The sequence below is a fragment of the Corylus avellana genome, chromosome ca6, assembly GCF_901000735.1.
Source record: "Corylus avellana chromosome ca6, CavTom2PMs-1.0".
In the NCBI taxonomy this organism is placed as follows: Eukaryota; Viridiplantae; Streptophyta; class Magnoliopsida; order Fagales; family Betulaceae; genus Corylus; species Corylus avellana.
The window spans coordinates 7,964,712-8,091,245 of NC_081546.1; the positions used below are offsets into that span (position 1 = coordinate 7,964,712).

General features: G+C 35.9%; 14 protein-coding genes across 18 annotated transcripts in view; 7 read left to right on the top strand and 7 right to left on the bottom strand.

The window, feature by feature from the left end:
* The window catches only part of LOC132183612 (eukaryotic initiation factor 4A-14), a 6,431-nt gene extending 807 nt beyond the window's left edge, over nucleotides 1-5,624 (top strand). The window contains exons 2-5 of the mRNA XM_059596966.1: nucleotides 3,172-3,241; nucleotides 3,425-3,531; nucleotides 3,978-4,408; nucleotides 4,718-5,624. Coding sequence (XP_059452949.1) covers nucleotides 3,174-3,241; nucleotides 3,425-3,531; nucleotides 3,978-4,408; nucleotides 4,718-5,353 — 1,242 coding nt within the window. The 5' untranslated portion in view covers nucleotides 3,172-3,173 and the 3' untranslated portion in view covers nucleotides 5,354-5,624. The remainder of the gene's footprint in view (nucleotides 1-3,171; nucleotides 3,242-3,424; nucleotides 3,532-3,977; nucleotides 4,409-4,717) is intronic.
* Nucleotides 5,625-7,999: 2,375 nt separating this feature from the next.
* Nucleotides 8,000-8,826, top strand: LOC132184851 (uncharacterized). Its single transcript, XM_059598627.1, has one exon. It carries the CDS (start codon nucleotides 8,152-8,154, stop codon nucleotides 8,500-8,502), a length of 351 nt encoding a protein of 116 aa, XP_059454610.1. The 5' UTR covers nucleotides 8,000-8,151; the 3' UTR covers nucleotides 8,503-8,826.
* Nucleotides 8,827-13,079: 4,253 nt separating this feature from the next.
* LOC132185848 (probable magnesium transporter NIPA9) lies at nucleotides 13,080-17,782 on the top strand. The gene is made up of 9 exons (XM_059599645.1): nucleotides 13,080-13,282; nucleotides 13,547-13,645; nucleotides 13,943-14,072; nucleotides 14,449-14,537; nucleotides 15,384-15,440; nucleotides 15,562-15,620; nucleotides 16,200-16,320; nucleotides 16,646-16,794; nucleotides 17,199-17,782. Exons 1-9 carry the CDS (start codon nucleotides 13,172-13,174, stop codon nucleotides 17,416-17,418), a joined length of 1,035 nt encoding a protein of 344 aa, XP_059455628.1. The 5' UTR covers nucleotides 13,080-13,171; the 3' UTR covers nucleotides 17,419-17,782.
* A 4,843-nt stretch (nucleotides 17,783-22,625) lies between these two features.
* LOC132183760 (cytokinin riboside 5'-monophosphate phosphoribohydrolase LOG8) lies at nucleotides 22,626-25,700 on the bottom strand. Its single transcript, XM_059597172.1, has 7 exons — nucleotides 25,298-25,700; nucleotides 24,771-24,868; nucleotides 24,595-24,625; nucleotides 24,107-24,206; nucleotides 23,870-23,940; nucleotides 23,648-23,791; nucleotides 22,626-22,983 (listed from the first exon to the last, which is right to left on the bottom strand). The coding sequence occupies exons 1-7, from the start codon at nucleotides 25,409-25,411 to the stop codon at nucleotides 22,891-22,893; spliced, it is 651 nt and encodes a 216-aa protein (XP_059453155.1). The 5' UTR covers nucleotides 25,412-25,700; the 3' UTR covers nucleotides 22,626-22,890.
* Nucleotides 25,701-30,154: 4,454 nt separating this feature from the next.
* On the bottom strand, nucleotides 30,155-34,016 carry LOC132185116 (uncharacterized). Its single transcript, XM_059598930.1, has 12 exons — nucleotides 33,935-34,016; nucleotides 33,736-33,776; nucleotides 33,083-33,152; nucleotides 32,767-32,915; nucleotides 32,569-32,667; nucleotides 32,396-32,466; nucleotides 32,168-32,229; nucleotides 32,008-32,071; nucleotides 31,829-31,910; nucleotides 31,607-31,733; nucleotides 31,350-31,501; nucleotides 30,155-30,424 (listed from the first exon to the last, which is right to left on the bottom strand). Exons 1-12 carry the CDS (start codon nucleotides 34,008-34,010, stop codon nucleotides 30,155-30,157), a joined length of 1,263 nt encoding a protein of 420 aa, XP_059454913.1. The 5' UTR covers nucleotides 34,011-34,016.
* Nucleotides 34,017-37,153: 3,137 nt separating this feature from the next.
* On the top strand, nucleotides 37,154-43,802 carry LOC132183694 (mitochondrial carrier protein CoAc1). The gene is made up of 7 exons (XM_059597071.1): nucleotides 37,154-38,141; nucleotides 39,845-39,930; nucleotides 40,014-40,221; nucleotides 41,077-41,209; nucleotides 41,468-41,652; nucleotides 42,616-42,744; nucleotides 43,400-43,802. The coding sequence occupies exons 1-7, from the start codon at nucleotides 37,950-37,952 to the stop codon at nucleotides 43,499-43,501; spliced, it is 1,035 nt and encodes a 344-aa protein (XP_059453054.1). The 5' UTR covers nucleotides 37,154-37,949; the 3' UTR covers nucleotides 43,502-43,802.
* Nucleotides 43,803-51,495: 7,693 nt separating this feature from the next.
* On the top strand, nucleotides 51,496-55,565 carry LOC132183692 (IQ domain-containing protein IQM1). Of its 2 annotated transcripts, XM_059597070.1 has the most exons (10): nucleotides 51,496-51,818; nucleotides 52,267-52,742; nucleotides 52,827-52,941; nucleotides 53,033-53,098; nucleotides 53,638-53,726; nucleotides 53,834-53,921; nucleotides 54,059-54,289; nucleotides 54,380-54,481; nucleotides 54,777-55,224; nucleotides 55,264-55,565. In XM_059597070.1, exons 2-9 carry the CDS (start codon nucleotides 52,318-52,320, stop codon nucleotides 55,215-55,217), a joined length of 1,557 nt encoding a protein of 518 aa, XP_059453053.1. In that variant the 5' UTR covers nucleotides 51,496-51,818; nucleotides 52,267-52,317; the 3' UTR covers nucleotides 55,218-55,224; nucleotides 55,264-55,565. The 2 variants fall into 2 exon arrangements, with proteins under 2 accessions (XP_059453053.1, XP_059453052.1); XM_059597069.1 differs by having other exon boundaries at nucleotides 51,497-51,818; nucleotides 54,777-55,565.
* Nucleotides 55,566-61,751: 6,186 nt separating this feature from the next.
* Nucleotides 61,752-64,447, top strand: LOC132184703 (protein IQ-DOMAIN 6). Its single transcript, XM_059598428.1, has 5 exons — nucleotides 61,752-62,066; nucleotides 62,159-62,398; nucleotides 62,905-63,132; nucleotides 63,409-63,522; nucleotides 63,593-64,447. The coding sequence occupies exons 1-5, from the start codon at nucleotides 62,001-62,003 to the stop codon at nucleotides 64,265-64,267; spliced, it is 1,323 nt and encodes a 440-aa protein (XP_059454411.1). The 5' UTR covers nucleotides 61,752-62,000; the 3' UTR covers nucleotides 64,268-64,447.
* A 117-nt stretch (nucleotides 64,448-64,564) lies between these two features.
* LOC132184702 (cytochrome P450 711A1) lies at nucleotides 64,565-68,642 on the bottom strand. The gene is made up of 6 exons (XM_059598427.1): nucleotides 68,368-68,642; nucleotides 66,312-66,464; nucleotides 65,653-66,211; nucleotides 65,350-65,574; nucleotides 65,154-65,249; nucleotides 64,565-65,019 (listed from the first exon to the last, which is right to left on the bottom strand). The coding sequence occupies exons 1-6, from the start codon at nucleotides 68,595-68,597 to the stop codon at nucleotides 64,666-64,668; spliced, it is 1,617 nt and encodes a 538-aa protein (XP_059454410.1). The 5' UTR covers nucleotides 68,598-68,642; the 3' UTR covers nucleotides 64,565-64,665.
* Nucleotides 68,643-75,788: 7,146 nt separating this feature from the next.
* On the bottom strand, nucleotides 75,789-78,711 carry LOC132184097 (heat shock factor protein HSF30). 3 transcript variants are annotated; one of them, XR_009440532.1, is made up of 3 exons: nucleotides 78,260-78,711; nucleotides 76,278-77,265; nucleotides 75,789-76,023 (listed from the first exon to the last, which is right to left on the bottom strand). XR_009440532.1 is itself a non-coding variant. In XM_059597594.1 (3 exons), the coding sequence occupies exons 1-3, from the start codon at nucleotides 78,554-78,556 to the stop codon at nucleotides 75,978-75,980; spliced, it is 1,188 nt and encodes a 395-aa protein (XP_059453577.1). In that variant the 5' UTR covers nucleotides 78,557-78,711; the 3' UTR covers nucleotides 75,789-75,977. The 3 variants fall into 3 exon arrangements, 1 of the variants encoding a protein (XP_059453577.1); XR_009440531.1 differs by having other exon boundaries at nucleotides 75,789-76,179; XM_059597594.1 differs by having other exon boundaries at nucleotides 76,421-77,265.
* Nucleotides 78,712-89,596: 10,885 nt separating this feature from the next.
* On the top strand, nucleotides 89,597-90,691 carry LOC132184666 (glutaredoxin-C6-like). Of its 2 annotated transcripts, none has more exons than XM_059598383.1 (2): nucleotides 89,597-90,182; nucleotides 90,306-90,691. In XM_059598383.1, exon 1 carries the CDS (start codon nucleotides 89,738-89,740, stop codon nucleotides 90,161-90,163), a length of 426 nt encoding a protein of 141 aa, XP_059454366.1. In that variant the 5' UTR covers nucleotides 89,597-89,737; the 3' UTR covers nucleotides 90,164-90,182; nucleotides 90,306-90,691. The 2 variants fall into 2 exon arrangements, with proteins under 2 accessions (XP_059454366.1, XP_059454367.1); XM_059598384.1 differs by having other exon boundaries at nucleotides 89,597-90,157.
* A 4,686-nt stretch (nucleotides 90,692-95,377) lies between these two features.
* LOC132184621 (probable ADP,ATP carrier protein At5g56450) lies at nucleotides 95,378-102,353 on the bottom strand. Its single transcript, XM_059598316.1, has 2 exons — nucleotides 101,658-102,353; nucleotides 95,378-96,221 (listed from the first exon to the last, which is right to left on the bottom strand). The coding sequence occupies exons 1-2, from the start codon at nucleotides 102,006-102,008 to the stop codon at nucleotides 95,589-95,591; spliced, it is 984 nt and encodes a 327-aa protein (XP_059454299.1). The 5' UTR covers nucleotides 102,009-102,353; the 3' UTR covers nucleotides 95,378-95,588.
* Nucleotides 102,354-104,257: 1,904 nt separating this feature from the next.
* On the bottom strand, nucleotides 104,258-107,983 carry LOC132184330 (beta-fructofuranosidase, cell wall isozyme). The gene is made up of 7 exons (XM_059597921.1): nucleotides 107,717-107,983; nucleotides 107,557-107,565; nucleotides 106,629-107,464; nucleotides 105,251-105,409; nucleotides 104,913-105,151; nucleotides 104,734-104,824; nucleotides 104,258-104,654 (listed from the first exon to the last, which is right to left on the bottom strand). The coding sequence occupies exons 1-7, from the start codon at nucleotides 107,892-107,894 to the stop codon at nucleotides 104,436-104,438; spliced, it is 1,731 nt and encodes a 576-aa protein (XP_059453904.1). The 5' UTR covers nucleotides 107,895-107,983; the 3' UTR covers nucleotides 104,258-104,435.
* A 4,974-nt stretch (nucleotides 107,984-112,957) lies between these two features.
* Nucleotides 112,958-115,606, bottom strand: LOC132184329 (protein indeterminate-domain 11-like). The gene is made up of 4 exons (XM_059597919.1): nucleotides 115,399-115,606; nucleotides 115,105-115,304; nucleotides 114,632-115,028; nucleotides 112,958-114,002 (listed from the first exon to the last, which is right to left on the bottom strand). The coding sequence occupies exons 2-4, from the start codon at nucleotides 115,181-115,183 to the stop codon at nucleotides 113,138-113,140; spliced, it is 1,341 nt and encodes a 446-aa protein (XP_059453902.1). The 5' UTR covers nucleotides 115,184-115,304; nucleotides 115,399-115,606; the 3' UTR covers nucleotides 112,958-113,137.
* Nucleotides 115,607-126,534: the final 10,928 nt, after the last annotated feature.

Consider the following 126,534-nt stretch of genomic DNA (forward strand, 5'->3'; position numbering starts at 1 on the left):
GGTGGTTAGAATCCGGCCGTCTAATCAAATCGATTGTATGGAAGAAATTGAACTGAGCTGAATACATTTAGTCTGTTTTTGGCCCATCACATGTATTGTGTAATGGCCCGTTTTTAGCCTGGTTGGTCCTTAGTTTTGGCCTGTTTGGCCTGCTTTGGATTGTTTAGAATCTGGAGGTCTGTTTGGCTTTTTTTGGTTCATTCCGCAACAGTTTAACCTTAAGCCATGGATGGTCCATATTAATCTCCTAATGTTACTATCTTAGTTCTCTGAGTCACTTTCCTAAATTTGAGATCAATCATGCAATGATGATGGTGTCTTCAAAATCACGTTCAATAGATTTCCAATCTTCAATTTCACACGATCCATTTAGACATAGACCTAAACTACTAGTGTTTTTGTCAACTAAATATGCCAACACAACATATCATCACATATGGGCCTAACAAAATTGAATGATTTCTAAGAAAGTGATTACCTCCAACCCCCATGCCCCAAAAACATCTTGGATTATATTATAACCTTGGTTGTAGATTTTGATGGAGACACATTCAGTGCTAGACTTGAGCTTGGTGAGGCTGGCCTTCTTGTGTTCCATGTGATAGTGAACAAGAGGATCTGAGAAGGGCTGAGAGCTTGAGGGAGAGGCAAAGATTTGGGAAAAGGGTGATAGACAAGATGTAGGCCATTGGTTGCTAAAAGGGGCAAGCGGGTCCTTTTGCTGAACTTTGTTCTCTCTTCTCTTTATGTATTGCAGGGAGGCATTGCTAGGGTAGAGAGAGGAAAAAATTCTGATTTCGCTGAGTTGACTGGATGCGAAGGGGGAGGTAATGCCAGTAGTGTTTCTTTAGTTAATTGGCCCCACATGGATGTGGATTTGTTCTCTTTGGAGGAGCCCATTCCATTGAGTTCTCGTCTGATAGTAGCTAAACAGAACTGTACAGGGTCCATGCCTGATTGGGTCCTGCATATATTGAAGGAAGTTTGCCATTTTGTGCAGCTTTTTAGCAAGGGTTTTGAAGAGAAGTTTTGGCCTTGTTTACGGACATTGAAGTGAGCTGCTCTAATTAGGCGTCCACCTCTTTCTTGAAAATGAAAAAAAGGTTGTAGAGAATTAAGAAGGCTATTTTGCTCCATTAATTATGAAGTGAACAACAATAGCACATGTCATGGTAGAGTTAGGGGAAGGGCTACAAGTGGTTATTTATGAAGCCCAAATTGCTATCATGGAATGTAAGAGGGTTGGATGAGGGTGACAAGCGCTTGAGAGTCAGAAATTTGATTAGATAGTGGAAGGCGGATATTATTTGTGTGTAGGAATCCAAATTTGGAGCTTGTTTCCAGCAATGTTGTGCATAGCTTGTGGGGGTGTTTGTCAATTGGTGCTACTCAGCCTCTAGAGGGGCCTCATATGGTATTTTGGTCATGTGGGATAAGAGGGTCATGGAGAAGATCAAAGAGTGTGTGAGGTATTTTGGAGAAGATTATCTCGAAGCTCTAGGACGCTTTTGTCAAAGGTAGGCAAATCCTTGATTTCGTGCTCATTGCTAATGAATGTCCAGATAGTAGGATCAGATCTGGTGAGCCATGGGTGCTTTGCATGGTAGATATGAGAAGGTCTACGATAATGTCAATTGAGATTTCTTACTTTACTTGTTGAGGAGGTGATGTTTTGGGGATAAATGGCCCCTTGGATGGCACATTGTATTTCTTTTGTGCCCTTTTCTGTTTTGGTGAATTGTAATCTGTCGGATTTCTTCCGTAGCTCCCATGATCTGAGATAAGGAGATCCTTTGTCGCCTTTACACTTTGTCATTGTTATGGAGGCTTCAAGTAGAATGCTTTGTGCAATTGTTGATGGGGGTGTTCTCTTAGGCTTTTTTGTGGGGTCTAGACACTTTGGTGTGGTTAACATTTCACACCTGCCATTTGCGGATGACACTTTGGTTTGTTGTGGGGCCATGCCTGACCACCTTCGCTATCTACGTGCTCAATATGCTTCAAAGTTGTCTCTAGTTTGAAGAGTAAGCTGGTCAAGTCGGAATTGGTTCTTGTGGGTATTTATTTTTGATGACTTGGAAGGGTTGGCTGGTATTTTGGGAAGGCGGCATGTATTGTGGTCGATAGGTATTGTATATGAGAAATTGGAATTTTTTTTTTCAGTCTCTTTGGGCTGTCCTGGCTTATGCTTAGACGAGTTGTTGACTTGTTTGTTTGTTGGTGGTATGCTAGTAGCACTCAGAGTTCTGTTGTGTGGAAGATGAGGCCATCTTGTCTTTTGTGATGTCTTTGAAGGAAAAGAAATGATAGAAGTTTGGAAGACTATGAAAAGATGTTGGAGGAGCTTACGTCTTTTTTCTTCAATACTCTTTATCTTTGGACAACTGTAATTTTATCTCCTTTGGTGCTTAGTTTTCATGATTCTCTTGCTGTTTTTTCTCTTCCTAGCTTGGTGTTTTTCTTGTATGCTTCTTGTGTATGTGGGTGCGCTTTACATTTTTAATAACATCTCTCGATTACTTATTAAATTTTTTTTTAACCCAATCAACTAATGTAGATATACCTTTACCTGTGGTTTCTATCATCCAACATCCCTGGATGATTTCAATTAAGAGATAGCAATCTGGATTCTGAAGTCTTTTGATGATATTTGTGCCTTTCCCCATTGAAATTGCTTCACAAATATTATGCTGACCATGTTGCTGTTATACACTAGCTTTTTTAATGTGCTGGGGTCATCTTTGCAAACTGATTGGCTTGGTAGTGAGAGAGGAAGAGAAAGAATCATCTTTGTGTAATTGTGCAAGTGTTAGCGTGTGGACCCTTTATGTAGTCTTTGGTATTTTTGCTTCAAAATATGTAGAATCTGATGTTTATTTGGTTGGAACTTTTGTTTGTTTGTGTTTATTCTTGTGAGGGTATTTGTTGTTATGGTGTTTGGATTCCTTTTACCTCTAAAAGCCTTACGAAAATATACATTTGGTTTTTTTCCCAGTTGTTTTGTGTATTCAAATTGGCATCTTTTGGTGATACTTGGATTTTGCTTTGAGATACTATTTTAAGTCTTAGTAACAGGGAAGATGCACCAAGTATAGTTTATGGCTATACATAGAGAAATTAGGGTTTGCTGACATGATTATGAGTTAACTATTTACTGTTTACTCTTTGTAGTCATGGCTGGTTTGGCACCCGAGGGATCCCAATTTGATGCTCGTCACTATGATGCTAAAATGACCGAGTTGTAAGTTTTTTGTTTTTCTAATTTTCTTTATTTAATTATCAGACATTGACTACACATGCAATGCTGGTGATATGTACTCTTTTTGTTCATTTTCTACATCATCGGTGTTTTGGCATGTCATGCTTGTCATGTTATGCATACTATAAAAGACTCATGCTTGGTTTGATGAATTGGTGGGAGCAGACTTGGAGCTGATGGGCAAGATTTCTTCACGTCATATGATGAGGTTTATGACAGTTTTGATGCTATGGGATTGCAGGAGAACCTCCTAAGAGGAATCTATGCTTATGGTATGCCCAATCATGCTTTAATTTCCATATCTGTTTTTTTTTCCCAGAAATTCAAACTTTCCAAGTAGGTGTTTCTTTTATGATGCAGTACATTGATTTTAGTTTTTTAATATTTGGGGAGATTATATATATACACACACCCAAGATATATCCAAGTGTGTATGTCCTATTTCTTGTCTATCATAGCTCTGAGCACATCAAGGTTTTCTGGCAATATCCTCTAATTATTTTTGTTCTCACCCATCACAACTTTAGGAGTTGTTTTACTAATTCAGGTTTGTGTATACTTACATGTGCAATGGGTGGTGTGAGCTTCATTTGAAGTGAAATTTTATAATGTATGACCTGAGAAGTCACTGCTTCTTTTCTCTAATACAGACTCTGAGACTTGACTTTAATCTTGTGGCGACATTTAAAGCTGATATTTGAATTGAACTTCTTTGAAGGTTTTGAGAAGCCCTCTGCAATTCAGCAAAGGGGGATAGTTCCTTTCTGCAAGGGACTTGATGTGATTCAACAAGCACAGTCTGGAACTGGAAAAACCGCTACTTTTTGCTCTGGAATTCTGCAGCAGCTTGATTATGACTTGGTTGAATGCCAGTCGTTGGTTCTTGCTCCCACTAGAGAGCTTGCGCAACAGATTGAGAAGGTCATGCGGGCCCTAGGTGATTATTTGGGTGTCAAGGTTCATGCCTGTGTTGGTGGAACGAGTGTTCGTGAGGATCAACGAATTCTTTCTGCTGGGGTCCATGTTGTTGTTGGTACTCCTGGTCGTGTGTTTGACATGCTGCGGAGGCAGTCACTTCGCCCTGATTACATTCGGATGTTTGTGTTAGATGAAGCTGATGAAATGCTCTCACGAGGCTTCAAGGATCAGGTTCATGATTTGTTTTTTATTTTTTAAAATTGGAATCTCTTCTTTTGTGCATCCTATAATTATTAGCTAGATATGGGAGTTTGAGGGTTTTTTTTCTTTCTTTTTTTTTTTTTCTCTCCTACTTCCCTCGTGACAGAGGGAAGATATTTTGCTCATTACATGCTCTGGTTATTGGTACAACTTGTGTTGGCATTTGGTGCTCTTATTATTTTAAAACATGTGTGCATGGCCTTTCCAAGTTGAATTTTGAACCATTGTGTTGAGAGGTCAGTTTTTACTTGACTAACAATCTGTGTTCCAATTTTTTAGATCTATGATATCTTCCAGCTGCTGCCACCAAAAATTCAGGTTGGGGTTTTCTCTGCCACAATGCCACCTGAGGCCCTTGAGATCACAAGGAAGTTCATGAATAAACCTGTGAGGATTCTGGTTAAACGTGATGAGCTCACCCTCGAGGGTATCAAGCAATTCCATGTCAATGTTGACAAGGAGGAATGGAAGCTTGAGACACTTTGTGATCTTTATGAAACCTTGGCAATCACCCAAAGCGTCATCTTTGTGAACACCAGGCGCAAGGTTGATTGGCTGACAGACAAGATGCGCAGCCGTGATCATACGGTCTCTGCCACCCATGGAGACATGGACCAAAATACCAGGGACATCATCATGCGGGAATTCAGGTCTGGCTCGTCCCGTGTTCTCATCACCACTGATCTCTTGGCAAGGGGTATTGATGTCCAACAAGTCTCTCTTGTGATAAATTATGATCTTCCAACTCAGCCTGAGAACTACCTCCATCGTATTGGTCGTAGTGGACGGTTTGGGAGGAAGGGTGTTGCCATCAATTTTGTGACCACGGATGATGAGAGGATGCTCTTTGACATCCAGAAGTTCTATAATGTGGTGATTGAGGAGCTGCCAGCAAATGTTGCTGATCTCCTTTGATGCAGTTTTTGCTTGGCCTGCTTAATGGTTTTTAATCTGGAATCCATAATTATTACTTTATTTCTCGTAGGTCTAAGGCTTAGCTTGGATTGAAATTACCAAAAATTGAGGATTTAGGGTCCTCTGCATTTGAGATGGGCGCCAATTCCCATTTTGGTTGTAAAACAATCTTGCCTTGTTGCAAAAATTTGTTTTCAGTTTGCCTTGTATTTCTGACTTTTAAGAATCATCCTCGGTATTTGCAGAATTTTTGGCCGTTGGTTTGACCTTATTTTGATCTAAGATTACTTCTAGGTTTATGTGTGAGAGGGGATGTTATGTGGAGTTTGAAACATGATTTCATTATGCTGGGACGCTGAGCTTGCTCTCTTTGTTTCTCTTCAAGCCCTTAGCTTGATACTGTATCTATAGCCTCTCTGTGAAAATACTTGTTGTTTTTTCCTATGTAAAAGTAGTTATTTCTTGTGTGCTGAAACTTGATTGTGAATCTGTTTCTGCACAAAAGCCCCATAACTTGAAAAGGAGAGGCAAAAATAATTCGAACTTGAAGGACGAGGCTGCTAGAGAAAAAAAAAAAAAAAAAAAAAAAAAAAAAAGCTTTGGAGAAAATTATAGGAATTTTGGCAACTTTGACATCAAAGAAAGCTGCTATGGTCTCAAAGGCTTCAAGGAGCATCCAAGACTATAGCATACAAGAGCACAAAATCAAAACAAGAGACTGATACAACATGCGAAAAGAAAAAATAGTTGTTTCAAAATGTATGAGTTGAAAACACTTTTTTAAAAAGCGTATAGTAAAGCGTTGGGCACTTCCTTTGCTTGCAATTTGAAAATGCAAATTTTTTTATGTCTTCGAATCGTAATTTTTAAGAAACATAATCCCAAATGAGATACCTTTTATGATTTTGTTTAAAAATTACTTTTTGTTTGTGAAATCGCTGGGCGAACGGAATCAAAGAGACGAGGGTATTCTTGGGAAGATTAAGTCCATTACAATTGGAAAGAAGAATCTAGAAAAGGTTTTAGCATACCTTTTATGGATCTGCAAGCAAGTGTAAGAAAGTCTTGGAAATGAGAAACGTTGGGGAATCGTATAGTAGTTGTGTTTTGAGAGAACGAATCCAATTCTAATTCTTCTTCTTCTTCTTGGAGAGTGGCTGTCTCAAAACAATCAACCCTACATTCATTCATTCCACTCCCATTTAATTTGTCATTCAACATTCAAAATATACCATAAAAATTATAATTTACATTTAAGTATAAACAAAATTCAAGGGGCCCACTACAGGTGAGGAAGGTTGTGCCAAAGTTGTTCTTGTCATAGACCTTTGTCAATAATTTCATCTGGGTTTTCAGTAAAACCCACTTGCAGAAGGATAGTAGTAGTAGTAAGTGTTGCTCCTGCAATTTTTAAAGATAAAAATTTGAAAAATATTTTTATAGCTTAGTGTTGTTTGAGGAAGTATTTTAGGATTTAGCTTTAGGGAGAACAAAAGGGTTAAAAAAAAAAAAAAATTAAAAAAAAAAAAAAATTATGTTTTTGTTTGTTCATATTTTAATGCGGAGGATGGACAAGCAACATTAAGATTAGGTATAAGAAATGTTATACCTTTTATCTTGGTCGTTCATTTTAAATGAAAGGTCAAATTGTGACAACACAGTAAAAAGAGACAAAAAAAATATAACTTATAATTGAACGAGTGGCTATTGGAGTGACCGCACTACTCCAAACTGGTTATTAGGGGTGACCGAATCACCGACTAAAATGTGTGGTTTGGCCACCTACAAATCAAAAAATAAAAATATTCGAATAGTTAAATAAAGTGGTTTAACCAACCCTATACATAATGGTGAAACTAGTCATTTTTTAAATTTTCACTAAAATTCTAAGTTTTTCTCAATTTTACTTTCCAAAAGGTACCATTTTTATTTCGGCCCAGCCAACACGCACCAAGAAGCCACCTTTTATCTTATTTTAATGTGCTGCCACGATGTGGGGGTGGTGTATTTAAAATGAGCTGCCCAACTAGAAGGTGTTAAATATTGCAATATTGCAATATTGCATCGAATCTCAGTCTAAGCCACACAACCATCTACTTCGTTTCTTTCTTTAATTACAAAAAGAAAAAGGTCCATCTATCTAAGCGTGTGGACTCCTTCCAATCTAGATTTTTAGATATCTGACATTTCCACAAAATCGAGTCACGATCAAGATCATGACAGTCAGACATCTCTTTCTTTTTCTTTGGAAAAGTAAAATTTAGAGCACGAGTAGGAAAAAGGGCCAAGAAAAATATTGAAAACTCCTGACAGATTCAAAAACAAATATGATGGGAAAATGGTGAAGATATTGGCCAAAAGGTTTATTATTATTATTATTATTTTTTTGTGTTTTTGTTGAAAAATGTTTTGAATTGATATAAAAGTGAAAAGGGTTTTGAGTTTTTTTGGAAAGTTATGATTTTTTTTTTTTTTCCTGCAAACAGATTCAAGAACTGTAAAGTTTGGAAAAATTCAAGACCAATTTTCCAAGTGAAGGTAAAAAAAACAGAAGAAAAAACAAAGCAAAAACAAAAGAATTGACTTAGACAATATGATTCCCCACTAAACACGCCAACTGGAATCAATCCCAATGTCAGAGAGAGAGAGAGAGAGAAAAAGAAACTACATTAAACTAACCAACCGCAGAGCAAGATCATCCATTGTCAGACCCCACGGTCCAATAATTCTCATTCTCTCTGCTTCTAAAATCTGAAGTCCAGAAAAACCAACCACTGAATCTCTCTGCCACAATCCCAATGGAGGACTACAACAGAGCAAGGCAATATGGGGATGGGTCGATGCAGATGGAGAGCTATTATGGGCCACCGCCGCCTAGACCAGCCAACTCCTATGACCTCAGGTCCTACAGCTCCTCCTATCCACAGACCCAGGTGGGCAGCAACAGGGACTTGAAGCTGAAGAAAGGGAAGAGCGCTTGTGGGTCGTCTTCAAAGTCTTGGGCTTTTAGTGACCCTGAGTTCCAGAGGAAGAAGAGGGTTGCCAGCTATAAGATGTACTCTGTGGAGGGTAAAATGAAAGGATCCTTGAGGAGGAGCTTCAGGTGGCTTAAAGACAAGTACACCCAGGTGCTTTATGGATGGTGGTGACTGGTGATTCTGCCTCTATTCATACTTTCTTCTTTCTTCTTGTATGTTGGAAGTTCTGTTTCACATTCTCAAATTTTGTTGTCATCAACAGAATTTCTAAATTTGTGGGTTTGTGATTATAAATTCATAAGTCGCTTTGGCCAATTGACTAAATAGTGAATATGATAATGGGCTCCTGGAGGCTGAAGAGCTTCTCTCAGGGCTCAAATTTATTTGTGTAACTGTTAATGCTGGAGTGAACAAAAGCTATTTATGTCTTTTGAGATTGCCTGATATTGATGAGCCACCTTTCTGGACCCTCAGAAAGGGGGCTGCTTTCACCTACTTGTTAATAGCAAATACTTTCCATGAGCACCATTTTTTTTTTTTTTTTTAAATATTGCTTTTAGAAATTTGTTAATTGCTTTGGATAGCAAATGTATGTTGATCCACCTGGTAATTACATCTGCAATATCTTCTTTAGAAATGCTTTGGGGCCATTCCTTGCTTGACTCACTGCAATCGATAGTGAAGGCTATTGAATTTGAGTTTTCCTTTGTTGCCACGTCTTGTATACTGATGAACTGATGCTGAGAATCAAATGGAATAAGCTATTACAGAAGAAAACTATAACTAGCGAGAAAGGGGGAGAAGTGAGGCATGCGAATAATGGGCTGACACTTTTGCTGAGGCTTTCACATATGGTGTAGTTTGTTTTTGACTAACTAATGGTTTGTTTCTATTCAAATATGGACCTGTTTTCTTTGTTCTGTATCCTGCTCTGTCATCTAGTCGAGAACCCTTTGTTTGCTAACTCATTCTCCAACATGCTAAAGCTTGCTAACTAATAGCATTACAAAAAAACAAGCCAGTAGCATGTCCTGTTTGAAGATTCTAATGGAAGCACTTCTCTTCGAATTTAGCTGAGCATTTTTATGTGGGATTTGTCTCAAATTTCCTTGTACTATTCTATTCGGATATTTCTTACTAAGTTACTTGAGGAATTCCAGATTCATCTGTTTAGAGCTTTATCTTTGAATATCCAATGACTTCTCCTAATATTATAACTGTGGGTATTCCTGTGGAATGGAAGAAAGTTTTTTTCCCTGTCCATTCAAACTTTGGTTTATGTGGAGCCATAGATGCTAGAGGTTTGTTGAAATCAATGGTTGAGCTGGTTGTGGATTTCACCCACTTTTGCATAGTAGAGGCAATTGCTTTCTCAATATCTGGAAATTACTTGTTGGAGAGTTTGGTGCATCATTGAGAGTTGGGTCTCATGATATAGTTACCAACTCTCCCCTGAACTTTTTCTCAATTTATTGAGAGTAGCTTATGGAGAGAAATCCGAGGTTCCAGTGTTCCTACTAGTTAGGTGACTTCTTTAATGTACTCCTTGCATACCCCGAGCACCTTTTACGCTTTTAATAATATCTCGATTACTTATCAAAAAGAATCCGAGGTTCTAGTGCAGTGACAGCTCTGAGTTCGATGGTCTAAGTTCTCCTCTAAAGTTTTGCATTTTAGTTGGGATGGTTTCTATCATCTTACATCAATGCCATTCTGCTTTTCATTCACTTTATGCTCATGATATACTCAAGTTACCTGCCACTGGACTCAGACATAATTGAAAAATCTGCAGTGGAATTTTCTTAGTTGTTTTTCATTCAGTTTTCGCAACAATTGGTATTTATGCAGACAATCTAGCAAAAATTCCATCTCTCTGGATTGGATACAGATGAAGTTGATGGAATTGTATTCATTAGGGTCTGAATCAATGATATTTATTTTAATGTGAATAATAAGTAATCTACAAATTTCTTAAAATGTGGGAACAACTTAGACATGTGCAGAGAATCTTGTCACTCATGTCAATTATACATGCAGCAGTCAAGGCTTGAGTTGTCATCCTGTCATGCCAGCTGAATGGTTTAATCTAATGTTGTGATTAGGGACAAAACCTCTTAATAAATAAAACGGAAGCGAATGTTCTTCATAGATGGTTTACAAAGATAAGTGAAAATGAATAATTGTTTTCATAAAATTTTATTGCTATGCTGCACTTATTCAAAAACATTAAAACCATAGTAGTAGCGTTCTATTCGAAATGACTATTACGGGCATTTCCATATTAGGCTAGCTATATTAGGTTTATATTATATTGGCATAAGTTGGCAAACCCTAGACTTATTAGGGTTATGATATTATTCAGATAAGAGCTTTTGACTCAACTCTACCTCTCTTATGTAATATGTAATGAATCATCTATTTAAAGGGGGTTATGTTATGAATAAAGACATAAAAATAACTAATTACAAACCTTGTGGTTGAAAGGTTTAGGTTTCTTTAAAACCTAATTTATCGCGTTGCGAACTTAGGTTCGTAACAGATTCCCCCATCCTAATGCATGCATTCAAAAAGGGTAAAAATACAGAAGGTGAGTGCAAACTCAATAAGAAATATACCCAAACGATTAAAATGGTCAAGTTAAGAAATTTATGAATTAAACCATAAATTTAGAAAATTTTCGTGAAGTAAGTTTTAACCGAAACCTTCTTGAACTCATAAAAGTTATCTTTTACATATCAGTTGTGGTCTAACATACAATTAAGCCATGTATGTTTGGGGTTATGCATAATCTTGAAGGACTTGGGGCCCGTTTGATTTGCAGAATAGACCCTTAAAATGGAATTGTTATTCTCATGGAATAGTCATTCTTTTGTTTGGTAGGAGTTTATTCCTTAGAATAGTTATTCCTTTGAGAATGACTAATCTCATCCACACAGAAATAATTATTCCTCTAAAAAATGAGAGGAAGACAAGGTTTTCCAAAAAACTTTTTTTTTTTTTTCTCTCTCTCAAACTTAAATAATAATAATAATAAATCATGTGGGCCTCACAGTGGACCAGCGAGGCCCTTTAGGGGTGGCATGGCCACCCCTGGTGAGATTCCGGGTTGGCTTAGCCACCTCGATTCACATCGGGGGTGGCCAAGACCCACTGGGGGTGGCGCGCGGCCACCCCCAGTGCATGCTGTGGTGGCTGGCCACCGCACATTTAACCAATTTTTATTATTATTATTATTATTTTAATTGAAGATTTGGAAAAATTAGAAATTAAACGCGCTTCTTAATAATTTTAGTTCAATTCCAATTATGAAATATGTGTTACTATCAAACTAGAGAATTGAAATAATTATTCAATTCCAACCTCTTCCATTCCCAGTAATAACTATTCATTTTCTCAATAGAATACGCATTTCGCAAACTAAACAAGTCCTTAATGTCACTAATACCGACTGTGGGCATGCCATACATGGGCCACTTGCTTAACTTTAATTAGGTGCACTCAGTGTGGCAAAACATCAGTGATGGACCACGCGTAGTGATTGCAGTCCATCCCAGTTTTTGTACCGTGTTGTCTCATCTCTTAGGCACGTCATTGACGGACCACGCGTAGTAATTGCACTCCATCTCAGTTTTGGTACCTTGTTTTTTGAACTTTACCTACTTCAACACATGCTCATTCCTTTCTTTAACCTCCTTTAAACTTTCATTTATCAAAACATGGGTGAGTTTACTTTCCTTGAAGAAAACTCTCCAGTCTAGGGTACAATTAATAGCCCAAAACCTTTAATGTCATTCTCATGTACATATGGTATAATCTCGATTTCTTTCAAGAGGATTATTTATGACTTACCATAGCAGTAATCTATTAATAACTTACCATAGCAGTAAACAATAAAAATAGTTAAAAAGTAATTTTATTCAACTCTGCATCAATGAAAAGTTGATATGAATAATGATATGAGTGTTGAAGGAGAAAATAGGAGTTGTTGTTGGTCAGGGGATGGCGCCGACTCCGAGTGTGATGAGGACAGGACAGTGGTCATGACCACCTCGTAGCACTTGTCTCCACCAAACATTTGCTTTTCTTTCTGTTTTTTGCCTTCAAACGGTTGGTTCCACCTTCACATCACAAAGGTAACCTCCTTTCTCAGCACGACAGCAGGTTGTTGGGTACGGCCCCTACCCATGCTTTTTTTTTTTTTTTTTTTTTAAGAAAAAAATTATTTCATTACTAATTCCTTGTTCGAATGAGCATAATTTTAATTGAACAAGATTGTGATTGTTCATGTAAATTATTAGAGTTCATTTTCAAATAACGGGTCCAAGAGATTGTGTTTGGATCAATCTAAGACGACTCGCTTATTAAATGGGTTATTTGTGTCGGGTTGGGTCAAGTCGAGTTATCTCAACACGACCAGTTTATTATACTAGTTGTGGTTGGGGAGTCGTGTTGCGTTATCGGCTTATTTCAATGTATCATGTCGAAGTTAAAAAAATATAATGAGTTGAGTCGGAATTAACTTTTAACATATTAACCCACGAGTTGAACCGACTTGAATCCATGTAATGCATGAATTTAAGGAAAATATGACGAAGATTTTGAATTATAAAAGTGGAATAACATTAAATTAAAGTTAAAAGAATTGGAAATGGAGATGTTAAAAATATAAATCGGCTAAATCAAAAGATAATTTTTTAACATTTTTTTATAAAGGTTAAAAAGAAAGAAAAGATTACCCGTACGTCACCACCCAAACGCACAACCAACCGGATTAGGTGAAACCCGATTCCATTATCCATTGAAGACCCAAATCGATCGCTTTGTTCAGGGAGAGAGAGAGATGTGGGAATCGATCTGCTTGACGTTGGCGGCGACCGCTGGTAATAACATCGGCAAGGTCCTCCAGAAAAAGGGCACCATCATTCTTCCTCCTCTCTCTTTCAAGCTCAAGGTACGCCCCCCATCCTTTTCGCCCTTTTTCTTCGCTTTATTTACATTTTCTTGCCATTCCATTGTTTATTTCTGTCATTTTTCGTATTAATTGATCCGGATTATACTGGTTTTGTACAATTCCACAACATTATTCACCCAGATATGCAATTTAGCGAAAATCTGATAAAAGCGCTCGACTTTAATAGCGTGATTACTTGAAAATTTCCTGGGTTGTTGTTTTCCCCCTCTTATGCGGAATATTGTAACTTATTTGTGTTTGTAGGTGATAAGAGCATATGCTTTCAACAAATCTTGGTTGATTGGCTTTCTAATGGATATATTTGGGGCAATTTTGATGCTGAGGGCGCTATCTCAAGCTCCTGTGAGTGCATTTATGTTACTTCTCTATGCACAACAAACATGAAGCAATATATATAAATAAAAATAAAATTAGAAGGATCATTTTATCTGCAATGTAATATATATATATAATCTGCAAATTTTTGTCCTGGTGCCCTTTTAAGTATTACCACATATCAAAGATGATTTCTTTACTACTTTCTGTGCTCTTGAAGGTTGATTTTTGGATGCATATTGTGCTGGTCTTGACCCTTATTTATTTATTTATTATTATTATTTTTTTTTAACGTTGATTTAATTCGTAATGATATCCTCTCAGGTATCCGTTATCCAGCCAGTTTCTGGCTGCGGACTTGCTATTCTTTCTATCTTTTCGCACTTTTATCTGAAGGAAGTCATGAATCCTATTGATTGGATGGGGATTACTTTGGCCGGAATTGGTACAATAGGTAATTTAAGCTCTTCATTATTATCTTTGTTGATTGCGGAATTGATCTTGTAGGTACTCATATATGTTAGAATCCGGACCTACAATAATTATGTGAAGTAAAGGCTTCTTCTTCTCTTTTCCTGTGTAAAAGTTTTAGCATGAGGCCTGTCTAGTGTGTGAATAGCAATGAATTCTTGTTCTCTGTGGTTTCACTTTTTTATTATTCCAAAACCATCGAGTTTGTTTTTTTTTTTTTTTTCTCTGCTTGGATCAAAATGTCTCTCTAAACAAAATATTGAGGTGATTATAAAAGTTCAATGCTTTCAGTATTAGTTTTTGATTTTTTGGACTTGACCTATTTAGAGTTATAATTTGTGCTTGTTTTGTATCTACAGGAGTTGGCGCTGGAGGTGAGGAGCAAGAGGCTACTGCCATATCTATTCTTCATTTACCGTGGCTGGCATTCATTGCTGCCATCTTGTTTGTAGGTACCTTATCCTACGCACCATCTGATCTTAGTTTTGATATGTTTTTCTTGTCAGAAATATCCATAGGCATTTAAGAGTGTACCAACTCCTGTCCATATGACCGGATTTTGGAGCAAACGTGAAAGTTAGATGAAACTTTTCTGGATTTCATAAAAAGCCTCTTCTGAATGAAAGTGCTGTAAGGCCTTATGTCAATAGTAGTATTACCTTATTCATAGTTGGTGCATGGATTTGGTACCAAAGTGTACAGGTCACTTAGGCACCTGGCATGTGGACCTCCAAAAAGCATGCCTGAGGAACATGGTCATGTTTATACATTATGTTTCAAATTTGAAGATATGCACTGTGCAGCTAAACAAAACCTCAAATCCGGACTACTTGGTGTTGGCTGCACAAACCCCTTTTCAGCATTCAACATAAACTAGATTTTTATTTTTGTTCATGAACCCTATGCAGATACCTAGAATGAATTCACTGCAGTAACATCGTTACTTCATTTGGAAAGCAACCACAGAGCTGTTTCCTCTTATTCCAATTGAATCAAGATTATGAATTACTGATTGTTGTAGATCGTTCCATAATGAGGCCTACTTTCATTGGCTCTAAATGTTGCTGACTTGGTACAGCGCAGTGTTGTGAATACTTCACTCCTGTTACCAATGTTGAGCTACCTGGACTTGAAGGAACCTAATTAGTTTTTAATGCATTATTTGTTGCGTGGAAGACCTCCATTCTTGTTATATTTATCTTTTTCATCACAATTTGACCAGGTTTGTCATAATAATATACTCCACATATGGTTGTGTTTACTTGTAATGATTATAAAGCCTCCTTTTACTTAGGTACTTCTCAATGGATGGCTTCGTATGTACAAACGCCAACGAAGAGAACAGGAGATGGTAAATTCCCCTTTAGTTATGTTGACACTTTGTAAGATTTATGCCATTGCTTTTTAATACTACTGATAGTGTTTGATCAAGCATGGCTCTTCCCCCACCCTCACCACTTCTTTTGATTCAGATGGAGTATGAAGTTGTTGAAGAAATTATATATGGCTTGGAATCCGGCATTTTGTTTGGGTACTATATCTTCCCAGCTTAATTTTTTTTTGCCTATATTTGCTTCCTTTTCAGCTTTGACCTCACTTCTCTCTCATCTTTTGATTTCTGGATGAAGTTATTGCAATAAAACTCTATATATCAATGTTGAATTGTAATTGTTGTGTCGAATTTTGACAGAGCTAAATTATTGGAAAATTTGAAAGGTACACCCCGTTCTTCCCCCAAAAAACGAGGAATTTGGGTTTCCCATGGGCCTGTATATTTAATAATGTGGTAGAGCACGATTTGGATTATAGCATTGTTTAAATAGACAACTATACATATACAAATGCATCTTATATCATAGTGTGATGCTTCACAGCATATAAAAATAGCATCTTATGAGTAGGATCTTGTTATGTTCTTACTGTATCTGTTGAATCAGTATAATTCATATTCTGTGCAAGATCCTAATATTGATAAGTAGAACCTTGAGTGTTCTAGGTTCAAATTTATCTCTAAAATGAAGTTGAACATATACAAAAAGTAGAACTTGATTCCTAAAGAAAAAGTAGATATTTAAAATGTTTCAAGTAATGTCAATAAATCTAATTGCAGGATGGCATCTGTGATATCAAAGATGGGATTTGTATTTTTGGAGCAGGGCTTCCACAGGATGCTGGTACCTATATGCATTTCAATCAGTGTATCTTGTAGTGGTACAGGATTTTATTATCAGGTATTTGAACAGCTGACTAAATTGACTATTTCATTTTAATATGCCGATGGACCTGCATCTTAGTTATTTAACCTTGAGCCAAATAGAAACTTTCAAATTACCAACATATCCATACTTTAAATGAGTCTTCCCTTCTTTTATTTTTTTTTCCCTGTAAAAATGGCAATGGAGAGAATCAGATAGGATGTTCTCTTATATATTCTTCATTGTTCATATTTGTGCTTTTGTTTACAAGGAACCATTTTTATTGAAACTACTGGGTGTTTGTCAAAAATTTATAGAAACAAGCATCGTCATAATATACTTGTTCATTCTATTTTAATAGACTCGCGGTCTAAAACATGGAAGAGCAATTGTAGTATCCACATGTGCTGCTGTGGCATCAATTGTTACTGGTGTACTTGCTGGCATGCTTGCGTTAGGTGAACGATTACCTACAGCACCAACTGCTCGGGTTTCACTTCTGCTTGGATGGTAATTGAGAATAGTGGGCTGTGTTTTTTTTTACTCAAATGTGCTTACAGAAGAAAGCTTCTTGAATATAGTTTTTGGGCCTGAAGCATGCGTTTTTAAAGCTTCATATATGTTGCATGTCAATTGATCTCAATTTAGAAATCTTACCTGGCCTTTCCTCAAAATTAGTTATCTGTCTAAACCAGTTGAGTAAAAGTATGCAATCTGAAATATTTGGTCATTTTAATTAATTGTCATGCCCATTTTTGTCAAAAGATCCGTTAGTAGTTCAGTCCTTATTCTCGATTTGCAAAACCTAGTCCACAAGAGTATGCAGATCTGAGTGCTCCTTTTCAGGACTTGTTTGCCATATGTTTGTTTTTCACTGTTTTACTGTGTACTTTTTTTCTTTTTTTTTCCTGCAGGTTACTTATTATTATAGGCGTGATTTTACTAGTGAGTTCAACACGGTTGCTGAGACACCTTCCACGGCCATTACAACATTTTATACAAAGTGGTGTTGGCAGGAATTTCAGCCTTAGACGTTCTGGATCTGTTCGTGTTAGGGATACAAACCCAAGTGCTGTTATCCAGGCAGCCACATTGCATCATTTGATATCATCTTCTCCCAAAGAGAAGGCTTGAATTGACAATAGTGAGAGGATTTTTGCGTATGTGTCCATGTTAAGATTCTTGTTGATGGGGGTTGTAGATGACAAGAAGTATCTCCATGACTCAGATCTTGATTGAGGTTGGGTTGATTAATACGGTCCTGCTTACTGGTCTTAAGAGGGCGTGGAGCTTTTTAGGTCATTCCTTCTATAAGACATGCTTTGCTTGATTTGTTCTGTAATCTTTGTAGTTTGAAACTCTTGGCTACATTCCATTCAGTCAATTTTTTTTTTTTTTTTTTTTTTGGTATACTTAGGATGGTGATCTTAGTTACTGTATAGAATGGTTAAAGGGCTTTGGTTGTATGTAAATGACTCTCAGAATGACTTTCTGCGTTTTTTTTTTTTCCTACTCAAAGTGGGGGAAGGGGGAAAGGGAAATCTATTATTCATGTGAGAGACCAGAATGCAACACTCTGGAACCTGTCATAATCTCCAACAAAATTAATCTTTACTGTAAAGTACTTTGAAATGAGCAAAAGCCCTTATGTTATGTGCATGAATGAGTGAAGAAATTCAAAAAGTAGTCTCTTTTTCTGTTTTCTCAACCACTTTAGGCGAAAAAGCATACAGATCATGTATAGTTGGCTGCACAAATTGTTAGGAAGCTTCCACAATCAAAGCTTGTCTGAATGAGTAATGATATAAGGAGGAATAGAGTTTTCTCAATTGTGACGTGACTTTTAAAATTACCATTAAATTTGATAGGATTATTATTGAATTTTGATCTATTGGTAATTTTAAATTCCACATCACATTTTGGAGAACTAGAGTCCTTATATCATTACTCTATTTCGATACATACTCCGCTCGGTCAGGAAGTCTTTCATCCACTCAATTAAAAACTTTGAAAGTTGGAAACATACTTACTCAATAGACCCAAACGCTCTTAGGCCCACCGGCCTATCTCCCTTGCCCTCTATCTTCCCGGAGGGCCGACAGCCCCTGCTTCTCCCATGGAGTCTTCCCTCTCCCTTAGTGAGTTCAGATAGGAGAGTGGAGACCTCTTCCACACCATTGCCCTCTCATCTTCCTCTCCATTTCCTCTTTTTTAATTACTCATTTTAGGCGGCTCCGGTCTAGCCATTATTAATTTTATCCTCTCCATTATGACTTCCAAGCTTCATTGCAATTGCAATATGTGTCTGTTCAGATAACCTATCCCATCTATTGGACTGCGTCTAAAATCATTGTTTTTAGCGACCTCTTTCTTGGACTGTAGGCCAAGTCATTTATTTGGCACATTCTCAAATATTGTTAGGTTGTATTTTTGCACTATAATGTTTGTACTGTGGTCTTTTTTGGTCCTTCACCTCCTCCTTTTATATGTTTCCTTCTTGTACTAATGAAATTTCACTCCCCCCTAAAAAAAGAAAAGAAGAAACTCTAAGCCAAACCCATTAACTCGGTGTTGAATGTTCTTAAGCTTCATAGTTCATACAACTCCATCTAAACCCTGATTTCTTTGCCTTCCCATTTTTCTAGTGTGATTAAAAAAGGAAGCCTTTGAGGATATTATTTCTAACGAGCATTGTAGAATATCTTGTTGGAAAGTCATAACACCATCCCAAGCAAACCCTCTAATCCTTTTTAGGTTAGCAGCTTCAGCCATATTATCATATTGTATGAGCACTTTTTTGCCAATCAAATTAGTTTGTAATAAATTAGAATTTCTCTTCAAGAACTTCTAGTGGGGAATTTTAGGAGGCAAAAAAAAACCCACACAACTTATCTCTTAAGGTCTAGAGTTTTATTTGCACACCCATAGATAGAGTAGGGTTGGGAATTCATATCATGGGTTATTTCCAAACTTTGTTGGAACCTGACTTCTAACTATGACAACTTGTGGGTCCAGGCCCTTTCCTCCAAGTGGCTCCAACTTTCTCCAAGGATCAACCAACGCCATTAATGCTTCTTGGTTGTTAAAAAGTATTATCAAGAGCCAAATTATCATAGAAAAGCAAATATGCTTCCAAGTCAACTATGGCCTCTCCCTACCAATCTAGAATTCTCCTTGGGCACTAGGCCTCCCTTATGAAATGGAACCAAACATTTATTCTCTCCATCTTTGATCAATATAGTGCAAATTGCATCATAAACATCCCTCTCCCCCAAAACCTAGGTGAAAAGATAAGCTTTCATGGCTTGCAGAGAAATTTGGAAAATTATCAATTAAATTTACCAATGAGGTTACTATTGGGCATTCTAGTGCCTTCTATAATCCTATTTTCCCAAAGGAGTAGAAACAACTCTAGAAGCTAAAAATGCATGCTAGACTCAAGACTCTTGAACATATTTTTCTATCTTGTCATTTTGTTAGAGTAATTTGGAGAATATCCTTTTGGCCCCTAGACTCTCTTATTTTGGGGCAATGCACCTATTAATGTTGATTGGGTATATGTTACAAATGCTCTCGATCTTATATAGCTTACCAGAAATAAAGTGATACATGAAAACTTCTCTTTTGTGATCTTAAGCTTGTTGATGATCAGGTCAAAAAAAATTAACCTAGATCATCTTTGGGCCTAGAAAGCTCTTTTCCCTCAACCCGAGTCTTTATCATAAATTAATCCGGATAGAGTAATGCTAAATGTGATCCTTATGTATGTTTCCCTTGTGTCATTTCAAAATTGATGTAACTTTTAAAATTACTATAGAATTAAAATCCAATAGTAATTTATCACAAATTCAATTGTAATTTTGCATCCACCATCTTATTAGAGCAGTCGCTTGCACTCTTTTCTCTAAAAGCATTCTTGCCTTCCACCTCCCCATTTTTTTTTTTTTAAAAAAAAAAATGTATATAGCATAAAAGATCTACCCTTGTAACACTTTTGCTCTCATATCTCAAGTAAAATAAATAAATAAGAGAAATGTTATATACACTTTCACACTTTCAAGTGCACATTCTTGGACATAGTACTGAAAATCACCATTAAATTCAAAATCCAATCATGATTTATTCTAAAAAGTAAAATTATGGTTGTTGGAGAAGTTGTGCTGGGGTCCTGGGGACATCACCTTAGAAGTGTGGCTCCATTACCAGTCTTAGATATTACAAGCTTGAAATTTTTCACCTTTTTTTTTTTTTTTTTTTTCACTCTGTCTGGCTCTTGTCTTCCCTTTTTTTACTTGTTTCTGTTAAAGATTTAGACATTGCCATTGCCATTATAGACGGCAGAATGATGGTGACAAGGACAAGAACCTGAAATGGACAAGGTCTGAGAAACAAGACCTAATTTTAAGTTAAAAAGTTATGGAGGACCCCCCATATGACTCACATACCTCTGCAGTCACTTCATGTTATGTCTGTTAAACAGTTGATGGCTTTCAATGTTACAGAAACCCCAATTAGGATAAGGAAAGAATAGGGACCTCTCCCCAAGAGCGGCAACACCCATGTCCACCTTCACCTCATATTCATGACATTACCGGATCAGGAGGTCCACCATCAACAGGACTAAAAGCCCACCACCAGTGAAAAATCCATTCTGCAGAACGAAACCCATTTTAGAATCCTAGAGATATCCTCAAATTCACATCAGAGAATTAGCACACTGTGGTAAGGAGAAATGTTGCAAAATCTTTTTATTTTACGCTCTCAATTGCTTACTTCTTAACGCAACAGTTGTCACGTCAGATATTCACTACAATATTTTTTAATTATATTTGTAAAAGAGAGAAGTCGTGTAGCATTTTCTTTGCAGTGAAAAAACAACTTGTATTGATAGCATCACTCAAAAAGAAGTGGCCTATTTGTAGCCCTACTTAAGGGAAAAGTTGACAGCATCAGCCAACCCCATAACTAGACTCATCAGAGAGAAGATTCCCACGACATCAGGACCCTTCCTTGGTGATCCCTTGAGAAATCCATGTGAGTTGCAGCTTGGCATCTTCATATAATGCCAAGCTCACTTTATAAAGCTGCATACAGTAAGGTTCCTGTGATCTGGGACGAGTCATTTCCTGTGGCACTGCTCTGCTATTCTACTTTTAGGCAAGTTCTATAATCTCAACACCAATTTTTCACTCCCTAGGGATGTGTATTCCTTCCTTTTATTAGCAAAATAACTGACATGCAAGGGAATCTGAGAGAGAGAAAGAGAGAGAGAGAGAGAGTAGGGCCGTGGGGGTGGGGTAGCCATCTCCTGGAGAACAACTGGTATTCATGTCTTCAAATTATGACTTGTACCTCAAGATAACTAAAGGCTGTCAAAATCCAGCATGTTTTCAATTTCTCATCTATGCGGGGCCTGTCACTGATTAATGACTTAACAAATAAACTCTTGCTTGTTCCCAACTCACTCATTTAGTCATAATGGAAAATTACATCTTCTTTCTCAATATCCGGCGTCACTACGGGTTCGTTTGGTAACGTTTTTTAGAAAGTACTTTTTGCTTTTTAGTTGAAAAAGTATTTTAATATGACATACAAATAAAAGTAGTTTTGAGTTTTTTTGGTTTAAAGTTAATGTTTTTACTTTTTTTGTAGAAAGAAAAAAACAAAGAATGCGTGAGCAACGAGGCCATAATTTTTTTCCCTTCAAAAGTTGGTAGGGACTAAACGCTTGGAATTTTTAGAAAAAAAAAAAAAAAGAAGAAGAAGGTTGCCTATATTTCTCATACTGGAATATATATGGTCCAGCCCCAAACTTGCATGAACATTTATGTCATAGTTTGCCAGGAATTTTGCTTATTAAATTTCTGTGGAAGGAGGGACTAAGGAAGCTAAATGAGAGAGAAAAGGAAGTGGGAAGGGGAGAAGAATACTTTTCTGTGTCAAACTCTATGTCGGCCCTCTTCTAACTTTGGAAAGGTAGTAGGTGGGACTATCTTCTACTGAAATTGTTTGAACTTACTAAATTATGATATGAACTAAAGAAATAAACATAACTAAATTTCTATAGCTAAATCAATGGTAAAATTGCAGCACCCATTGAGGAATGCTGCAGGATCAAGCTGTAAATAGGCAGTAATAAACTCATTTTCATAAGTTTTTAAGAATGGTAGTTCCTTTGATGATATCATGAGCGGATTTGATGATGAAATCATGTTTGGTTGCTCGGAATCAATAGCTTCCCCAAAAGTCCAAGATGTCCTCAAATCACCTATCTAGTCCAATTAACCCACTACACTGTGGGACCTCTCAGCACTTAATAGAAGATTCTGTACTACTGCATATGGTCTCTTCCCATTTCAAAGTATCTTAATTTGCCCTTTACAAGTGGTAACAACGAGATATGACTACAGAATAGTGTTCCAACTGACCACAAACCAATGTATGTCATAAGACAACAGGGGAAAAAGTTACTACAATTCAAAGAGAAAGAACGACAAAAGTACATAGTAATGTTCAATATATGGCCCCATCTATATAGATTCTTCCACTTAAATGATGATGAATCACATCAGGAATCAATTTAGGAGAAAGATCTACCACCAACAATCACTGTGCATTTTCTTTTCCCGGATAATTGCCAAGTTGCTCCATCTGCCAGCTTTCATGAGAGGCAACGTGTTCTTGGAAAGGAGTGTATTGCTGCAAAAGGATATCAAAGAATTAGATGATGATATAGTGAAATTTACACTCTATCATCTCCCTGTCAAAAAAAGATTGAAGTAAAATTTCCTGTAAGCCTGCTAAGAGGATGTTTACCATGCCAATAAGGCTTCTATTGATATGAAAAGACAAAGATGGGGCCAAAAAGGAAAGTGAGATCTATGAAATGTGCTCTCATCTATTCTTCTTACTTGCAATATGGCAACCAAAAAGAGGTGGCCATATCAGCAGGCATAGAAGATTCATATGTCCAAGCTCATTTGAATTGGTTTTTCAATTGGTGACTCCCATAATCCCATTAATTAACATGAGCCAAATCCATGTGATAGGCAGGCAAGCTTTTGTAATAATGTTTTCAAGAGCTCCACAAGCTCATCCATGTTATTGGCAGCTTTGCCATTTTTTAGATAGTAATTTAAAATTTTCCATAATTTCAGAAATCTGGTGAAGCTTTATCCATCTTTTCCACTGTGGTGAAGAAAAGAATACACATCAGAACTGTAACTGCTATTTAGAAGCTAACCTTGCATTTATATCTCTTTCTCTCTCATTTTTTTTCTTTGAAAAATAAGAAAGAAAATGTTTCCTTCCACCAAGACCAATTGATTATGAGGGAAAAAAATTAGTAAACTTATAAGGATACCTCCATCTTAGTCATTAGTTCTTTGGCAGTTGGAGCGGAAAGGACTATACGCCGAGCGCCTGGCTTGATGAATCCTTCTTCAACCCCATTGTCAAATAATGCCAGCAAGCAATTATAGTACCCATCAACATTTAGCAGACCAACCTTTAGAAATTAATATCCAGTTACAACCTTGGCAATATCCTACTTTTTGGATCTTTAAATATGAAATTGATAGGTTACCGGTTTTTTATGAATTCCAAGTTGGGCCCATGTTATCATCTCCAACAGTTCTTCCATGGTTCCATATCCTCCTAAAAACCATCAAAAACAGAAAAAGATATGTTTGTAGTACTACTCCAAGAATAACAATTTCGAGTTTATAAAGGAAGATCTCAACAGTTTCAAGGAATAAGACACTCAAGGTGATTGATTGTTTCCTTGTGAATGAATATTGGTGAGAATTTCCCAGATGATTACCAGGAAGAGCAATAAAGGCATCAGCTTCTTGAGCCATCGCAGCTTTACGTTCATGCATGTCTGAAACAGTTCTTACTTCTCCAACAGTTTGACCAGATATCTGTCAGTGTTGTCCACAATTTACTAATGAGCAGGTGAACATGTTTTCAACTACCAACATTATAAGTACTTCCCAAAGCAGAGGACTAGAACTTATATCATATTGGACACCCAATCAAATTTTCTCCCCCTAATTACAGCTGCTAAGAATTGAAATCTCATGTAATACACACTGAAAAAATGAAAGACAACGCATTGTAATTAAGAATAAATTAAAAAGTAAAAACAGGGGAATCAAAGAATCTATGCCAGCATCAAAATAATCTCAAGCAAGAACAAGATGAATTTGCAAACTAACAGTGGCAAGTAGTTTAAGAAATAAAAAAACAAAGAAGGGGATTATGCATTGTAGTTTAATAAATACATAAACAGATAAAGAGAACAGATACCTCAAGAGGCATGAGAGCTCTTGGAATGATCCTGCATATACATGAAACACACTTAAGAATTTCGCAAGTGATGTAATTTGAATTTGATCAAAGAAAACCTATCCTGCATTAAATGCCAGGATTATTAATGAAAGACACAAACAATGTAACATAGGAGACATGTTTCTTAGCTGTACCCGAGAACATGGCAACCTCCATCATACACTTTCTGGGATATCAAACCCATCAACCCCACACTTCCCCCACCATACACCAAGTCTATCTTCCTCTTCACCTGTTAACACCAACCACAAACAATCCTTCAAGACTAATCCAATCAAGGATAGTAAGCAAAAACACAAAACCATCCCCATATGCCCAGTTCAGTACATGAAAAGCACAATTCCCAACTCATCAATGTATTAATCAAATTAATGTTCTTTTAGCAGAAACCAACACCCAATACAAGTCTCATTACCAAACAGAACCAACCGAACACATCAAACTATCATTTCACAAAGAATTCATTTTGAGGCCAAATCCCAAAAACCAAAGTACAGTTCCAATATCCTAAAAACATTCCCAGTTCAGCGCATAACCTATAGATGAATACAATATCATCGAAACGAAGACGTTTTGAGAAAATATACCAAAGCTTTTGAGACTGCACTATCCTGAAGAAGAGAAAGAGAAAGAAAGAGAGAAACAAAAGAAACAAACAAACCAGTTCATTGCCCAATTCAAGAGCAGCATCACTGAAGACTTTTCTGTGGCCAGGGTTGCTCCCACAGAATACACAGACCCTCTTGAACTTGCTTCTTGGGTTGCCTTCTTCCATTCACGATTGCTTCTCTTTTTGTTTTGTTTTTTTTTTTTTTTTTCAATTCAATCCCAAACCATTGAAAGAAACAAATCAAAACAAAAAGGCAAACTTGTTACGCAGTAATAAATATATTACTTTAATTGCAAAGACCTTCAACTTATAATAATCAATGTCGCCAAAAAACAAAAGAAAGCTATAAAAAGACTTCAAAATACAATCTGGGTTGATTCTAAATTGATGAGAAAAGCAATTGAATTCGAGAAATTATATGGGTCTTATATATTTGGTGAATGGAAGCACGAGAAGCCCACATGCTTCCATTTCCTTTCTAATCCAACGTCTTTCTGTCGGCTATATGGTCTACTATCCTAAAAATTAAAATTAAAAAAAAAAAAAAAATCTAAAAAATAACCAAATAAATAATAAACTAATTTTATGGAGCAGTAAAAAGAATTCAATGTATTTTTTTTTTTTTTTACCTGAGCAAGTGTTTTGTTGTGTCAAGTCCAAAAAGAAAGAATAACTTTATTAGGAGTAATGGGTCTCTCACCAAAGAGAAGACAAGGTTACTTTCACGTTGGACTTGACACAACAAAATTTATAGAATTCTAAAAGCATTGATTGTCCTTAACTCGCCCTACAATCTTCTCCTACTTTTTCAACAATGCCGGTAAATGTTTTTTTACAATAAAATTATAGTAACAATGCCTAAAATTACTAGTTCAAATCTTCTTTCTTCAATTTTTTTATTTTTTTCTTTTGTGCGGACACATCAAAAAAAATAAAAAAAGGCTCGTTAAATTGTACCCAAGTAACCCAACAAGAAGAAAGGCATAGTTTATTACCGCTTATGATATACGCAGCATATTTTAAGATTTTTTGTTTTTTGTTTTGTTTTATTTACCTATGAAAATGAGTATAATAAATAACACTAGTTTTTTGAATTGAATATGTTTGTTCTCTTATTCCATCATTGCCTATGAATATGATAATATATATTATTTTCTTATAATATGTACAAAAAGTACTTGTTATCTTTTATGTTTGTTTGTTTTTTTTTTTTGTTTTTCCCTCTTACTTTACACATGGCAATAAAGGGGTGAATCTGATAACAGAGTACTTTTCTCATTCACCACCACCACCAAGTACTTTTCTCTCACGGGATACCTTCGACCTTCGTCTTCTAAAGAGAAGATGCTACTTCACTACAAAAGTGGCAAAAACTAGGTGACATCAAACTAAATGTATGTCCCCCATTTGGCAATGGATCAAAAACCACCTACCAATTAAGCCATTTGCTAAATGGATTGGAGCCTATATATTTATATATGAAGGAAGGAAATTGTCATTTTCTTCTCTTTTTTGGAAGTGGAAAAGAAAGCATAAATTTTTCTTTGGGCCCAGCCCATATTTGATCGGATCTAAAAAGTACTTCACATTTCCGCTATATGGACCTATTTTCCTCATCCGGCCGGGGCGACATAAATTTCTTGTCCATCTTTTATATAAATTTATTATTGAATGCGTGGAAAATAAACAAGAGATCGTAAATTGGTCTATTTCTTATTCAGTTTTCTCAAAACAAAAAAAATATATATATATATATGGCTAAGATAAGATTTTCATTTATAGTCAAAAGATTACAGAGTTTTATGTTAATACAAACAGAAATCTAATAAAAAATAATTAAAAAATTAAAAAAAAAAAAAAAAGACTCTCAACTTAGCCCATATAGTGATGGGATATGAAAATAGCCCAAAGGCAGGTCCAATAAGATCTTGGCCCTCAGGCCGAGAAAGGGCCACAAAGGACAGTGGCTTTGCTGCAAAAGCTGATATAGAGGTCCCTTGGCCTCTTAACAACACATTTTCACAATTCCACTCTTTAAACGTATCTTATCTTTACCTTACCTTACCTTACGTAGCCAATATTTTTTAGGAGATTAGTTTACCATTTTAGATCTGTATAATTGTATTATTTAAGTTACTGTTTGTTCGGGAAATTTTTGAGTTGGAACAAACTACCGCAAGGGCTACTGCATGGCTGGACTAAGATGGGGGTCACCCTAGTGTGAGAATGGTGGTGCCTGGGAGTTAGGAAGTTCTCGGCCGGAGCTAAAAATATTTTGATGCTTAAGTTAGCATGCGTGTTTTGGAGTGTGAAATAATGGCTTGGATTCTTGAGAGAACTAGCATGTAGGAGTAGGGCTGAGCAAATTACCGACTAACTGACTTCCGACTGACTTTCTACTAATTTCGACCGACACCAACCGTTACCAACTAGATGACGGACAATAGGCGACATGATTTTGTTTATTCCGAAATTTTCAGTTTGGTGGCAGAAGAGGTTTTTTAACCAAACTGATTTTACCGACCGACTTTACCGACAAATTTGCAACTTTTCCACATACCGACATTATCGACACTGACTTTACAGACTTTCGATCGACACCGATTTTACCGACCGCCATTCGGTTTAAAATACGAAATAAAATAAAATTTGATGGAATAAGTCAGTAAAATAACCGACTTTACTAACATTGTCGGTTCAAAAGGCGAAAATAAAATTTTTTTACCAAAATCGACATTACCAACCGATGCTCAGCTTTATGTAAGAGAGAGAACTCCCTTTTATATAATTTTCTAGGCAGTTGCTCATGAAGAAAGAGAAAGGTTAAAATTTTTATCGTATGTTAAGACTTAATGTGCTTATCCCGTAAAATTCGGGGTTTGTCCCATTTTTAACTGTACCTGCATCTGCCAAATCGACTAGAGGACCCACGGGAATACTTTATCCCCAACTGACGTGGCGCTAGACGTCAGAGGGGCCTCTGGCACGCCTAGTGGGACCCTTGGGGATATTTTATCCCCAACACAGTTGGTGTGATGTTGAGGACACGTTGAATTTAGAATCAATTTCATCAGTCTTGTCAAAGTTTGAGTTCGTTGGATTTCTTTGTTCTGAAGATGTAGAAGCTTCTGCACGTTTTTTTTTTCTTCTTCTTCTTTTGCTACCCGCTATGTCAGAATTGCTATTGAGAATTCAGTGTTTCGACTGTTTTTGCCTAACTATTTCTGGAGATATATTTAGACAAAAGTGTAACCAACTTAACCATCAAGTGATTGCTTTAGCCCAAAATAGGTGGCCCTGAGAAGCCTCATAATAGTAACTCTGCCTCCTCACCTCTGCTTCCATCCTCTCAATTCCTAGCTTCAAGCAATTCATTTCGGATACTCCAAGAAACCAAAACACCTGTTTCATCTTGGGACTCCTTTTTCCTTCACCAAGATCGAAACAGAGCATTGTGGCTGGCACCATTTTCCAACATCAAACCAAGATAGAATAAATCAAGTAGAAATAGAAGAGAACAGAGAAGAAACAGAGTGAGAGAAACAGAGTAAGAGAAACAGAGTGAGAGAGAAGCAGAGATCAAAACTCCTCACCTTATTTTTGGATGTTTCAGTCATGGGGAGGAGAATCCCTACGAATGAGAACCCGTTAAGGCCTCCGGAGCTCTCATTTTCACTCCTTGCCGTGGGGTTGGCCGCAACAATTGCTATGATCGCAGCTCTGTGTGGAGTTCGGTCTCGGAAAAGATCATCACCATCTCCTTCTCCAAAAGCAACAGAGAAGTCAGGTGGGTTTAATTCAGCAGCAACTACAATGACAACGACAATGACATCTCTTCTAACTCCTCCAAAACCTGCGGAGCCACTAGAGCCAATGGCTTCCACGGATAACAAAGAAACACAAGATAAGAAGCTGCCACTTCCACCTGCGATGAAACAAATGGAAGAGACTAACTCTTCCAATCGCTTGACAAAGTCCGCGTCTGACCGAAAAATGACCATGAGCTTAAGCATGAAATTATCAAGAAGCATGTCAATGGCTAAAAGAGATGAAAATCATCGGCGAAGGAAAGGGAAGTTCAACCCAGAAGACTCCATTTGGAAGAAAGCAATTATATTAGGAGAAAAATGTAAAGTGCCGGACGAGGATGACGCTGCTGTTTATGATGGTAAGGGAAACAGAATCTCAACATACCACCCTAAGACCCCGAGTATGTTTTCTTTGTCTAGGCAAGGCTCATTCAACGAACCAGATACAGATGCTACCCAACAAAGAAAATGAAAGAAGAATAAGGAAAATCAAGAAATGGGAGAAGAATTTATTGATGCGAATATCTAATTTTTAGACAGTTTTTTTCTTTCATATCAAATGAATGCGGCTGTTTTAAAATGCTAAAAGACAGTAAGTACAAACTATTTTTCAGAATGGTAAAAATGGCCTTGTTTGGGGGTATGATTGGTAATTTTAGTATGATTCATTGCACTAAATATGATATTTATAATCAATACATTCTCCCACCAGATTGAGAGGAACATTTTGCAAAGCTGAAGTATTCCAACTTATGGTATTATATCAACTCAGAATTTCATTTTAGTAAAGAAGAACCAAACTTCCATCAGAGATTCAGAATTCATGATTATATTCTGAGCATTGTACAAACATTAAGGTTGTTTGGAGTAAAACCAATGGCTCTGGATTTCTTAGTACTTGGTGAGCAATATAATTTAGAATTCATAAGCTCATCAGAAAATTATGAAGAGTGATTAGAAAAGAATGCTAATAGAAGTCCTTAGCCATATATGCTAATAGAAGCTGAACTTTAGCTTAAGATGTAACAGTACTATGACAAATTACGATTTACACGAGAGGAAAATGGGATATGTCAAACAGCTTCCCACAAAGCTAATGCTAACATTTCTCATCATTGTTTTGGTATATGGCCCTCAAGGAAATAATAATAGGCTCATGTTTTTGAACCCTTTCTGCTGGAAGATGTGCCCTTGGCATCAAGAATCTGGGAGAGTTTCTCTGCTGAGTTTCTATCTTCTGGACAGCTTTGATGGTTTGAGCACAAAAGGGACTTGATTTATCTGGTACTGGAGCAGCATTCCTTCTATTAGAGGCAGAAGCTTGCCTTGGCCAATCCCTTGGTTGCTCCATTAGTTTCAAGCTAGAAAACTGTATAGGTCCAACCATCTCAGAGTGAGATAAATTAAGGTTCATGGCCTTGTCAACCATGGAGAAAATTGAGGTTCAACAAAAAATCTATAGAAGTAGCACACAATAATAAGCATCACCAGGGAACTCAAAAAAAAATTGTACCTATCTTAATCCAACTACTTGCATTTGGCTTGCCACATCAAATAAACATCTTGACTCATTGGTCTCAATTCAGTGTTAAAAGAGTGTTTTCAAAATCAATATAATTATATATGTATGTCTTTGTTTAAGGAAAATTTTAGAATGGAAGGCATATATGAGTCTTAGAAAAGGAGTCCCACATGAGAAAGAGAGAAGATAAGGAAAGCATTTATTAATGCTAACTCACACCAACCTATTGCTTTAAAGCAATACTTAAGTGTTTACACTTGTTTGTATGCTCTAATACGTTGCGAAGCAGCACGTGCATGTGCCAGTAGGCTATAGGGCGCTAGTGGCGCCTTGATGGCACACTTGGCATGAATGAGCTCGGAGCGATTACCGCCTATAGACCAGTTTTTTATACTGAAAAAACTACTCTTCTTCTATCACTTTTGAGATCCGTCTACATTGTTTAAAATTCGTGTTTATTAGGTTCTGCTTTTCTGCAGAAAAAGAACTCTAATCTCCTTGCTATAATAGAAACTCTTAAGGTGTTTTGGTTCGGTTTTGTTTATAAGAAGTTTTCTTCTATCCTGGAGAAGAATTTTCTATAACTCAGTACACACAGCCAATTGATCATAATTAGTGGTGGCAAATAACTTATTGAAGGAAGTGTCTTTGTAAGGCAGTTTAGGAGAATTTCTTTTCTGTTTTAAATTTTGGGAAATGAAAACCATGCCTATGAATCTATGATGCATATAAAAATTCAAATGTCATAATTGTCAAAGAAACTATAAACTACCTTAGCACCTAGAGCTACTTCTGAAACCTTTGCAACACTCTTCTCTGCTGGAAAGACTCCAGCACTGATTAATGGCCTTGCTATGCTGCTGCTTTGCACCGACTGTTGGTGCTTCAATATGGTCCAGTCAAACACATAATCCATTTTAAATCCTGGAGGAAGGAATTGAACATATATGTATATAGTTTGTGTTAAATAATTACATCTATCCATCTTATTTGTACTTTACAGAAAAAGCAAGGAAATGGTATAGAAACCTTCACGAGAAAAAAGATGTCTGAACATTCTTTTCAGATAACCATAATCTGGATTGCTGTCAAAGTGAAGTGAGCGACAGTAGTGAAAGTAGGACTCAAATTCTATGGGGCAACCGTGACATAAGCCCTGCAGAAAAATCAGAAAACATTCTACTACTAAAGAAATATTGTAATTAGAAGTGTGAAGAGCAGATATTCACAAGCTATTTCTCAAAATTATACCTCAATAGAAGTGGAAACCTTCAAATTTTTAACCATTTCCTCCTTTTGTTTTGAATTCTCTTCTTTAACCTGCCAAGGAAGGCTGCCAGAAACGAGAAAATATCAGCATAATGGTCCAAAGGACTCCAAACTATGCAATATAGAGCATACACAATTAAAAGTGCATGGAGTATTTTTACCTTCCCCTTAGGAAATATATGAGAACATATCCAAGAGATTCTAAATCATCCCTCCGGCTTTGTTCTACAAGTTTTAACAAATTAAGAAACTTATTAAAAATCCCAAATAGGGATCAAACCCATGCTAGCAAATACACTATTGAAAAGAAATGGAACATACGAATTCCAAGATGAGTATTTCTGCTAGCAAATCTTCTTGTTCCAACAAAATTCTTACTTTCTCTGAGTAGTATGTGGACAATGTTAGACAAAGAATGTCAGAAGAATACATATTTGCCATACATTCCATATCAAGCAGATAATGAAATAAATGCAAAGCCCTTCCAAGCCTTTTTGATGAACATCAGACAAGCTTATCCAGTAATATTGAAATCAATGCTCCACAAACCTGTAATGAATGTGTTGATGTGATGAAGGATTTCTATATTTGATCGCCAGACCGAAGTCGATGATGAACACCTAGATGCGAATAATATTAGAAAAAAAAACTCAATAAATACATTAACAATATCCTGAAATTAAGTATAAAAATCTCAAAATCGATTTAAAATGTTGATCAACCTTATGATTCTCATGATTTCTCCTTCCCATAAGGAAATTGGAAGGCTTGATATCTCGATGCAGATAAGATTTGGAGTGAACAAATTCAATTCGGTCAATCTAGCAACAGGCAGATCAAAGTCACCAATTTCAGGCCAGAAAAACTAGAATTAATACATGTTAAAAAAGTTGTACAAATTGGATGCAAGCAAACCTTACCATCTGATCTGCAAGCATGAGAACGGATTTCAAAGACAATTTCTTGCCACAAAAATTAAATAGTTCTTCAAGGCTATGTCCTAATAACCCCATTACAAGAACATTATGATCTGCATCAATCCCAGTACAGTGAACATATGGAATTCCAGCTGCCAAAGATGGCAGTTGTTAGACATCAAACGAGGGAGTTATTACAAATGAACATGATTTTCTAATAAGATAACAAAAAAAAAAATACCATATACAAAAAAAAAAAAAATTGAATACAATCAACTAGTAATTAAACAGGCAAAATATCAAATGTTAATTTGCATACTTCCTCCATGTAGTACTTTGTACACTTGTGATTCATACATCAGTTGCGGGTGCTGTGTCTTGACATATTCCTGAGGATAAGAAAGTGTAACCCCTTTAGTATTATTAATGGGATACTTCACTTACCCATGATGTTTAGTTGCAATGTCAGGTTTTCATATTTAAAAATTTTGCAATGTCACATCCCAGTTAGGGTTTTTTTGTTAAATCCTAACGGAGGAAGCCAAAATGCACAAAATACCCATATTAAAAAGTTTTTTGTTAAATCCTAACGGAGGACGTCAAAATGCACAAAATACCCATATTAAAAAAATAATAATAATAATAAAAATAAAAATAAAAAAAAGGGTTAAGCTGTTCCGGCCATTTTTTAAATTATTTAGTTAAGATAATTTTGTATTTTTATAAATTTCACAGTAATATAAAGAACCTTTCGCATATTAACCATTTGATTGCAAAATATAGGTGTGACATTACAAACTTTTAAAACATGAAAACATGTCGTTGCAACTTCTTAAACTTTAAAAATATGATTACAAAAGTACCGAACATAAAAAAAGATAAGTGAAGTTTTTCCCCTGTGAACAACAAACAAACAGTTTTCAATATATATATATATATATATATATATATATATATCAGCATTTTACTTACAAACTTTATGGCAACCTTTTCACCAGTACGGATGTCAGTACCTGCAACATGCATGCAAAACATCCCATCATTAATGAGTCTATGTATCTTGTACGTACGCAGGAATAGATCAACTGTTAAAAGGAACCATTAACAAACAAATCAGAATTAGAATTAAATCATGTGGTGTGAAAAGGATCATATATATATATATACAGACCATGGAATATCTCCCCGAAAGCCCCGCTTCCAATCTTTCGACCGACTTTATATCTGCCCAGAATGCAAAGCTCCATATATATATATATCGATCTTCGAAACCTACCCGACCAAACAATTCTGGTAAAACAACAAGTTTTGCAGAGATTCTTTTTTGTTTGTACGATCGAATGCAACGTCGGTTAGGTCTGATGACTAACCCTGTCTATGTCGCCATCGATTATTTATTTCATAGTTTGCACAAGCCGTCCTCTGTACGTGTTAAGAAAATATAGGGTTTTAAAAGTGATAATATAACTCTTGGTGAAGAGTTATATTACACTTTATTATGAGTATAGTGGAAGTCAGAAACCTACTTGAGTTGACTTCTTTTTCATTGTCCTCCACGTGGAGGATTTTCACCCTAACCGAAGACTTCCGAAGACCATAGTTTAAGGTATTTACATTTCTACGGTAGTCTCACTCTTGTATCCTTAAAAAATGAGGTAACTTTTAAAATCATCATTTGATCAAAATTCAATAATGATCCATCACAAGTCCAATGGTCATTTTAAGAGCCACATCATCTTTGGAGTGACACAAGAGAGACTTATAGCATTACTCCAACATTAGGTCATGAAAGGAAACAAAACAAAAAATTCAGAGGAATCAAGTATCGTTCTATAGAAAATCTTGCAAGCCATTAACGCTGAAATATTAAAAAGACGCTATATATTGGAAGAAAAATACTGGAGAAATTTTTTTTCCTATCCATTAAAGAGACCTTATTCAGTAAATTTTCTCCCCAACAAGAGAGAAACCACTCCTCCTTTGGGTTTTGACGGTGTTGGTGAATCATTCCCAACCAAAATGTACGATTTCGAGATCTTTTAGACGAAGGGGAAAGTTCTAGGGTAGAAGGATCAAAATTTTTGGGCAAAAAACTGCAATTTTTTTAACTGTCCAAAGAGTCCCAAGGAAGAAAAAGATCCCACTGGTCAAAACTATGTTGTTGAATCTGTATCAACTGATTTGGAATTACATCAGTTGGATGTGAAAACGACTTTTTTTTTTTTTTTTTGGATGTCCACACAAGAGGGAGAAAGGAGATTTGAACTAGTGACCTCCGCTTTATTAAGCGTAATCCCAGCCAATTGAGCTACCTCTTAGGGACGAAAACAACTTTTCTTAATAGTGAATTAAAAGAAGATATCTATATTATAAAAAAATTAAAAAAAAAAATAAAAATAAAATAAAAAAATTGAAGGATGTCAAGTGGATGGACATGAGGAAAAAGTCTACAAATTAAAAATATCCCTCTACTGACTCAGGCAATCATCGAGACAATGATATTTAAAATTCCACTAGGCAATACTTGAAATTAGTTTCAAGATAAGTCCACTAGATCATTGTGTTTACATATATAAGGAAAAAGACATGTGTCACTTTTATAAACTAGGTTGAAAGAAATTTCTCCAACCTAATTTGGAAAAAAACTTTGGTCATTTGAACATATGAGATGCATATATTTTTTTAATAGAAAAAACAAAGTTGGAATAAATAATATTAAAAACTCATGTGCATCTCACATGTTATTAAAAAAATTGGACACGTGTCATTTTTATAGACTGGGTTGAAGGAAGTTCCTTCAACCTAGTTTGGAGGAAAACTCTATCCCTTTTTTTCTCATAAAAAAAATTAAAATTAAATTTATACGGTTAAAAAAATACAAAAGATGCGCTGTAGTTGTTTAACAAATCTAAACCAAATCCCTCAAAATCTGTAGTTATCTCCTACCTAGATGTTTGCCCTTTTAAAATTATTGCTAGGTTGAGAAAGATTGCATACAAATTGGAACTACCTAATTAATAAAGCATTAGCTTAATCAATTAATAAAGCCCCCAAGTGCAGATAACTTTGAGAGAGAATAACATCCATCCATCCATCCACCTACCTTTGTTTTTTTTTTTTTTTTTTTTTTAATTATTTTTTATCTTGTATTTAATATTTATATCCATACACTTTATTAGCTTAATTAATAACTAAACCTTCCCTCTATCTTCCCCTTTCGTTTTGGATAAGGCATATACCTTTAAGATTATTGCTAATAATTTGAATGGCAAGATAGTAGATATGAGACGTATCTATAAAAATAAATTTTAAATTATCCTACCTTCAGATTCATATGTGACTATTTAAATTATTAACAATTTAAATAAAAATATAAAAAATAAAAAAATAAAATAAGGAAGATCGTTGTACAGTATGTCTATATATGCTCATTCTTTATTGCACCCACAACTCAACTCAAGAACAGGTTTCAGGTTCATGTCGGTGTCACATCCTAGTTCGACAGAATCACATAAAAGCATTGAAACTCGAGTAAATTAAGAATCAGTTGGCCACGTGTTGTTATGGGTCAATCTGGAAAATGCAAGCTGTCAACTGTCAACTCAATTTTAATTTTAATTTGCATTTCATCTTTTTTATCATATGGATAATTTTAAATGACTTATTTGTGTCTTATTTATGTCTTATTAAATATAATGTAACTATTAAAATTATTATTTGATCAAAATTCAATAATGATTAATCACAAAGTCAATAATGATTTTAATAATTACATTATTTTTAGTTAGACACAAATAAGTCACCTAGAATTACTCTTAGCTAACATAAACTACTATTAGATGCAAATTTTTTAACAATTAAATATTTATAAAATTGAAAATTGGGGTCGAAAACTGTTTTTCAATAATCGAATCGAATTTATTGCACTTGGATAATATTGGAACAAATAAATTACAAACAACCAATTGTGATAAAGATAATAGCAAAAAGACTTTGCATAAATAGAAACTCTTACAGAAACAAAGACGAAAGTGAATTTCTTCTTAAGGACAATTTGTATAGAATTAGATTTCTATTAGTTATTCATCTTGTAGATAAAACAATCTCTTTGTTATTATAAATAAGAAACACGCCATTCGATTGAGTACGCAGAAAACACAAAAACAGCAGAAAACACAAAAACAATAACCAGAGCTTCTCTTCAAAGTCACTTCTTTATAATAATAATTTCAATTTGTTACCATAATTAGAATTATCAAAATTTGCTAATTTCATCCTCAACGTGTGTGATGGTCCACCGAAGCGGGCGCACCAGAGTTGTACCGTATCACGGTTCCACACAAGTAGGAAAAGGGCAAAAAGAAAACCTTTGAATTCTCATAAGCGCGTTCAAAGGAACAGAAAGAGAACAGGGGGGACAAATACAAGGCTGGTAGCAGGGAAAGTTCAAGGAAACCTCCTCCTCCTAGCGGCGAAGGAGAACGGGTATTTCTTTTTTCCATAGTGCTAAAGGTTCGCATGCCTGTTCTCCTGCAACCCAAACATTAAGTTCTGGGTGGGTTTTCTTGAACATTGTCGATCGCTCGCGTCCATTTCCGATCCTATTCGCCAGTGATTTTGATTAGTTATGAGTGGGGATTCATCATTTGGTCTTTGATTCAAGTGGGTATTCTGTAGGTTGAAGGGGTATGAATATTTTGATCAGACTCGTGGCTTTTTAGATCGAAATCTGCAATCATTTCTGTCATTCTCGGATGGGTGTTGACGAGTTTTGCTTTATATTAATGGGATTTAACTGAAAAGGATTGCTAATATTTGATCTGAGTTTTTTTTTTTTTTTGGGTAGAAATATTGGATTCATATTAATCAACTTTATGTGGGTAATGGTGTTTTATGGAGGATTATCATAATTGAACGGAGGATTTTGGATATTTGATCTGCCTCAGCTGTGCATTGTTGATGAATCTGCTTGTCATTGAAGAGGAGGATCGGTTTGCGAACGTGCCCACTTGGTTTCTGGGTGTTCTCTGGCCATTTTACCTGCCCTTTGAACAAAATACCTTTTCCTTTTGTATTCCGAAAGAGAGATGGGATAAGGAGTTCTTTCAGCTGCAGAGTGGCTAATCAGAATTTGTCAAATTTACTAAGGTTGTTGTAGTGAAATTGGTTTTTGAGTTCTTTTTGAGATGAATTCTTCGCAAGAGTCGGTGTTGTCGTCAAATATGGCAGGCCTCGTTGATGGTTCATCGGCTCGCAGAGAGGTGTCGCGCCTTGATAGCATGCCTGTCTATGTTAAGGAGCTGATTGCTGGAGGTGCTGCCGGAGCGTTCGCTAAGACTGCTGTTGCACCCCTGGAACGGATCAAAATACTTTTGCAGGTGAAGCATGCCAAAAAAGTTTCCCCTTCTCGTAATCTTGTTTTCTTTTCAATTTTGTTTAATATGATTAAATATAATGAGTTCTACATGACTACTGTATCTTATAGTTTGTAACAACAATCTGATGGAATTAGGATTCTATAGAACCATTTTGAAGACATGGTAAAGTCTTGAATTTTGGATAGATAGAAAATTGAAAAACTTTAGAGAATGCAGCTTAAGCTACTCGACAGTTCTGAAGGATGGAATCTAAAATGTGGACAGTGAAGGGGAATATGCAAAAGTAACCATATAAATTATTTTGGATAGAGTTTATTGCTGGGTGGTTAAGTTATAGTGATTAATTTACGGTTCTGAAGTTATTTAGAATGAGAATAATGTGGAAAGAATGAATCAGCTGAAGAATATATTTGGAGTGCGGGAGAAGCAGTGTGTGCAAATAATAAAAGAAATAAATGCTGGATATGCATGATTATTTGAAAATATATGAAAATTTTGCTTGTAGTTTGGGATACTGATGTAATGTCAATGATTTTCATTTGTAATTTAAAAGCTACAAATTCTATGGGCTTCATTTGGATTTGGGTTATCTGAGGAGATAAGAATGATCCAATAGTTTTAAGAATCAATTGAGAAACTCTTCTCTTTCTAAGCATTCTATGCTGGATGAAGCGGGGAGGTGCTTACCAAGTTTGTTTTGATAAAAGGTCAAACTTGGAAAATAATATGAGACAAGCAGGACCATGGATATCTACCATTAAGAATAGCCAGAAAGATAACAAAAAAATGCTTAAAAAATTTAGATTAAAGTAAGTTACTGAATTGATTGAGATTCTTTGGTCTCATGTAATGACAACCAATGACAGAATCAGGTAAGAAGGGGCAGGGTAATTTGATGTACCTTGAAGATGTGAGAAGAAAGCCGGGAGGCAAAATAAAAAGTTGGTTGTTTTTGGGATATGATGAGCTGTTGTAGTTTGAGTTAACAATAGGTGGCTAACCCCTGATAAAGTAGGATGGCAAACATCAACTGTACCGTTGTCCCCTAGTATTTGGGAAGCTTTGTTTGGCTCAATGGGCAAGAAACTAATTAGTAGATCATGTTATCATATTCTGAGTTTAATTTGTTTGAGGATTATATGGAGTCAGAGTTGTTCTCGTGCTATTAATGGGAGTGTAGCTTCTCCTGACGTGATTAAGTTTTCCTTCCTCTAAAAAATATTTTCTTTGCATGATGGCTCTTTTTGTTCTTTTTCTACTTATTTTGTCCTTTAGATCCCTTATATGGTAAACATATAAACATACTTAAGCAGTATTGCCTTTTCTTACACTTCTGTGGGCTCTTTTCCACACAATATTTAATAAGGGAGCATTGATTAGGATTTATTGTTTGGTTTCTAGTTTGTGTGCTGTTAAAATTTTGTTAAAAGTGATCAGTTATTCAAACTTTCTATCTGTTAAAATGATTGATTTCTTAGTGTAAGTGATTGATTTTAGTGTGTACAAGCTTCTTTTTTTTTTTTTTTTGAGGATTTTGAATCATGGTTTTATCATTAAAATCTAAAAACTATTGCTTCACGACTCATACTTCTTTTTCCTTACCCTTGATTTTTGTTTTTAGATTTCCGTTATGGATATATATTTTTTCCATAGATTTTTCTAACTCTCTTTTTCTGTGGTGTGTCTTGTGTGGATTTTTACAGACAAGAACAGAAGGGTTCCGTTCTCTTGGGGTGCTTCAATCTTTGAAGAAGTTACTGAAGCATGAAGGTGTTCAAGGATTCTATAAGTAAGTATATGTTAGTTCACTCTTAAAAAATTCAATAATTTATGCCAGTGGTTTATTTTAACTTATGCTTGTTTGTATTTTAGAGGAAATGGAGCTAGTGTTATTCGGATTATTCCTTATGCAGCCCTACATTTCATGACATATGAGCAGTATCGGTGTTGGATTTTGAACAACTATTCTGCCTTAGGAACAGGGCCCCATATTGATCTTTTAGCTGGTGCAGCAGCTGGAGGAACAGCAGTTTTATGCACTTATCCTTTAGATCTGGCTCGTACTAAACTTGCTTATCAGGTACTGGTCTTGCATTAATAATGATGAAACATTTGGTCTTCTCTGAGTGAGGAGTATTTATGGTGTTGGGTGAATTTGTAATTATTGAATATTGATACTTCTACTGATATGTTTCACGTTGTAGGATTGGTAGTAATCAGGGGGGAGCAACATATATTGGATTTTTTTTTTTTTTTTTTTGCATGCAGGGGGGAGAGCATGGGTTCCCCCAAACTTCATATGAGTAAAATCTCTGGGGAGCAAGCAGACACCAACAAACATCCACACTCTTACCCACACCCACACACACAAAAATCACATATTTCTCATGGGTCCCTTCCATTATTTAGTTGTTTGTATTATCACCATTGATTTTGCCCTTCAAAATCTTGAAATCCCTGCCATCCCTGTTGTTAATCCTTCAAAGATTTGTTCTCCACGCGTTGTTCAAATTAAGTGTATTAAATATTCATCTAATTTGGTTTCATGTGTGATAATACTATAAGGAAAAATGTTCTCATGTTTTTGGAGTTTGTGTTATTATTTGGCATATTAATCTTCTCATACAACATTTGGTCTGCTTTTTTATATTAAGACGTTATTTCTCTTGGTCGACCTTCCTTACCTTTGAATGGTATACTCACAGATATATTGGGTTAACGTAAATGCTATGTAGAAGCCTGCATTAGATGCCTTTGACGCTAATTACTTCATCTGATGCTCACCCCCCACCCAGAGAATGATTATTTAACTATGTTAAGCTATTAAAGAACTTCATGTGGAGTTCACTGGTTCTTTTTCCTTTTGTGGTTGATTATCCATAGTTCATCATCAGATGCCTTTTAACTTCTTTGTTTAATTCTTCATGGTTTTTAGGTCGTTGACACAAGAGGAAGTCTCAATTATGGAATGAAAAGTAATCATGCCCAGCCTGCATATAATGGCATAAGAGATGTACTTAGAAGTGTCTACAAGGAAGGAGGAATGCGTGCACTCTATCGAGGTGTAGGTATGTATATGCTTGGATTGTTATGTTCTTTACTTCATAGAGTGTCATCAGCCATATACGTGGTATTAATGAGTTTCAAAAGGATGTTTTAATAACGGCTCATAGTTTTTTCGGCTTCGGATCTCTTTCTGTGTTATACCTAAGCTCTATAGTTTTCCCTGTCAAACTACTTTCTCCTTTTAAGTTTTTCTCTTTCCCTATGTGACACCATATATTGAGTATGCTAATATTCATTTGAAGCTTCCTTTGTTTGAGCAGGCCCAACACTCACTGGAATCCTTCCTTATGCTGGTTTAAAGTTCTACATATATGAGGAACTCAAGAGTCATGTTTCTGAAGAGCATCAAAAGTCCATTATGATGAGACTTTCTTGTGGAGCTCTAGCTGGGTTGTTTGGCCAGACATTTACGTACCCATTAGATGTTGTTAGGAGACAGATGCAGGTATTGCGCCATTACAATCCTTAATACTCTGAGCAGAAAGGAGTAGTTTCTTCTTTTATGGTATCTGTCAGAAGGCTTAAGGTTTTTTACAGCAAGCCACACAGTGAACTGGCCTAGAATGCTGGTTGGTTTGATATTAACAGTTCCCTCAGTCTGGTTTTACCTGATGTCATTAGCTACATCTTAATTAGATCTGGGCAACGTATCAAAGCTGGGATAGGCACCTAGAATTGACCTTTTAATTGAATGCATTGACTTATATTACTCACCATCCAGATTATCTTTGTTGTGAATGACCAGCAAGGGTGGTGTCCCGATCTTAGGAGGTCACTTATGGCGAAGTGGTAAACCAATTTCTTTAGTACAGGTTCTCAAAATCATTTTGACAGGCAATGTACTGATGGTATAGACTGAGATTTGCCAAGGGCAATTTCATGCAATATGTTTCAAATGAAATTATTCTTGGTAGATGAAGAGGACCACCAGACTAGGACTCCATCATTTATGTTAGCGTACAGCTGAGTAATGGTGGGATGGCCTCTTTGAGCTTAAGAGAATGCCAAAGTAGCAAGATCTATATTAATTACTCTACAAGATACCATTTAGTTGGTAATTTGACCTGTCGAGCTGTAGAGGAGTATGTTTGAAATTAATAGTCGTGCAGCTTAAGTTTACTTAGTTTGAAATTAATAGTCGTGCAGCTTAAGTTTACTTACTGTGTAATGGTTGGCTTAGGTCATTTCAATATCGACCCAGGCCTTAATAGTGGTCCGCTTTCTAAGACAAAAATCAAGAGGGTCAAAGCCTAACAAGCAAAGAAGTAACTTGCATTAAAGCTGTTGTTGCCCATACGCGTGACATTCTGGCAAACATTGATGTAATTGTAATTGCTAAATCAAGTTGAAACTTTAACAGGAATTACATGGATTTGGTGTTGTCATGACTTGTGGGATGCTGTTTCAGGTTGAAAATCTGCAACATTCAGTACAAGGAAATGCCAGATACAGAAACACATGGGAAGGTCTTACTGTCATTGTTTCTAATCAAGGATGGAGACAGTTGTTTGCAGGTCTAAGCATCAACTATATTAAGGTAATTGTTCATAATTCTTGAATCAACATAGCCTGTCGAGATAGTTGCACTTAAAAGCTGAGTCTACCGTTGAGTTAGCGAGCTGAATGAAAGTGTATAGATCCTAAGGTTGCTGCTTTTCAAGATATCTCATATTGCGCTCTAATTATATTCTTTTATAATGGCTGTAATTCTCTACGGTTGGCTTTCTAGGGCTTAATGTTGGTATGAATGTGCATTTGATGCTTGATGTAAGCCCTAGAATAGAATATTATTTTTAAAAACTAGTAAAAATTGTGAGGAAGATGAGTATCTAGGAATCCGAAGCACGAAAGCGTTTGCATATATTCATTAGTCTCCCTGAAGCATAGTAACGATTGCCTTTTACTCTTTAGTAAATTTATTACTTACCACCCACACACAGACAGAGTAATGTTTTTCTTAAAGTTCAATTTAAGTAGGTTTCTCCTTCCTATCAATGATAATCTATCTAGCATGTTTGATGCTTCAAAGAAGCATTCTAGATTTGATTATTCCAATACTTTTCAGGTGTAGTTTACAAGCACTGAGACCTCTTAGGGATGTTATTTAGGGTTTAGGGTCACCTTGGTCGTGCAATTGATCTCTTACTTGAATCATAAGTGTCCTGCTAACAGGGATTATATTATGTTCCTAGATTGTTCCTTCCGTGGCCATTGGTTTCACCGCATACGACACTATGAAGTTTTGGCTCCAAATTCCACCTCGACAGAAGACTCAGTCAATATCTGCTGCCTAATTTCTTCACAATAAGACCACAGATGCAAGTCGGTTACCTTGGTATACAATTCAGCAAAAGCTTTGATCCTCTGCAATTTTGTAATTGTTGTTTTACGTTAATATCAGACAAATATAATACACTAACTGTCTTTGTTAGTTTGAAATGTGGCTTTTACACTTCTTATGATGATGCACCAAGGGTTTAAACTTCTTGTCTGAAAATTAGTATGGTGTATCTTCCTTATTAGAGCTAAGTTTTCCACTTCTGATGATGATTTAGACGACTTTAACTTATTTTGCTAAGAAAAAGTTTTGTTTAATCTTCTTGTTGTCATTGATTATACATTCTTGTACCCATGCTTTCAATTGCTTTTGATTCACTTTTTCATTGCTTCATTTGATTTTCCTTTTGAGACCAAGTAACATTGTTCTCTGTACAAACCCATATAAAACAAGCTAAGGTTACTTTTTGGGTTGGGTTTTGTATTGTATCATCAATATGCATGCTTCCTTACTATTGAAGTTGCTCTTCTTCCTCCTTGTCTGACTCAACGATCAAAATATCTGAGCACCTTTTCTTGAGCTAGACACTTAACTCAAGTTGTGTGGCATCTCTTTGTGGCTTCTTTAAGTGTTAGGTTTTAAAAATTGGTCTTATTCCTTGTGTCAAAACTTGTTTTGGAATTCGTGACATCATCTAGGATAGTTTCAGACGTCATCTCGACATGATAAAGTTATAGCGTCCCTAGGCTGTTTCAAGACATCATCTGGTTATCATGATGTGTTCCCGACGAAATCAAGCAGTAAGGATTAGCAGGATTTTCGTCGTGACGAAATTCTACTTTTGCATAATCTTGCAGGCCATTTTTTTAATATAGTAAGCGTTCGAATTTGAAGAAGCTTGTGAAACACAAAGTTGTAGATCTGGAAATGAGCTTTCCAACGCCGTTGAGTTTGCATCGGTTGGAGCTCAAGATCAAAAGTTGTGACCAAGATACTCTAACTGGTTTGGTTTCCTTTTCACTGCATTCCAACTTTACCCCTTCCTCTTTTATAAATAAAAGGGAAAAATTCACTTTACTCCCCTGAAATTTCAAAATTTTTTCAATTCAAACTCCAATATTTAAAAATTGGCAATGTAACCCCTTAATGTTTCAAAAAATTTTAATTCAGACCGTCCGTTACTAATTTTCTTCTAATTAGACGAAAATCATCTCACGTGCATTTCACGTGGGATTTTGATGCCCTCTATTCTAATTTTGCCCTCATTAAAACTTATGAAATTATGTAATTATCCTCATTAAAACCTATGAAATTAATGGTAATTACGTAATTTCATAGGTTTTAATGAGAGCAAAATTGGAATAGAGGGTATCAAAATCTCACGTAAGATGCATGTGGGATTATTTTCGTCCAATTAGACGGAAATTAGTAACAAAGTATCTGAATTGAAAATTTTTGAAACATTAGAGGGTACATTGCCCATTTTTAAACATTGTGATTCGAATTGAAAAACTCATAAAACTTCGAGGAATAAAGTGAATTTAACCCTAAATAAAATGAGATGCTCATTAGGTTTTTGAGAGAAGCTAAGCACGAAAATCCCTTAGAGAACCTTGAGGTTCTTGCTTCTCCTTTATTCCAAGAGAGGAATCATACAAATCCTTGAGCTTCCCCTTTCCTTGATGTAGTGATTCTTCCTATTGCTATTACCCAAGCTTTGAATGTTCATGCATTGGTGATGAAGTAAGACTATCCTTTCACCATTGATGTTTCAAGGGAGATGTGTTTCCCTCTCTTGATCTGTTGATGATCTAGCCACATCCATACACTTCATTCATCCACCGAAGGAGTCGGTAAGGAGATGCACTTCAAGAAGATTGTCAAGCTAGGAGGCAAGCAAGAAGTTTGTTGGTCTTACAAAGTCTAGGATTTACAAAATTTTGTAAGTATTTCTTATGTCTATAATCTGAATCTTTATATAGCAATTTTCTGGATTTTGCTCTCCTAAAGTGGTTTTTCTCTTTGTGGTGTTCAAAGGGTTTCTACTTCATCAACCAAACCTTGTGTTGTGAATGTACAATTGATTTTGTGATTATGATGTTTATGTGGTTTATATTTCAATAATTTTATCTTGTGATAATTATTGCTTTTGGGTATGTTGTCTTCTCTAATTAAATAGTTTTAATTTTATTATTATTTTTTTTTAATTGCTTGGACTATTAATTTGGGGATAGAACCGGTCCTTGGGTTCTTACATTAAACTTTCTAGTTTTTTCCCCTTCCTACAGATTGGATCAAACTAATTTCAATCTCGACACCATGCGATGTTGTCAGCACAGCACAACACTTATTCTAATCAAAAACAAAAAACACACTCCAAAATATATTAACAAATATAGCTTTGTTTCATAAAACTTTTTTTTCTTTTTTCAATTTTTTTTTCTCTTTTCAAAACAAACACAAAAACTCAAAACTACATTTACATTTATGTCACATCATAACATTTTTTAAAAACAAAAAACATAATCTAAACAACATTAACAAACGGGGCCACTTTTCAAACATAGCATCTTAATTAGGGATGGCAATTCTTGTTCGCTTGTCAAATTTAGGTCATGTCAATGCATATATATATATAGGTCAATTTTAATTATAGTAATTTAATTAAACGGGCCACACTTTGTAATCATAACCCGAAATTTCATGTCAAGTTTACGAGTCGTGTTAAAAATTGGCAGCCTTTAAATAGCGAGTTCGAGTATTGTCAAGACAGGGATATAAAACTATAAAGACCATACCTCGATCCATTTAATTAAACATGTCAAACTCATCAATCATAATCTGTTAATTTCGTATCAAATCGTATCAAGAATTGTAAATTCTGAATTCAGGCCAATAGGCTATGAAAGTTGTTGGTTGCTAAGAACATTCCGCGCGAGGTGATTCCAAGAAACTGTGGGTGTGATTAGAAAATTATGTTGAATGATGGCGACAACCGACCAAGCATTGGAATGTTTTTCTTGTAGACCTTTGGGGCTTGTCTGGCTCGTTGAATCGCATGCTGGTCCAACAAGTTGGTGCTCTATTTCCTATTTTGTTGCTTCCTAGTTGCTGCCGAGAGAATGCCTGGTCTTGTGCCATGCCTGCAAAAACAACAAATTAAAGAGTTGAATCTTCAAGTCCATGGAAATTCAGATTCTCATTCAACCCATCCACAATTACTCTTAAACATGTGAAATACAAAATTTGACCCAACTTTTATATTGCAAATATCCACTATACCCTCTTCAACTTTGAGTATGATTCACGCAAAAAGTGTCACATTACACAAATGTAGTCACGGGCGCGGTAAGATAGTCACAATCAACTTTTGTTTTTTGTTTTTTTAATGATAACTAGTTCACCAGTTGTTTAAGATTGTCATATTAACGCTATAAAATAGACCGTAGAATAAAAATATGGTTTCTAGCACAAGATTGCAAATTAACTGAATTTCTTCATTGCTGTGTTTGTTTTTCCTTCTTGTTCAATGTACTTCATTTGTTAAAAAAAATAATAATTAAAAATTAAGAAAAAAAGAAAGTGTCCACGTTTGTAAACTTTCATGTGTGCTCTCTTTTGAAAATATGTGTACTTTCTAAGTTGTTTCATCACGTGGTCGGCAAAAAGCTGCACGTCTTTTCCATATTGTTACTTGAATTGAATTGATTGAATTTGAAGTGATTTTAACATTTAAAAAATGTATTTGAAGAAAAAAATAATAATAATTATTTGGTAAAAAAATTAAAAATACTTTTAAGGGTTTAAAAAGCTTAAAAATTGCCAAAATTTACTTTTGGCAAATGTTTAAAAATAAAACTTTTACTAAAAAACATTTTTTTGACTTAAAAATTCTATTTCTCAAACGCAACCTCAAACATGCTCTAAAATCATTAGAACAATTTGAATAACGGCAGCTTTGTTTTAACAACAATTTGCTACATGATTTGTTAGGTGCTCATTGAAATATTTTGAAGAAATAGAAAACAATGGAAGGATATCACGAGAAACCCTAATTAAGTATCTCATAGCATATTTGAGATTGCTTTAGAAAATAAAGCTTTTAAAGTATATATATTAAAAGCTTTATTTTAAAATTTTTTCAAAAATACATTTTTGGCTCTTTTTAGAGTGAAAATGTTAAAGAAATACTTTTAAAATTTTTTACAATACATGTCAACTTTTCTTTTGACACAACTTTCTAAGAATTTTTTTTTTCTTTTGACATGTCCGCACAAGAGAAGGGAGGAAAGATTCGAACTAATGACCACCGCTTTATGAGGCGTGGCCCTTAGCCGATTGAGCTACTTTTTGGGGACACAACCTTTTAAGAATTAAAAATGTTTTTTAAGCCCCTTAACGCAAATTCCAAACAAACTCTTACTTGTGGGTAGTTTGAGAAAACATTGAACCTCCTTGCAAACGTTAATTGTATGACAAAATAATTGTCTTTAATTTATTCTTCTTGCTTGTACGTTATCTTATTAGAGCGAACTTAGTTATTAAATACATCATTAGTGAGAAATAAGAATTTAAATCAATATTAAATTAATTAAGACTCTTATCTAAAAGTCATAGGTTATGTTTAGATTAGAGATAATATAATGAAAAAGTAAATGAATATGGTAAGGATTAAGAATAAGAAAATATATGAAAATTAATTATAAGATTCTTATCTAAAAGTCTATCCATGTAGTATGCACGAGATTTGACACGTCCGACCGCAATCGTACTCAAAGGGGAAGACCTTTTCATACCCAAGTTGCTGATTGAACTTTAAACTCGAATTTATAGCCTCAGCTACCATTGGGACCATTGAAGACCAGCTGTTCTTTGATTTTTTCTTCCTTTTTGTTTTGGAAAAATCATATTATTCTTTAGATTTTCGTTTGATTTTAATTTAGCTATTGAATTTTCAATTTCAATAATATATATGATCTTTAAGTTCAGTCCAAGTTTAAAAAAGACCCATTTGTCGCTTCACCATCAAAACTAATCGTCAATGTGTCCGTCAACACCCTAATGCATTGTCATACCAATGGAATCGAAGTCTTTGTTTGATCTTTTGGTTCTCAGGAATTGTCTTTCTCTAAGTTTTACGTATCAGATATCTTTTTTTTTTTTTTTTTTTTTTTTTTATGAATGATATAACGCTTGTTAACATGACATTGCATTTGAGTGTTTATGACGTGTCAATTGAGATGTGTGGCAGATGACAAACCGCTAATTTTGACAAGGAAGTAATAGAGGGACATATATTAAACTTGGGCAAATCTGAAGGACTATATTCTTGAAATTGAAAACTGAACAACTAAATTCAAATAAGATGAAAACCTATATATATAGGCTAAATATGATTTTTCCCTTTTTCTAAGTTAGAGAAGGAAACAATTTTTTTTTTTAAAATTTTTTTTTTCAAATACACTATCTTTTTCTATACTATTAAAATATTATTTATTTACAAAATGCAAATTTATTATGTACCTTAATTTATTTTTTATAAAATTTCAAGAGTCCTAATGAAAAGCATGGATTAAGATCCCAACAATTTTAGATTCTCAAATTATAAAAACGTTTGAAAAATGCTACTTATTAAAAAAGGGCATGCTATTGACGTAGCCAGAATTTTTCCTCCCAAAAGGCTTCTTCTTCACTTTTGCAGAGACACTTCTTCTTCAAAAAACTAATTTTTAGTTTTTTGCTCAAAGTTTTTTTACAACATAAAGTGCAAGAACCTGATGAAAATATACTAAATCCTCAGCTGTAACATGCAACCTTTTTAATACGTGGCATTTTTCAAGTGTTTTGATATCTACAAATAAATTCTATAATTTTTTGAATCTGCAAATTTTTTTAAATTGTAAGGAATCCTAATCCAAAAAGTAGAGAGGGGAGAGAAATATTGTGTTAAAATAATGGATATAGAAGCTAGAGTGTTACTCAATACATTAGATATCAGTATAGCTTACCCAATGTTTAGGGAAAGTATAAGGTATCTATTTCATCTGCATGTGGCTTTTTGAAATTTTTTGAGAATTTTTCTTATATTTAAGAAATGAAATAGCCTTTAAAGAAGTTGCTAAAAGTGCTAAAAACCGAACTCATTTAAAAAATAAAATAAAATTCTGAAACAATAACATTCTATGTGGTCCCTTTTTTTTTTTGTTTTTTTGTTTTTTTTTTTGTTAAAATGGTCATTATTATGAAGAAAAATACCTTTTTATATATATAAAAAAATACCAAATAAAAAAGGACCACAAAGAATGTAATTACTTAAGAAATTTTTTTATTTTTTATTTTATTTTATTTTTAAAAAAAATGACCGCATAAAGAAAAAATCAGGCCAAAATTATGCCTAAAAATTGTGTCTTTATCTTTTCTCTAATATATTACATAAATTATATAACACATTATTTAAAATACAAATTTTGAAAAGCTCAAACAATTGTCCTATCTTCATCCACCACTATAATTGGCTTCAGCTACTCTTGTTGCTTGCAATCAATAGGTCTACCAGCAACACTCTGCAATTATTTATTGAAATTAAATGAGCTTTCATTCAAGTAAGATTGAAATAATCCCCAATAATTTGATCTTTAATGTAACTTACTAACTGATAATTGGTATAATTTAACTCTCTTGAATATCCATTTTTCAATAATTTTTATTTTCATAAACTATATCATTAGGTATACAAAGAAATCATATTAATGACCTTGTAATTTATTAGTTCACCATTCAATTCATTTTAAGTAGGAGGTTTGGTAAGAAAATATAAGATAAAAATAAATAAATAAATAATTTCAAGATATTAATTCCTCTATATCATTTCATCTAAAAAGAATAAAAAATAAAAAATAAAAAAAAATTATCAAACCTATAAGATATAAAACATTTTAGACTCATCATACTTAAATCGATGAATTGAAAGTGAAATATCAGTGTATTTTCTGCCAAAATCTCTTACTTGTATTAGTATACCTAATATTATTTTAACTTATTGTGTTCATTAGTTTCACTTCAAAACAAATATTAATGATGGTTGAATTAATAGTTATTTTCTGTTAATTTCGAAATTACATGTCTATTAATGAACAAACATTGAAACTGTTAAATTGACACTACATAGTCCACTAAATACCGGTTTTAAACATACTAAAATTAATTTTCTCTTGTCTCTCTCAAAGTCCTTTTCTAGTTTTAAAATCCATCTCTCCTTGCTAGAACATAAACTTAGAGAGTGTTTTAGTTTCGTTTCGTTTTTGTACAAAATGCAACCAAATTTCAGAGAGTATTTATTATAACTCAATGTGCACCAATTAATCAAAATTTGTGAAGGCAGATAACTTTTTAAGAAAAGCGACTCTTTAATGCACGTTAAGATCATTTATTTATGGGGTAATTACCTTTTTTCCTATTAATTACAACGCATTGTCACTTTGCCCCTATGAATTGACAACCCTACTACCTGACCCCATCAAACTGTCATTTTATGCCCAAAACCCCATTTCGTCAATCAAATGCGTTAACTCCGACGATTAAAGTGACATTGCGTTATAGTTCATGCTGGCAAAGTGACAATACGTTGTAGTTCATAGGGGCAAATGGATGAGTTGACCGTTTGAGTTAATGCCTTTGACTGACGAAATAGAGGTTTTGGACACAAAATATTAGTTTGATGGGGTCGGACAGTAAGATTGTCAGTTTATGATGGCAAAATGACAATGCATTTTAGTTGATGGAGAAAAAGGTAATTACCCATTTATTTATTTATTTATTTTTTAAGATTTCTATGCTAACATGGAGACAAACAAACAAAAAGAAGGAAAAGTTATTTTTTTGACTTTTTGTTGAATGGTAGGCTTGGTAGCATTTTGCAAAAAGTTTTCCCAAAATTAGTGAGACATTTTTTTTGTTACAAATTAGCCAAATAAAGTTAATTTGTGAAGTGGGTAATTGTACTTTTCCTACGTTTTTTTTTCCATTCAAACACATGCTGAGTTAACCAACCGGAGTTTCTCCAATCTTTCTCTCTAACTTCCTTGAAGTTCCTTGTGAGACCCGCCATGCATATTCACTTCCCCCATTTACTTGCACTCTTCTAACTTACTTTCTGGGACGCCAACTTTGATTTTTTCAAACTGCTTGTAGTATATAAGAGTAAGGAGCTAATTGGGTGGTACGAGTGTTTGGTGGGTGTTTGAATTCAAGCGTTATTCAGTCTCCCTACAACCAGACTTTGGTCTAGAGAGGGGAGGGAAAACTGCTCAAGACCCTGGTTTCGGATTTTGCAGGTAAGGGAGCTTCAACTTTTCATCTAATTTCATTTTTCTAGTGAGTTGTGCTGCTTTTTGATCCATTATCTTTCATGGGTTCCAGTTATTATTTAGGATTTCTGCTAGTTTGAGTGTTTCCATGATGTGGGGGTCTTGTCTTTAACATGTGTGGTGTTTTCCAGTTGCGTTGTTGATATGTTCTGTCTCATTCTTGTAGGAAATGAATTGGGGAGTTTGATTTGCTTTACTCTTGTGCATTTTTATTTTCTTGTATAGAGATCATTATGTGCTTGCTTATTTTCTCAAGTAAAATCTTCTTTTCTTTTTCTTTTTTTTTTTTTTTTAGTCAACAAATTGAAAAAAAAAAACCAATTATTCTGTTTTTGTCTTGGAATTTCATTCAGTTTCCCTTCCCATTGAACTATTAAGAGATTTCTGATGTGGGTGTTTTGCTTTTGTTGAGCAGGTTTGATCATTCTCGTTTCACAAATTGAGATTTGTTGCCGTTTGTTGCTGAATGGGTCTCTCTCTTTCCTTACTCCTATCTGCGTGGAATGGGACCCTGAGGTACATGTTTTCTGGTTTAACGGACACCACTGAGAGAGTCATTGTGAGGTCCCCAAGCTTCAAGAAAGAAGATTCAGAAAGGTCAATGAGCTTCAAAAATTGGGAATCCATGGAATTAAACGTTGAAGCATCTGATTCATCTCAGAATGCAGTTCCTGGCAGTGAGATTTCTGATTCAATCTCGTCAATGGGTAAAAATCATGAAAGAATGAAGATAAAGAAGCCCACGCTTTTGCTTCCAGAACTAGTTATATTTTTTTCTCCAAAGCCGGTTAGTGAGCTTGATGCTGCTGCAACTAAGCTTCAGAAAGTCTACAAGAGTTATCGGACTAGACGGAACCTTGCAGATTGTGCAGTTGTGGTGGAGGAACTCTGGTTTGTTTCTATATTATCTCAATTTCTTTCATTTTTAAGGTTTTTTTCAACCTTTGTTTCTGAAATCAATTCAAATTGTCACAGGTGGAAGGCCTTAGACTTTGCAGCTCTTAAACGGAGCTCTGTATCTTTCTTCAACGTTGAGAAACCAGAAACTGCTGTGTCACGGTGGGCACGCGCCGGGACAAGACTTGCCAGGGTACTTAGTTACTACCTTACCAATTTAGGGAAAAGAAAAAAATCTTTTTAGAAACATTACACTAACAGCATAAACTCATATGTATTTGTAGGTTGGAAAAGGTTTATCTAAGGATGAGAAGGCTCAGAAATTAGCCCTCCAACACTGGCTTGAAGCTGTAAGTCCATAGGCTTTTGGCATACACTCTTCTTACTTGATCTGATAATTTCATCTTCCTGAGCCTTCTATGCACACACTTTACTGAACTCATAGGAGTTATTTGGTTGGTTTGTATGAATCTCAAAGATATGCTTGTAGATTCGCCCCCTCTCTTAATACATCTTTACTGTTGGGTGAACTGTTCTTTGGTATTCTATTAGTTTAATCATAGAGAACAGCTGGTCAAGTCATGTTTCCTAAACTAGATTTTAGGAAACATATTTTCCAAGTCACTTCTCATCAGTCTTAAAACTGGGTCAAACTTGGTCAATATGTACTTCCTTAAAAGGAATTGGTGGCTTTTTTTTTTTTTTTGGAAAGAAATTTCAAATCAAGCTCAAGTTTTGGGCTTTTGAATAAGGTCTAGCTAAATACTTGGCTTCTATAAACTGATATTGTTGAATAGTAATAGATTTCATATTGTTAGTCCCAGAATAATAGGCAAGGAAGTTGAATCACCGGACTAATTATGCTTTGTTAATTGTTGTTCTCTTGCAGATTGATCCACGCCATCGGTACGGACACAATTTACACATATACTATGAAATCTGGTCTGATAGCAAGAGCACGCAACCTTTCTTCTACTGGTACTCATGAAAATCAATTTCTTTAATTGGTACAGTTGTATATGATCCAGGTTTATCCTTCTTTACCACTCATTTCTAACTTCCTTGTCCTCCCCTGAAAACTGAAGGTTGGATGTTGGTGATGGCAAAGAGCTAAATCTTAAAAGGTGCCCAAGGATTGATCTACAACGTCAATGCATTCAGTATCTTGGACCAGTAAGTCTTACAACCATATCCAACCATATGATAAGTGCATGTATACATGTCTAGATAGGCCTATGTGAATGTGGGAAGATATATATTAATATATATATAGGTTATAATTTTTCGTTCTCTGTTGTTCGCAATTGCAGAAAGAGCGAGAAGCATATGAAGTGATTGTAGAGAGTGGAAAGCTTCAATACAGGCAAACTGGGATGCTTCTTAACACAGTTGAGGGTTCTAAGTGGATTTTTGTGCTCAGCACCTCCAGGGCTTTGTATGTGGGGCAGAAGAAGAAAGGCGTTTTTCAGCACTCAAGTTTTCTTTCAGGAGGTGCTACAACAGCAGCAGGAAGATTAGTTGCCCATGATGGGGTACTTGAGGTACATATAATTTAGCATAGACATACAGATGCTGGTTGTTTATTATGTTCAAGTTCAATTTTCTAAGCCTAGTGTCCTTGTCTTCTTCAGGCTATATGGCCATATAGTGGTCACTATCTCCCAACTGCAGAAAACTTCAAGGAATTCCTTGGTTTCCTTGAGGAGCACCATGTAGACCTCACCAATGTTAAGGTAATTACTCTCAAATCTGTGGCCATAAAGATCTCTTTATCTTGCTGCCATTTATCTTCCAGCCATGAAGACCATAACTATGCATTGTAGCAGCTCACCAAATGTATCTCCAATTTGTTGAGCCGGATGCAGTTCATTTTGGTCATATTTTAGCATCCCAGCTTGAGCTAGCCAAAATAGCATTTGGATTATTTTAACTAGGCCGATGAGAATGCTCTACAAGTAAAAAACACCCGTGATTATTTTGAAATTTGTCACTTGAAGAAATAGCTAATGTGCACCATTTCTTCTGCAGAGGTGTGCAATAGATGATGACAATCCTTCCTTTAAATTTAGTGGAGAGGATTCAAAGTCAGATGAGGTCAAGGCTCCCCCAACAAGTGATGTGAATGAGGCAATAAAGGAAACACCCATCGCAACAAATCATGAGCTGGAGAGTATGGATTCCAATGCAGCCAAAGCAGAAGCACCATTATTCAACATGCCTAAGCGTTTGTCTTGCAAGTGGACTAGCCCAGTTGGTCCTCGTATTGGATGTGTGAGGGAGTACCCTATTGAGCTACAAGCCCGAGCACTCGAGCAAGTCAATCTATCACCCAGGGTCACACCAGGCCGTGCTGGGAGCAGTGGCCCAATCCCTTCACCGCGGCCCAGCCCGAAGATCCGGGTCTCGCCTAGGCTCGCCTACATGGGTTTCCCTAGCCCTAGGGTGCCCGTTAGTACTGCTGCTAATTAAACTCCAGGCATCCACCAAAAAATGGATTCGGATTCAACAACTCCAGGCATCCACCAAAAAATGGATTCGGATTCAATATCTTTGGCAGTTTGGGGGGCACTTCTTGTGCTTTCAATAAGAGTTCTCATAGTAAAAGAAAGGCCTTCATCAAAGAAGCTGATCAAGGGCTGAACAAAAATAATTTATTAATTCTTTCATTTTTTTTTTAACCTGATTTTGTCTGTAATATAAGCCAACTAATATGATCCAATTCTCTCCTGATGGGAATCATGGATCCGTTCTTTTCCCCAAGTTGTAAACATATAATATATATGCAGCAATAATCAAATGCAGTATCTTCCCCTTTTCTTGGCAAGTTTTCTTTTATTTATACTTTTAATTGAGCAATTTAGGCAATGGATTTTGTGATGAATTAAACACTCGTTTATTATAATTTTTTGTTAAATCTGATATATTTAGCCACATGGCATGCACTTGATTTTTCACCACATGATCAATAATAGTAAAATGATATTATTGTCTTTAAGCTACTTCCCACCACCACCAACCTAGAGCATTTCTTTACCTTCTTCTTCTTCTTCAAGCTAGAAGGCCAAATTTAGGGGTGCAAGGGCGGGCGGTTTCTAACCGCTAACCGCTATAACCGCCTAACCGCATTAACCGCTAACCGCCTAACAGCTATAACCGCCTAGGGGTTAGCGGTTAGCGGTTATTGGGTCTACTAACCGTAACCGCTAACCGCCTTTTTATATAATATATTTTTATAATTATAATTACAAAAATATTTATAGATATAACATAATCATTTGATCATTAAATCACAATTTGAGTATTAATATATTATCACTATAATTTATATGATTATATCATATGAGATTGATCATTAAATCATTTGATTATATAATAACAAATTATACATATATAATATGACATAACTCATAAGTATACCAATTCATACTAATACAACAATTAAATATCTAGAGACTTGTTTCTAATGTATGTTATAAACTTATAAGTCTATATATGTTATAAGTCTATATAAGTCTACATATGTATATGAATAATATAAATGTATAATATCAATACTTAATCATATGATTCAATGACAATTCAAATACTTTATTCAAGACTTCAAGTGAATTATATTATTAATGTACAATGATGATATGATTCGTATAATATCAAATTAAGTAATTGACATTGAATTAAACAATGACCAATGTGTTACTTATAAACACAATTTAAGTATTAATGTATTATCATTATAATTTTAGTAATTTATATATTATCACTATAATTGATATAATTATATCACATGATGATTTGATCATTAAATCATATGATTATATAATAATAAATAATACATATATAATATGACATAACTCATAAGTCATAAGTCTACAAGTTAATCATATGATTCATGTACAATGATAATCACAATTAATTCAATTGAATTAAACAATATATTACTTATAACTACAAGTCTACAATTTAATTAAAGCATTATTAGATACTTTAAGAATTTAGGATTTAGGAGTTTGAACATTACCATTTACCATTAGATATTAAGTTCAATTCAAAGAAAAAAGATTATAAGTAAATATGATAAGAATTTAAATAATTAACTGGTTATGATTTAATATTTAAGGAAATTTTTTTAAAGTACAAGTAAATGTAAATTTTGGGTCAAATATTTTTTATTTTTCAATATGGGCTCTTTTTATAGCAATTGGGTCCAAGAAGATATTAAAAATACAAGAAAAAAAAGTGAGGGTAAAAAAAAGCCCAAAAAAAAAAGCCCTAAAGCCCTAAAGAAAGCCCAAAAAGCCCAAAAAAAGCCAAATTTTAAAAAAGTGGTTAGCGGGCGGTTATCTATTTCGCTAACCGCTAACCGTTAACCGCTAAGCGGTTAGCGGTTGCGGTTAGTAAAATCAACTAACCGCTAAGGCGGTTACGGTTAGCGGTCATTGTCACTAACCGCTAATCGTAACCGCCTTTGCACCCCTAGCCAAATTGTTGACTCCTGGCCTTTGCAACCACAACAACTTTCAACACTACACAACGGCAGAACCATGAATTTATAGGCGGAACTAAAATAACAAAATGAAAAAAATCATATTTAACTTCTACGTTTTCATTTGATTTGGATTTAGTTATTGAGTTTCAAATTTCAATAATAAAGTCCTTTAAGTTTTATCCAGGTTTCAAATAGGCCACTTTGTCTATTTATCAACAAAGTTAACGGTCATGTGTGTCTCATTTGACTCATATGCATTCATGTTAGCGCCCGATGTTAATACTATGCCAACGTGTATCAAGTAAAAACCAAAAAAAAAAACACAAAACAAAACAAAACAAAAAAACAACCCAAGTAACAAAAACCAATCGATCTGCCTTGCCTTTTGGTTGGGAGATTGGTTTGTTGTGACAAGTGAGAAGTGAGAAGGACATCCATTGTATTTGTCTGTGCAGGGACTATCATATATAATTATGTAACTTGTAGTAAAAGGGTTTTACGTAGGTTGCATCGATTTCCAACCAACGGCTGTGAGATTGTGTTTAGAGATTACAAAGAAGAAGTCTCTGTTCATTGCCGCATTTACAAGGCGTAAAGCATAGCCGCAATGATTTTATAATGGGCCAAGCACTAACACGTGAGTTTGACAGATTGGCTTTTGTTTCTCAACACGGGTTTATGTCTGTCTCTTTGTTTGGCGTTTGCTGGGGTAACATTGATTGACAGTTAAGATCATGGAGACAGTAACCATAAAACAAACAAATAGTAAATAACAAAAGGAGTTGCAAAACACAAGGGAAATAAAAAAAGTAGTAAACTGATAGGAAGAGGTAAATTTAATTACTTAATCATTACTTTAATATTCTTACTTACGTATGGGCTTGAACTCCCTTTTAATAGGTGAGACCCGCTGAATATTTAACTTAAATGAGGAGTGATTTGACGAAGTCAAGGTTCGATCTCAAGACCTTTGACTTTGATATCATGTTAAATTACAAATTATTTCAAAAGCTTAAACTGATGAGAAGATGTAAATTTAATCATTACTTTAACAAGGACCACATAGTGACACGTGGTGACTGGAACAAGATGGTGGCAGTAGCAGCGGCGGAAAGGTAGGAGGCTGGTGAAGACATTGGTTTGGCATGCCAGAGCTGTAAAAGATCGGATGGCAACACATATGGATTTTAGAGAGCCGGATTTGAAAACCACCGAAAAGTCATAAACAGCGCGTCTGCTGTGGGTGGAACGCAGCTACAGGGGGGCGAGGTGGTCTGAAAAAGGAAGAACGATAGCATTGCTCCTCAGAGGTAAAAAAGAACGAAAAAGAAGAGGACCGGCCGATTACAAAAAAGGGAGGGGAAACAACCATACTAGGCGGAGGGAAATAGGGGAGAAGGGAGAGAGCAATGTCTCTCCCTCCTCCCCCGGAAAGGGGTGCACAAAGGCAGTAGAAAAACCTCATAGAGGAGGTAGAGGGTTGTAGAAAAAAATGGTCTTCTCTCATGACACAGAAGAGAGCTTTTCGTACTTTGTTCGGGGAGGGAGATTGATACGTGGAAGATGGTTAATTGGATGGTTCTATCACCCCCGATGGAAATAGGGGGTGACCACCATCGGGGTGACTCGCAAGCCACCTGCATATAAAAGAGCTGTGTATTGCAGAGAAAGCACCCAAGCCATAACTGTCCCAACATGAGCACCAGAACTTACAAAATATCCTAAATTTAGCTCCTAGCTTCAAACCACACCTCAAATCATCCGAAATCCAAACAAAACATTTTCTGAGCATCAGAACCCACTGCCCCAGATGGGGCTCAAATCCACCATGGGGAGAGAGAGAGAGGAGAGGAGAGGGAAGAGATAATTGCAGAGTTTGGCCATGGGAGTTTGGGTTGAGTCGGATGGAGCGACTAAGCCAGAGCGAGAGAAAGAATAGTGAAAAATAATAATAATAATAATAATAATAATATTTAAAGAAGAGTAGAGAATAAAATAAAAAAATTTGTTGGAGTTTATATAAAAAAATAAATAGGTAAAATAGAGAATAATAATTTTTCAACGTGAATGATTTCATCCCATGAGCTCCACCCTAATTTCTCTCATTCTCCTAAAATTGTGCTCTTTCTGGACAAACTTTTACTGAAATGTCTTAAAATGTCGTCACCGGTGGTTGGGGCCCTTCGGGGACCCAGTGTTTGACTCTCTTAACATATCTTTAATTTGTCCTTAAACATTTTCCAAATTCAAAACGCACGAATTCATATTAAGATTTACAGACAGATATGCTATACGTTCTTTCTTCTCTTCTTTGCCTTTTTTTTTTTTTTTTCTTGAACTTTTTAAAATTTTATTGGATTCGTGGAGCTCATGAGTGAAATCCATATGACCTCATACATCTAATAATAATTTTAAAAAGTGAATTAATAAAAAAAATAACTAAGAAAAAAAAAATGTAACATTTCAAATAAAATACTTCTTAGGTAAGTAATATATAACCCAACTGAATCAGCAAACAAAATGGGGGTAATTATCTTTTTTCTCCATCAACTATAATGCATTTTTACTTTCCCTCATGAACTACTAACTGTATCACCCGACCCTATGAACAACCATTTTGTGACCAAAACTCCTATTTCGTCAGTTAAAGGCGCCCTTCTGTCAGTCAAAGACGTTAACTCTGATGATCAACCTGCCATTTTGCTTCCATGAACTACAACGCATTATCACTTTGATCGTCTAAGTTAACCCATTGACGAAATGAAAGTTTCGGGCACAAAATGGTAGTTCATGGGGTCAAATGGTACAGTTGGTATAGTTCATGAGAAAACGTGAAAATGCGTTGTAGATGATGAGGAGAAAATATAATTACCCCAACAAAATGCTTTATTGATTAAAGGATTTATTATACATTTTCTTTAGGTTCTTATCACATTCCCTCACTTTTTAAAATTATTACTGGATTTATGGAAGCCCTATGCAGAACCCATAAAATCCCACGGATCCAATGATAATTTTAAATAATAAATAAATAAAAAGAGGAAATAAAGTATTTTTCATAATTAAAATTAAAAAATAAATAAATAAAAGGGAATATATATATATATATATATATATATATACTTTGAAATTTGAATTATAGATCCAGTTGTCTACTTGTCTTTTTAAGCTCAAGTTGTTATCCAATTAGGTGGCTTGAGGAGGCTGGATGGAAGGGCAGTCCCGTAATATGATAAGAAATCTGAGGTGAATTGGAATTTTCCACATTCTCGGAAGGACCACCCGACCGGGACAAAGGAAAGGTGTCTCAAGTCGCTACCTCGATGTCAACGTCTATATGTATAATTAAATTACACAAGCACTTCCCACTAAATAAAAGGGAGTGTTTTCTAGGTTTTTTATTTATTTATTTATTTATTTTATTTGATGCTAAAAAATAAAGCACTTTTGAAGCATTCTCATTAGGCTATTTATTTTGAACAAATTCTTACTTTAGTTTTGTCAAAATGCTTAAATATTCATATTTTACTTGCTCACTATTTTGAAAAAAAAATATTTTATAGTATATGTATTGTATTTTTTTTAACAGTATAAATGAGTAATGATATTCAATAATGCTAACGTGACACTCTCTGTTAATCCTTGAATTAAATTATTAATTATAGTTAAATAAATAAATAAAATAAATAATAAATAGTTTAGAGTGTCATGTCAGTATTATTGGATGAATGTCAATAGAATTAGTTTTTTTTTTTTTTTTTACATCACCTAAAGCCAAGTTAGAGTAATACTATTATACGACTATTATACCATTGGAATGACGTGATAGTAAAAATTAATCATTAATTATTTATTTATTTTTTTGTCTTGTGCCACATTAATAAAATAACCACAAGTATCTAATATCTTAGACTGAAATTCACTTATTAATATAATTATAATCAAAATTAATTGTTTCATCTATTCTTTGGGTGTAGATATATCATATCATATATGTTGATCAAGAAAATCCAAGAAAAAGTTTCAAGCAACCGCAAATGCATGTTGAAAACCGTTTGAGCTTTGAACCGACTATATATGCTCATGCTCCCATGCAATATACAATAGGAACAATTAGCGGATTTGAACCGTCTAATTTGGTAGACATAGACATGGGTTTTCCACCGTCCAAGTGGCACAATCCAATTGCTCTGTTGCTGGTCCTTCATGAAAAGTGAAAGAACAGCACCGGATCTTAACTGCACTGACTCGGGAAATCTTTTGTCGGTTTTCCTTTTGGTCCTTTTTTTGTATCTTTTAACGTACCTGACCAAACGGGTCGTGCCTTTTCATGTGCTTTGCCAATAAACTGACAAAAGAGTGGGTCTAATTCCGTAATTTTATACCAGAACCAGGGGCCAAGTTATCACGTGGCACTCCTCCACATGAAGCGATTCGAGCGGGATGAGCCCCCATTTGTCCGTTGCTTCGTTTTGAATTTCAAACGTTCAATGCCCACATTGGACACAAAACCCACCCACTCATCCCACCAAAGAAACCCACGTCTCTCTCTCTCTCTCTCTCTCATTTCGACATTTTTTTTCTTTCTCCAAAGAAGTCCAGAGCTCCATTTTTGCAAACTGTCTCAAGCTCATATAGATTTGCAGGACATTTGTCCTACGTACCCAGTATAAAAAAGCTTTGTTCTTTGAACTCTTGGGAGCTCAGTTTCTTCAAGGATCATACAGTTTCTTGTTTTTTTCTGCTGAAGCAAGACCTTTCTGCTAATGGGTGCTTCAGGGAAATGGGTGAAGGCTTTTATAGGTCTCAAAAAGCCAGAAAAGGAAGATCATGTAAGCTCTAATCTTTTTCCATTTTTCTACTTGTGTTTCTCTGTTTTGCTCAATGTCTAAGACTCTAAGACTTTCTCTCTCTGTACGACAAGGGGGGCGGTAAGAGCAAGAAATGGAGGCTATGGAGGAGTTCTTCCGGGGATTTGGGGTCTTCATGGAAGGGTTTCAAAGGGAGCCACAGAGCGGCTTCTGAGGGGTCTGAGTCTCCAACAGTGGCTGATGCTTTTACAGCTGCAGTGGCCACAGTGCTTCGTGCTCCCCCTAAGGGTTTTAGGGCTGTTAGGCAGGAATGGGCCGCTATCCGGATCCAAACTGCTTTTCGTGGCTTCTTGGTAAATGGGTCTCTCTGATTCTCATCCTCTTTTTCTCCCTTTGGTTCCTGAGAAAATGAAAGAAACTGTTTTTTTTTTTTTTTTTTTTTTTTTGAATACTTGATATAGCTGCACAGCTTTGATAGGTAATTGATGTTTTAAATTTAGCTCCTGATAGCAAAGTTGCAATCTTGGATTATTTTAGGCTACCATGCAGCATTGAAAAATTAGTCCATCATCATAACAAGTGAAATCTCAGTAAGATATGGACGACAGATCTCAAGAGATTAATAAGCAATTTAATGTTATTTTAGCTCTAATTATTAAATTGTATCAGCAATAAAATTATAGAAGCAGTAATAAAACAGTTCTTTACCTCGGAAAATATCTCATAAAATTAGTATTAATTTTTCTGTTTACTTAGCTTCCATTAGTACCTGTTTGATGAGTATTCGTTCGTCTGTTGAGCTTGATTTTAAAATACTCAGCTATTTTCATTAAATGGGGTTTGTGTCAAAAAATTGTAGGCAAGAAGGGCTTTGAGAGCCTTGAAGGGAGTGGTGAGGCTTCAAGCTCTAGTTCGGGGCCGGCAGGTGAGGAAGCAGGCCGCGGTGACATTAAGGTGCATGCAGGCTCTTGTTCGAGTTCAGGCCCGAGTTAGGGCTCGTCGTGTCCGGATGTCCATGGAGGGCCAGGCTGTGCAGGAGATGCTCAATGAGCGCCGCAGCATGGCTGATCTCCTGAAACAAGCTGAGGTACCACAAATCTTCCGTCTCGGTCCGTTTAGATTTGCGATTTAATAAAAACGATTTTAAATTGAGAGATTCGGAAATGTGATTTTTAAACATACCCTTAAGCGTTTAATAAAATCGAAAGTTAACCTTTAAAATCGTATTTTGGGTATACAAATTGTAGTGTCAAATGCACCTAAATGATGGATGCTTTTATGACTGCTGTGTTTCTCTTTGTGTTCATATTCTTTGCAATTCATGTAAAAAGGGGACTTCAATTTTGAATCTTGTAAATTTCAGGAACGGTGGTGTGATAGCAAGGGAACGTTGGAAGATATTAAATCAAAGTTGCAAATGAGGCAAGAAGGTGCCTTCAGGAGAGAGAGAGCAATTGCATACTCTCTAGCTCAAAAGGTATGTGAGTTTTTATACTTTTCTCTCCTTTATCTGAGCTAGATGATTAAATTATTTCTTTGTTTTTCAGCAATGGAGATCAACTCCATCTTCAAATTTGCATTCAAGTGCCTCGGTGTACTCTCTCAAGAATCATGAGATTGACAGGAATAGCTGGGGATGGAGTTGGTTAGAACGTTGGATGGCAGCCAAGCCATGGGAGACTAGGTTGATGGAACAATCCCAAGCTGACCAATGGGAGGCAACTCCACCTCCAAAGAGTTGTGTAGATTCCCTTATGGGCACACATTCTAAATCTTCTGAAGCATCCTCTGTGAAAGTCAGAAGGAATAATGTCACCACCAGGATTTCTGCTAAACCTCCCCATATCGGGCAAGTTACTCGCTCGTCTTCAAGCCCGAGTTCTGAATTCCGGTACGATGAGAGCTCTGCCTCATCTTCATTCTGCACATCGACAACACCAGTTTCTGGAAACACTGGATTGGCTTCAGAGAGAACTGAAGATAGCAATAACAGTAAGCCGAACTACATGAACCTGACTGAATCAACAAAGGCAAAGCAGAAAACATGCAGTCAGAGAGTTCAAAGGCAGTCCATGGACGAGCTCCAGTTTCTCAAAAAGTCAGCAGCTTTCTCTAATGCAGATTCCAAAAGCAGTGCTGGTTCTGAGCCTTCTTCAATCAACTTTTCCAAACAACTTTGCCTGCCCACCCGATTGGATAAGCACTCGATGAGATTAAGGTAAGACACTTAGATGAATAGAGGGATTCATCTTCTGTCTGTTCTAGAAGTTCAACAGCTTGTTGTTCCCTTTCCGCTTTATCTGAGAATGTGTATTTAAGTTGAAGCAACCCTACGGGTCCTTGAGGTTTGATTTAAGGGTTCTTTATTTGTAAAAAAGATTGTTTATTGCTTCCTTCTTTAAGTTGTTAGTCTTCTTTTCCCCTAAGCTCTTTAAGTCATCAGCTTTCTGGATAACACACCTTGAATATGAAGCCATGGAGCTAATTACACAAAAAATACTTAAAAATATGAACAGCACTAGGGTGAACACCTTGAAGATGATTGATTTATTGCAATTTCCTGAAACCAAAACAGCCTCAAGTGTCTTATTGCGTGCATCACCATGTATGAGTGAAGAGTTTAGTGAGCCATGTTTGACAAAATGGATGTTCGTTTTATGACTCTAAGCTTGACACCATGCTTGAAGTTGAGAACTAGGCCATACTCAAGTTCCAAAGGTTTGTCCATGGTGGGCGAATGTCTAAATACATATTTCTTGTATAAATGAATCAATGAGAGCTTTATTTCCTGTAGGGAAAATTTCTGGCCAATGCATGATCGGGGCCCAATTCCAAAGGGTATGAAAGCGTAGGGATGCCTTCTTTTCTGTTCTTCACAATTTGGGTCAAACCTCTCTGGTCTGAACTTTTCTGGCTCTGGGAAGTTCTTTGGATCTTTTGCTAGTACTCCAAGTGCTAGCCACACCCATGTGCCCTGCTCATTACATCATATGAACAAAATGACACCAATCAACATAAAGGCGATGTATGACATTCAAACATGTATAAATAGAGAAATACTATTTAATAGACTATTTACAAATTGTATGACAGTTATATAAATAATACCTTTGGAAGAAGATAACCTCCTATCTCTACTTCCTTTGATGTTTCTCTTGCAACTAATGGGGAAACAGTGTAGTACCTCATGGCTTCTTTAATGACCTGCACTCAAACAATCAAGAGAAAAATGAAACTCTTTGGTTAGCACATGCAACTTCAAACCTTGCTCAACTGTCAGAAAGAAAAGTTTAAAGAGCCTTGCTTGTTCGAGATAAGGGAATTTGTTTTGAAGATCATTAGCGCTTGGCATGAGATCAGGTGGGCCAAAGCCATCAATCTCTGCAAGCAACTTCTGCTCAACTTCTGGATGTCCAGCAACTAAATAGACAACAGAAGACAATGTGAAGGCTGTGGTGGCAGATCCAGCAAGCAAGTGCTCATAAGTAACTGCACTAATATAGTCTTGTGTGAAGACATTCTTTGATACCTGTTAGAACATAAATTAAATTATTAAATTCATTATCTCATTTCTATACAATTTGGATAAGTGGTGATTTAACATTACCGTATGCGACTCCCTCGCATTCAGTATGAGTGACAAGAAGTCCTTTGAAGGCCTTTCCCTGTCTTTCATTCTTTTCACTACAATCTCATCAAGCCGGCCGCTCAGTTCCAGATTAGTATGCTCAACTTTCCAGTCCATTGTTCCAGGTATTCTCTTCAGGATCTGCCTAAAAGGTTCCTGGAGAATGGGAAAAAGTAGACCCAGAATGATCGAAAATGAGCCAGATAAGTCCATTTTAAGCTGTGTTGTGGAGTAAATGTGCTTGTTGATGAAGTCTGAGACTTCCTTATCATCATTCTCGTTGACAGCAATCTGAACTGAATCATTGATAGACAGCGGCTTAGAGAGGCCAAAGTTGACACCAAATGCTGCTTGTCCAATAACATCAGTGGCCAGTTTGAGGGAAAGGTTGGAGAAAGTGACGTCTTCTTCTTCAAAGGAGTGAAGATTTTGAGTTGCAGATTCAATGAAAGATTGCATGGTGGGTATTTGTCTGGCAAGGTGTGATGGCTGGTAGAGTGATAATATTGTGTTCCGCATGGTTGACCATCTGGCATCCCTGCAAGCACTCAACTTCCATCAGTAGTGTCTAAAATGACATTAATCTTCATCTCCCCTGCTTTGAACTTCTCTGTAAAGTGTATAGAAACATCAAATACCTGGAGAAGAAGAGACCCTTTTGATGAAGAGGGGAGGCGGATATGGGTGAGGGTACACTTCTGTTTGGAATATCCTTGAATTTCTTTATCCCCACCTCTCTACAAAGCTCCGGATCTGCTACAATTATCAGTGGCTGTCTACCCATGTGAAACCTGCTCAAAACATTACCACATTTATTTTTATTCAACTTTTATAAGAGTTTGAGAATTTTTTTTTTTTTTTTAATCATTTTTCGCACCAAATAATGTCATTTCAACGATCAGTGGGCTACGCAGGATTGCTTAACTCTCTGTCTCTCTCGTTTGTCCCATTTGTTGCACTCTTTTTTTTGGGTGACTCTAGTTTTTCCTTGGAAACAAACGGAAATTAAGGTCAGGAAAAACATGCGGATAGATGTCGGCAAGGGAAAGTGGAGAGGCAAAATTATTTGTTTTTCCACAAACAAAGTCGGGCAGCCCTTGAAGGTGATCAAAAAGCTTTTTAGAAAAAAAAAATTTTATTTTTTAAGTTTTTCTTTTCTTTTTTAAAAGTGCATTTTTGACAATTTTTATAATAAAAAAGTCAAAGAAGTGCGTTTGAAATTCTTTAGCAATCGTGTTAACTTTTTGTATGGCGTAGATTTTTAGGTATTAAAAATACCTTTTAACTTCTTTAATACAATTCCAAATAGACTTTAAATTTAAAGTTTGCGCATCTAAGAATAGAATTCTATTAATTTTATTTTTATTTTCTTGTAAAGATTTAAACTTGATGTATCTAAAGGCGGGTATAAAATCAATGTTAACATGCCTTTTAGAAAGTTATTCATTTGAGTTAGATAATATCCAGTTAGTTATATTATAAGGGTATTTTGTTCATCCAAAAATTGAAAAGACAAAAATACCCCTATAATATAATTAAAATGAACCGGAGATGATGGTGTTCCTGTTGTTAGATGTACCAACTATAAATTTTGACCATTAATGAAGAGAATTCTTCTTCATGCATATAATGATGTACATGATACCACATTATTTAAACATTTAAAAAAAAAAAATCAACAATGATATTATAAACACAGTTAAATGCACAAACTTTAAACTTTGACCGTGAAATTATACCATCTTTGTGAAAGGAGGAATAGGATCCTCTCCAATCCATTTTGGACTAGAGAACATCTAGTTAATGGCCAAGATCACTTTAAAGAGATTATAGGGCCATAAATGGGACACCTGTCCTATTAATATAAATAATAATAAAAATATTATTTATACTTCAAAAATAATAAAAAAAATTAAAAAATATTTTAAAAAAACTAAGGGGTGGCAGGACCACCCCCGTTGGCCTAGGGTGGCTTCAGCCAGCCTAGACCGGCCACCCCATGGCTCAACGGGGGTGTTTGGCCACCCCCAAGGCCGACCCAAGGGCCAAATGAAAGGGTGGTGGCCAGGTCCACCACCCTGTCGGGCCATTGGGGTGGCTCTCAATCCACCTCCAGCTAAAATTTGATAGTTCGGCCACCCCCTATAACCAAAATGGGTGGCCAGCTACCCCTTATTTTTTATTATTTGATTTATTTTTTTATTATCTTAAATAATATTTTATTATTATTTTTTGTTTGTGAGACAAATGTTTCATTTGTGGTTCTAAAATTTCTAAAAAAAAAATTCCAATCATGAACGGGATACCCTTCGGTCCATTATGGACCGGTGGAGGATCCTATTCCTATGAAAGGGGAAGGCAATGAAAAACCAATCCACTTTCATTTTGAAACCCTTTATTCCCTTGAATAGACTTTAATCTTGAGACTTTGAATCAAAGAGAGTAAAAGAAAGACCCCCCCGACACTGACACTTGCTATATGACCATAGTCATACACATCCCCCTTGGCCCCCATACGCATTACCTTACCCAATAAGGGATGTCCAACCGTCTAGAGATATGCTCAAGGCTCAAGCTCAACAAAGAAATAATCATTATTTATTTATTTATTTTTAATGGAAAAAAGAAAAATGATCATGCCCTAAAAGGGTTGAGAGAAATTGTAGTGTGAAGGAAGAAGAAGTCTGCACTGACCTGAAAATAGGGCCGTATTGTTTTGCAAGGACAGAGAAGACATCAGGGCCGTACCTAGCCAGCAAGGGGAGGTGCCCTACAAAGGGAATGGAAGGTGGGCCGGGTACCCGTCTGACACCCCAGTAAGGCCCATACAAGTATCCTAAAACTCCTACTACTACTACGCCCAACACTGTGAACAACACCTCCACACCCACCAATCTTTCAAGGGTTTCTTCCCACAAAACCATTTTTCTGAGACAGAGAAAGAGAGGTGCCTGGTTCTTGCAGGAGGGGCTCTGCTGGGTCTTTTTTTTATAGAGGGTTTGGGGGGTGATGAGAAGTGGTGGGGGTAGGGGAGGGGACTGAGGACTGAGGAGGGCTGTCTCCATACGCCTCTTGATGGATACCCTGCATGTCTTTTTCTATATATGAATGATTATATTGGTGAAATGGATGGCCATTTTTTCTATTCTTTTTATTATTATTATTAAATTTTAAACCTTGTCTTTGTCTTGATCACAAATTAAACCATGAAATTTCAATTTCATCAATATCATATCATATCATGTCAAAGCTTGTGTAATCATTTGACTCTCTCAATGAGTCCCACAAGCATAAATCTCAATGGCATCATACTTGGGACCCTTCTAAATTCGATTAAGAAATTCGATTAAGAAAGATTGATGAATGGTTTGGAAGTGCATTTTTTTTAAAATTTGGACATAAAAACATAAAAAATTTGTCTTTTCAAATAGCATGTAATAGGGTACGTTTTTTTTTTAAAAAAAAAACAAAATTTTAAAGGTTAAACAACGAGTTTATATGTCAAATTGCAATTTTACTGAACGCTTTGATGTGTTCTTAAAAGTCGTATTTTAAAATCATTTAATGTACTGTTTATGTAAGTTTTCATTACTTTTAGTCAATTGAAGATTCAAATCATTAGAACTTTGAAAGTATAGGGAGCAGGGGGTGTAGGGGGATGGAGGGGTATGGTCTATGGTCTCCCAAAGAATTTATAAGTGCTAGTTCTATATACTTAGACCCATATTCTTCACTTTCCAATGATGGCATTGGCACCCAAGCTTATACCAATTGTTTTACATATATATTTTACTGTAAAACCATTTTGAAGGTAAATATTTATTGCTCAAATATGATAAAGTTACTGAGTAAATATATAAAGGACCAATTAAAGTTTATTATAGTACTAAATAAATGTATATTTTATCTTTTGATGTTCCATTATGGTTGATGTGCTTTAACTGACAGACTTTGGGTTTTTTTTTTTAATGGTTTCTTTGGAGGATGGACTGGAGTCACTGGACAGGAAGTGGAGGTTCCCTGTTAGATTAAAAAATGCAAACAAACAAACAAAACAAAATTCAAAGTTTTGTTTAAAATCAAGGTTAAACTCTAGGGTTATTATGTAATTACATTTTTTTTTTTTTAATGTTGCAATCATTATGGTATTTACCAAAGACCATATTGAGGGTAATATATTCATGTTGACAATTTTTAATAGGACCTGGGAATTTGACATGAACCTAACACGAAATGAAAGTGTTAGGGTTGAATAGTCTAACCTATTTAACTAAATGGATATGATTAAAGTTGACATATATAGTCTTATATCCATGCATCAATACGACCCAAACCTAACATGTGACATAATGGCTGGCAATTTTTTACATAACCCGTAAACCCCACACAAACCCAATTTAAAATTAAAAGGTTGGAGTTAAAGGGTTTGACCCGTTTAATTAGATTGGTCGAGTTAGGGTTAACTTATATAATCTGATACATATGCATTGACATGATCCGAATCTAACACGCGAACACGAATCGTTACCTTTACATTCATAACTCCTCTACCAAAAAAGAAGAAAAAAAAATTGAATGAAATGGATAAATTTCTTAATTATTGGATGTAAATTAACCCATAAGAGATTCCTCAAATTTACAAAGAAAATAAAGATAAAAAGCCTCGAAGCAAACTTTTTATTTATGGAAGATTTCAACGATTTTTTATTTTGCCTATGGGAATCCAATTTGAAAAGCTTCAAAAAAAACTTAATTCTAAACAAAAAAAACAAAAATCCTAAAAATTATATATATATATAATTTGATTAGAAAGCTCTTAAAAAATACATTAAATACTTAAAAAAAAAAAAAAAAAAAAAAATTATGATAACTGACCCTATATCTTGTGGTACATTATTACCCACGCAACAAAAGAAAGCCGATAATAAGTCGACACGAAAGAGGAAACAGTCACAACAGGTTCCACTTATGTATGACACCATTGGTGGTGGTGTCTTTGTTTTGCAAATGGGGCAGTGAGATTCAAATTCGTGAGTCTTTTTTTGGTCGCCTACTTTTTCTCGAGATTTCCTTTTCCGGACCGAAACTTACCCAGGCTTACAAGTAACCTCAAAAGTGAGAGGCTGATGGATGGATTAGCTAGGCTGATCCCACTCACTCTCAACAAATGATGGTGGTTTTTCGTTTCAGTATTACTTTTATGTTGATGGGTGGGGATACCTACCCCCAACACCCAATTCTAGTTTGCAGAAAAAAAAAAAAAAAACAAAAAAAAAAGGGCTCCCCGTCTTTTCCCTACAAAACTCCACTTGTCAGGCAAGTTTCTTAGGTTACGTGGAGTCTAATTTGTATTCAACCGGGTTTGTACTTGACTCGGTTTGACATTGAAAGCACTATGGTTTAATGAGAATTTTTTTCGGAAGCTTAGTCCATGGAGTGGAGGCTTGGCCCAAGGCGATGTTTTGACCAAATTGAGAGCTGTATTTATAGTCGCTTCTAACTTTAGGGTTTTTATACGAATGTAATTGACGTTTCCTGTATTGTTTTTCAAGAAATAGTAAAACATCATTAAAACTCTGTGAACGTAACCCTTAGTGATGAATCACATAAATCTTTGTGTGTTAGTTTTTTTTTTTTTTGGGTGCATTTTTCTTATTCTTCGCATCTCACTAGTCTTTAAAAATAGAGTTAAATGCATTTCCAATACCTATGCTTTTACCTCATAATCAAATAGTCACCTCGGTTTTAAAAAATATCACTAATGGTACCTACGGTTAGCAAATAAACCCTCTTGGTACTTCTGTTATGATTCTGTTATTTTTTTTTTGACGAAACACCACGTCACCCCTACACGTGTACTAATTCTTATGGTTTCAAGGCGACACGTGATATGGTACTTATGTTTTTTGGTGTCACGTCAGATTAAAACATATTTAAAATAATATGTAATAAAAAACCAAAAACTTGAAATCACCAATTAACAAACTTGAAAAAAGAATAAATAATAAATAAAATAAAATAAAATCTGGGGAGTTGGGCTGGGGTTGGCTAGACACCCCATTTTGGCCATAGGGGGTAGCTGGCCAGCCCCATTTTGAGCCACCCCCAATGGGCAGCCAAGGGTAGCTGAACCACCCCCATAGGCCATGGGGGTGGTTCGGCCACCTCGCAACTAGCAAAATGGGGATGGCCGAACCACCCTCAAGAGTCTTGGGGTGGCTTCGGTCACCCCCAGATCGGCCGGTCTGGGGGTGACCGAAGTCACCCCATGGCCTTTGGGGGTGGTTCGGCCACCCCCAAAGGCAAACCCTTAATTTTTTTTTGTTTTTTCTTCCTTATTTGGCCATTGGGAGTGGCCGAATCACCCCTAAGACTTGGGGGTGGTCCTAGCTGCCTATTGGGGTGGCTCAACTTAGCTAAAATAGGGATGGTCGGCCACCCCCTTTGGCTAAAATGGGGTGATCAGCCACCCCCAACCCAACTCCTCAAATTTTTTTTTTTTTTTTTTGTTACATATTATTTTAAATATTTTTTAAATTTGACGTGGCACCCAAAAACACAGGTACCACGCCACGTGTCGCCTTGAAACCACAGAAACCAGTCCACATGTAAAGGTGACGTGGCGCTTCGTAAAAAAAAAAACTAATAAAATCATGATGGAAGTACCGAGTGGGTTTATTTGCTTATCATAGGTACCATTTGTGATATTTTTGAAAACCGATGTGATTATTTGATTTTAGCGCAAAGCACAAGTACTGAAAAAACATTTAACTCTAAAAAATAAGATGGATTTCCTAATTAACAAAGTTTGCTCAACTCATATTTGCCCGAACTGAAGAATCCATAGTAATTATTTATCGGTGTTGTTAACAATTTAGCTAAGTAATGTGAGAGAACTTATATAAAACCTATATATTTACATAAGTTGTGACGTCCCATATCGCTTGGGTATGGAGATGAGGATGTGCTTATATGTATACTTGCACCATTCATGACAATAACGCGTTTTCAAGCAGTGATGATTATGATCCCATCAAAACTCCGTAGTCAAGCAAGCTTATGCGAGAGTAGTACTAGGATGGGTGACCTCTTGAAAAATCTGGTTTGGAGAGCCAGAAGCAAGCAATATTGTCTGTCATTGGGAGTGCGGTGTTATAAATGGTATTAAAGGCATAGTTGGTTAACAATTTTGAAAAAACCTAAAACTACTAACCGTAACCACCTAGGTGGTTAGCGGTTTTTACTAACCGCCTTCAAAAATGATTAGCGGTTAACGGTTAGTGTAATTAGCGGTTACCCCTAAATGCTGGGTCTCATGAGGGGGTGATTAATGAAACGCACACATTGCATGTGTGTGAAAAAAGATGATTTGTTTATTTGAAGGAATATGCTTTTAATATAAGGCATTTTGAGATAAACTCAATAATAAAACCTTGTGGGCTTAGCCCAAAACAAAATCATATTTACATAAGTAGCCTAACCGTTCAAATTTTACTTGACCCGCCACCTATCGGAACACATAAATCTCATACAAATTAACTCTTTCGCAACAACCACATGAGTAGGTAATTGGCGTCAATTTCTATCCCCAACCAACAGTACCTTTTGGTGAGAGAATAACACAAAAAATAGTGCAATTATTATGGCCCACTTGGGTTGGGTGGATAGGCTAAAAAGAAAACCAGGAAATTGCTTATCGTTATCCAACCGGACGAAGGATTCGTTTTATCTCGCTGTCTTTGTAGGACAGGATATGCTTCCTTGGAATTGACTGCCATTTTCTTGGGATTCCTCATCCTCTTCGTTTGTCTCAACGTTCAGATTTTTCTTTGTTAGTTTTTGCATGCTCAATCATGTGATTGCTAGCTTGCTAGTGCTTGTCGACATTGAATATATTTTCAAAATCCTAGACATGGATTGATAACGATACAATTTTGTCTTTTCCATATTGTTTTGATTTTTGATGAACATGCGAAATATATTTCATTTTCAAACTCACATATCAATGAGATTTTTGCATGTTTCAGTTCAGTTGGTAGCAGATTGCCATCCAACTTGCACCAATATTTTATCTTTCTCACTGAATCCCCCTCCCCAAACAAGACGCCATTAGTGCATGCTCATCTCACATATCTAAGTTGGGCTAAATAAGAAAATCCCCGGCCACTTCTTTAACTTTGCAGACCATATATAGAAGTTAACAAAACGGGCGTTTTTGTCTACTGGTTTTGAAGAAAATCCACTCTCCTTCCAACTTTCAGACCAAAAAACGAAAGAGTTTTTGAGCATTCGGATGAAAACACTTAAAAGAGTTTATTTCTTACTTAGTTTTAGTCTCAAGGAGGAGATACTTGGAGATCTTGAAGGACCTAGGCTAGCTATAAGGGTAAGTAAACTACACCCTTTTTTATCATTATTTTGTTGAAGTGTTGAGTAAATAGATGAGAAGTTTGTGAGTTTTGTCATTTTGAATGTTAAAAGCCAAAAATGGAAAGTTTTCACGTAAAAAGTTGGTGTTTTTACGTCCATGTGTGATGTATAAACATTGTATGGAACTAAGGAGGAGTTCTGGAAGTGTTAGAAATAAAGTTATGGAAGATTTTTGTGAAAAGTAGGATCACTTCCCTATTCTCGTCCAAACCTGTTCATAGTTTGTCCAAATAAACAGAGAGCAGAGAGCCTCGTTCGGACCACAGAGAGCTTCGTTCAGTATTTCGTCTAGACCCTTTCTGTACGATGTATTTTATGATCAACAAGGTAGAGTGGCTAGATTGGCGTCCCGTTCGACACCATCCGGACCATGTAGTTGTTATGCTTCTCAATGCACCCAAGTGTGAGTCTGCTTAACCTATCAAGGCAAATATAATATCATAGCCTTAAGACCAGCTTGATGATAAAATACACCAAAAGTATTATATTGTTGTAGATCAGTAGATGGAAACAAAAACATACCAATTCCCTCATCATCTGATAATGAATGAGATGCATGCATCCCTTATCATCATCTTCTTCATAGTGAATATTAAGGAGATATTTATCCCAAGATGGACCACTTGGTTTTCCATACTCAGATTGAGACTACTTGACCAATATACCATACCTGTTGAACTTAAGATATATATATATATAATATCTCCAACTTTGAGTACAAAAAGCAATGACGTTTACTATACCTGTGGAACTTAAGATATTATAATATCTCCAACTTTGAGTACAAAAAGCAATGACGTTTTTTATAATAAGTTCAAAACAAAAGGGATTGGCTTAGTTGACTCGTGAATGTGATAGGACTCAAAATAGAAATTAAAGTTATTAAGTTATCACTATTTTAATATTAGATTTAGCGTAGCTTTCGGAGTTAATAAAAAGTATTATATAAATCTCTTTTTGTTAATGTTAAAGTCTACTTTTTTATTAATTAATTGTTATTATCCTATTTGTACTATTTAAACAGCGTTTGGTGAATAAAAGTAATATAAAAATTCTCTTCAAACCTTGTGATCGTAAAAAATCTAAATTTCCTTAAAACTTAACAATCTATCCCATTATGTGTTTAAAAAATTATTCACATTAATTCCCAATAGATCGATCAATTTTCTCAACTCATTAAGAAAATCCTTAGAGAAAAGTTCATATAACCCTTTCAAACTGCCACCCATTGTCAATATATCTCCCCGCATTATTAATTATGTCAATGTCCACCCTAAACTATCAACAAAATGTCAATGTTCCCTAAGACTAGTAAAAAGACAAAAATAACCAAAAAAAATTTTCAATTAAAAAAAAAAAAAAAAATTCAAGGAAAGGGAATACATAACTTGTATAGTAGCTGTAGGGAGCTAATTAATCAAGTTTACACCCCTTAATTAGTAGTATGTAGTTGTTATGCTTCTCAATCCTCCATGGGTGAGTCTGCTTAACTTAATTACCAAGAGAATATCATACCCTTAAGGGCAGCTTGATTGAATACACCAAAAGTATTCATCAAATAATTGCAGTACGCACAGATCTTATAGCCATAATTATGAGAGAAATGAAGTTTTGTGATGCAGCAAAGAGAATAAATTCAGATTCCACACCCAGAAACCAAAGACTGCTCATCAACAACATAAAAATGGCCAAAATATATATATTATATATAATCAAATATTTCAAATATAAACAAGAACTTAATTGATCTTATGTACAACCGAGGGAATTAAAGAGAAATTAACAAATTAGAATTAGAATCCCACATATATATATATAAATAAAGGAGAAATTAAGGAAGGCAGATACTATAACTAGAGCTTGGAGGAGACGAGTCAATGAATAAAACCCCACCATGACGGTTCCTGTTGGCTGGTCCGCCTGCAAAATGCAGAAAACAAAACAGCAAATCAAAAACCATCGAAGTGATTCAAAGTGCAACGAAAAATAGCAGAAAATTTTAGGGTGACCGGTTTAATCATTAAAGGATACAGATGAGGACGAAAGCTGCTGGCCTCCTTACAACTCTCTCCATCCCTGCTTCATGAGAAACCACGTATCTTTTATCACCCAGAAAAATAAATACTGTAAAGCTAGCAACAAAGCAATCAAACCAGAGTTTGTAAGTCATATACCGATAAAGACAATATAGGAATAGATCAAGAGCTGCAGAGACCAACCCAGAATACACATCATGTCTGATAAGAATATATTCAGAATATATTCTGCTAATTGCCTTATTTTTGATATATTTGATCATAATGGTCAGGGCATCGACCTGAGATGACCCATTTGATCCACAAGGCCTCGCAAATCCTCACCCCATTCGGCAGGTTTTGCAAACAAATAATCCACTCCCACATCGATTTCTGATTGATCACCCACCACAGCTTCTTCCACTGGATCCACAGCAATTAAATCATCATTCAGTAGTTCCTCCCATATTGTTTCATTGGCAAAATCCAAATTGCAGCCATTTGTTGTGGAGGGTATCAAACTTTCAATTGGATCCTTGATATCACTGCTTGATTCATTGTCCAAGGCTGCTGAGAAAAAAGTTTCAATTTCTGACTCCATGGTTGCCAATTCTTCTTGATCTTGGCTTGCAAAACCCACAACTTGGCCACTGCCTGCCTCCAATGACACTGGTTCTGGTGAACTCTCCACACTTGGGCCTGTGGTTAATCTCCGCTTTCGTCCGATTTCGACGCCTCGAAATTCTGTCCTTTGAGCATTCCTCTGAGCAAATTGCTGGATAAATGATGGGTTACTGAGGGCTTTAGCAAGAAAAGTCATTATCTGTTTCTGCTTTCTCTCTGTGGTCTGTAACCTATCCTCCATGGAAACCATTTTTACCCTCGAATTCTGTTGTTGCTGCCTCAACCTCATAATTTCTGCCATTAACAAGCTTCTATCTCTCTTTAACCTTTCAAGATCACCTTCCAAGCCGTATTGTCCAACTTCAACCCAAGCTCCGACTCCTCCTCCTGCTCCTCCTCCTCCTTGCTGCATACCATGTGACACTTGTCTTCTCCTCTTGATGGTCTTTAATAGATGCCTCTGCCCTGCTAGAAACCCTTCATTTGCAAATTCCCATCGATCAGGATCAACCTTTCTGAAACCCTGCATCCAATTCCCCAACATTAAAGAGATTAGGAAACCTTGAAACTGATCACCAAAAAAGATGTAGCTGGTAAAGCCCACCAAAGAAAACTGGAACGAAATCTTGGATAAGTAAAACCCATTTCAATTGACAGAAAGAAAATGAGGGAAGAGAGGAAATTTTCATCACCAAATACATAAATAAATTAATATTTAGATGATTAAAGGCAATATGTCAGAGAAAACACTGGACGCGCTGTAATATTGAAGACAAAGAAGATATTAATCGGGTCCAAATTTCTGTAGAAGGGAAGAAACATTAATTTAGTCAAATCGTTGGATATTTAATTGAAATAGAAAGTGAACGAAAGATACACAGTTTGAAATCATATTAAATTACCATTTATTAAAAAAATTGAATAAAAAAGATAAATTTTATTATTTAATTAATATTTTAACCAAATAAGTTTGAACTCATATTAAATTATCATTTATTAAAAAAATTGAATAAAAAAGATAAATTTTATTATTTAATTAATATTCTAACCCAACCCAGATATTGAATGAATAATTTGACGATATAAATCCCCAGATCTCCATGGGATGCAAACAGCTAAATAAGCAAAATAGAAGATGGAAATCCAAACAAACCCAAACAAGACAAACTCACCAGATATTCATCAACAGATTGGAATCAAAATATGCAGCCAAAAAAAAAAAAAAAGACTGATTAAGTCTGCCTAATGCAATTAAACATTCAAATTTTACTAACCCAACTCGAATTAAACAAAACTACCGCAAATTTGGGACATTAAGAGCCTTTCAAAATCAAAGAATCTACGAAATCCTGCAAAAGATAACTCAAATGATAATTCTACTGGCTATTTGCAGAATCACTCAAAAACAACAGAACAAAGAAGGCATACTTAGCAGATGTAAAAGCAAACCCAGATATATTTCTGCAAAAGCATCAACAGAAATGCAATTTTCTTCAGAAGAGGGAACTGATACTTACATATGTGTTGAGCTGGCGAATGAAGCTGGAGAAGTTACTGTGCTTGAAGTGGCGAGGAAGAAGGATGGTGGAGAACTTGTTAGGGTCCCAAACGATGAAGCTGTTGCGTGCTCCACTCCACGAAACAATCGAGTCTGTCGATGGGTCTTCCACCATTTCAAAGGTCTTGGTAAGAAACGGAGGCGGACCCACCTCGTGCAGCCCCTCCATCGGCTGCGGAAAGAAGTTGGACGAGGAGGATGACGACCCCCCAGCGCATGTCACCGACTCCTCCTCTTTAACTCTCACTCCCTCCATATACACAAATGCTTGAAACAGAGAAACACACACGACGAGTCGAGTCGGGTTTGAGACAACAATTGGTGAGTTGGGTTTTCGAAAGCTTTGAGATTTTCGCTGGTTTTGAAACCCTGAAGCAGCTGGTGTTTGTTTGGGAAGTGAAAGGGGTGAGACTCTGAGTATTTATGGGGGTGACGAAGAAGGAAACTTCTAGAGAGGTGAGAGAGGGAGATATTTTTGTCGGCGTGAGGTATTTTCGAAGTTTACACGAAGTTTCTCTGCGTTATTTTCAGTTGAAACTAGTCATCAACAAAAGATTCTAGAAAGTTCTGCGCGTTTCTGTGCCCTTGATTGCCATCCAACTATCCAAATGGCAAGTGAGCTTCACTCGTTTTGGGAGCCCCTTTTCGATCCTTATAAGTATGCTGCGTGGCTGATCACTAGACAGCTAAGGCGGCTGCCTAACAGCATCTTCACATTCTTTATTTCTTTATATCATGTAGATAATTGACGCAAAATTTGCGTTTGTCTTTATCGAAAACAGTTTTTTGTTTTGTTTTTTATTAGCTACTTTTCCTCCCCCCCTCTCTCTTTCTCACTCAAAAATAATAATGAGAAAAACAATATATAGTCCTTAGGGTTTCATTCCATTTATATTTAGTCCTTAGGTTTTGTTTACATGTGGTTTTGTTTACATGTTAAATAGGTTATTCTATCACTTTTTCGTCAAAGTTAACGGATTGTTATATGTCACACGTGTCTTATTTAACATTGGGTTTTGGCTTACATGGCATTAATATTACAGACTGATGTGGACATTAATTGGCGTGTTAAATGAGATAAATGACAAATCGTTAACTTTGATGATAAAATGACATAATAATCTATTTTTGCGTCGGCCCATCGTGCTCCTTGGCTCCACAGCTGCCCATCGGTTGCCTTGGCCGTCATAGCTGTTTGCTGATTTTTTTATTGTGTTTTTGTTTTTTTAATAAGGGTTTGACTTCTCCTTATATTTACTTTCATGGGCGATCTTTGGGCTGAAGGTTTTTGTTCTGGCCTTTAGGTCGATGATTATTAGATTGAGAATATGGGTTACCTATGTATTAGATTGTATATGCCTGTAGCAGATCTGTTCTATAACTGAAGTTTGGACATGAGTTAACGGATGTTAAAGTCATAGATAGGACTTGATTGTAAGATTTTTATGTTTGTCTTGTAACCTCATATCTTTAGCTATGATTTGTCAGACCTTTATACTCTCTGATGTAAAGGTTTTATGCTCTTGATTTTTTTAATGAATGAAAATGAAATATTCCCTAAAAAAGAAAAACCATGGACAAAAAACCCAAGGACTTTATTCATGAAATTAAATACCTTATGACTAAATTCAAATTAGATGAAAACCTAAGGGTTAAATATAAAATTTTCTAAAAATAATATTTAAATAAAATAGAAAATGAATAGAAAATCGATTGAAGTTTATATTAAAAAAGTGGTGGATAAAGTAGAAAACGATTTTTTTTATTATTATTATTACCTAAAATAAATAACATTGCTAGAAATGATCTAAGGGCCCCATAGGCCATAGATATAAGTCTCCTTAAGAAATACAATTTATTAAGAAATAGTATGAAAAGATCTATTGAGAAATAAAAATCCTTAAAAAAAAACAACATTAATTACCTCTTAAAGCAAAACATACACCTTAAATGTCTTTAGCTACTTTACGTTTCAATTTATTATTTAATTAATATTTAAATATAAAAGGCCTAACTTAAATGAGAGCCCCTACCATGCCGATGGGCTGCAAAAGTGGTGTTTTGCAGCATCCAACCACCTTGTGACACCTTATCCATCAAGAAAATTGCAAAAAACCAAAATGAGAACAAACACAACAAATCAAAGTGAAAAAAATACCAAAAATACCCCTGGCCGTCGAACCCAGCAGACCCATGCCATGGGTCGCGAGACCCACTTGAAAACGCAAAACCAACCTCAAAAATTGATTATAATGCCTTAAAACTTATTTTTTTTGATTCAAAACTAAATCCTAAAGGGGAAGGTTAACCCTTTAGAAATTTTATCACCCTCAAGCCACTGCCATGACCCAGCCGTGGGCCACGACCAGCGTTTCAGCATAAGGAAGAAGAAGAAAGAAGAAGAAATTGGAGAGGAGTTGTCTACATGAAGGAAGAAATGTGATAGAAGAAGAAATAAGGAAAAATTTAGTGTTTTAGGCTATAGGATAATTTTGTGCATTTTTCCTTTGTGTCAATCTCCTATTGGAGAATCTGCATTGAAGTTAAACTCAACTTAAATTTGTTATCTTACGCCTCAAAATTTAATGAGTCGGCCCTAATCATGAATCCACGATTAGGACTATAAATGAACTAATTCGAGTTCAACTCCTATAAACTTGGGATTGAGATCCCCTCCAATTACTCAAAATTAAATAATATCATGTTACGAAATCGTGATCCTTCATTTTAAATTCAATGGTCTATAAAATCATTTAAACCTCGGTAAAACAAAAGGCAGCTTAAAATGAAAATTTAATATCTCGGTTATACAAAAGCAGCTGGCATTTTATAGACCATTGTATTTAAAATGAAGGATCACGATTTCGTAATATGAGATTATCCAATTTTAAGTAATTAGAGGAATCTCAATCCATAAACTTGACTCAAGTTTAATTTGTTTATGAAACGAACCAAGTTTGAATAAACATTTAGACTCATTTATTAATGTTTCACACTCTCACTCACATGTTAGCATTCAACTAGCACTCACTAAGAGGGTTAGTATGGGCAAAAAAGAGAAGGAAACAAGACCTAGACCCATCAAAATGGAAAAATAATGCTACACACACTCGTGCTCATATGTTAGCATTTACAATGAGCTTATTAAATAAAAGTTAAATTTGAGGAGAAAAATGCAATTTATTAAATTTAGAGAGCCAATTTTAAAAAGAATCAAATATCAAACGCCCAACACCTTTCACTGTTTTAGTTAAATATTATTTTTTTTATTAGTTTTAACCAATAGGAGAGAGGAGAGTAAAAAATATGCTTAAAAAAATTACTTAGCTTTAGTTTTTTTTGGCTCTTAGAATACAGGGAGCATGTACGACAACAGTAAAATATAGAGCAAGGAAGGAAACTTATTAAATGGGTGTTTTCTTGAGTTTTCTTAGATTTTTAGGGGAAAACTGAATATAGATCACCCATTGTGAATGCTCTAAGAGGGTTAATATGGGATTAGGATCCTCAAATTACAAAATTTAGGCCATTTCTTTACATTGAAATGTTTGAAAAATGCAACCGATTAAAATTGTGACATGTTATTGAAGCAGTTAGAAATAATTTTTCACCGAAAAAGCTTGTTATTCACTTTTGCAAAAACGTTTTTTCTTCAAAAAATCAAAATACAATTTTTTGCTCAATTTTATTTATTTATTTATTATTATTATTATTTTTTTTTTTTATAACATAGAGAGCAAGAACCTAATAAAAAATACATTCACTTCGCAATTGTAGCATATCACTTTTAATAAGTAACATTTTTTAAGCGTTGCAATGTAAATAAACAACATAAATTCAGTAATTTGAGAATCCTAACCCGTTAATATGGGCAAAAGTGAAGAAAACAAGACCTATACCCATCAAAATGAAAAAAACACGTAATGCTATACACACTCTCACTCTCACAGTTTCTGACATAACTTTTAAAATTATTACTGAATCAAAATTTAATAATAATTCATCCTAAATCTAAAACTCACGTGGCATAGTGTGAAAATAAAAAATGTGAGAATGAGAATGTGTTACTTTATAGCATTGTTCAAATGGGAATGGCGGCCCATTAACACTGTCGTTTTCTATTGCAACAAATGGTTGGGGTGTTGGCAGACCAAGGATTCAAAATTTCAAACTTTAAACCCACCAAGCTAAGCAAATTCATGTCATGAGCGACATAGCTAGAAAGCTACAGCTCTTTCCAACGCATGAATAATATAATATGTCTTATTGCCTAAGGATTATTATGTCTTACTTATTGCCTAAGAATTATTATGTCTTACTTGTAGCCTAAGGATTTTTTTTTTTTTTAATTTTTAATTTTTAATTTTTTTTATAATTTATTCTAATAGGGGAAATGGGTTACATGGGATCGAACAACAATAACAAGGTGAGCATCCCAACAACAAAACCCAAACATGAACGGCAGTACAAACAAACACATAAACAGTAGGCAATGATTTCATTCATGATCCTAAGAAAAACATAAACGAACCTGGCCTCTTTAAGGGTCGTACAAGGAGGTAATAAATAGTAAAAGAACTCAATAAAGAGTCCCAAGCGGTAAAAGCAACAACCACCGTGAAATAGTTATCGTGGGAGAAGTACTACTAAAAACCGAAATGGAGCCGTCGATGAATAATGTTGCCTAAGATTATTACATCATACTTGTTGCCTAAGGATATAATAATGTCATGGCCCAATAAGGATCTATTGCAAGGCCTTAAGCCATCCTGGTGATTGGACCTAAACTTTTCCATACCCAAAACAAAATGGACCATTCACTCCGTGGGTCATGTAAATGTCTCTTTCCCTTTACTCCCAACTCACACTTTTCTCTCTCACAATTCCTTTTTTCATTTGTCTACAACTTTCGAAGTTTCTCCTTTTCCTGGTCAGAAACTTTTGCAGGTTCACTCACTCGCATCAATTTTTGGAAAATTGGGCTGCCATTAGGTACCACGGTAGGTCTTTGTATTATTATTATTATTTTTTTCATGCCGATCAGGATTCAGGGTACGTTTAAATGTGCGTTTAAGGGATTTAAAAGTATGTTTAATACTAAAAAAATTCATTTAAAGAAAAAAGTACTTGTTTGATAAAAAAATTATAAGCATTTTTTATGGTTTAAAAAGCTTACAAATTGTCAATACGCACTTTTGACAAAAGCTTAAAAATGAAGCTTTTGCAAAAAAAAACGTTTTTTTAACTTTAAAGTTTTATTTCTCAAATATAATCTCAAACAAGCTCTGAGATTGTTTGACGGTGAAAAATAATAAGATAGAAACTTGAATGAAGGTTGTAAGGTAATTCAAAAATAGGGAAAAGTTTCTAATGGAATTGAGAAAGACTAGCCACCCAAGATAAACATAGAAGAGAAAGGGATAAACATATCAGAGAAGGGCTCTGAAAAGTCAGGCTTAGAGTCTGTTTAAGAGTGCGGTTGAGAGGCCTAAAAGTACGTTCGACACTAAAAAAATCCATTTGAAAAAAAAAATAAAAAATACTTGTTTGATTAAAAAATTAAAAGCGCTTTTTATGGTCCAAAAAGCTTAAAAATACCAAAAACGCACTGACAAAAGCATTTTTTAACTTAAAAGCGTTATTTCGTAAAAACAATCTCAAATAAGCTTTAAGTAGCTTTTTGGAATTTACATAAAATCAAAATTATGACATATAATATACATCATTAGATTTAAAAATTTTAATTTAAATCATAAAATAATATTCTTTCCATTTCAAATAAATACATTATTCAAATTAAAATACCAAACACGAAACTCCTTCCACGTAAAAAGGCTGAGTTGCCCTGGAAGGTGACGTCTGAAACTTCCACTCCAAGGGAAAAAGATGCCTTTTCTAAATTTCAATAACGTAGCGCGTGCTGGGTTTTATGGTTTAGACAATAATCAAATAATTTATTATTTATTTTTTTATAATAATATATTTTTCACTTTTGTATGCGAAGAAATCTTTTGAATTTTACCTCACAAACATCATCTTTAAAAAAATAAAAATAAAAATAAAAAACCAAATCCAATAGATATTAAAAATGCTAATTGATAACGCTTCAAATAATAATTGATAATAAAAATTTATTCCTTCAGAAAATAAATAAGGCTGTAATTGTGGTTTATACTCTTAATTAAGGCATCCAATTATTATAAATAATAAACAGAAAAGAGATTTGCTATACATATCTCCCGGTCTTCCTCCCATCCTCCAAATTTTTAAAACAAGGCAATTAGGCAGTTTATGGACTTTTGTTGCTCTCTATAGGGCTTTCGGACTAATAGGTTTCATGTTACGTCAATTTGAACTTGCTCGATCTGTTCAATTGCGACATTATAATGCAATCGCATTCTCTGCTCCAATTGTTGTTTTTGTTTTTGTATTCTTGATTTATCCACTAGGTCAGTCTGGTTGGTTCCTTGCGCCTAGTTTTGGTGTAGCAGCTATATTTCGATTCATCCTCTCTTTTCAAGGGTTTCATAATTGGACATTGAATCATACTTTAGCTAGTGACACCGAGCCTTGTGCCGCTCAATGCCATCTTTAGTGTTCCATTTAAGCTTGAAATCCCACTTACACTCAGCGATATTCATATTTAAAGTGGAAGGAACCAACTGTCATGTGCCATTTCGAAGAAGAACATCAAACTCCAAATTCATCGCCTCGCGCGCACTCAGTAACATCGAATGCAATAGTAAAAGAGGTGGTTTTCGGATCATCTTAAAAAACAAGCGTAGCCATTAGTGCAATTGAGATTCGATGGCGAACTATGCCATCCGTAAACTTCTTTTGTTTACCAAATTGATTTCCATGAGCGAGTGCGCATCACATGGGTGCAACACAGCGGAGGGTCAGCCAAGAATGGTGAGAACCGGTAATCGGGAGCAATATATTAGGTAAAAAACACAACCAACATCCAAATCTGAAACTTATTATGCAGCATCACTAATTCATGACTGTCTAAGAGTTCTCTTAAAAGTTCTGCACAAGTACTTGAAGCATTTCAAAGGCAGAGGTAAATTTGATTTGAAGTTTTACTAATTACCAATTATATTAAATTTACTGCAATCAATACTCACTGTACACATAGAAGCAATGCATCACAATTCACAGGATATGATGATATGATAAGAATGAGGGAAGATGCCATAACGTGGCAAGTAAAAGAAGAAGTGAATCCGGAGCTACCAGTACCAACCAACACTTATTATGACCCGACAATGACTCAGACAATGACGTCATAATACTCCGCCACCGTCACATCACTGGGCGTCACCCATGTGTCACACTCACCCAGTCAACGACCCTAAGCAAAAATAATAAAGGCCGATATAAAACCAGCAGCGCCGACAACCTCAAAGCAAAGCCAAAAACAGGGAGGGGCTCTTGCTAAACTGCGCCCATAGGAGCCATGCGCACCACCAATCAAAATTTTTTTAATTTAATTTAATATGGTTTTTAATTATATTATAGAGGTGTAAATCGGAAATGGGAAGTAAAGTACATATTGTTTGTTTAAGTGTCTCCTAGATCACCGGCTTCTAGAAGGTACTCAAATGTGGTTGCTCACGTGGGGGATTGTTCCTTTATCATCCCATCCAACAAATCGTCTACGATGAGTAATCCAAGGAATATAATTTACCCACGCGTCCCTCAAGCGAGTGGGCATCAATCTAATTTTTATTTTTTTAATTTATTGGAGCTCGTAGTTTTTGATACGACCCACGAACCCATTACAAATCTAACATAAAAGGTTTAGCGTTACTTTTTACTTTTTTCTAAGACGTCATGTTCTTCAAATATACAAAGTCCGAAAGTAAAAGTCATATATTTTGTTATGGTCTTTCTCTTTCCTACTTTTTTTTGGATTTACGCATGTAATGACATATTTGTTATTAGCTTCAAAATAGTTTTCAGTTGACTAAGAGTATTTTTGAGATTGCGTTTGATAAATAGAGTTTTTAAGTCAAAAAAAGTTTTTAGGTAAAAACTTTTGCCAAAAGCATTTTTTAGCTATTTTTAGGCTTTTTGAACCATTAAAAGTGCTTTTAATTTTTTTTATCAAACGAATTTTTTTTTCTTCAAACGAATTTTTTAAATGTTAAAAGCACTTTTAAGCCCCTCAAACGCAATCTCAAACAAGCTCTAAGTGTTTTTTTATATGCAGCCAAACTATAAGGCAACTGAGTTGATCATCAAATTATGTAACTCACTCATAAATTAAAGCTCATTAAGTCATATCATAAACAAAATTAAACAAATCAAATTTAAAATGAGTAATATGATTGCCATATACAATGTATTGAGGGAGGCATTGATGAAAGAAAATACTACAGTTGGGCCGTTGGCACAAGTGGAAGTGGGGTGGGGGGGCCTTTTTCATATTGTACTTCTGATTCCAAAAATGAAATTGAATTAATTTGTATACGAAAAAAGCAACAACAACTGGAGTCACACGTACACATAAGACATAGAAGAATAGTAATAACATTAATAACCAGCCAGGGACTGAAAAATAAAAGGAGGTAATTAATGAAATGGGCATATATATTTATACTTATACATACAGTTGCCTGCCATATATATATATATAGCAGTTCTTGCCGGGTGACTGTCATCAAATTGAATAATATCATATCACCAGAGCTTCATATTGAAGCTCTGGTGATGGTTTTAGGAAGCATACGATTGGATCTCCAGATTTGTGGTTGTGCATGGTGATCACCACGAGTGCTACCACTTCCGAAAACAACTTTAAAAAAAACAAAAAAAAACATCACATCATTTGTAATCTTCGCATCCAATAAGATTAAACATGTGGTAAAAAAGCAAATGATGCAACTAAATTAATTCTGTCATTATTAGTGTTAAGTTGTGAGCCGGGGGAGGTGGATGAGCTAAGGTGTTAGGTTTCTCTCCACTAGCAAGGCAACCCCACGACCATCAAATCATGCAATCTCAACCATGAAATTAAGCTTAAGCTTAATTACTTCAACAACCAGACTCCTTTGATTCCGTTTCAAGCAATTGACTTCTCGTTGACCATCCAATGTTGTTAGTGATCGAGGATGACGATGACGTATTTCGCATTTTAATTTCTACACGTTCCATTTTTATATGTGGGGGGGTCCAATATTTGGTGCATGCTATACGGGATAGAGAACTCGCTTACTTGTTAGACCTTTCATAAACCGATCGACTTATAGTTAAGCGCGTTTACGATAGAGTTTTTTGAGCTTGACGACAATTGAAACATCCACTACCAAAGAGCCCTTGAGGCCCGCTTACCAAAAAGGCTCGTTGGCCTTAAAAAACATTAGGGTCAACAGGTCAAGGAGGAGGCGGTCGGCATGACCCATAGACTTAACCATGTTACATGACCAAAATACGAGTATATATATATATACTACTTTAATTCATAAGTCTAAGCTAATAATAAGTTTATGTTTACTTAAATATATTAACTACTATTTTTCTTTTTCTTTTTTCCTTTTATATTTTTTTCAATGCGAGCACTTAACCCTCACAACATCATCTACACATTTAACAAAATTTGAGTGGAGTTCCCAAAGCCCTATCAAAGAAAGGCATAAATAATGAGCATATATATATATATATATAAAGAAAAAGGAGGACCCTTTGCCTAGTACGTACATTTATACCCTTACTTAGACTCTTGTCAATTTATTTTATCTCCTATTCTTACTCATCTAAACATTGAATATAGTTAATTTTGTCCAGTTTCGAAATACCTCTCTAACATTTTGTCTTTATTTCAACATTTTTGTTAAGAATAAGAATATATATTAAATCAGACGAATACTGTACAGAATAGTCCTATATAAGCTTAAAGTGATTGCGATTCAAATGAAATTTATATGTAAGCAGATGGGATGATGCTCATATGCGTACCCCTAACAAAAAAGAGAGAGTTCGTAAGAAGTAATTCAATCAGTTTGGATTACGCCTCATAAATTAGATGTCTCTAGTTCGAATCTCCTTATCTCTTGTACAGACATGTAAAAACAAAAAACAAAAAATAAGGAGAAGAGAGACTAGAGACTAAAGATGATCGATGCTCATGTGTGCGTAATTTATTAGATTTCTCCTCCATTTATTTTATTTTATTTTTCTTTTTTCGGTGGTCAACGAAACGTGAATCAATTAGATCATCAACCTTAAGCATTTAATTATTATTTTTACAAATACGGACAGACTAAACAATGGGTTATGATCCATGTATTGGTGGTGGCGGCGAGAATTGAATAATCATACGCTTTTTTGGCTAAAAGAATATTATATATATATATATAATGCAAGTTATTTTTATTGGAAGTACTGAAAAGTAGGAGGGTGAATTTAGGAAGTTACTGTTTTGTAGCGTAGTGACGTGGAAAAGAGTTGAATAATAATTAATAATTTAGTAAATAAATGTGCTGTGTTGTGTTGAGAGAAAGTAGTTAACAGGGGGTGGACTGACAAGGTTTGTGGGGCCCTCTCCCCCCAGTGGTGATGCAATCCCTACTCATCCTTCATACATATGGCAGACACCCTATCCAGCACCATCAACGGTCTCCAACCCTTCATTCATGATGGTAGGGACCACTTCCCACAAGGTCACCCCCACTCAATTTCCATCACGACACAGTCGCTTACCCCACGTGCTCTCCTCTCATTGGTGGAGGCGCTAAACACCTCCCCCCCCACCCATCTCCCTTGGCCTGAAGGAAAGTTAAAGCCATCGCCACGTGTTCCTCTGGGAACGTCACGGTGACGAGGAAAGTGAATTTCACTCCGATGATTATGTCATGGATGTGGGACCACACCCACCCCCCCTCTCCCCCCGGTACTCGGTCCACGTCAGATGGCCTTCTTTTCTACGACACTGGGGGCCTCGGCTTTTGGTTACGTCACGGTTAAATCTTATCCTTCCACGTCGAAGTCAATGTGACGCAATCGGTCATTTACCACCCCATGTGACTGCCCCACGCCACTACGCCGGCAGATATCCACTATTCCCGAACTACCGTCCGTATTATCAGAACTCTGCGGTCTCCACGCGCGTGGCCACCTCGTTTTTCCCACGCTCTCCAATCATTTAGCCTAACTTTATAGATATAATAATAATGGGACGTAAGCGCGTGGGATTGCCATTATTGTCTCTCCCTACAACCTTTTGGTTACGAAGAAGCTTAAGTTAGTATAATACATGGAGTAACAGTATATTGTGATGTAAGCAACCACACCATCCTCTCATTTATAAAACTCCCCAGGAACCCACCTCCCACAAGCAACCCACTTGGCCCCGTTGACATCAACGCCATCTCTGCTTCTCTCTCTCTCTCTAATACTCCAAAAGAAATCGAGAAGAAAAACCCTCCGGCGAGCGATGCAAGGCCTACGACGTTGCTCCAACGAAGTCGTCCGCCTCGACCTGAGCCCACCAAGCGTGGCGTCGTCGTCGTCGCTGTCAATCGACGTGGCGGAGTCGGCGGAGGCACGCATCCGGCGGCTTATATCGGAGCACCCGGTGATCATCTTCAGCCGATCCTCGTGCTGCATGTGCCACGTCATGAAGAAGCTGCTGGCCACCCTCGGCGTCCACCCCACCGTCATCGAATTGGACGACCACGAGATCGCCGCCCTCCCCTCCCCGGCGCCGCTGGACGCCGACGCGGACTGCTCCCCCCGCAGTCCCGCCCCGGCCGTCTTCATTGGCGGCACGTGCGTCGGCGGCTTGGAGTCCCTCGTCGCCCTCCACCTAAGCGGCCACCTCGTCCCCAAGCTCGTCGAAGTCGGTGCTCTCTGGGTATGACACCGCCCGTAATTTCTGGGTAGTCTGCGTTAATTACTCCTATTATATATATTGTCGTTCTTGTAATTGAAACCAGCCAGCCATTGTAGGAAATAATTTTTCCCTTTTCTCTTTTGCTTTGTTTCTGTTTGTTGGGCAATAGTGATATTAGATTTAGTAGAAGAAGAAGATCGAAGAAGAAGAAGAAGAAGAAGATAGCTGCGACTTTGCTTCTGACAGACCTTTGCGTCAGGGATACTCGCTCTTGTAGATGCAACACGTGTATGCTTTGAAATACGTCTCTTGGCCTCCAGGTTTCGTTTACCGAGTCCCATCCGGTTACAATAGTCCGGTAGATTCGTGTCCTACAACTTATTAATCAATCTGGGCCGTTTGATTCATATATCTATATAAATTTCCAGGTAAAGTTTCGTGTCTCCGGTGGCCTCCTCTTGCATCTGTAATAATTGTTGGTGTGTGTGTGTGTGTTATATATATATATATATATTATACTGTACTGAATAGAAAATAGTAGTTCTTCTTCTTCTACTCTGATTCTTTGGGTTAGTGGGGCCCCGGGCCAATCATGGGAGGATCATAACCGTTAATATTGTAGATCTTTCCAAGTAGGGTGTAGCTAATGCTTGAGGCTACTTCGTGTGAAGCAGGAAGGATGATGATGTCAAAAGACATTCTGACAAAATTCCTCCAATTATTGCAAATACTCTCTAAATCATACGTACACGGCTCCTTTTGTTCCAATGCGTATACATATTCTTATATATCATGCTAATCGAATTTATATATATCATCACTTTATCGAATATCCATAAATACTGAGGAATGGGTTCTTGAAATTTTCGAGATTTTTATTTTCTGAGAGTTATTAGTTAATTGGTCATTGAGATCCATGAATAAAGTATTTTCAAATCTCAAAAAGTTGCTTTGCTCTTTTTTTTTTTTTTTTTTTTTTGTCTTCTTCCCAAAGATTCCCGTAGATTCACATAATCCGACATACTTCTATTAAAAAGGAAGAATTTATCAAATTTTACACTAATTATAAGAGTCGATGGACACTGATATATCAGCACAATAAAATAGTACCGACTCTTAAAAATATGTATATAGTTAATATAGTACATGTTAGTAGTTTTTTGGATCGTGTGATAAAGAGAGATGTGAAGTGTGGACCGTGGTAGATCGAGAGGTTGACACCTGAAATGAATGCAAAGACAAACCTAAATTTGTCACCTTGTGATTGGACACTACACATGGCTTCACCATGGCACATGGATACACCTAGCTAATAATGCCAATCTCTTGTTAGACACAAACATCAATATCATATGATAAAAACAATATTCTTATAATAATTATAATTAAAAAAAAAAAACCCCACACTTAGAAATGGACAAAATTATTTCTTCAAACTGATTTTTGCTATTTTAATATTTTTTTTATTAAAAAATACATGATAATATTAGATGAAATGATGCATGTATGTATAAAAGATATGCTTAGTCACACACTTTGATTAAAGTGTAATTGTTTGTGTCTACAAACAGGTTTTGACCAAAAAAATTGTGAACTTTGGTGGGCCCATGTTGGCTAACCTTTTATGTACTACTTTTGGCTCGAATATTGCCAAATGGACACGGTCGTACCAGTGTGAATGGGACTATGGGACTGATTAATTTTACGTATGATATTTAATTTTTTAATATCACATGGCATGATATAGGCCTAATTTCTTCTTCCAATTTTTTTTAGAGACCATAGATATTGAGTAGATATATGGGACGATGAATCCTGATCTTTTTAATCTTAGCATTAATGTGATAGTTCTTTCGGGAGGAACAAAAAATTCCAGTGTCTAACTCAAATTAGGACGTAATAATTTATTATGATAAGCCGGGTCATTTATTTGACCCAATTGTTTTAAAAACGATGATATTTCCTTTAATATTTTTTGGGCTCTTTATATTTGGAGCGAGGTAGAGGGAGCCATGACCAACTCTAGCCTTCCTCTAATTCCGTCACCGCAGGTGAGGATGACTACGTGAAAACCATTGAGACGAGGGTCGGTTTCACCCCTAAATATGAAAGTAGAACTATAACCTTGTTTGATAATTTTTTTTTTCTTGAAAAATAACAAATAACTCAATATACTTTTTAAAACACTTAAAATTATAATTTTTTAACTTTATATCAAATCAAAATAATTTTTTATTTTTTTAACTTAAAAAAAAAAAAAAAACAATGATATGAAATGAAAAGCATTGAGAAAAAGAAAAGAAACTTGTTGGAAATTTATTAAAAAAAAAAGAAAGGGGGTTTTAGAAAAGATGTTTTGCCCAATTAAGGAAAAGAATGATGGGATGTGATAGGTGATAATTAAGGGTTAGAGTCCAACCCCACCTCAAATCAGTGGGACCCAATTTTCCTTTGGATTTGGAAATGACAGCTTGGCGATAACAATAACGTCAACCACCACAACAACCGCAATCTATGGAGGAGAGTGCCGGTCCCACCTTCATTTTTATTTTTTTAACTTGTTTAATTCAATCTTACACGTGGCACACATGCAATGGCCTCCGTTTACGTGGACCCTCTCATTTTACAACAACCCAAACGTAAGAAGAATCTTCTTCCTATTCTCTCTCCTCCACGAATAATTCTACCACTTTATAGTAAATAAATTAAAGACAATATTATTATATTGCTTCATTTTTTTTTTCCTTTCTAACAAAGCTCTTAACAAATAATTTTATCTTCAAATAAAAAAATATTTGTTTGCGGTGAGCAACAATCCTCGTAAGCTCTTGGGATTGTCAATGACCACCGCCCCCTCTAGTTAGTTTTGGGGTGACCGATCACTTTTAAAGTCAACTTACTAAATGGTTGACCATTCTAAAACGAGTTAGAAGGGGTGGCTAATCACCCCCAAATTAAGTTTTTTTTTTTTTTTTTTTCAATATTTTTTTATATTAGGATAAAATTGTTATTTCATGTGTTCTATACAAAAAAGACTATAATTTTAGACATACTATAAGAATTTATAAGCTCATTTTTAAACTGTATGGACCAATTTAATTAACAATTTGTGTTTGATAGTATATTCGCGAATAGACTAATAAATATAAAGTTGGACTTATAATATATATATATATATGAGCATATTCAAGTAATTAAATAAACCCATTTTCAGCTTCTAATATGCTTAGATGTTTACAAACCTAGACATAGTTCAACAATTTACAAGCTATATCTAATTTTTCTTATGAAAGAAATAAAAATAAAAATGAAGTGCAGTTCAAAGAAGTATATGTCATCTTGCCATCTTACAAAAAATAAATAAATAAATAAATAAAGAAGAAGAAGAAAGTAATAAATGGCAATTGGGAAACCATATAAAATTCCTTAGTGGATATAAAATTTTGAGTCCAAAAGCCTCTTTGAATACTGAATCAGTATATTAATTCAAATTAAAAAGTAATATACCTTTTTTTTTTTCTTTTTTTAATTTTTCTGGGTTGTGATGTCATGGTAGCCTTGGCTTCCATGGTGGGGTTCCCACTTATTTCTTCTTTTTCTTCCGAAACATAAAGGTGATTGAAAACTGATTTGGCTTAATCTCATTTATTAATTAAGAATTTTTAAATCATTACTTATCTTAAAAAGTTAAGTGACTAAGAAAGATTTGACACATAAAATACTTAATAGAAATAAAAGTAAATTGTGAGTCATAATTCCAATGCAAACATCTACTTGGATACCATGTTAAATTATCAATTATTTCAAAATTTTAATTAATAAAAAAATTAATCTTATAATTAAAATAATTTAACAATTAATAGTGTAAGAAGTCTTGTCACGTGTTGATTGGTGGGCAACAAACCCATGGTTTTTGCCAAGACCGTATAGTAGCAACTCTCCAATAACTACTCCTTCGTATCTTTCATCAGTCAGCCAAATCACTGTATCTTGTACCAACGCCCACCAGTGTGAAGTTAAACTTACATCACTTATGAAACTTTCTCTCTCTCTCTCTTTGTTACTCCTTTTAAATTTATATCAAAGTCTGTTAATTTTGAATGCTTTGGGTTGTTTGTTAATTAATTAATTAATTAATTTTTTAAAAAAGAGAAAGCCTAATGAAAGCCCAATGAAGCCTAAAAGATGTAAATACCAAGCGAGGGCTAGACTATGCTAGGACCAAGCCTAGCAGACAAGTCCACACTAGGTCCAAGACTAACAACATGATGTATCTTCGTGTCAATGGGACACACCACAGTCAATCCCCTCTCTCGCCAAACCAGATAACTACCTCTCACACCAAAAATCATTCCAAGAACGACACTATATTCCTCAATAAGAAGGCCAGTTGGAGGCCCATGGAGCCCTAGGCGATAGTGGGTGAGAACACCAGCTTACATATAAAGGGCGAGACCCCTCCATTAAAATTAGCTCGACAATGACTACAAGAAAACTCGCTCACTATCACATACACACAATTCCTACATATCCCCCCCTAGTCCTTCAAGACTAGTGGTTTTCTAACAGTTTATCTTTTATTTTGCAAAGGAGCTCCTCCTAATAAGGCGGCCGGCGTTGAGGTGAATGAAGATGCTTGCACCAACAAAAACAAATGAACATCTTTACCTTCAATTTTATTTACGTGTAAATTAAATTTATCTTTCCGTCCCATTGTCTAATGGGACAACAAGGCAGATTAATGTTTAGAACTCCGTACAAAGCATGGCAGGTAAAACTGGTAGTATTGCGTGAGTGTCATAGACTTCAGGTTGAGTCTTCCAGTCAGAAGCCTTCATATCTACCAAGCAACTCTCTCCCTCTCTCTCTGTCTCTCTCTCCTGTTTTGGGGTTTGCTGCTTTACATGCTTCCGCATATCCCCTATAATATTCCCCTTTCCACCTTTACCTAATCCATAATTAATTAATTTTTAAGAAAATAGGCAAAAGAGAAGTAAAGTAGACAATGAAGTGCAACTTGCCACATAAGATTACCAGCATTCTAGGCTCGTCTGTTACTACTTTTGAAGACCATTTTTTGCTTTTTAAAAACATAAAAAATAAAAATAAAGGTATTAACAATCGACTCAAATTGCTCAACATACAAAACGCTCAAAACTACTTTGACATTTATGTTATATCACAAGCAAAAAGCATAAAACACATTTTGAAAAGTATTTGCAAACGAGCCAATCTGTTGTTTTATTTTTTTTAACAAAAAATTAAGACATAAATTGCCAGAGCCTCAAAGGGCGAAGCGGCCAATGAATGTCGTTATTGGATGTTTTACACAATCTGTATAGCTCTCATTTGCGCTTTACAAGATTTTCCGCTTGTAAATCTCATTGCTTCATTCTAATCTATTCTTTAAACCTTCTCTATTAAGATGAAATAACTCCAAAATGGTTTCCTGTTACAATCTACCCCAATTCATGAACTTCTTCACCTCGTCATATAAGACCAGGATGGCAGCAGCACCAGTACTCCTAAAGATGCTTGAAAGAGCCCCACGATAAAATGAAGCCAACCCCTCTGTCCTATAAATCTTCTTCCAGCAGTCCAGAGTGCTATGGTACATAGGCTGTTCCAAGCCGGACTGCATCATCATCCGCCTCCGTACGGTGTCCAATGGATATGACAACAACCCAGCAGAGGTTGTGACTGCCTGAGCCACCACCCATCGCTTCCACAATGCCAACTCGGGCTTTGATTCTTCTGTGAGCATCTCTTTTATTGTATCAAAACCTCCAAAATAAAGGCCGCGGTGAACAACCATCCCATGTAGAGAGGCAGGAAGCCCTCTGTAAACCCCCCGAATCCCGTCTTTTTTGCATATGGTAGTCAAGAAATGGTAGATGCCTCGAAATTGACGAACTTCACTTTTCCCAATATCAGCAGCGAGACGGGTGTGTGCAATGTCAAGAGGATATATTAAGATCAATGTTGTACAACCGGCTGCAGACCCAGCAATAAAATTGGCAGATGCACCAGACAGAAAATGACCACGTTCAGATTTCCCGCTTCTTAACATGCTTCTATAGAGATCCTGCGTTGGGGAGAAAAGAAAAATAAATTAAGACCCAGAAATCATCATAGCTTAAAAAGAAATGATCACTGGAAATCTTCCTCTACTGCTAGGAAGTTCTCCGTCAACCATCAGATATAACAACAACAACAGTATCTACCTCTTCTGATGCCAAAATGGTTTTTGAAGTTTAATATTTAGTCTTAGATATGTGTTTCCTAAGTTTGTATCATGTAATGAAATACTTGGGTATGTATTTGCTCTACTATGTAGAGATACTTATAAGTTATATCAAATTTCCTTGTGGCTTAATGGCTACGCATGTAAGTAAAGTAACTTACAGGTCACAGAAGAACATACTAATATGGACATACTTCCATGGAACTTTTATCTTCCACAACCTTCAAATTTAAATTTAGGCTAAATTACTGAATTGATTCCTAGGGTTTCGACTTCTTTCAAATCGATCCCTAGGGTACAAAAATAATCTTAAATTGATAGAATTAAGGATCATTGTGGTGTGCTCCTTTATCAAATCGTGTGATACAAATTTCCGTCTATTTTTTCTGACAGAACCCCTAAAAAATTATAATTCTACCTTTAAATAAAAAAAAATTAAAAAAAAAAAAAAGCAAAAGAATAAAAAAAGGAAAGGAAAACTACCCAAAAAGAAAACCTTTGGGGTTGCAGAATCAACCCAAATAGGCCTTTGGGGTGGCTCTGCCAGCTTCCCAAGCCAAGCCACCCTTCAAGTCATCTTTGGGAGTGGTTTGGGCCGCACCCAAAGAACTTCAGTGGCTCAACCCATCTTTAGACTTTAAAACCACAAATAAATAACAACAGTTCCTATATTTTGATTTTAAAAATTAGTTACAAAGCATGTTTCAAGAAAACAAATAACAAAAATATTTTGGTGAAAACTAGTTTAAATAACTATTGATTAAAAAGTGTTTTGAAAAATTTTACCAATACGTAGGAGAATAGTCCAGATTTTATGATTTTCACATGAAATTCTTGGATATTTAAATCAAACCTTATTTCTGACTCTCATAACCACTCATTGTATAGCTAATCACATAACTTGTATTTGATCTAACTGATTACTTTGATAAGAAACACTTTGACATTTCTTTACAAACTATGAAAAGAAACACTTTGGCATTTATTTTGCTGAAGTGTTTGAGACTACCCTCCATAACCTCTCTAAGAAAATGACAGGATATGACACTATAATTTATTTTTGCCATTACTTTTTTTGTACTTGGCCCATTTCTCTCTTGATTTCCTGCATTTTCTTTTCTTTTTACTCAAAAACTATAGTTAGAAGGTTATAAACTCTACAATTATAAGCTTAGTGTTAACACCAAGCTTATTCTCTCTCTCTAGTTGGGGCGTGCTTGCAGTTCTTTTCTTAATTGGGGTTTGATAAGAGGGTGTTGTATTGAGTCCATACTGTTTGAGTTGGTAGGGGAGGCCCGGGAGGGTAGGTCTCCAGTGTGTAGGATTTTTGAGAGGAACAGGGGAACTGCCCGATCCTTATGCTTGGGCAATGTCAACATCTCTTGGTTGTTAGCCACTGTCAAGGCAGTGGTTCTAGAGGAGGGGAGGAAGGAGTTTTAGAGATGCTCAAGAGTTGGTTTCCCAACTCTCCACGCCCAACACTGCTCCAATAAGCATAGGCAGTTCTTGGTGATGACATAGTTTGGGGGAGGTAGACAGAGGGGCCTGGGGCCTCATCTTAGTGCTGGGGCTGGAAGTCCTTTGCCGTAGAGCTACGAGTGGTTTTGCAGTTCTTCCGATCACGACATGGTGGTGGGACAGCTGGGCATCACTCTGGCAGTCCATTAGCACCGGGCACGGGTCAGACGAAGAAGATGGTGGTGGTGGGACAGCTGGGCATCACTCTGGCAGTCCATTAGCACCGGGCACGGGGACGAAGAAGATGGTGCTAAGGCCTCCGTTGAAGGAAAAAGGGGGGGGGAGGGGGATACACAGTGTAACACCCCAGTCCCATATTGGCTGGAAAGACGAAAAGAAACCCACATAGAGTGAGTGGTTTATACAGATAGTCATGGGTGCTAAGCCTCATATTATCTAGTTACTAGGTGAACTGGGCTTTATAATGAATTCTAAGGAAGTTCCAAATTAACTAATTCTTTTAGGGTAATAGCACAAATGTGGCTAGCGCTTTTTCCTGGGTCATTACAGTGGTATCAGAGCCACCTAATAACGCCAGGTCATGTGGTACTAGAGCACTGCATGACGTGGCCCTGACAAGGATGTCAAGAATTTAAGAGGGGGAGTTTGTAACACACCAGTCTCATATTGGTTGGGAAGATGAGAAGAAGTTCACATAGAGTAGGTAGTTTATAAAGATAGTCATGGTGCTAAGTCCAACATTACCTAGTTACTAGGTGAAACTGGGCTTTATAATGAATTCTAGAAAAGTTCCAAATTGACTAGTCATTTTGGGATAATAGCACAGATGTGGCTAGCACTTTTCCCTGGGTCGTTACAAGTAGAGGCTATTACAACGAGGAAGTTTTCAGCTATGACCTCGTCGTTGAAGGGCTCATATAATAATTTTGAGGGGACAGAGTGTGTAAGGGACGTCTTCCTTTGGGTATGCGTCTAGGAAAGTTGAAGATTCCATATTTTCAGCTGGTAGTGTCAGCTTGAGAAGAGGACTTCAGGGTGTTAATCTTGATCTCTACTCCTTTAGAGAGACGTTGGTGAGCCTAAAAAAAGACATGGAGCAGCGTTTAAAATAGATTGAGTCAAGTTTGGGCCTGGGTTTTCCTTCTACGGCCCCGTAATCCTGTTAGGCCCACACTCCAGTGGCCCACTCTACTCAAGATCCTAAAGGAAATGCCTTAATGGGCTTTGGGGTTATCCAGGCTGAATATTACTTCAAGCCCTAGACGAAAATAACACATAAGTGGAAAAGGACTTCGGGTGTGGGTCCTTTAGGGTGGGGTTCGGATGCAATGAAAGGGTCAAGTGTGGGTTAGCCATTTCATTTTGGGTCACATTGTGAATATGGTGCGAGTCTTATGTTATGGGATTGGATGTGGGTAAGAGCTTACGTACAGGTCAGCCCGGAGCTCCTACGGCCTCGGCCGATGAACCCCATACTATGTCGACAGTGGCTCGAGGCGTGTGCTTTGACGGTGCCTCTTCGCCGGTAGACCGCGTAGTGGCTTCAAATCATGCCAGTGGGCCGGTGGCTCAAGGAAGCCTTTAGTTCATGATGAGAATGGTTTAGATTTTGCCAGCAGTGCTACCGGTGGCCTAGAGTTGCCGATGTACATTGAGAAGAAGGTTGTCGTCAAGGCCACAATCGTAGAGGGGTCTTTTACTAGTACTACTAGCTCTTCTTCAACTGGCTTGGGTGGGGAGTCAGCCTTGAAAAGGAGGGATCTCCTCTGCCTGCTTTTACTAGAAAGGAGGTGCGTTGTATTGGAGAAATCAGTCAACAAGTGCTCGATTTGGCACCTTACCGAGACGTGGTTTTTATCAATCAGGAGGAAGCTTATTGCACTCCCCTAAGCTCCTATTCCCCTACCATGAAGGGAAATATGGTCACTCGTGGTCGAAGCATTCAGATTGGGTTCTGCAAAGAGTGAAGGAGATCCATCATGTTTTGGGGGTTTCATGTGTTAGTTTTGAGGAGCAATTTATGGCAATTTTGACAATTATTGTAGTGAGTTGTCTTCCTAAGGGTTTGGGTTCCATTTCTAAACTGAGCATCAAATGCAATAGGGAGTTAAAGAGATTGGAATGCTCCATTAATTAAGACTCTAAAAGTGAGAGTGCATGCACTGAAAAAGGAAAGGAGAGGGTCATTTCAGTTCTTTATGAAGCCAAAACTACTATCTTGAAACGTGAGAGGGTTGAATAAGGGGGATAAATGCCTACAGGTGGGGAACCTACTCAGAGTGAAAAAGTTAATATGGCCTAAAGGTGGAGGCCATGTCCCGTAGTGTTGTGAGTGTTGTTTGGACTCAAGAGGGGCTTCGGGTGGTATTTAGATTATGTCGGATAGGAGAGTGATGGAAGGCTTCTTTGGGATGATCTGGCCGGTATGCCCAATTGGTGGAACTTTCCTTGGTGCATTGGGGGTGAGTTTATGCCCCATTACTTGGTTCCCCAGTGAGAGATCGGGAGAAGTTCGTTTATGCCTAACTATAGTGGAATTCTTTGACTTCATTTTCATCGGAGCCTGATGGTCCTTCCTCTTGTTGGCAAAACTTTTACTTGGTCAAATAATTAGGAGTCACCTTCTTGGTCTAGAATTGATATATTTTTTGTCTCTCCGACGTGGTAAGCCTAGTTTCCTGATGTATCCAGGAGTCGGCTTCCTAGACTTGCTCAAATCATTTACAATCCTCGACTGTGGTAACTTTCAAAGGGGTAATAGGTACTTCAAATTTGAAAACATGTGGCTAAAGTGTAAGTGTTTTGTGGACAACATGAAACAATGGTGTGACTCTTATCATTTTCAGGGCTCTCCGAGTTTCATTTTAACTAAAAAGCTCAAGGCTTTGAAAGTTGATTGATTTAAGAAGATGGAATGAAGAGGTGTTTGGTAATGTAGAGAGGAAGAAAAATATCATTTTGGAAGAACTACGTGTTTTTGATATCATTGAAGAAGAGAGATCTTTAGGTGCAAAGGATTGTATGAAGAAGGCAGAAGTTGTAAGCGAGTTAGAGAGTTCCACTCTCACAGAGGAAGTGAGTTGGTGGCAGAAATCTAGGGTTTTGTGGTTGAGGAAGAGTGATATGTGCACAAAGTTTTTTTTTCACAAAATGGCCAATTCCAATAGAATGAAGAACTCCATTGACTCTGTGTTGGTTGATCCCAGAGAGTGATTAATCACTTTTTAAAACTCAGAAAGCTATTTGTCAAAACTCCAAACCACGTACCAAAAATGCATTTATCCCTTTTTCTTACTTTGTATGCTTCAGGGGACTGTTTCAGTACTGGCCTCGGAGGTAAACCAAATATAAGAGTTTATACGGAACAGTTGCTATCTTTCACTAAAAAGTCAGAACATTCAATTGGAACACTTCCAATAATTTTTGTATAAAATTGGTCTAAATCAGGCCAAGCCATGCGTAGATAACACTAGCTCACCTACCAAGGCTAGTCAACAACACCAAATCACCTAAATTTCATAATATGGTACCAAATTCACGGTTTGCGTAGTAACCCAACGACTTCTACATTGAAGCATTTCATCATTCATGTTATATGCAAAAGACAATCAACGTTGCTTCAAGCCTTCAACCATTGCGGGAAACTCCAACGGGAAACCCATCAGAACCAACCAATTCAACTTCCATTCATTAAGTTCATACATCACAGAAACTCACAGATTCAAACGCAAAAAACAAATGAAATCAGCGAAAAAGAGCAACATAAAAAGATAGGATTTTTTTTTAAAGAATAAATACCTTGAGTGAGAAATTGAGAGCGACAGAAGGGTAATAGCGAAGAACGCTGCTCCCATTGCCTCTCCAAAGAGAGAGAATGCCTTCCTCTCGTACCGTACGGACGATGCAATCGAGCATACCCTTGAATCTCCTACGCCCACTGCCTCCTACAATCGCCAGGTTGCTTTCTTGGGTCTGCAAGATAAGCTTCGTTCGCTCTACTGGGGCGACAATCGTGTGCACCACCCCCCCCAACACCGCCCCGGCCATCAGATCGCGGTGAAAGTTCGTCAACCAATCGTACAGCCCCGATGATCTTGGCCCCGATTTCGACTTCCTATTTTCTGGGTCATCATCATCTTCTTTACTCATTCTTCTACACCCCCCCCCCCCCTCTCTCTCTCTCTCTCTCTCTCTCTCTAAAACTCTCTCATACCGCCTCTGAAACAGTGTTTCTTCCTCCCTGAAAATGGTGGGAACCTGGTTGGTGGTTAAGATTGAAGAAAGCCCGTTTACAAGTTCATATATGCAAGTTTTGCTTAATCAATCAATGGATACAACCTTCTGGTAATCATACACAAATTTCTCTCTCTCCCTCTCTGCCTATGACGAACCTTGAAATATGCCTGTCTCGATTGCTTTCTTGCTCGAAAGAAAACCAACGGAATATACGCTTCACTTCCTGATATAAAGCTGTCGAGGAACACTGTGCCCAATCTCTTTATATATATATATATATCACATTATTATAATTTAATATATTATTATTAGTTTCTTACCAAATATTATCACCACTGTTTACACCTTCCACGTCGAAAGTCATGGCACCCAAAACCCTCAGACCGCCCTCCAACTTCCAAGACCACATCGGCCATCGCTATCGGCGCATGTCTTTGTCACGTGCCGTACCAAGGAGTTGAAAAAATTAAATAGGCTTTATTATTAAATTGCCTTTCGTGTATTCCTTTCCTTCTGATTCTATGAGAATGTGATGTCGATTGGACTGAACCAATGGGGTTTAATTGGAATAGTAGCCGCTATCAGCTTATAACTGCTAATCATTAACCATTAATTGTTTAGAATGTTTGCGGTTAGTGGTTTTAAGGACTACAAAAAATGGTTAATAACCGCTAACCATATACCCTTATATATAATAATATAAATATAAATATTTTATATTTTATGTTAGTAATGATTATAATATAACATTCAAAACGACATTGTTTTAGAGAAAAATTTTGGCCCAAAATGTTTAAAATAAGCCCAAAAAAAGACAAATTAAAGGTTCAAAACATTTAAAAAACCCATATAAAAAAAAACGGTTATAAAATCGCTGGTTATTGGATTGAATAACAGCTAACCGCCTAGGCGGTTGCGGTTGTCAAAAAGTGATAACCGCCCAAGGCGGTTGCGGTTAGCGGTTATAGCCAATAACCACCGGTTATAACTGCTTGAACACTCCTATAGAATGGGATCCTCTCCTGTCCATTTTGGGATTCAGTTCATGGTCAAAACCTCTTTAAAGAGATCTAACGATCACAAAGATGTCATGTGTTTCACTTATTAAAAAATAATAAGAATATAAAATAATATAATTATTTTTGTTTTTTGATATGGCCATTGGGGGTGGCTGGACCACTCGAAGGGCCACCGTTTGGCCTGAGGGTGGCTTCGGCCACCCCAAACCGGCCGTCTAAGTGAGGTTTTCAATTTGTCTCTTGGGACAACCTTGTCCCATACTCTCACACGGACAATTTTAAGTGTTTTCAATTGCCTCTTGTTTGTCCCACATCGAAAAAAAACCCACCACTTGGTCAACTTCCACTTTCACTCAGCTATATAAAGCACATGTCATTTCCTAATCCTCTAAATATTGCCTTAGTCAAGTACTTAAGCTGGGTAAACCAAGAGCCAAGATTCAAGTACTCGGCTTGCCTGGCAGGCGAGCCTAGCCAAGCACAATTTTTTGTTTTTTTCCCATTTAAAAAACGGTTAACCGCTAACCGCTGATTAACCGTATATGCACTTAGTGGAGTCAGTTAATAACCGCCTCGGCAATTACAATTAGCGATTTTAGCTTTCACCCCTAATGAAAGGGCACTAATGAAGGTCAAATTGAATCCATAGTTGGGAAGCACCAACATGGTGTTCGGAGAACACCTCAAAAAGTTCAACAAAATCAGATCGGAAGATTATTATTGGCGAAAACAAGAAACCAACAATGAAGAGCCAACGTGGGAGAGAGCGGCTAACTCATGAAATAAAAAGGCACAGGAAAGGTGGGGCCACGTGCACCACACTTGAGCCGAAGCAACGCATGACGTGCATGTGTGGTGACACCGACTACCGTTATCGTCGATTCCTCACAAATTTTAGCAACATTGTGGCTTCGGCCATCGAATGCATGAAGAAAGGGCAATTCTGATGGGGTATAAGAACAAGAGATTAGCTTTGCAGTGATCAAACAAAAGAAAGTTATCTTCTGTTCTCATCCTTGCCTTGCCAAGTTTTGAGAAAACTCTTGGAAGGTGAATGTGACGAGGTTGATTTCGAATTGAAGACAACTCTTCTCTTCGATCTCTCGCTTTCACTACGTCAAATTTAGAAGGATCAAGGCTTCAATACTCTGATGCCATTGGCTTTGGGAAAAGGCTAAAGCCAAAAACCAAACGAGCTAGCTAGCTTGACAAGCTAATGTAGCATATGAGAGAAGCTGACCAATCAAGAACAAAACAAAAAGAAAGAAATTAAGAAGTGTTGAGCTGTTTATCACGTTTCAGCTCTCAACCCTCAAAACGTTTACTTGTAATTGATTTGTTGCTTTCGTCTCTTTTGCATAGGAAAAATTTGAGCTCTCTTCATGCTCCAAGCATTCAGGCTCGAAATTCTAACACTCAGAGTTCCATTGTTGAATACATATAGGCGGCTTTCACTATGAATCGCCAATTTCGGATAAACTCTAGCAGTTATGCAACTCCTCCCATCCGCACCAAAACTCTCAACAATTGAATGGTCTATCTGCACAAACATAAAACCAGATGCATTATATATATATAATATGGCGAGTGAATAATAATTAAACTACCAATCTACATACCAAGCTTCTTAATGATATTTTCCTCTCACGATGATCCATAGACACAAATGCTCCATAGATGGTCTTGCCAAGCCCTTCCCTCAACGAAGACCTGAGGATCAAAGTTGTTGCTTTCATATCAAGCTAGGAGTGAAAAGTAACTCAGAAAGATTTGAAAGGATATTTAATCAGAAACCAACCTGCTTTGATCGCTACACATGAGCACAACATAATTGTCATGCCTTCTAAATATGAGAAAGAAGACTGCAGTTTGTTCAGTCAAGTCCTTGGAAGCCAGAACCAGCAAACCAAATGGCCCTACTCTGCCTCTACCAGATGCTCCCTTTTGACTACAGAGCAGTTGGGGATCAACCCAATTCGGGTCTAGAGACTCAGCTTCATCCAAATTAGGCAGATCAAATGAAACTTCCACATCAGCCTTCCATGGAAAAAGAGAAAAAAGAAAATGGAAGTATATCAACTTCTGTATTTGTAAATAAGCCTAAGTAGAGTCAATGAATATGATAATGTGAGTTACCTGTGAAGCTGTAATCCCTGAAACTTCGAAAATGAAACCATCATTGAGCTCCTTATCATGGAAACTCACTTTATTAGTACGTAGTTTCTCTATTTCTTTGATTGGCCACTGTATTAATTGTTGCCGAGTTCCACTAAGCAGAACGCTTCTAGGAATTGACTAGAAAACAAAATAAAACGATGCTTTTGGTCATTTAATCAAACACTTTGCCTACATGGTTGAAAGCTGAACATGACAATAAACCAGTTTGCTCAATGGCAGTAATAGACAATATATAGAATTATTTTCAAAGGCAAAAGTTTTCGTTTGCTTACCTATAAACAAGATTGGTGTTTAACCACTTTTACTATTGTTGATGCACTGATTGATTACCCTCATATGGAAAATAGATCAACAATCTTCTCCAAGTGGAAACTATACACTCTCATCATTTCCCAAATGGCCATTAATAGGATTAATATGGTATATGACATACCCTATTAAGGAAAATTACGCACTATTTCCATGTTGGACAAGCAGCATTCCCATAAAAAGGGTTACACATACAGGTACAAATAGGGTCTCTTTCTCCTAACTCTATATATGTTTAGTTTTTTCTTAAAAAATGATCAACACGTTTGAGATTATGTTTGAGGAATAGATATTTTAAGTCAAAAAGTGTTTTTTTTTTTGACAAAAGCTTCATTTCTAAGTTTTTGTTAAAATGCGTTTTGACCATTTTTAGGCTTTTTAGATCGTTAAAAGCACCTTCAACTTTTTTTACCAAACGGGTACTTTTTTCTTCAAACGGACTTTTTGAATGTTAAACGCACTTTTAGGCCATTCAAACGCACATTCAGGGCCTGTTTGAAATTGCGTTAGAGAGCTTTAAAAGTACTTTTAGTACCTAAAAAGTGATGCCAAATAAAAAAGGGAAATTTGGTAAAAATTTTCAAAAGTATTTTTTTGACCTTTTAACTCTAAAAATGACCGAAACGCACTTTTGGCAAAGTTTTAAAATGAAACTTTTATCAAAAAAACATTTTTTTAACTTAAAAACTTTATTTCTCAAACATAATCCAAAACATGCTCTTAAACATCGTAGGTTATCCACCCCCAAAGCTGGCGCCATACGAGTAGCTTTTTCTTCTCTGTTTTGCATGTGACCCATAACCGGTCCAGCCGTCCAAAAATCTGCATCAACAACTATGAAGAGTCTAATTGGTTGAAATACTTGTGAACATTGTGGTCTCATGTCAGATCATTACCAGATTAGCCTGACAGACTCCTACTAAGGCAGAAGATGGCCTGATCTGCCCAGACCCATGTCTTACTTAAAAGTAGCCCCCTAATCCATCAGGTGACTAAAATGAATACAAAAAATTTAAACTTGGATTACCTGAAGCCCAGACCATCCTTTCTCAATGTCATCTGATTCACCATCAGACTCGGTCACCCAGGCCCATAATATTCGCCTCTTCTTACCACTGTCGTAGAATGTTTTAGAAGCATAAAAATTCCCATAATCATATCGCATGTCAAAACCTTCATCCAAGAAGTCAGTGTCTACCTCAAATTTGTCTGTCATCGGCACGTAATTTCCCAATATGTAGTGGTCCTGATTATGGAAGCTTGCCTTGAGCACATGCTTGGAAAATTTCTCCTCTCCATTTGTGTTGTTGACACTGACAGGGTAAAAATCTGGACATTCCCACATGCCAGTTTTTGTTGATGAGTGCAGTGGATTCTCACTCCTAATCCATTCAACAAAATCTCTGCTTCGATATAGAATCGCCATTCCAAGACCATTTATCTTGCTCCCAACGATGACTCGCCATACTCTGTCAGGCCCCTGCCAAGCAGTTGTTGGGTCTCTGAAATTCTGTGGATCAATGTCGTCGATTGGAGTGAGTAGAGGATTATGAGGAGATTTCACCCATTCTCTTAGCAGTGGGTCAGAAACATTCTTGGGTACTGCCAAGTTTTGAACTTGGCGGTTTTTGAGGTCAATTCCAGTGTACAAAATGGCAGGTTTTCCCCCAGGAAGAAATGTAGTTGAACCGGACCAGCAGCCATTGATGTCAAAAGGGTCTGATGGGTTGATTGCAGGCTCAAGATGAACCCAGTCAACAAGATCATATGAGATTGAATGAGCCCATGATATGTTTCCCCACAACGCACCATATGGATTGAATTGGTAAAATAGATGGTAAACTCCCTTATAATACATTGGTCCTGCAGTAAGATGAAATTGACCATGGTAAACTCCCCATACATCGTAGCTTTCAAATTGTTCAGCACAAGATGAAGAAATTGTGGAAACATACCATTAGGATCTGGGTTTCAACAGCAGCCATTTGTGAATTACAAGAACAAAGAACAAAGAACAAAGTCAACTCAAGAGTCAAGAATAACATTGAAAGAACAAATTAAAGGGAGCAAATTTATGAAGCCGGAAACAAAATTAAAAGGTTGTGCAGAACATACCATTCATCCAGTTTTTAGGAGGTTGAAAGTGGTAAGCAGTCCTGTAAGGCTGCTCTCTTGAAAGTGATTGAAGATTTCTGTACGGGTGATGAGAGGCTTCAACTTGATCAACTTCAAGTACTGCATCACCAACCAGCAAAAAGCATAAACAGACAGCCCAAATAATGCATATCTCCATCACTAACGAGCTCAATGATGGTGGGGATGTGCCACAGAAAGAATCATGAAGTTTGCCAAGGATCGGAGAAATTGAGGATGCTTCATTCGGTTTTTCTCAAGTCAAATTGTATTATGCTTGCTTTGTTGTTACTGGTCCACTGGATAGAGATTAAGTATTTTGTATTCAACTTGCCAATTAGAAAATTAAAAAAATAAAATAAATAAATCAACTATTCTAGTATTCTAATTGCAAGTGCCATATTAAATATTTTGGTCCAGGCACCACTAGGCACCAAATCAAGTTATTATAAAACTCTACTTCGAGTACAAGAACGTGTACAGAACATTTGTGTAATATAAACTAATATTTATTTAGAAAACCAATATGCCTTTTTCTTTTCTTTTAAGTTTTCTATGAGGAATCAATGCACTCAATGCACTAGTTTCGTATTCTTCCATCCATCTCTCATAAGGCTTTAAATCAACCATTGTATCATTAGGACTCATACTTTCACCTATGCTGGTTCTACCGATCCAATGATTATTTGAAAGAAATGATAGATGGGGATGGACGGTAAAATACAAAATAACATTTCTCATTAGTTATATTCGTCATTTATGAAAATCCAATAATTCATGAACTAATCAAACCGGAAAAAATTAATGCAAGTGCCGGAGTGAGTTTTTGGTCATTAGGATTTACCAACCAATTTATTATTGATCATTTATGGAATGATTTGAAAGACTTGAACATTGAGTTGGGAGATCATGAAATTGGAGAACAGGAAAATTTTCAAATGAGACTGGAATAGACAATAGAGGACCCAAAAAAAAAAAAGGAGGAAAGTTATAAAGTAGCCCCCCAAATTATCAACCATTTGCAATTTAGGCCCTCAATGTTCAAAACGTAATAAAGTAGCCCCTCAAATTACCAATCAGTTGCAATTTGGCCACTCCGTTAATCAACACTGTCAAAATGGATGAAAAATTTAATACGACGGCATTTTGGTAAGGTTAAGTTACTAAAATGCCATTTTGGGGATAAAAATCAAATTTTTTATTTTTATTTTTTAAAAAAAAGTCCCACAAAATCTGTTGAGTGTTTAATACCCTAGTCCCTAAACACGCAGAGCTTTGTCTTCTTCTTTATCAAATTTCTTCAAACTCAATCCAATTGGTATAAATTTCATAATATTATTCCATCCAAACACCACTTCAAACTTGTAATTGGTAAACCTCATTGGGATGCTCAAACCACTTTCATTCTTCAACTCAAAATCAACCCAGGTGTTTAAGCCAAACTCGACGAAAACAAAACAAACAACCAAAATCTGAAAATCACAACCCAAAACCCATGATTGTTTGGAGTTAAGAACAAAGAGAAAATCAAGCTTATCATCACCCAATTTTTTATTTTTTATTTTTATATCTCAATGCAAAATCAAGCTTCAAATTGAATGGATATTGTCAGTAGCAGAGCAAAGCCAAGATTTTTGGTCAGAGGTCAAGAATTTATTTATTTATTTTATTATATAAAAAGTTGAACAAAAATTAATTAAAAATCAATTCCCTCTCTTTCTTTGTTTCTCTTTCTCATCTTTTTGTTTCTTTCCCTCTCTTTTCTCCGCTGCTTCTTAGTTCTTTCTTCTCTATCTTATTTAAAGGAAGTGGGTGATGATGCCATGAGGTTGTTAGAGCACTAGCGACAGCTTCCTAACCATTTTCCTTCAATTTAGAGAATAAAACTACTTTTTGATTCCCTATAAAAAAACACTTCAGAGCACTAGCAAAAGATGCTCTATATGTCATTCTCTTTCCTATGTTTAGGGAAAATGTCAAAAAAAAACAACAAAAAACTACTCACATCAAATTTCCTACATTTAACCATCACTTAAGGGTTGCTACAGTGTTTTCCAATGTGTAGGGAATCAAAAGTGATTCCCTATACATTATTTTAATATAAATATTTCTCTTTCCTCTCACCTCTTTCATCTTTTTGTCTTTAATTGAGGATTGTGTTGGAATTTTGTCAAAAAAATGAGGGTAGATAGAGAACTTGTATTTTATAAAAAAAATAATATTTTAATAGTATAAGGAAATGTAAGGGAAGCTATTGTGAAATATATTTTCATAGGGAAGCAAAAAGTAGTTTTGTGCCCTAAACTTAGGAAAAATCAAAGGGAAACTGTTGCTAGTGCTCTCACAATAGATTCCCTTATTTTTTCCTATATAAATTAAATACTATTTCTTTTTATCATTGCAACCAATGAGAGAGTAGAGATGAGAGAGAATTGTTGGGACATGTGAAGGAGAGAGGAGAGAGAATCAATTTTTTTATAATTTAATAATACATTGGGCATCTACACTGTAGATGCCCTTTGATGTTGGTTATATTTAAGGCTTCTGATGTGGGTGATTTTTTGTGGTTTTTTTGACATTTTTCCTAAACATAGGGAATGGAATGGGCCGGCTATAGAGAGTCTGCTGCTAGTGCTCTTAAAAGGATAAGGGATTGAGCTGGTTTAGTCGATTTTCAGGTTGGGCTACTGCACGGAGAAGGGAAGTGGAGAAGAAGACGAAGAAGACAAAGCTGCTTAGGGACTAGGGTATTAAACACTTACCAAAACTGCGTTGTTTTGGTAAGTGTAAGGTTTTTTTTTTTTTTTTTTTAAAGCCAAATGACGTTGTTTGGGGGCCTTTTTTTAAATTTATTTATGAGTTTCCAAAAAATGGCATTTTAGTAACTTAACCTCAACAAAACGACGTCGTTCTATATTTTCCATCCATTTTAACAGTGCTGACTAACAGAGTGGCTAAATTGCAACTGGTTGGTAGTTTTGGGGCTACTTTATTACATTTTGAATATTGTGGGGCTAAATTGCAAATGGTTTGTAGTTTGGGGGGGCCATTTTATAGTTTTCCCTATAAACTAAGAGAGTGATTTGTAATTGAATAAAATGTTTAGTGACTTTCCTTCTCTTATTTTTTTTTTTATTATTATTTTTTTTAAAAAAATTTTGAAAAAAAGGGACTTTCAAGAATTGAACTTTGGAAAAGATATGGGGATATAATAGTATTAATATCGATTTTTAATGGTTTAATGTTATGAATTGAATGCTATTGATTTTCAATACTATCTATCTTACAAGTGATTTTTTTAAAATAAAAATAGAGAAGTGTTACACATCTTTCCCTCATTCTTCTCTCATCCTCCCACTTTTTAAAATTGTTATTGGATTTGTGGGGTTATGTGTGAGACCCATATGACCCCACAGATCTAATAGTGATTTTAAAAGGTGGGAGAATAAGAGAATGACCTGATGAAGAAAGGAAGCATTTTCCAAAAAATATTCTAAACATCAAGTGTGAACTTTAAAACAAACAACCACAAGAATAATCGTGCAATGTGTCAATTACACATAATCTTGTAATGCGTTTAATGCTATCAAATTGAACATATAATCCTATACTAGCAATTCTCACCTCACGGTTTTGCCCAGAGCGAAACCCTAGAGAGGACTATTATTCCAGTACACAACGATTTTGTTAGGCTTTAAGTAAGGTATTAATACATATATTAAAGGATCGGTTCACTACTTAATAAATATGAAAACATGGAGAAAGGAAAAAACATATGATTTGTATCCTTATTGGAATTGGACATTAATAATACTTAATTTTATTGAATAATTTATACATAGAAAACTCTTGAAATATAATTAAATGCTCTTAATTACGCAAATTTAATGACCGATTTTTTAAGTAAAAATCAATTCACTCTTAAAAAACCAGTACAAAAGGTATGTCATAAAAAACAGGTTTGTCTTTTAAAAAAATAGTTCACGCCACATGTCGTAATATTAAGGCATGCACTTCTGAGAGGGTTTTGGCTATTATATATAATATGATATGATATCTTAGGCATTTAATTATTTTCATCTTTAACTATTTGTTCCCTATAATTAGAGGCCCTAATCATGCAGACCATGTGGCAGCATAGTTACGATCCACAAAATGAAATAATTTTTCTTTCATTTTCTTATGGCACTGTCAAATGATGTAAAGTAATGACACCCACTCGTTCTTCTATTAAATTATTTGTTAATCATTTCAGATTAATTAATTGACGTACGTTGTCGAGTTGTCAAGCCTGTACCAACCAGATTAATATATTCTCTTTTTAATAATATTTTATCTCAGATTAATGCAAAAATAGCATGCCAATTACTTGAACCACCAATAATTAAAAGAAAAAAAAAATCAATTTTATTCCTTAGGCTTTAATGCGATTTCAATTAATTTATGTATTTAATATATAAAAAATATATATTATATATAAAGGTAGGTAGTTATTAACTGTCTTTTCCTGCCCCTAAAATCATTAACCATGCCAACCAAAGTAGTTATGCACTAGTTTACCCATGTATATCGGTTAGAGCACTAACAGCAGATTCTCTATAACTCATTCTATTCCCTATGTTTAGAGAAAATCTCAAAACAAATCAAGAAAAAACACCCACATTAAAAACCCTAAATATAACGAACATCAAAGGGCATCTAAGATGCCCAATGCATTATTAAATTATAAAAAATTGATTCTCTCTCCTCTCTCATTTACATGTCCCAACAATTACCTCTCATTTCTCCTCTCTCATTGGTTACAATGATAAAAAGAAATAGTATGTAATTCATATAAGGAAAAATAAGAAAATCTATTGTGAAGTGTTCTTTTACATGGAATCAAAAAGTAGTTTTATTTCATAAATTGAGAAAAAATTGTTGGGAATCCCATCATCATCATCTAGTAGTAGTAATTTTTTTTTTTTTGGATTTCTTTTTGTACTCTCTTTGAATTGTTTTGTAAAGTAATGGGAATCTCATCTTACTCACAAAAAGAGAAAAGTGCCCAAAATAGTTTGATTTGTCGTTTTACTTGGAGGAAAAAAAAAAAAAAAAAAAAATGAAACACCCGACACTCGGCCAAAAACTAAAGGGACTTTTTTTTTAGTCCCCAAAAAAAGGGACGATCGGAAAAGTGAAGTTGGAGGAGCAAAAATGATGAACAGGCACTTTCTCACAATGGAAGACAAAAAAAAAATAATAATAATAAATTTCTTAAAGATTCTGTGCATAATGAATAAGGCATGCTTATCACTTTGCATATTTCTCCATTTATGGTAAAAACATATGATGAATTACAACACTAAATAATTGATAATTCTGAACAAGCAAACCTGATCCAGCAAAATCTATAATTTGTTTCTAAAGGTGATTAAAAGGTGGTTGGTTCTGATTGTGCTGGTGTGAGTATGTTGTTGAAGAAGGATTGATGTAGTCAAAGGCTGCCATGTTGAGAAAATCTTTATGAGAGAATGCTGCTCTTGCTCCAACACCCAAAAAGTCTCTTGTCAGCCCATCGTTGCCACCTCCTCCATTAATGCTTTTGCTTGCTTTTGAGAGAGCATCCTGAAAACCACCCTCTCTTTTTGGATTCATCATCATCATCCTATGATAATCCTCTTCAAAGGACGATCCTTCAACTAACCCAGATGAGCAAGGCAAAGATGTCATGCTCATCATGTCATGAAGAAGAGAATTATGCTCAATGAATCCAGTCCTACTAGTACTACTGGTGACAGCAGCAGCAGCAGTAGCTGCTGCAGCAGCTTTATTCCCAAAAGATGCCAAGGCAAAGGCATGAGACCCACTTCCCATTTCATCACGTGAAGACACACCCAAACAAGAAACAGCTGTAGGGGAGAGTGAGGGCTTGCTCATTGTAACACCCATTTGAGCTGCTTTTTGCAATAATGCAGTTGCTGACATGTGTGGGGAAGCAGCTGGCTGAAAGGGAGGGAGGAGTAGTGTAGAATCAGGGTTAGTGTTAGGGCTAGGGTTTTGATCGTGGTGGTCTAAATTTGTTGAAAATAGATGTGAGGAGGAGAGATTTAGTGGTGAATTACAAGCCAACCATGGTTGTAGTTCTTCTTCTCTTTTCAGTGACTGGATTCCTTGGCTATGGAGTTGGGTTTGTGGGGACACAAGTGAGTTTGTCGCTGTGATTGCTCTGCCACTCTCCTGTGCTAAAGCATCACAGAAGGCTCTGTGGGTGATGAAACTGTCCCTCCTGTGACCATGAAAACAAGCACAAAAAACAAAAAGAGGAACCATAAAAATACAGCTTAAATAAACAGTGTAAAAGTACTCTCTCTCTCTCATCACACCTTTTTCTCTCCAAGGACAAAAAAACATTGCAGCAGTCTACCATTAAAGGTTCCTAATCTGGCCACTTTTACAGTAGCCATTACGAGTTAAAAAGTTTCAACCTCACTTCTCACTCTCTTTTTATCTCCATTCTCCATTTGAAAATGAGATCAAATAGTATAATTTGAAGGTTAAGATTTAAATCAAATACATATATAATATAAATTTTGACACAGCCTTTTAAAAAAATTCAAATAATATGACATTATTTATGTACACCGCCATATGCACTAACTTTAAAACTTAATTATGAAATATTGGATATGAGATTGAGATGAATCTCGGAATGCTAATAATGAAATAAATTTGATTTTTGCTATTAAATCGAGATTCTTCTTCTTCTTCTTACCCCCACCGACATACAATATTCATATATAGCAGAAGAAGATGCAAATTGGGAGCATTTAAAAGCTATTTGTTCAATCATGGAATAATTAAAGATTTAATTTATTTTCTCTCATAACTATGCAATAGCATATATGTTGCTCTTACCTAGAGAAAAGGGTTCCACAATCACATCTATACTCTCGAGTGCCACAAATCTTAGAGTGAGCTTTCCAATCTGATTGAACTGCATAACGCTTTGAGCACCTTTCACACTTCCACCTCTTTTCCCCATGCTTCCTGCAAAAGTGCTTCTTGATTCCTGTGAGGTCCCCAAGAGCCCTTGAGGGGTCATGGTGAACGCACGTTAGCTCCGGGCATACATACACCTTCTTCCTCACCACTTCACTTGTCCTTTGCTTTAACTTCCATGGCACGTTATGCCCTCTTCTGTGAAGCTGAAGGTTTTGATCTCTCTGAAACCCTTTGTTACAGATATCACATACGAATCTGTTTGTTGCTAAGAGGCTTTTGGGAGACAAAGCTATCACTTCTGCTTCTGGGTCTGGTTCAAAATTAACAAATCATGAAAACCCATCAAACAAAAATGGAAAATCAATTTGTTTTATAATGAAATTAACCTGGTTTGCCTGGAAGACTCCTCTTCCTCTTTGGTGGTGGTGCTAGATTTGTTGAGGCAGATGCAGAAGTCTCATTCATCCTCTTCCTTTCTATATTAATCTAAACAACTTTGTGGGAATGATGACACAAAGCATGAGATTCATTAAATGAGCTCAGAGATCCTCTATGACATGGCTTCCTGAGATCTTAGCCCCAGACCCTAATTTAGAAAGACTTGCATAACTATAAGTATAATCCCAAGAAGGAAAGAAAGAAAAATATGAAATGAATTAAAACGTAGTTTAGCAACAAACCTCTTGCAGCCACAAACCCTAGGTGGATAGTTGCTAAAACCAAGAAGATTCAGCATTAAGCAGACAAACTAAACCATTCAAGAGGGTGTTGAGAGAGAGAGAGAGAGAAAGAGAGAGATGTGGATGAGAAGGGATTGTTTTAAAAACTCTTAACCATTCAAGACCACAGGCAAGCCAACAGGCTTGTTCTGACGTGCACTTTCTGTCTTTTCCTTTGTTCTCTTCCCAGTACCAGAAAATCTCTCCTTTATCATTTGTATTTACTTTATCAAATAATATATTTTTTATGCCTTGAATATTAACTTACACCACCTTTCCCCTTCCCATCCCCCAGAAAAGAGTAAAAAGAGGAGATGATAAGAAGTTGATTATGGGCTTTTAACATAATGACTAAAAGAGATAAAAGCAACTCAGCTTTCCTCTGTGCATGATTGGTTCTGTGATTGAGTTCCAGCAGATATATGCTCATAGGAAACAACAGTTTTTAATTTCCCATTCCTTTTTGTTATAGTAATTATTCAGTAACTTTTCCATCTTTCTTTCCTTTATTAACCAAATTTCAATTAAGTCCCTAAAGCCTGGCATTGAAATATAAAAGTCATAAAGAAGTAGGTCGGTCCCAATGCTCTGCCTATCCCATCATTCACTTACTTTCTATTGCATGTGACAATGTGAGATACAGAGAGAGAGAGAGAGAGAGAGAGAGAGAGTATCGGAAGTTAAAGAAGGTTGATCTAGTTTGGCGCGGTATATTTTCTTTCCCTTTTTTTTTTTTTAATTGTCATGTGCATGTAAATCAATAAGTAATATAGTCATCTAATCATCATTTGGTAAAATTCATTTCATCATGCTTGCAAAATTAGGGTTCATATCATATATTGTATCAAAGATGTTCAAGACATTGTAAGAGTGTATAATACTTTGAAGCAAAATATTTATGCTTCGAAAATCTTAAATTAAATGTCCATATGAAATTTACTCTCTTATAAGCTCGTAGATTTTCCCAAGGCAATTGTTTGGGTACTCGACGCCTCCATCATCTGCAAGGTATTCTACTATTAGTTACACATCTAGACCAAGATTCCAACTTAAGACTTTTAAGCATTATGCTAGCCAAACCGTTAGGATGGTACACAGACAGTGGGGGCAGTCTAGACCTCAAGACGATTCTCGAACCGTCAGGACGGTTTCTAGACAAAAGCTCTTAACTCCATAAAACCAATCTTACCTTTAACTCTTCTAACATGTTCCAAGGCTTAAAAATACTTTTTTTTCACTAACCTAGACACTAATAATATCCTAAATCAAAGCTCAAACAAGAAAGTCTCAAGATTTATCCCAAAATTAAACATTTCTTACAAAACCAAAGTTTTCATCTCCAACACTTGAAAAATCACAAGGATCCACACATGACACAACCACACACATAGGAGTTAGAGATCTTCTCTTTAATTCGCAAGTTCAAAACGTTCTTGGACACATATTCAAACCAAAATCCAAACTTTCTAGCCCTAAAGTTACCACCTTTCACAAGAAAAACTTAACTTTACCATCAAAATTTATAAGACACGTACACATGCACCTACAAAAAATAACACATTACAAAAGGTAAACAAAATATAAATAAAATAAACTAAAGAAAGGGGTTTGTAGCTTACCCACTAGAGGATTAAAGCTCAAACCCACAAGAAATCCCTCCGTCCTCTTCTCCCCTCTCTCTAAAGGCTATGACACACACCAAATGGTGCCTTAAGACTCAAAAAAGGTTTTAAAGACCTCTAACCACGTATGTGTAGTGTTGACCATATTTGATTCACATGAAGATTGTCACCATTTAGACGGTATTCATATCGTCCAGACTTACGTTTATCTGAGGTTGATTGTTAGGGTGGTTTTCACAAGGAATTTCCCCTAAGTGTTTAAAATTAAATTTTCTCCCCCTTTTGGGATTTGTGACTAATATATCCAACACTACTATAAACACTTAGGCACTAATTATCACTACAAGAATTTTATTTATTTGTAACGGACCGTTAGTAATGTATCAAGGCTATTGACATGTTACTAATGGGTAGTGATGTGTTAACAATAACGTGTTTGGCGGGTTAAAAAATTAGTCGTAACCACTGGGAATTTAGTAACGTGTTAGGTTCTGATACTTTACCCTTTTGTAACGTGTCAAAATTTGACACGTTACCAAATGTATGGTAACGTGTTACATTTTAACACGTCACCTTGTACTGACATGTTACTTTTTAACACGTTACCAAATATTTAATAACGTGTGAATTGACATTTCACTACAAGGTGACGTGTCAATTTGACACGTCACCTCAAGGTAACGTGTCAATATGACACGTTACTAAATCTTTAGTAACGTGTCATACTGACACGTTACCTTGTGGTGACATGTTAATTTGACACATCACCATAGGGCTGACGTGTCAAATCAGACACGTTATAGGTAACATGTTAAATGTTAACACGTCACCCTAGTGGCAGGAATTTTTTTTTTTTTTATACAATTTCTCCGTGCGCACCTAATATACGATAATCTACCAACTAACTCAAAAACTATAAACAATCACAAATAATCCACCAACTAATTAAAACGATCTCTATACATCAACATTGCTAATAAACAAATATATCATATATACATCAACAAAACATACAAAATATACAAGTTAAGTTGTTCACAAATACATGACTCAAACTATACCCAACCAAATACATATATACCCAACCAAATCCGAATGAACGCCATCATGACCCATCCGACTTCTCCGTACTAACTGCAAATGATAAAACAGACAATCAATCAGCAAATTAACATGATAAAATTTGATCAAGTCAAGCATATCCAAGCAAGGCAACAATTTCATGATTTATTCCTCCATGTTTTATAGGATTGCATATTACTTTCCATCACAACCCATGATTCACGCCATTATATATGGGATGTGTTCCCTTCATATGCCTATATATTGTTCTCTCTTGTAACATTCAAATCGCTGAATAAAAATGTAGTCCTTTGTGTTCTCTTCTTTTTCCCTTTCTTCTTCTTGTCTTTACAAACTTTATTCATTTAGTTTGTATTTTCACATGGTATCAGAGTAATAAATTGACTAACGTCATTCTAGTTCCTTTTCCGCTGTCTCTCTGAGTCATTTCATCAAGCACCTTAGCCGCATCACATATGTTTGTTGAGTCACACATTGCAAGCTCACTCCTTCTCCATAGTTACCGCACACCGACATCAACCTTTGGTCATCGCGGTGAAATCTAACCATCCATTGTTGGTTTTGCAGGGAGATTCAACCACCCCTTGGTATCTGCAACGAAATCTACCGTCCCTTGGAAATTTACAACGAGATCCGACTGCTCCTTGGTATTTTACGGCGAGATCCGACCTCCCCTTGGTGATTTTGTGGAGAAATCCGACTGCCCCCGATGGTTTATGGCAAGATTCAACAGACAAACGGCCAATTATTTGTTTTTGTTTATGAAACTGAAGGATGTTCCTACCATCAGTTTGCAGGGGAGTGTTAGAAGATAAAATCTGATTAAGTCAAGCATATCAAAGCAAGGCAACAATCTCATGATTTACTCATCCATGTTTCATGGGATTGTATATTACTCTTCATCACAACCCATGATTCATGCCATAATATATGGGATGTGTTCTCTTCATATGCATGTATATTGTTCTCTCTTGTAACTTTCAAATCGTTGAATAAAGATGTAGTCCTTTGCGTTCTCTTCTTCTTCCCTTTCTTCTTATTCTTCCCTTTCTTCTTATTCTTCTCTTTACAAACTTTCTTCCTTTAGTCCGTATTTTCACATACTTTTACGTCCTCTACACATTACGTTTTAATTGTGTTATATGCATGCATGTGTCAGATAAAGATAATAGTCCAACAAAGTGTGTTTATCAAACAAAATTACTAGCCATTAAAATGATAGTCATCTCAGAAAATAGTCGTGTTACTAAAAGAGAAACAAAAAGAAAAATAGTGTAACCTGATCGGCTATTCGCTGAGGATCTCACAATCACAAAGGCTGGAGACTCTGCGCCATGCAGAGCCCTAACATTAGTTACCTCCGGCTCAAAGCTCACATGTCTCGAACTCTCAAGCACAAGAACACAGGCCTCATATGTCGCCATCTGCGCAACCTTCTGCTCAGTAATTTGCGCAATAATCACCGCAAAAATTTGCTCCCTCTGCTGGGCCAACATTGCATCCATCTGCTCATTCTGTGCAGCCATCTGTGCCATGTGCTGATCCCTTTCAGCTTCAATTGCTCTTTCAAGTTCATCACGCGAGACCGTTGAGCTTCCAGGGTTCTGTGATCGTGCTTGGGACGGTGTGTAATATGAGTGGATGTTGCCGCGCACAGGTAGAATATTTTTACTAACTCCTCGAACACGACCTGCATATTCAGGCTTATTGCAGTGCGCCTGGACGAATGCATTGTTCAATGCCCACCAAATCTTCCCCTGGGGCCCATTTGCCAATTCCGCAGGGTCAGTATCCAATAGCTCCTCCATCCGTGCCTGTATGTTACATTACACACGATCATTGTTATATAAGTGTTAATCCTAAATAAGTTAATACACAAATAAAATTTCAGGACAAGGTGTAAGCAGCATACAACTCTCTCCTCGACCTCTGGAGTTAGGAAGCTACCATTTTTCATTTTATGGGTCTTGATATAAGCCTTCACTCGCGTAGGAGCCCTTCCCAAAGTAATTACCTGCAAAAATCGATAGCATAAACATATGTTCGTATATATATTAAACTCTTGATGACACACACACACATATATATATATATAGTAAATGACAAACATACTTCCTCATGTGACATCCTTGCGAAGCTCTTCGAGCCGGTGCAGTGTGGTGTTTTATTCAATGCTCGTATTTCTCTTATATGTTGAGCATAGTCTTACGAACACATCATATATACGTTATTAATATGTGAGCCATCAAACAATTACAATTAATGAAACTACGCAAATAAAATTAAATGCATGACCTACTTGATACTCAGGATCATATCATTGCTCCAACAATATATCCATGTCTACGAGGTTGTACTTTGCAAGGGTCTGCCACATCCTCGCCCTCACTGTCGCAGGAGTATCTTCACGGTGAATGTGAAGTTTATTTTTTAACTTATGTCTCCAAAGCTTCAGCTTCTCGCCCATGTTTCTGAACGCATCATTTTTTATTGTCGCCATATCCGACTCAGACAAGATGTAGAAGCGCTTCTGGATTAGTTAAAAATTGAAAAATAATGAGTACATTATATTTTAAACATTAGATAATCGTTTTACAAAATAAAATATAAATGATACATATTATAAATTAGGAAAAATTACAGTTTACCCCATCAAAGTTGACAGTGTTTTTCAATTCGAACACCAAAGTTTCAATTTTTGCAATCTACCCCCATAAAGTTTCAATTCAACCAATATTATTCCAAAATTCTCATATTGCGCATATTTTTATTTTTTATGAAAAAACAAATTTGGGGGTGCAAAAATGGCCAGATGGTTAGCCACCTGAATTTTTTTATTTTTTATTTTTTTTATTTTTTATAAAAAATAAAAATAAAAATTAGGGGCAATATGGGAAGTTTTAGATACAATTGGTCAAATTGCAAAAAATGGGAACTTGAGGGGGGTGGATTGCAAAAATTTAAACTTTGATGTTCGAATTGAAAAACGCTGTCAACTTTGAAGGGGTAAACTGTAATTTTTCCTATAAATTAAGAACATCTAATCTACACATATCATCAATGAGTCTCATAAATCCTCCTTTGTATTTTCTGGTACATTCTTCCAGTCGTCGGATATCCTGACAAAAGCCCCGCTCTTGACAATCTTGCTTGTCATCAGTCTAAATTTTCCCCCGCTTCGCCTTACGGGCTACCATGTGCCATTATATTCCATCACGATTCTTTTCCCGTCGGTGATCTCCCACAACTTGTACGAGTCATTTACGGTTAACACTTTAAATTTGTCATCAACATTTGCATTGATGTTTAACACACAAATGAGTACCGATATTATCAGCAGACTTTGACTTACCAGCACTCTCATCCCTAAATAACATCCCTTCTAACTGTCTCAGGATTTTTTCTCCGCCTGGCATATTCTACTTCTTGGTTACCGTCAAATGTTCTTCTATTCCATCTCCACGGATGATTCATGTGCAAGTATCGCCTATGTCCCATAAAGCAAAATTTGTGCCCATTTTTAAACCGTTTAAACCTTGTTGTATGCATACAGCAAGGACATGCATTTTTACCCTTGGTAGGCCTCCCGGACAAGTTTGCATATATCGAGAAGTCATTAATTGTCCACATAAAATGCGCTCGGAACATAAAATTCTTTTTTCATAGAGACATCAAATGTTCATACTCATACATTCCATAGTTCCTGTAATTTCTCAATTAAGGGTTGCAAGTATATATATATATATATATATATTCCAGATAAACTTATGCCTGAAATAATCAAGGATAATATGAAAGACGTTTGTTCATGCACATCTAAGGCAACAGGTTGTACGATACAAGCATTACATGCTAAGTACTATTGGATGTGCTCATGTTCCCAAAATGATTAAATCCATTCGAGGTTTGGCCAAGTCTTATGTTCCTGCTGTCTGATGAAAAATTCAGGTATAAATTATCGAATGACTTTCATACTTCACCATCGGCCGAATGCCTCAATACGCCGTTCTTTGTACGGCCGTCTGCATGCCACCTCATATAGGGCGCGGTATGCTACGACATAAACAACCTCTGTAGTCGTAGTATGATTGGAAACCAATGTAACACCTTCACCGGACATCTCTTACTCGACGATATGGGTTGACCATCCTCGTCAAAATGAATTTCGTCGTTCCACTTAGATTCTCCACATTTAACACATGAATATAAGTCCTTATTGCCCTTCTAGAACAACATATAGTCATTACGACATGCTGAAATCTTCTCATACCCGAATTCCATATCCCTTAGAAATCTTTTGGCCCCATATGTATTAACTAGTAGAGCACCATCATCCGAAGGCAACAACTGCTTGATGAACTCGAGGAAAGATGAGAAATATCGCATTACTCAGTCTACCCACACACTTCAAGTTGTACAGATGTACAGTGGCACTAAGTTTGCTATGTCTAGTCTTATCAGGAAGTGGCTTGTCTGCTTTTTTAAGCAAGTCATCGTACTTTTGTGCTTCACCTCCGTCAACTTCGTCAGGCATGATGTTTTTTTTCATCACTCTGCACAATGACTTGAGGCTCAACGTTGTCTTCCATGACATCATGCATGCCAAATAAATCATGCAACATGGCGTGGATATTGCCGCACTGATCTGTGCTTGCACCTGCATCTGTGGCCGGACGATTCAAATTAGAGCCTTCAACATGAGCTCGTACAGGCCTCTCACCGTAATAAATTCAGTCTTTGTAATGGGGCCACATTCATTTTCCCCATGTCAAGTGGTCCTATTCTAAACCCAGTGGGTGTCGCCTGTTAAGGCGACACATCTTACATGGACAAACAATTAGTCCATTTGGAGTTGTACTGTTACGAACTGCGAAGTCCACAAACGATCTACACTCGTTTCTGTATTCCTTCGTACCCCTGGACTTCATCATCCAACTCTTATCCATAGCGTTACCACGTAACTTAGGAACAAATATATAAGAATTACCCTAAACACATACACGTCATGCATTGGTGTAAGTATAGGGAACCTAATAATTAAGGAATAATTAAAACTAAATTATTATTATTTTTTTAAAAAAAAGAAAAACAATTACTTTTCCTTTTTCTTAATTTAAATGTACATAATGTTACATAATTAAGAAAAATTTTTAAAAAAATATTAATTATCATAAACTTAAATGCACTTGGAAGCTAGGGGACCTTGAATTAAAAAAAAAAAATGCAGCTAGGTTACTTTTTTTTTTTTCTTTTTTTTTTTTTAGTTTTTAAAATTTTTCTAACGTTTATGTAAGCTAAATTTGCAAAAACCTTATAAACTAAATCAAGACTGGTTCAAATTAAATGTACTTGGTAGGTAGGGGACCCTAAATTAAAAAAAATATAAGCATGCTACCTTTTTCTTTTTTTTCTTTTTTTTTCTTCTTCTTCTTTTTATTTTTATTTTTTTTTATTTTTTATTTTTTATATATAAGTTTTTTTAAGTTTTTCCAATGCTTACCTAAGCTAAATTTGCAAAACCTAATAAACTAAATTAAGACTAGTCCAAATTTAAATGCACTTGGAGCTAGGGGATCCTAAACAAAATAAATCTAAGTTAGTTTGTTTTTTGTTCTTGTTTTTTTTTTTTTTCCTTTTCAATAAAATTTGCACAAATATAATCTTAATAACCTAAGCAAAATTATTGGTCACCAATTAATTTAAATGCATTTGTTATGGGGACCCTAAAGAAAATAAATCTAGGTTAATTAGTTTTTTTTTATTTTTTATTTTTATAAAATTTACACAATATGAATTAAAATACAATTTGAAATAAATGGCCTAGCATACAAAAAAAATGCAACTAACAACCAAATTTGAAAGTAATATATAACACTTAATAAAAAAAGATAAATTGCAAACATAAATATACCATGTAAACAATCAATACATTGAAAACATTGTAAAAAAAATATATATATACATGTACGTTGCCGGAGAGGGAGAGAGTGCCGGAGAGTCACGCCGCCGAAGTGCGAGAGAGACCGTTGGGAGGGGGAGTTTTCCGGCCGGAGAAGAAGAGAATCAAATGAGAGAGGGAGAGAGCTGGCCAGCCAGTGCGCGGGAGGAGAAGAAAGAGAGAGTGCCGGAGAAGAAGAAGAGAAAAATGAGAGAGGGAGAGACTGTTGGAGTACTGTGCGCACGGGAGGAGAAGAGAAAAGGAGGGGGAAGAAAAAGAAGGAAGAGGAAGGGGAAGGCTGTGTGCAGGCCTGGCGCGCCTTCCCAAGGCCCGTCAAGTAGCACGTCCCTAAAATTGAGTTGTGTTAAAAAAAAAAAAAAACAATAAAAAAAAATTATGGCTCTTAATTTACTAACTTTGTCGTTTTTAAAAGCAATATATACTTAAGACTAAGAGAACACTAAGCATTTCTGTATATATGTATTAATAGTCTAGAATATTAATACTAAAAACCACATGGTTAACCAATAAATTTCTAATGCATTCTAATCAGAGATGATTCAAGCCCCGGTATATATATATATACACAAGTGCGTGTGTGTGGTATATGTATATATATAACCCTAGATATATATTAAGTTACTATATATATATATATTTTAAGTTATACCATATATACTATCTAGGGTTACCATAGATATATATTAAAATACTATACATATTACGTTAATTAACATATATATTAAGCTATATATATGACACATTACCAATTGGTAATGTTTGAGAATGCCACGTTACCAAAGGGTAACGTGTCAGTACAACACGTTACCAAAGAGGTAACGTGTCAATATGATACGTTACCACTAGGTGACGTGTTGAAATTGACACGTCACCTAGTACTGACGTGTCAAAACTGATACGTCAAAAAAATAACAACATATTTAATTTTTTTTTTTTTTTTTTTTAATTTTTGAATTAGTAACGTGTCAAAATCAGGCCAAGGTTACCTAAAATTTGATACGTTACTACAAGGTGACGTGTCGGTTTTGACACGTCACAAAATGGTGACCTGTCAAAACTGACACGTTACCTTTTTATTTGGTAATGTGTCTACTACTACCACGTCATCGTGACGTGACAAAAAATGATGAACAATACACACGTTACTAATTCATCATTTTTTTGTAGTGTTTAGCGTAGGGTATTACATGGAGAGAAAAGAAAAATGCATATGTTTAGTGCAGCCGGTGGCCGCAAGATGTGCTCAGATGTCCAAAGGGGCGCATCAACCTTAGAACTATGTAAAGGGGTAAATGTACAATATCAGGCCAAGGGGGCATGTTAGAATAGTTAGTAAAAAACTTAAGAAATAAAGTATTTTAAGGATAAAGCCATACTTTCAGTTATGTTTGTTAATGGGTTTTAAGTGGTTTTTTTTCTTTTTGAAAAAGTGTTTTAATGTGACATAAATATAGAGAGATCGTGGATAAAAAAAGGGTGAGCCAAAATAGATAGTATGCATAGTCCCTAATATCTGTTAATTATAACTTATTTAAATTTGGGAAATTATATATAAACTTCTTAGGTCAACGCACTTTTTTAAAAAACTCTCTGGGTATTTTTTTTTTAGAAATTTAGTCCTTGGGTCACTCAAAACTACTAAAAAACTCTCTAACGTCAATTTTTGTTAACTGCCGTTAGTCGACTCAAAACTTCTCGTTTTATCTGATTAAAATATTTATTTTTTATTAATTTAATTTAAAAAATTAAATCTTAAAAATAAATAAATTAAAAGGTGGTCAGGGGTGGCACCGCCAATTTCACCCCTATGGGTGGCTGTGGTTGCCCCCCCTTAGGTGGTTTGGGGTGGCCTGCGGGTCACCCCAAACCACCCCTCCACCCATGGATGCGAATGAATGCAATGGTGATTATGCCTTAGAGCTCTATTGCATTTATGCTAGTGACTTTAGTTTCAGATAGAAAAAAAAAAAAAAATTCTGCTGGGTAGTAATTGTCAAGGCATGGTAGTCGCACTTGAAGGTATATATAATTGTATAAATAATTAAGGATGTTACACCTTTTCTCAATGGGAATTCTCTCTCACACTTATTAACACCTACCCCACCTAAAGGTCCTAAATCTCTCGTACTAAAGCCCAAGAAGTAACTAAAAAAAAAAAAAAACCCCAGGTGAGCTTGCAAGCTGATTTGACCATTTGATTCTTCTCCCATATTTATACTTCACACCACACCTTTGTTTTCCATTGAGTTTTTTTTTTTTTTACGGAAAAGTACACTTTGACTATAAAATCCACACCTATGCATCTCAATTTATTTAAACCACTTTATGGTTATTCCGAAAGAAATGTTAAGAATTAATAAGTTTTTTATATTTGATTTATATTCTCTTATAAGTTTAATAGATTAAAATTTATAAGGTCTACTATTAACTTAT

Coding starts and splice junctions, on each gene's coding strand:
- LOC132185116 (XM_059598930.1), bottom strand. CDS start 34,010: ATGGAGCTTTGCATTCTGGGCAGATATAAAGTCGGTCGAAAGATTGGA. Junction 31,734..31,828: donor AGGTTTCCACTTCTATTGAG/GTATAATTTTGA, acceptor ATTTTTCTGCAG/GGCTTATGTCACGGTTGCCC. Junction 31,502..31,606: donor ACATCTTTTTTCTCGTGAAG/GTTTCTATACCA, acceptor TCCTTCCTCCAG/GATTTAAAATGGATTATGTG.
- LOC132184851 (XM_059598627.1), top strand. CDS start 8,152: ATGGAGGACTACAACAGAGCAAGGCAATATGGGGATGGGTCGATGCAG.
- LOC132183694 (XM_059597071.1), top strand. CDS start 37,950: ATGAATTCTTCGCAAGAGTCGGTGTTGTCGTCAAATATGGCAGGCCTC. Junction 40,222..41,076: donor GTACTAAACTTGCTTATCAG/GTACTGGTCTTG, acceptor CATGGTTTTTAG/GTCGTTGACACAAGAGGAAG. Junction 41,653..42,615: donor TTGTTAGGAGACAGATGCAG/GTATTGCGCCAT, acceptor ATGCTGTTTCAG/GTTGAAAATCTGCAACATTC.
- LOC132184097 (XM_059597594.1), bottom strand. CDS start 78,556: ATGGAGGGAGTGAGAGTTAAAGAGGAGGAGTCGGTGACATGCGCTGGG. Junction 77,266..78,259: donor TTCGCCAGCTCAACACATAT/GTAAGTATCAGT, acceptor AATTGGATGCAG/GGTTTCAGAAAGGTTGATCC. Junction 76,024..76,420: donor GATCAAATGGGTCATCTCAG/GTCGATGCCCTG, acceptor TGCATTTTGCAG/GCGGACCAGCCAACAGGAAC.
- LOC132184702 (XM_059598427.1), bottom strand. CDS start 68,597: ATGGTTTTGTGGGAAGAAACCCTTGAAAGATTGGTGGGTGTGGAGGTG. Junction 65,575..65,652: donor ATGCGAGGGAGTCGCATACG/GTAATGTTAAAT, acceptor ATGTTCTAACAG/GTATCAAAGAATGTCTTCAC. Junction 65,020..65,153: donor GAGGTTATCTTCTTCCAAAG/GTATTATTTATA, acceptor TGTAATGAGCAG/GGCACATGGGTGTGGCTAGC.
- LOC132185848 (XM_059599645.1), top strand. CDS start 13,172: ATGTGGGAATCGATCTGCTTGACGTTGGCGGCGACCGCTGGTAATAAC. Junction 14,073..14,448: donor GGCCGGAATTGGTACAATAG/GTAATTTAAGCT, acceptor TTGTATCTACAG/GAGTTGGCGCTGGAGGTGAG. Junction 16,321..16,645: donor GTACAGGATTTTATTATCAG/GTATTTGAACAG, acceptor CTATTTTAATAG/ACTCGCGGTCTAAAACATGG.
- LOC132184666 (XM_059598383.1), top strand. CDS start 89,738: ATGCAAGGCCTACGACGTTGCTCCAACGAAGTCGTCCGCCTCGACCTG.
- LOC132184329 (XM_059597919.1), bottom strand. CDS start 115,183: ATGAATGAGACTTCTGCATCTGCCTCAACAAATCTAGCACCACCACCA. Junction 115,029..115,104: donor GAGTCTTCCAGGCAAACCAG/GTTAATTTCATT, acceptor ATTTTGAACCAG/ACCCAGAAGCAGAAGTGATA. Junction 114,003..114,631: donor TGTGGAACCCTTTTCTCTAG/GTAAGAGCAACA, acceptor TCATGGTCACAG/GAGGGACAGTTTCATCACCC.
- LOC132184621 (XM_059598316.1), bottom strand. CDS start 102,008: ATGAGTAAAGAAGATGATGATGACCCAGAAAATAGGAAGTCGAAATCG. Junction 96,222..101,657: donor CTCTCAATTTCTCACTCAAG/GTATTTATTCTT, acceptor TCCCCAACGCAG/GATCTCTATAGAAGCATGTT.
- LOC132184703 (XM_059598428.1), top strand. CDS start 62,001: ATGGGTGCTTCAGGGAAATGGGTGAAGGCTTTTATAGGTCTCAAAAAG. Junction 62,399..62,904: donor CTGCTTTTCGTGGCTTCTTG/GTAAATGGGTCT, acceptor AAAAAATTGTAG/GCAAGAAGGGCTTTGAGAGC. Junction 63,523..63,592: donor CATACTCTCTAGCTCAAAAG/GTATGTGAGTTT, acceptor TTTGTTTTTCAG/CAATGGAGATCAACTCCATC.
- LOC132184330 (XM_059597921.1), bottom strand. CDS start 107,894: ATGGAGATATGCATTATTTGGGCTGTCTGTTTATGCTTTTTGCTGGTT. Junction 105,410..106,628: donor AAGGATGGTCTGGGCTTCAG/GTAATCCAAGTT, acceptor TTTGTTTTCTAG/TCAATTCCTAGAAGCGTTCT. Junction 104,655..104,733: donor AAATATCATTAAGAAGCTTG/GTATGTAGATTG, acceptor ATGTTTGTGCAG/ATAGACCATTCAATTGTTGA.
- LOC132183692 (XM_059597070.1), top strand. CDS start 52,318: ATGGGTCTCTCTCTTTCCTTACTCCTATCTGCGTGGAATGGGACCCTG. Junction 53,727..53,833: donor ACGCAACCTTTCTTCTACTG/GTACTCATGAAA, acceptor TGAAAACTGAAG/GTTGGATGTTGGTGATGGCA. Junction 54,482..54,776: donor TAGACCTCACCAATGTTAAG/GTAATTACTCTC, acceptor TTTCTTCTGCAG/AGGTGTGCAATAGATGATGA.
- LOC132183760 (XM_059597172.1), bottom strand. CDS start 25,411: ATGGAAGAAGGCAACCCAAGAAGCAAGTTCAAGAGGGTCTGTGTATTC. Junction 24,869..25,297: donor TTGAATTGGGCAATGAACTG/GTTTGTTTGTTT, acceptor TGGTGTTAACAG/GTGAAGAGGAAGATAGACTT. Junction 22,984..23,647: donor AACTAATGACTAAGATGGAG/GTATCCTTATAA, acceptor ATCCTTTTGCAG/CAATACACTCCTTTCCAAGA.